Source organism: Rutilus rutilus, assembly GCF_951802725.1.
Source record: "Rutilus rutilus genome assembly, chromosome: 1".
NCBI classification, from domain to species: domain Eukaryota; kingdom Metazoa; phylum Chordata; class Actinopteri; order Cypriniformes; family Leuciscidae; genus Rutilus; species Rutilus rutilus.
In genome coordinates this window covers 51,440,280-51,541,896 of record NC_140209.1, presented here as the reverse complement: position 1 = coordinate 51,541,896, position 101,617 = coordinate 51,440,280, and the positions used below count along the sequence as shown (strand labels likewise).

The window sequence follows — 101,617 nt, the reverse complement described above, 5'->3', positions numbered from 1 at the left end:
ATAGAGAAGAAAAGACTATCGCAACTTCCAGTTCATGCCGACTTTAAGAAGGATAGCACATGCATAAGCAAAATATGTCACAAAAATTACGTTTATTTAAATGTAAATGATAAAACTATTTATAGTTCAAACTATAAAGACAAAAAGACAATTTTTTTTTTTTATATTTGTATGTAATTCATGTGATAACATACACTCTCAGAATAAAAGGTTCAGTGGGGTTCTATAGAAACCTACACTGTAAAAAAAAAAAAAAAACGGTAAAATGTCTGGCAGCAGAGTTTCCAGATGGATTCCGTTAAATTACAGCAAATAACCATTTCACAAAATTACATGCAAAACCTGTAACATAATACAGATTAGACTTTACAGCCAAAATTAATTAAATTACAAATTACAAGAATGCAAACAAATGAAATTACAGATTCGTACAGGCACTCAGGTATTGGTGATGTTGCCCACTGATGCGAGCAAGTTGACTGCCAAATTGAAATTTAGAGAATGTGTGATCCCCAAGTTTTTCAGAAGAGACCAGGGCACACCAACTTAGTTGAGCATGACATTGTGCTCAGAGAAGGAACTTGCCCAAAACGGATGAGCTATAGGATAGGATACCTGAGCGGCTCTTGGAAGCTTTGCGCGAGGAGTTAGATGAAATGTTAGCCATGAACATCCTGGAACCATCAAAAAGTGAATGGTGCAGCCCAGTTCTTTTGGTGCCCAAAAAGGATGGCAGCCTACGGTTCTGCATCAACTTCAGATATCTTAACTCCTTGTCAAAGTTTGATTCTTATCCGGCTCCCAGAATCGAGGACCTCATTGACCGTTTGGGTAAAGCCAATTATTTAACCACTATTGATTTAGCTAAAGGTTATTGGCAGGTCCCGTTGAGTGCAAGGTCCCGGGAGCTGACAGCATTCCGGACCCCTTGGGGCCTTTACCATTTCTGTAAGATGCCCTTTGGCCTTCATGGGGCTGCTGCAACTTTCCAGCGGCTCATCGAACAGGTACTTGCAGGTTTGACTGACTTTACAGCTGCTTACTTAGATGACATTGTCGTTTGCAGTTCGACTTGGGAAGAGCACCTGCAACATCTGGAAGTGGTTACTAACCATATTAGATCAGCTGGGCTCACCATTAATCCTTCCAAGTGTTCCATTGCAACGGCAGAAACTGAGTATTTGGGGTATGTGATCGCCATGGGGTGATTTAAACCTCAAGTTCAAAGAATCCAGACAATACAGAATTGCCCCATTCCACAGACGAAGTCTCAGATAAGATCCTTTCTTGGAATGGCAAATTGGTACTGGAGGTTTGTACCCAACTTTTCTGTGAGGGCAGCTGTCCTTACAGATTTAACGCGGAAAAAATGTCCGAACAAGATTCGGTGGACTGAGGAGGCGGAGCAGGCTTTTCAGGATATTAAGGGGCCAGTCTTATGTTGTCCTTATTTTGATAAACCCTTTATACTGCAAACTGATGCCTCAGATATTGGAGTAGGAGCGGTTCTTCAGGGGACGCAAGAAGATCGACATCCTGTAGCTTGCATCAGTTGCAAGTTGTTCCCCAGGGAGGTTCGATACTCCACTGTTGAAAAGGAATGTTTGGGTGTAAAATAGGCCCTTGATTCCCTTAGGTATTATCTGCTTGGACTTGAGTTTGTGCTTGAGACTGACCATAAAGCACTACAATGGATGAACCCTATGAAAGATTCAAATACCAGGATTACCCGCTGGTATTTGTCGATCCAGCCATATCGATTCTCCATCCAGCATGTCCCTGGTTGAGATAATGTGATGGCTGACTTTCTTTCTCGCCTGCCGGCGTGAAACCAGAAGTGGGGGAGTGTGTGGTGGATGTTGGTGAGCCTGGGTCAGGTCAGTTTGTCTTTTTATTCAATGGAATTTGTTTACAGTAAAGAAGGAACAACAACATTATTTTGGTTTAATAAACTTTATTTAAACTTTCGTTTGGAGTTAAGTGCGCACACTCTTTAACGTTGTTTAGTTTGCTGAGTTTATTCTTACCATTCTATTTTTGTTTGCTTGTTTGTTACGTGTGAGTCCCGTGAGCTGGTGCACCGTCAAATGGGGTTCGGGAACTTCGGGCGGAAACGTAATACATATGGTTACAACCAATGATCGGGCCGCAACCATTCCGGCTTCTGCCCCGGGGGACTCCAAGGACTTACTTTTCTTTTTTTTTGTTTTGCTTCCCTTTCTTTTATTTATGTATAGGAAGCACATTTATAAAGTGAAGTCATTTGACAGTATTATTTAAAGTGTTTATTTGTGTATATTTTATGTTTTCATATTTGTTTATTTTGTGTAATGGCCATTTTATGTCTGCGTATCCCCCTTTTTGTGTTAATTGGTGCTGGCCACCAATGTATAAATTTGTTAACGTGTTTCTGTATGAGTTAGTGGTGTTTTCTATGAGAGAACAGGTCCTGTAGTGTCTAGACCTCTGTATTCGTTGAGAGGCAAATGCAATGTCTCGTGTTTATTGTGAAAGTGTTTTGTTTGTTGTTGTTTTTTATTTCTATTTTTCTCTTTATAAATACTTTGGTTTACCTCAGTTGGGTTAACATTTGCTTTACTTTTGTAACTTGTAACTTGTAACTTCTAACCCAACCCTTGTGTGGAAATAAACCCGTTTTCTGTAGCCTACTGCCTCCGTGTTCTTTTTACCTTTACTGGTCACATCTATCACAATACCTTTATACTGTAATATTGCAGTTATTATTTGATATACAATTAGATTTTATCCAAAGCAACTTACAAATTGGGAGTACAATGTAAGCAACAGTGATCATTTCTAGTTAGTCTAGCACAGTGCAGCAAGGTTTTTTTTTTTTTTTTTACAGAAAGAGCTAGTATTAATGGGTCAAGTGTCCACAAAAAGATGCATCTTTATCAGTCTCTTGAAAATAGTTAGGAGTTAGGCAGGTCATTCCACCAGCAGGGAACAGTAAAGGTAAAGGTCTGTAAAAGTGATTTTGCGCCTCTTTTGGATGGCATCATAAGGCGCCGTTGTCCTTCAGAACGCAAGCTTCTGGAGGGCACATAGGTCTGAAGTAGTGAGTTTAGGTATAAAGGTGCAGAGGCCGTGGTTGTTCTGTAGGCAAACATCAGTGCCTTGAATTTGATGTTAGTGGCCAAGAGAGCATTACAATAGTCCAGTGGATACAAGAGCTTGGACCAGGAGTAGCGTGTTCCGATAAATGGCTGGATCATCCCAATGTTGTACAAGGCAAATCTGCAAGGTTGTGCACTTAGCAATGTGATCTGTGAAGTTTAACTGATCATAACACAAAGGATGGGCTAGCTGAAACCACAAGCACTTCTGTCTTGGCAACTCAACCAATGATCGATTAATAGATGGCTCCATTAATAGATGCGAAGAGTCACTTTCGCATTATGTTTCTGCTTCTCATTAGAATAAGAATATTTAAGTATTGCCAGTGTCCATTACTGCTATTGCTGTTTTTCCTTTGGATGTATATTAAAATTTCAGACTTTGTTTAACATATTTGTGTGCTTTAAACTCATCCTCATGATTTATCTCGATCAGATGCTTAAAGTACAGTGTCTGTTGATGATATGAATATAAGAACTATTGGTATTTATATTCAATAGTAGCTTGTGCCAATTTAAGATTTTAATTTTTTTGATCAAATGTAGTGCAGTGTTGACTTCTGCTCGTATTAAAGAGCACGGTGACTGATAATTAATTGTGTTTGTATTGTTGCATAAATCATATTGAAGGGGATGGATTTTGGAATCCACTGCTGCTTAAATGTATATGTAATGAGTGATTATAATCAAGGTATTAATCAATATTTTTCCCTCTAAATATCACATGAGTTGAATGACTTCTCTTGTGAGATTTTACTTTGTTATAGAAGTTACCAGTGTGATTACTGAAATGTTCTTTTCTTGTATTCTCTAATGTCTGTATTTGATATGAATGCTAACAGTGCTTGCTCATTTAGCCCGGCTTCCAGAAATGAAATATGGAAAGATGTTTTGTTTTGTTTTGTTTGAGAAAGGTCTTCAACATGTGTCAATACATACATCTGTTTTTCCAGGGTACTCTGACAACTATGGTCGCAGGGGTCAATGAAGTCTATAGTTTAAGGGAACTTTCCAGTTAGACTAAAGTGTAGCTCTACTTGAGAGAAAGAACGCATTATCTTGATGTTTTGAGAGGACACTTTTTCTTAGCCAATCAGAAACTGCAACCTAAAGCAAGGACGTAGCTTAAACCTTGGTGTAGGGTATAATTGCTGTGATCTTTGTAACTGTAAGTGGGGCGGCCTACGAACTCCCGTGTGAGTCTTGAAGCTGACTTCTGCTGATGAAACTGCAATCTTCAGTTAAACTTTTCTTTAATTTATTATAATTCTGTCTCCGGGTCTTCTTTCAAACATCTGTCCTTGGGTCCTAAACTGTTACCCCCTAACAATACCATAATGAAATGTTTTTAATTCACACTCTTTGTCCTTCCCCAAACCAAGATCTGCCTGATTCACATCTTGCATGCTTCAGAACCAGTCTCTCCTGTCAAAGAGGAGGCCGTCCAGACCACAGATGACCCAGCCGGAGCAGGACAGCTCAGCATACATCATAACACCTGCTGTTATAGAAAATCCTCAGATTCACTCCTTAGTCAAGCAGGATATGATTAACCCTCATCCTTCCCTAGCACTTTGTAACAAATACTTTCCTCACGGTTCAAAATGACCCAAAGCCCTAAAATTATATATATATACACTCACCTAAGGATTATTAGGAACACCTGTTCAATTTCTCATTAATGCAATTATCTAATCAACCAATCACATGGCAGTTGCTTCAATGCATTTAGGCGTGTGGTCCTGGTCAAGACAATCTCCTGAACTCCAAACTGAATGTCAGAATGGGAAAGAAAGGTGATTTAAGCAATTTTGAGCGTGGCATGGTTGTTGGTGCCAGACGGGCCGGTCTGAGTATTTCACAATCTGCTCAGTTACTGGGATTTTCACGCACAACCATTTCTAGGGTTTACAAAGAATGGTGTGAAAAGGGAAAAACATCCAGTATGCGGCAGTCCTGTGGGCGAAAATGCCTTGTTGATGCTAGAGGTCAGAGGAGAATGGGCCGACTGATTCAAGCTGATAGAAAAGCAACTTTGACTGAAATAACCACTCGTTACAACCGAGGTATGCAGCAAAGCATTTGTGAAGCCACAACACGCACAACCTTGAGGCGGATGGGCGACAACAGCAGAAGACCCCACCGGGTACCACTCATCTCCACTACAAATAGGAAAAAGAGGCTACAATTTGCACGAGCTCACCAAAATTGGACAGTTGAAGACTGGAAAAATGTTGCCTGGTCTGATGAGTCTCGATTTCTGTTGAGACATTCAGAAGGTAGAGTCAGAATTTGGCGTAAACAGAATGAGAACATGGATCCATCATGCCTTGTTACCACTGTGCAGGCTGGTGGTGGTGGTGTAATGGTGTGGGGGATGTTTTCTTGGCACACTTTAGGCCCCTTAGTGCCAATTGGGCATCGTTTAAATGCCACGGCCTACCTGAGCATTGTTTATGTCAATTTCATTTATGACCACCATGTACCCATCCTCTGATGGCTACTTCCAGCAGGATAATGCACCATGTCACAAAGCTCAAATCATTTCAAATTGGTTTCTTGAACATGACAATGAGTTCACTGTCCTAAAATGGCCCCCACAGTCACCAGATCTCAACCCAATAGAGCATCTTTGGGATGTGGTGGAACGGGAGCTTCGTGCCCTGGATGTGCATCCCACAAATCTCCATCAACTGCAAGATGCTATCCTATCAATATGGGCCAACATTTCTAAAGAATGCTTTCAGCACCTTGTTGAATCAATGCCACGTAGAATTAAGGCAGTTCTGAAGGCGAAAGGGGGTCAAACACAGTATTAGTATGGTGTTCCTAATAATCCTTTAGGTGAGTGTATGTATATATATATATATATATATATATATATATATATATATATATATATTTTTTTTTTGTCCAGAAAGCTTGTTTCATTTCATTTTGATCCTATTTTTTTAATGGAATTTTTTTGGAGATTTTTTAATTTATTTACCTTTATTATAGATAGCCTACTAGACTAAATTATACTTTAAGCACATTCTTTCAACTTAAATTCAAAATAACTCACAATTTCATACATAACCCTTTTAATTCAGCTCAAAATATCGTACATTGGATGTCTTTGCAAAAATGTAAAAAAAAATTAATGAATAAAAAATATATAGCCTAGGCTATATATACATACCATGATATTTCATGACTAGATATAGCTCTATGGAGCAAATGAGCTATTTCCCCTGGGTCCTAAAGTAATTTCTCTCCAGTATGCATTTAGATACACATGTCGACATTTCTCAATAATTTTTTGGTAAAGTTTTAGCATTTTTAGTTTAAATTGACGTTTAAATTACGTTTTTCTATGTGTACTGAAGCTTTCCTCACAAGGGGGTCAAACTGACCCGCGAGGGAAGGATTTGTTTCTTTTTTTTTTATTTCAACCACAAAAGTTCTCCAATACAGTCAATTTTGTTTTATGTCTATTCGTGTTTTTTTATGTGCGACAAAAGTCCAAGGGTCTTGGACCACTCCAATGAACGATGATATTAATATATCTTTAATACTGACAATAAATATAATAGTTTATAAAGCGCTAGCGACCAGGAAAAAAAAATAGCACATCTCTTGATAATCACAGAATTAAGGGGAGGTGATTTATCTGTTTATCTATTGTTCTTGTCAGTTTTATCTTGACAAATAGCTTTTTCAGTTACAATTTACAGTGAATTTCAATTACTTAATTCTGCTTTAGTTCAAATTCGAATTCCATTTCTGCATCCTGTTTCCAGCCTCAATTCAAATTTGAATTTAATAGGAATTCTCGAAATAAATTCTTAGTGACGCACAAGTGCATTTTTTTTCCATGCCTAGTGTTCAGGTGTAGTAGTTCCACAGGGACACATTAGGATTGGAAGGCAGATCTGCTGAAAGGCGTGGTTTGGTGGAGCACATAAAAGAAAAGATTAGAAGTGTGTGTGTGTGTACATACAGAAATAGTCTGTGCATAAAAGAGAGAGGTAACTAGAAAAACTGCAAAAGGTGGACACATCAAGGTGAGTAGACATTCATTTTATTAGGAGTAAATACAATTTTAATGTAGTGTGTTTTTTTCTGTTCTGTTGTTTCCTTTTTTAACCCTCTCCATTTTGATGGTAGGCCTACATGATTTTATTAAAACTTTCATAAAGGCTTCTCTTCACCTTCATACATACACACACACACACACAAACAAAAATTTTTTATGCAGTTCATGTCATTTTAAATAAGATTACTAAAGCAAATAATCTTGCCGCCTTCCCGCATTTAAATAGTGCTTTATAGTGACTCCCACTGAGAGTCCCACACCTTTTTGGACTGTTCTTTGATAATTTTTTGACCATTCTAATTGGTTGCACTTGCAATCATTAACGTTACTGAACATGGGGCTTAAGAAAACTTTCCGTTGGCCGAGGGAAACGCTGTGATGTAGAGGGTTAACTTTCTGTCACTAAAATTCCAGTGAGAGCCAATGAGCGTTTGATATCACTGTCGTAAAACATATCATAAAGCTTCTTGAGGGCGCAATTTTTGAATTTGAATTCATCATTAGGAGCGTTATGACTTGAAGTTTAACGGTCGCTGCTAAGAATGGAGATGAAGGTCGCGAGATGAAGGGCTGAATTTAGATCTGTTACTTGCAAACGTATATGAATTCTAAACATTTGGATTACAGCGAACAAATACAATTTATGCCTTTTGTGTACCTAAGTTGTGTTTTGGTGTATTTTATGGTTCTATTGTCAGTTGCTGTAGGAAAAAACGCCTTTAGTTTTGTGTCTCACGGCAAACAAACTAAATATTACAAAATGGTTAAACGATTACTGAAATGTTATTAATGTTAAGGAATTCACAAACAGTGTGAATTCTGTGAAATGTTCTTATTTCATATAAAGTAGATGGGTAAACTGCATTTATAAATGCGAAGGAAAATATGCCATTGATATGACAATGTAATGTAATAGAGTCAAAACAGTAATGCCACGATTTTAATATTCATAAGGAATTTATACGTCGGTAAAGTTATACATAAATAATTAATGTTGTAATTCTGTATATTGTACGGTTTAGTGTGTATGAAAACGTAAGTAAATGTATAGTAGAACTACACTTTACGTAAATATACGAAACATACACATATTCTCGTGAGATCACGTTGCACATATGGGACATTCTACAGAATTGCTGCAAACTGCTATCCCATAACCCCCCCAAAAATTTTTTAAAAAGAATTTAAGTATTAAAATTTAGATGTTTACAAAGATAATTCTATTATTAAATCCCACAATAATATTTAAAATATCAGTAAGCTTAACAAATATAAAATCATAATTTATTGGGTACTTTCAATTGGGAGGGGTCTGTCCTGAACCCTAACCCCTAAATTTCAACTTGTGAAAATGATATTGAAATGTGTCCCACATTTTCATGTCACTACCGAAACAGTGTGTGTTACTTTGTTTTAGTCCATTGACTGAGACTGATTTTAACCACACCTACATTTTTGATCAGGAAATATTCTTGTGTCTCTCTCTCTCTAGCCTCTCTTTCATTGTCACTACCGAAACAGTTATGACCGAAACATGTCATCATTGTTTTGGTAGTGACAAAAGGGAACACATAATCATTTATTTGGGGAATTTTTTTTTTTTTTTTTAGTACAGTTATGCAAATCATTAGTATCTTAGTATGTTTTATTTAGTGTTTTAGTATGAGAGTTTAAATTCTGTAATGTGATGTGGTCGCCAAAGCATTACTGTCACCACTGAAAATGTGCCGTCACGACCGAAACATGGATGTTTTGTCTAAAATAAAGTATATTGTATTATCAACTAAGATGTTTATTATAGTGTTTGGTTCACTGTATATTTAAACTAATGACTCATTAACTTTGAAATCAGTATGATTAACTTAATGCCTTTTACAAAGAAAGATTGGATTCAAAATTCAACAAATCTCATAAATTACACTTGAAATATTGTTAATAAAATTGTAATTGTTATTGATTTACCTGTGAAAACAGCAACAAATATATTTACAAGGCAGATGTAAACAAAATATTAATAGGTCAATATGCCTTCTTGTTAAATTATTTATTATTGTGTTTCAGTAGTGACATATTTGGGGAAAGGAAAAATATAAAAAAACTTTCTGAAAATACAATATAATAATTAACTGCACAATTACTAGAAATGTGTGCCTTGGATATTATACAATTTGCATACATACAAAATTTATGAAAAAAGACATTTTTTTCAAGACATTTCCAACTCTGACTTTGAACCAATTCTGTAGAATGGCCCATATATTGGAGTGAGCTTCCATGATTATGATAAAAAGTGCAAAAACAACATTGATTTCCTCCACATAAAATGTATAATTAAAGTGTGTTTCAGAGAACCACAGGACATGGAAAGAGAGTCAGACATAACGTCTGAGTCTGAATGGGATGTGGAGAGCTGCACGGGATCTGACAGCCCGAGTGAGAATGACAGCGAAAAGAGAGGAAAACAAGTGGAGGGAAGGAATATGAAACGACGCTGTCAACACAGAGCACCCAACAAGAAGAGCCAAGACAAAGGCACAGACCCCAAAAAGAACCCAAGTGAGCTTTCCAAAATACAGTTTATTTCAGTCATTACATTACAAAACAGCAGATGAATTCAGAAGTTCCTTCAAAAGAGTAGAGATAGGCAATACAGAGGTTAACACTGCTCTGTCTGTAATGAGTTTGATTTAAAGCTCCATTCATGCCTTACATGTGTCCTTTGTTTCAGACTCCAGCCAGTATTTGAGACAAATATCTGAAAACAAATGTGAACTTCCCGTCACATGTGGGGATAAAAAAGGCATCTTCTATGTTGAGAAATATAATAAAGGTATGTGGAATAATTATTCTGGAGCATCTAGACATGTTCAGAACATCCAGATGCTTTAAAACAAGTTCAAAGAGATTCCAGTATAGTGTTTGAATAAACTGTACATTAACTTCTCTGTCTGTAGAGCAGAAGTGCATTTTAAGTGAAGGCCTGTGGTTCAAGCCCAGTGAGTTTGAAAGGTTTGGAGGAAAGGAAAGGAACAAAAAGTGGAAGACCAGCATCCATTACAATGGGATTCCACTCCAGAAACTCACAGAGGTGCATAAGAACAGTTTCAACTACTGCACTCTTTAAGTGCAAATATAATTAGCATTCAGAGTGTGAATTAACAGTTCCCTGAAATACAATTAACAAAACTAAAATACAAAATTAAATGAAATAAATGATACTTAAATAGCATTAACATAGAGTTTAAATTAATAGGTTTAGATTAAGCCAGGAGTAGGCCTTAGTTCAATTAGGACATTTAAATAGCTATAATAAACGTGCCTTAAAAAAAAAAAAAAAAAACATTACTGCTGTGAATCTTGAGACAATATATATGTCAGTGAAAGCTGCTTTCAGTTAAAACAGCTCAAACATGCAGGTTAGTCTTGGACTAGCCTTAAGCCTTGTCTGTGAAACCAAGCTTCTCAGCTAAACAGGGTTGAGGGATCTTTTCCTGTGTTCCTCATCATTGACATACCTGCATCTGTTCTGTTTTCACAGAACTGGGAACAGCTACTCCCTTACACCTCTGGTCAGTATGATAGTGACCCGTAACGAGACAAAATGCTCAGTAATATCAACATAAATTTCAGTATTCTTTATATTCTGTTTCCTGAGTGTTTGTGCATTTGTTGTAGAATCAAGTGACGATGGTGATGATGATGTTGATGAGGAGGATGATGATGATGTTGAAGAGGAGGAGGATGATAATGATGTTGAAGAGGATGATGATGATGTTGAAGAGGAGGAGGATGATGTTGATGAGAAAGATGATGATGATGACTTGACTGTGTTTGATCCTACTCTACCTGTTACCTGCGGTTCTAAATCTGGCATCCTACACAAATCTCGCTTTGCCACAGGTGAGTGCGTGGACACATTTAAAAAAAATAATTACTACAAATATTAATACTGTATGTTGGTGAAATACAGTCATGTGAAAATGAAAGCACACCTTTTTGAATCCTATGGTTTTATGTATCAGGACATAATAAAAAAAATCATCTGGTCTTTAACAGGTCTTAAAATCAGGTAATTACAACCTCAGATGAACAGCATTGAGGTTCGTGTGCATTTGTTTGCACAGCTCTCTTAAGGTTCCGCCGCAACATTTCAATCATTCATTTATTCATCCATTATTTATTTGTAAAGCACATTTAAAAACAACCCATGGTTGACCAAAGTGCTGAACAGGACAGAATAATCAGTACAAGGATAATACAATATAATAAAATTGCAAGAGCAATCGATACAATTACAAGCAATAGAATAAATAATACATTGAATATAATACAATTGAAGGTTAAGAGAGTGCATTAAAGGTATGGTGGAGGATTTTCCCGAATTTTAGAAAAGAACCGCCCTCTCCACTTTTTGAAAAAATGCACATGCGCAACACTCTACCTGCTCCCGAGAGGGAACGCCTATTAAACGTGTGCACGAGAGAGCATGCACGAGCCTAGTTCTCCTCGTGCACGCTCTGTTTACAAGTTGCTGTCGGTGCGTGACTTGTGCCAGGGCTAGCATCGCTAATCATAGCTTACATTAACTTTTACTAGCAGTGATTTTAAATGGATTTCTCCAAATAGCATGCCAAACTTTCCCTGTCGAGTAGAAACTTCACGACTGAGGCATCAGTGGGAAGCCCAACCTGTGCTTTTAGCGCACGCCAGCGTGTGCAATATTCTCCCAAAAACACTCTGGTCTTGTTTCTTTCTTCAGAGGCCTTTCTCTTCTTGTCATACAATTCGTAGACACTTTTTCTCTTGCGACCCTCAGACATTTTGAAAAAACCCGGTGAGAACGGCGAGCTTCAATGAATGGCTGAAACCAGCTCACCACCATAGACAGTATATAAACGGCTCACCACACATATACACCTGAAAGTGCGCATGCGCAGAAAGCGAAAACTACCTAGGGACGAGCACGTACGACGGCCTTACGTAAACATATCACCAGAATGATTGACAACTAGGAGGACCAATAGTCTTGATGATCCACCCGGAAAAAGAAAATCCTCCACTATACCTTTAAGGATCCACATATCCTATAATTCCATAATTTTACCAGGCTAAAATAACCCAGGCTATTCCATAATTTGGGGCCTGCTACTGCAAAAGCTCGGTCACCTCGATGTTTCAGTCTCGATCTACGCACAGAGAGCAATCCAAGGTTACTAGACCTAAGTGACCTGGGTGGGTTATGGTAGTGTATTAAGTCAGATAAGTGCCCTGGTGCTAGGCCTTGTAATGATTTAAAAACAAAAACAAAAATTTTAAACTCAATTCTCTGTTTGACTGGTATCCAGTTTAGTGAAGTTAAAATCGGAGTAATGTGATCAAACTTTCGACTACCAGTCAACAGCCTAGCAGCAGCATTTTGTACTAGTTGAAGGCACCTGATAGATAATTGTTAGCTCCAAGATAAAGTGAATTACAATAGTCAAGTCGTGAGGTGATAAAAGCATGACTATTTCAAAATTCTTTGGAGAGAGAAAATATTTGACTTTTGCAAGACGGCGTAAATGAAAAAAGCAAGATTTAACGTTAATTTGCTGATCAAACTTAAGGCCTGAGTCAAACACGAAACCTAGATTTTTTGCAGATGAAGTAACATGAGGATTTAACTCATCAAGATCTAGAATACCGGAGTCATGACGATCACTTGGTCCAAACAGTATTACTTCAGTTTTGTTCTCATTTAGAGCCAAAAAATATTGTGCCAGCCATAACTTCACTTCCTGAAAACATGCAAGTAGGACTTCTAAGGAGCTTGAATTATTTTGTTTAAATGGGAAATACAATTGGGTATCGTCGGCGTATAAATGAAATGATACTCCGTGTTTAGAAAAGATAGAACCCAATGGTAACAGATATAAAGAGAATAATATCGGAGCAAGAACAGATCCCTGTGGTACACCACAGGAAAGATGTGCTGCTGAGGAAGTGCAATTTCCAATACATACAGAGAATGTTCTATTAGTTAAAAAAGACTGAAACCAATTTAAAACGGTGCCGTGAATGCCTAAATTCTTCAGTCGAGAGATAAGAATTGAATGGTCAACCATATCAAAAGCAGAGCTGAGATCTAAAAGGACCAGGGCAACAGCACTACCATTATCTGTAGCCAGCATAATGTAGCCAGCTTAGTGACTTTCAGTAAAGCGGATTCGGTGCTGTGTAGTTTCCTAAATCCTGACTGGAAAGTATCATATAATGAATTTTTACTCAGAAAGGAGTGTAGTTGATTGAGAACAACCTTTTCCAGGATTTTCGAGATAAATGGAAGATTAGAAATTGGTCTGAAATTACTTAAATCAGATGTATCAAGATTAGATTTTTTCAATAGGGGAGTGACTGAAGCATGTTTTAGGCAGTCCGGGACCATACCAGTGTTCAAACAAATGTTAATAAAAAATAGGAAATCAGGCCCTATGATGTCAATAATTTGCTTAAAAAACTGTGACAGACCTATGATATCAATAATTTGCTTAAAAAAGTGTGACAGACCTCAAATCTGCAATCAGTTTGAGGTCTGGACTTTGACTGGGCCAGTGTAACACCTTGATTCTTTTCTTTTTTAGCCATTCTGTTGTAGATTTGCTCGTGTGCTTGGGATCATTGTCCTGTTACATGACCCAATTTAATGTTCGACTCAATGACTGCAAGGTGCCCAGCAGGTCCTGCGGCTGCAAAACAAGCAAAAAATCATCACCCCTCCACCAGCGAGATGGACAGTTAGTATGAGGCGTTTGGTTTGCTGTGTTAAATTTTCACCTAACGTGGTGCTGTACATTAAATGGCCAAACATCTCCACTTTGGTCTCGTCTGTCCAGAGGACATTGTTCCAGAAGTCTTGTGGTTTGTTCAGATGCAACTTTGCAATAAGCCGTGCTGCCAATGTTCTATGAAGAAGCTTTCTCGGGGCAACCCTTCCAAACATGCCATACTTGTTAAGTCTTTTTATAATTCTACTGCCATGAACATTTAACATGTTAACTGAGGCCTGAAGAGTCTGAGATGTTCTTGGGTGTTTTGCGATTTCCCTGAGCATTGTACGGTCTGACACTGGAGTGAATTTGCTGGGACGTCCACTCCTGGGAAGATTGGCAACTGACTTGAATTGACTTGATTGCTGATGTCTTTCCTCCTTGGCATTGTGTTTTAACACTCACCTGAACGCTCCAGACCAGCAAACTGCCAAAACTTCTGCTTTTACATTTAACAACATAAAAGTTGTATTTGATTTCTTCTCATAACTTTGTGTCTTAGAGCTATGATATGTATTTACCTGTAACCTCACGTTTCATAAAAATATTCTGCCCAAAATATAACTGCATTATTTTCTCTTGCTCTTAGAGTTTAAATATATACATTGATTGATGTGACAATGTATTTATTTAAATTTTGAAGTAGAAATGGCAAATACACTTGTTTAGATAACCAATTTTTTTCCTCATTCCTCTGCAATTTGCTTGATTTATGCTTTTAAAAAATCAGTTTTACAGTCATGATTCATCCTGTAAAAATTTGTTTTGACATTTTTCTAAAAAAAAAAAACTAAAAAGAGTGAAGCAATTAATGTATTGAGTGGCACAGTATACAGTGAGGAAAATAAGTATTTGAACACCCTGACTCTAGATCAGTCAGGTTTCTGGGCTGTCGCTGAGAAACACGGAGTTTGAGCTCCCTCCAAAGATTCTCTATTGGGTTTAGGTCTGGAGACTGGCTAGGCCACGCCAGAACCTTGATATGCTTCTTACAGAGCCACTCCTTGGTTATCCTGGCTGTGTGCTTCGGGTCATTGTCATGTTGGAAGACCCAGCCTCGACCCATCTTCAATGCTCTAACTGAGGGAAGGAGGTTGTTCCCCAAAATCTCGCAATACATGGCCCCGGTCATCCTCTCCTACAGTGCAGTCGCCCTGTCCCATGTGCAGAAAAACACCCCCAAAGCATGATGCTACCACCCCCATGCTTCACAGTAGGGATGGTGTTCTTGGGATGGTACTCATCATTCTTCTTCCTCCAAACACGTTTAGTGGAATTATGACCAAAAAGTTCTATTTTGGTCTCATCTGACCACATGACTTTCGCCCATGACTCCTCTGGATCATCCAAATGGTCATTGGCAAACTTAAGACGGGCCTTGACGTGCTGGTTTAAGCAGGGGAACCTTCCGTGCCATGCATGATTTCAAACCATGACGTCTTAGTGTATTACCAGCAGTAACCTTGGAAACGGTGGTCCCAGCTCTTTTCAGGTCATTGACCAGCTCCTTCCATGTAGTTCTGGGCTGATTTCTCACCTTTCTTAGGATCATTGAGACCCCACGAGGTGAGATCTTGCATGGAGCCCCAGTCCGAGGGAGATTGACAGTCATGTTTAGATTCTTCCATTTTCTAATGATTGCTCCAACAGTGGACCTTTTTTCACCAAGCTGCTTGGCAATTTCCCCATAGCCCTTTCCAGCCTTGTGGAGGTGTACAATTTTGTCTCTAGTGTCTTTGGACAGCTCTTTGGTCTTGGCCATGTCAGTAGTTGGATTCTTACTGATTGTATGGGGTGGACAGGTGTCTTTATGCAGCTAACGACCTCAAACAGGTGCATCTAATTTAGGATAATAAATGGAGTGGAGGTGGACATTTTAAAGGCAGACTAACAGGTCATTGAGGGTCAGAATTCTAGCTGATAGACAGGTGTTCAAATACTTATTTGCAGCTGTATCATACAAATAAATAGTTAAAAAATCATATATTGTGATTTCTGGATTTTTTTTTTTTTGATTATGTCTCTCACAGTGGACATGCACCTACGATGACAATTTCAGACCCCTCCATGATTTCCAAGTGGGAGAACTTGCAAAATAGCAGGGTGTTCAAATTCTTATTTTCCTCACTGTATATATATATAAAATAGAGTACTCAGGAGACAGAGTATGTAGTTAGATACAAGTAAAGCCGCCTTTCCACTGCACACGACATTCGCATTCGATTGTCGCATTTCGCCCCCTGGTGTCAGTCACACGGAACTTTGAAATCGGTCGTGAAGCAACCGTTACCCTCGGCTATTCACAATGGTAAAATTAATGATTTTAATGAATGTAATGCATGCATGAATATATCCACACAAAACAAATGACCCTCAATACATCTAATATAAAAAATAGTTGATTTTATAGAGCTAATCAATATAAATATTGATTTAATAATGATACAAATATTTTTTTCAGCCATAATTATTAATAACCGTCATTTTGCAGGAATAGCGTTTACATTAAAGTAATAAAATATTGGTAATTCTAGCTTCGCACTCATAGTTTTGATTAGAATACATCACATCCGGTCGACCGGTTGCATACGGTCTAGCTAGCCGCAGAAGTTCAGATGTTTCAACGCATCCGAAGCTCAAATCGGATCCGAAATTTCCGCATACGCATATGATCGGAACTCCCCGCAGCTCCCGTACGACTCTCCATTGGAAATGAATGACTTCCGGTCCGACGGCTGTCGTTTGTCGTGTGCAGTGGAAAGGCGGCTTAACCCTGAAACAGAGTAAATAAGTGAGTGAATGATTGACCAGTTTTGTGAGAATATAGTGTCCAGAAATGCAAGCAATCCTATCTTCATTTGTCTTCTTTTCAGACCTGACATTCTCCAGTGGTCCTCTAACTGAGGAGCTTCAGTGTTCTGTGTGTCTAGATGTGTTCACCGATCCGGTCACCATCCCGTGTGGACACAACTTCTGTAAGAGCTGCCTGAACCAGTGCTGGGACAAGAGTGAGGCCTGCTGCTGTCCACTCTGTAAAGAAACATTTAGTAAAAGACCCGACCTCAAGATCAACACTGCACTTAGGCAGGTCGTACAGCTCTTTAAAGAAAAGTCCTGTCTGACAAAACCTGATGTTCTCTGTGACATCTGTGATGAAAGAAAGCTGAAAGCCCTGAAGTCCTGCTTGATATGTCAGAGCTCTTATTGCAAAACTCACCTGGAGCCTCATCAGAGAGTCTCACGATTAAAAAAACACAAATTGATAAACGCTGTAGAAAATCTGGAAAACTATATATGCCAGAAACACGAGAGACCTCTGGAGCTGTTCTGTAGAGATGATCAGACGTTTGTGTGTCTGTCCTGCACTGATGGAGACCACAAGACTCACAACACTGTTCCCCTGGAGGAGGAGAGCGAGGAGAAGAAGGTAGGAGTTACAACAAATAACAAAGTATATTAACAATAAATCTATGAGTGATAAAATGTGTGTCCATCTGTGTCTATAGACTCAAGTGATTAAGATACAAACAGAAGTGCAGCAGATTATCCAGGACAGAATGAAGACGATTCAAGATATCAAACACTCAGCAGAACTCAGAAAAGTGAGTTTAAATAATCTGACATTTGCAAAGTTCTGAATTACAATTAAAATGGAATCTGTTCATCGATCTTTATCAGCAAAACACAGAGAAAGAAATAGCAGAGAGCATGGAGCTCTTTATGGCAATGATCCTTTCCATTGAGCGATGTCAGGCTGAGCGGCTGGAGATGATGGAGCAGAAGCTGAAAGCAGCAGAGAAACAAGAAGAAAAGCTCACTGAAGAGCTGCAGCACGAGATCACTGAGCTCAAGTTGAGAAACACTGAGCTGGAGCAGCTCTCACGCACTGAGGATCACCTTCACCTCCTACAGGTCAGTGTACGATGCAAACGCATCACAGGGCAACTCTGTGTTCCTCATGCTGAGTGATTTCTCCTTTCTCTTCATGTAGGTTTACCCATCCCTGCGCAGCCCGTTCAACATCAAGAAATGGCCTGATATCAATGTTAACACTCATCCAAGTCTGGAAACCCTCAGGAAAGCTCTGACTCTCCTGCAGAAAACTATTGATGAGAAACTTAGTGAAAATGGTAACTGAATTTCACATTAGGTTCTTACACTTTACTTTTTTTTTTTTGTTGTTGTATAGCACAGACGCAATTTCATTAAGTGACTTATTGCGAGGTAGTACTTTTTCAAAGTTCAAGGGGTTACAAATGTTTGTAGATGGTTAGGTGCTTGATTTTATAAACCTGTGGTAATTGTATCTTCAATACATATTGAACTAATCATCTTTTATGAAAGGTTTTATTCTCTCTGAGGGTGTGAGGGTTCTCTTGTGAAAGTGAAATTACATGTGAATGTTGTACCCATGCTGATTACATGAGATTAAATCACAGAATCTAAATAAAGACCTTGAATAAAGTTAATGTCTTGCCTGCAGAACTACACAATACACATACAATATTTTCCTTTCACACCTTTTCACTGAGGTACACTTGTTAACTGTATTGGTTTGTAATTGTATTGACAGTCAGTATTCCCAAATGGATACTGCATTGATGCTGGTGACATTACCGAGACATAAGACAGAAACGATCAGTGAAAAATGACAATTGAATAGGATTTGACTATAAACCACAAAATATAAATATAAAAACTGCACATAACACGTCATTTGCAAAATCACAAATGCAATTCCTTTATTAAAACAGGGCCAGTGAGCTTAGCTACACTTCTACTTCAAAGACGATACAAAAATTATCATGATTTTCAACACTTCAGTTACAAATCTGTACACAATACATAAAGCAATGAAAAATAATTATAATTCTGCTATGGCCAGTACAAAATACAAATCAGGCATAAAGTATATATTTACAACAAATTAGAGAAAATTTAAATCAATAAATAAAATTGGCTAACAAGCTTTTTAGACTTAAAGGGGGGGACCAACAATAAATATTTACATTTAATATGTGATTAAGATGAGATGGAGTGTCAAATTCCAGAACTTATTATACAGGAAGAATGCCACACACACACACACACACCTGAAGCCAGCAAAATCTCAAAACTACACAGAATGGTTAATTCAGACGTTACAAAGTGCAGCCGTGTGGAGCTGATCTCCTGAACAGTTTAAGGGCTTGTTCTCAAACAGTCAGGGCATTAATGATTTGCACATGTTCTGTGTGCTTAACCCTGCTAACGCTACAGACCTGGTTGCACAAGACAGCAAATGTAAATAATAACTTGTCTTCAAGAGAAACTTTGAATGTCGGCTGGAGAAAGTTGAGCCTGAACGTTTGAAGGTTCGCTTGAAGTTCCAAGTCTTAGCTAGGCCACTACTATAGCCAATTCTAATATGTTTGGTTAACACAGCTTGAAAGCTCAGGAATTACAGTCAGAAAATTTCCCGGGAAGTCCAATCATGTAGAAAAGAACTGAGAACAGTCTTAAGTACTGACTTTGATGGATGTAACTTGAACACCCTTTTGGGAGTTAACTAAGTGTCTGTGTACAGGATAATAGTACTGGCTTTGTCAAGGCAACACAATAAAAAGTTAAACACAATGATTTGTATGTTAAAGTAATAGAAAATACATACATTCGGAAGTACATGAAACCAGAACTAAAATGAATTCCATATATTCAAACTTCCTTCAAAAGAACTATGCATGATCCTCTTGAAAATATTTACATATTCAAAAACTCTTCCTTTGCACAAAGGCACGAGTGCATTACAGTTGAATCTTTTTAAATAAGACTTGAAAACATGCATTCTAAGTGCCGAGGAGTTTGCAATTCCTCAAATTTGCCATTTTGAAAAAACAACAACAATATGGCTGAACAAACAACTCCATTAAAAATAAAAATCAATTTCTTTACAGGTCAATGAGAGAATGTGTCCTTAAATCATCCTCGTCATGGAGGTTTGAGATAAACCGTCGACAAATGTGGAGGAATAACGAGAGCCAGGATTCAGTGGGATAAACAGAATGATGCCGTGAACTCGGAGCGATCCAGATAGGGATTTTGAGAGGAAATCTGACCCCCTCCCTATGCACGAGTCTTGAAGTGCTGGTTAAGTGGGATTACAGGGGAGGTCACAGGGGTCAAGATATCCAGTGTTTGCAGCAAATATAAGGGATTTAGGACCAACAATGTTGGTGCAAACCACAAAGCTGCAGAAAGCAGGACTGAGTGCTTGATCTCTGATGACATAAATGGATATTCAAAAGCAACACAAAACAAAACAGTCAATCAATCAAGTCTACAGTTTTAAATAAGATATATAAAAGGCTTGTTGGACATTAAGAACAAGGCACGCCAAGAAAGTAAGAGAAACTGCACTATGAGCTCATTTTATGACTAAGCAAAGCCCCAAACATTGTATTTGGCCACAGCAAAAGTTTCCATATCAATGACATCACCATTCACTTCATCAGTGTGTTTCGCCTGTGCCTTTTCTTATTTAAAAACTGACACTGGCTCGCATCAAGACCGAAGCTTATGGGGCTTAAACTTTAACTCTCATTAAAACCTAACTGGAGGGTAGAGACCGTTCCAACCACATCAGGACTAGATCAAAAGCTTGCTTTTCCCAGAATGCCCTTCACCAAAGTCTACGCAAATCTGGATTCAAAGTGACAGACTACACACTCTCTCTCCGTTGAGATTTTTCAATCCCTGCTGATAAAGAGAGACCGGGATGATACTAAAGTGATTCCTCACGTTCCAAGTGAGAGTGATAGTTGACCTTATTGACTTTTCTAACTCAAAGCTTTTTGCAGCACAAGCATTTAGATTCTCTACAACAAAAGAACACTTCAGTGAGAAGCCAAATAGCTGTACCTGAACAAATGTCTTTAAAAAAGCAAAAATAAAACAACATTAGCATGAATGTCTAATGTTTAATTAGTCATTAAATAACAGTTAATGTTTCTTGAACGAGTTCATCAATTAACAGCTAAATTTCAAAACAAGTACTCTGCTCCCTTTCTGAGATTTTAAGCCAAATTTAAGAGGAAAATCTAGAAAACAGCAGAGAAGGAATGCATGGCTTGCTGGCTTAGATTCCTGTAGTTGAATCTCTGGCATTTATCTCTGCATTTCAGCTTAGCAACAACACAACTTCCTATTTTTCATTCTCCCTCCCTTTTTCTTACCGTTTTCTGGGAAAGGTAAAATGGGTAAGACAGCACTATAAACACTTGTCAGGCATAAACACTGAGATAAAACATACAAGTTTGACATGGTTGTTATTCTGCTTCATAATGAAGGTACTGGCTGTGGGACCCTTAAAGCTGAAGGTGCTTGCATCAGGAATCCTGCCATATGCCAAAGCTTAACTAAAAATAAAAAATAACCAGGTAGGCGTATCAAATATTAACTTCGTGCCACAATGACAGGAGAATTGAGGAACTTTTATGGCAATCAATATTTGGGCAATTCCTCGCAAAACTGTCACATCCATAACGTCAACACAGTCAATGCCATGGTATTTAGTTGGCGTTATGGATGTGACAGTTTTGCGCGGAATTGCCCATTTCTTATAAGAAATATACCATTATATTGTCGTTATGACAACATAGTTGCTTTCCTCTGGAATATTTACTGCAGGTAATCTCACAAAAACAATAGATCGGTGGTTTAACGCCAGGAATATCCAACGCAATCTCACAGCAAATCGTACATATTTTACGAGGTGGCTAATTCGTACGACCTCACTCGCACGTTTTCGTACAATTTGTCTAGACCCCAGTGATGGGTAGGTTTAGGGGTGGTCCTTCCTGATGACACTTTTTGAAAAATCATATGAAATCATACAAATGAGGTCATACGATTTCATACAAATTAGCCACCTCGTAAAAAACATACGAATTGCCGTGATATCGGGTTGGAATGTCACAACCTTTCGTTGTCGTTTATTAGGACAATATAAGAAAAACTCTGGCGAAGATATGACTATCGTTTCTTGGGTTGCATTACACTAACATTTAAAATATGTATTATGTTGCTATTCCTAAGAAATTATTGGACAACTGGTTATTTACTCTCCAAAGTGAATTCTTGCGCATATTTTGATCAATTTGGACTCACTCTATATATAATATTGTGAATATATAACTAAAAAATATATTAAAATTGAGCCCTCAATTGCGTTTTACAGCACATTTCAATGTTTGTGATGCTATACATAATACATTCACTCACAGAAATGATCGAAAATGCTGCAGTTTTAGTTTGAATAAGACGCAATTAATACTTGTGTGTGTTTGTGTGTGTATATTTAATATAAACATTCAAAAGTTTGGGATTGGTACGATTTGTAAAAATAAATGTATACTCGCAAGGATGCATTAAATGTATTAAAAGTGACAGTAAAGACTTTTACGTTGTAACAACATGCATTTCAAATAAATGCTGCTCTTTTGAACTTTCTATTCATCAAAGAATCTTGAAAAAAAAGTTTCTTCACAGTTTTTACAAATATATTAAGCAGCACAACTGTTTTCATCATTGATAAATGTTTTTTGAGAAGCAAATCATTAAAATGATCTCTGAAGGATCATGTGACACTTAAGACTGGAGTAATGATGCTGAAAACTTTGACATCACAGCAATAATTGTAATCATAAATAAAGATTTATTTATATTGTAATTTTTCACAATATTACTTAAATAATAATTTTCCTAAGAGACAAAAATCTTACCAACCCCAAACTTTTGAATGGTACAACTCAATCAGTTGTGATTTATGGAATAAATACCATAAAGGAAATTGATTGGCACATCTTTAAAGAAGCCATTGGTGAGTTGATCTGCTTAGAGAAGTCGATGAGCCAAAAATCCTTCATCAGAGACATTCTTTCATGGTTATAAAAGTCATGGCACAGTGTTGTAGAGTGGACAGCTTGGCCACATCTCTTAACAAAGGCAGCTGAAACTGTAAACAATCTACTAACAAACCTCCTAACATCCCTTTTGAAGGCTAGAGGAGGCTGTATCGGTGTTGTCTGCATTCATGTTTTGTTAGGGGGATGCTTTGGCTGTTGTGTGTTGTGTTGAGCTGATATATTTTTGGGGTAGCAGGGAGGAGAGGTAGCGGATGGTGGATGACAGAACTCCTTGATGGTTACGGTGAGGAGGTTAGCTGTGATATCCGTAACGACCACATTGGCACATCGGGATGTCATGTCAGGATGCCAGTCCAAATCTTCTTCCTCCGACGGCTCCTCCGACACGGGAACCTCTGGGACCTTGAGCTGCCGACGGCCAGAGAAGGGATGCCGTCGCCGCAATCGCATGTCCATTTCATGAGGTACGGAGAGGTCCAGGATGTGTTCGTTGTCTTCTGACGATGACGACGCAGAGGACGAGGAGGAAAACATCGGAGAGGATGGAAGAGCAGAAGGACCCGAGCTGTTTTTGGATGCCACGGGTTGAGCGCCCACTTTGTGAAGGGCAGGATCTTGGGCGTTGGTTGCAGAGGTTTTGGGTGGTAATGAGGAATGCTGGGATTGGGTTTGTCGTGGAGAGGGTGGCTCGCCGTCCGAAACTTCAGAGCTTGAGTTTGAAGGAGGCAGTTCATCATGAAGAGTCTGACCTTTGGACACATCCAGGACCTTTGAACTTTTGGAGGAAGAGAGAGTGTTTGTGCTGTTGCGACTCTCTCCACTTTGAGTGTGGTTCTCTGCGCTGTTCAGAGAGCGAGAGTCGAAGAGTTTTCCGAAAACAGGAAACCCAGAACTCCTTAATGGGGGTTGGATTCCTCGGTAGGACACTTCTCCAAACCGCCTGTTTTTACCAATCACCCTGTTCCGGGATGGAATTTTCTGCCGCCCAAAATGGGACTGCTGGATAGCTGGCACGTGTGTCCTTCTACTATTAGCAACTCCGCCATTCCCAGCCTTGTCAACCACTTTGAGGTTCAGAATGACCCGTCCCTTTTTCACTTCCCTGGGTTTGACTTTTCGATTGAGAATACGGACCGTTTCCGAGAAGGGACTGACTGTTGGACGGGACGAAAAAGGACCGGAGGGACCGACTGTTTGATCCGGGCGGGGCAAGGGGCGTCGTGCCATGCGATGGCAGCGGTGAATGTCTTTTTTCAGTTTGGGCTGAGCAGCGCCCGACTGTAGTTTAGCATTAGATGGGGCAGTTGGGGTGTAGGACGGTGCAGCTAAGGGCGGAGGAAGCTTGGAATGTGGCTGAGGACGACTAGGCTTGAACTCCGGGACTCTTGGGGAAGTGTCTGCAGCCTGCGCTCTTGACTAAATAATTGGGAAAAAGTAAAAAATGATTCACTTTTAGAAGAGTTAGTCCTCACCCTTATGTCGTTGCAAACCAATAAGACTTTCGTTCGTCTTTGAAACACAAATGAAACCTGAGAGATTTCTCCCGCTATATGAGGTTTTATTAACAAAGTTCGGGAGGAGCACGTTCAGATAATTAACACAAGTGGAGAGCACTCAGCAATCAATGGTAAGAGGTATATACACTCAGCAGTCTCACCTCAATCCATTGACAGTTTTGCAGCATCCCTCCACCACCCCTTCTCCACGCTTCTAGTCCTAAACACTTACATACGGGGGGTTCGGGCCGAACTCCGAGCTCGGAGCCCTACCCCCGGACAGCACGCCAAATACGCATTAAATTACCCCCTCAAATTGTATGTAAGTGTGAACTCGTGAATTAAAGTCCAATAAACCAAAACTGCACTTGCTTGACACGCGAGAACCAATGAGGTTTGTTCTCACGTGTCATGTAGGCACGGTTAAGTTATTATCAAGAACCAATGATTTTGTTCTTGCACGTAAAGCAAGTACACTGTAAATATTTGGTGTAGAAAAAAATCATTTAGAAATTGGTAGTAAATTTCACAATTTATTAAAAAGAAAGAGTATTTTCTTGTAAAATGCACAATAATCTCTCTTTAATTTACAACAACAAAACTTTTACTGTGTACATTTGAGCTAGGGATGTCATGATAACCGATACTTCGGTACCAAGTATCAACATTTTAAAATCCTGACGTTCCTGTTTTTCTACAGTACCGTAAGTACTGATGGTCCCCAACATTCAGGCACTATAACATGTAGGTTGAACCCAAACAGATTATCAGAGCAAATCAGTAAACTTTCTGAGAGATGCAATTTCACAAACAGTGTTAGTGTCTCAGCGGTACTGCGTCTTATCTCTCTATTTCAAAATGCGCAAATAGCTTCATAGTATCCACATTGATTTTGCTCTGCAAGCAAGCTGCACGATGCAATACAAGACTTTAGCGCACATCGTTTTATATCATGCCAATTTATACAATCAAGCGATTTTAAACTATAAAGTACTCGCAAGCTTTTTGAGAAACATTCTTTAGTCAGTACGCTCTCAACCAAAGCGCACACACATAGCTGCCTCTCGTGAGTGTCAGATCTTTGTGGCTAATTACACAAATGCTCAAACACACATACAGTTATGTCTAAATGTCCGTCTTGGCAAATATTCGCGTCAGTTATGTGAATGTGAACAGCATGTGTACCAGCATATTGTCTCCATCCATTAGGTCTTGGTGGCAGCAGCCTTTAAATCCTGCTACTGTCTAATATTGGCTGTCTGTATTATTAATGATAATCAAACAACAAAAGAAAAGCTTTAATAAGGATTCATCTATATTTAACTTGTACTGTTAAGACTATGCAGAGTTGTTTTATATTTGATTATTCAATTTCTGCGGTATGTTTACTTGAATACTACTGTTAGACCTACCTGAAAAAATATACAGCATATATTGTATATATTTATGCTACTGCTTCTAATGTGCGTATTCTTTTGTTTTATTACTGACTATTGCAACAAATTACCTAATAAAAACACAAATACATTGGTTTAGTATTATTGTTTTGGTTTTTTTTTACCGTGGTATTGACTTTGGTATCGAATATCGTGTACTTTTGGTGGTATCGGTACCAAATACTAGATTTTTGGTAGCGTGACATCCCTAATTTAAGCTTCCATTTTTCATATTTGATGGACTCTACATATGAGCGTTGATCAATGTTTATATGTGAATAAAAGCCTAACTTAAGTCTGTTCATCATAAAGCAAGCAAAAAGACTTTTAACTGCTCAATTCATATGATATTCTTTTACAATGTTTTTATGAACCTTTTGAAGCGTCAAAGTTTTGGTTGCATGGACTTTCAATGGAGGGACAGAAATCTCTCAGGTTTCATTAAAAATATCTTCATTTGTGTTTCGAAGATGAATGAAAGTCTTATAGGTTTGGAACATGAGAGTAAGTAAATGATGGTGAACTATACCTTGAAATATTTTAAAAGCATATTTACAAAAAAAAAATCACTAAATAACACCACAAACCACATTTATTTCCATGCCAGTTGGTATTGCTGACGTACCTTTAAAAGCAGCGTTTTAGGTTTGGGGCCTCTCTTTTTAGGTCCGAACATCTCTTGCTCTCGCTCTCTGTGTAAAAAGACGAGTTGATCAAAGGGTTTGTGATTATGACAGTGTTTGAGCTTATATACTGAGTGGTTGTGCCAGTTTCAGCTTTATGAACAACAAACTTCCTCTGAGCATAAAGCATGACTACAAAAGTTTCTCTTCAGATGTGAGACTCAAGCATTCATGTGATGTGGATAGAGATGTCTCGAGACTGCTTCCTGTGGGTATGCAGGAGAGAGTCAATCTAGCTTTGACTCAGGGAGACCACTTCAAATAGAAGAATCAACGGTCACAAACGTATTTAACGCTCATGATCGCAGGAGTTAACATTTCGTTACTAGTCCATTTCCTTTAAAATTGTTAATCAGGGGAAAATCATTAACGACAACCAGCAATAACTCACTTTTGTTCAAATGCTGCAACCAGTCGTTCATCTAGGATGTTTTCCTCAGGTTCCCATGTGCTGTACCTGGAAAATATACAGATCATTTAACATCCACTACTTGTTAGACATACAAGCTTAACTAATGAATCATTTTTCTGTTAACTCACTTTATTGCCCATCCTTTCCATTTCACTAGGTACTCCATCCGTCCCTATGGAAATAACAAATCAGTTTCCAACATTCCTGAAAGATATCTCATTGAAGGAAAAGGAAAAGTAAATCCAAAAAAATCATTTTGTCATTATTTACTCTCCTTCATGCCCTTATAAACCTGTAAGCTGTTATTTTTCAGTGGAAGACATAAGAAGATATTTTTAAAGAATCTTTACTCAGCTTGTCCTATACAGATGATGCTCCAACATTTTCTAAAGCACTGTAAATAATCAAGTGGAAGTTGTCCATATGACAAAGCTATTTTAAAGGGTTACTTCACCCAAAAATGAAAATTATCTTGCTTTGTAGACTAAAATCTCTGGCTTCCGGTAACGGCCGTACGAGCGTTCACGACAGTCGAGTTCCAGTGTATGATGTAGGCATATGATGTTGGTCACTTCTCCCCAGATGCTATGTATGCTACGCTTACGTCATACGTCAGCTTTTTGGGGCTTCAAAAAAATGGCACCATTCATTCCCATTACAAAGCTTGGAAGAGCCTGGATATTTTTTAAGATAACTCGATTGTGTTTGGCTGAAAGAAGAAAGTCATATACACCTAGGATGGCTTGTGGGTGAGTAAATTATGGAATCATTTTCTTTTTTGGGTGAACTATCCTTTTAAGGCTTTAGAGGACATGGGATAAAGTCCTTTGAACCACTTTTAAGATGTTTGTATGCTCCACTCCCCCCGTCCTGAAGCTTTACATTCCCAGTTCCCATTATGGAAATGAAAATATTCTTCAAAACTTTCCATTTTGTGTTCCACTTGGAAGGACGTGAGTGAGTAAATGATGATTATAAAAAAATAGGGCAAACTACTTCTTTAAATTCTTATTATCTCATAATAATAAAATGCTCAAAAGGCAGGGAACTCCATCAAATGCAACACAATAAACAAAGTTCTTTCAGATTTTTAACTATCAGTAGATGCTGGTGATCTGACAACAACATTTTCCCCGCACCGAAACTAAAAAAAAATCGTCTGCTGTACAGAAAACAAAAATAAACAGCGATTTGAACGTAAAAACGAGTGGTTGCTACGCGACGCGACGCCACAGATATAGAACGCAAAGATTCCATTATAAATGACCGAAACTGTACAACCGCGCGAAAATGTATACAGTTCGTTTGGTTTCAACGCAATGTAAACATACCCGTTGTGTAGGCTACAGTGCAAGCGTATTAGTGTTGTAGCGTAGCGTAGCGTCGCGTCGCATCGTGCCGCACGCCTGCAGGGTCGATGGGGTGTCAGACGAACCGGCCTTTGTCAAAAATTTGCACTCCGGGTAGACACAAAAAAAAGCTAACGCGCTAACAGCTCCAGCTCCAGCTGGCGCCAGTCCAATCTAAACAGACACACACTGCACCCTGAGCTCAAAATTAAGCAACTCAGTCAAATTAGTTGAGTATGAATGCATACACAAATGCATACACATACATCGGTTTTATGATTGCACAGAAAGCATGGTGCTCTAATGCAGTTCAATTCACTGCACTCGGTCTGCAGGGCTGAAGTTTACTGCGTTTGTAGGCCGCAGTGAAAGGAAATAAAATGAGTTTTAATAAACAGACTGACCTTACGGACGCGGCGCTTCAGGATGGCCTCGGCGGCAAACACACGGTCGCCCGCCGCAGATAGCTCCATCTTTAGTGGGACAGCAGAGACGGGTTCTTCCGCGGAAGCGATGGAAAGATCCTGCGCCGTGGAGTGGAGGAGTGAACCAAACACAAACACACACATGCGCCCGCGCGCCCCTTTGACAATACGGCCCATGCAGGGAGAGAGTGATCGACAGTTAATTGAAACTTGCGGGCGGCCAGTTTCATAAATATTAATTGCCTATATTGTATAATTTATTTTTCATTTTATTTATTTTATTGTATTATTATTATATTATATTAAACTATCATCATCATCATCATCATCATCAATAACCCTAGGCATTATGATAATACAAATTTGAATATAATAAATGATATATATTACATTTAATATATATTGTATGATTATGTTTAGGGGATAAATAAGTATATGAGTGATGTTAAAGGGGTGGTTGATTATGATTTCATTTTTTTAACTTTAGTTAGTGTGTAATGTTGCTGTTTGAGCATAAACAACATCTGCAAAGTTGCAACGCTTAAAGTTCAAAGCAAAGAGAGATATTTACTTTTAAAGAAATCACTTTTTAAGGACTACAACAAACAGCTGGTAGGGACTACACCAACCCTAGAATTTACATAAACCCCGCCCCCTGAACATGATATGCTAATAAATGACTAGAAGATAACTACACATAAGCAACATAAATTCATCAACTAACCATTCAGAAACGTCCTGTTGCATTCTACATGTTGTCACTTCTTCTTGAGTCTCGTCTCCATCATTGTCTGAATCCGGTTTGAACATAAAAGGCTAAACGTTTTGGAAATATTCAGTGCATGTCTGTGTTAGTGCAAGCTGTTGAAGCTTTGCCCTCTGTGCCGGGAGCAGCAGCTCATTTGCAAAGGAACAGACACAAAACGGTGCGTTTTTGATCCCCATCAAAAAACTTTAACATGCTATATAAAATATCTGTGGGGTATTTTGAGCTAAAACTTCACATACACACTCTGGGGACATCAAATACTTATTTTACATCTTGTGAAAAGGGCATTATACCACCCCTTTAAAGACTATAATTGTTTTCCAAGTACAAGCAAGTTTGTATAAAACATTTTTGGGGCCTGTTGCAATGAAAATAATTTATGTGAACATTTTTTTTATTATTATTATAATAATGACAACATAAAATATAGCAACTGCAATATAATATAAAGTCGATTTGGATAAATGTGTCTGCCAAATGCATAAATGTAGCTAAATAATATCAGGGACTTGCAAAGGTCTCTGATCACTGCACTGAAAAAAATTCTAGACGGTACAACAACAGTCCTGTCTCCTATCTCTGGTGTGCAGTGTTTACGGCAGGTGTCTAACCTCAGTCACACTTTTATTACTCTGCACTGTTCAATAATTCACAGGCCACATGGGTGCCAATAGCTCACTGTTTCCCTCTCTCTCTCTCTCTCTCTCTCTCTCTCTCTCTCGCTCTCTCTCTCTCTCTTTCTCACACACACACAGACACTCACACTCACAAACAGGACAAGACAAGAGAGGACACAGGAAACAAGGGGGAGATCAGCAGTGGGTCATCTGTCAGTCTGGTTGTTTGTTGTTTAGTAAGTGGAAGTTATTTATTTGTTTGCTGTGCTACGGTGACAGATCAGGATGTCAGGACAAAACAGTGATCAACTGCACCGCACCACTCTGGGCATTTATACGGTAAGCATGAAGTCTCTCACAATTGAGTCTGGATTACACAATCACATGTCTATTTACTGAGTAGAACGTGTGTAATAAAATACACAGACATTTATTTACATGTCCAGAAATGTTGCCTATATAATTTTATAATAAATCTATAAATGAAGAGTTCAGATGCAAAAGCCTCTTAAGTGCCATCTGAATTTTTCTTCTAGAATGATCATTTCTATCAAGCTCGTATAAAGTTCAGTAATTTCATGTAAATGGCAATGAAAATTACCTATGAATTGTCATTTAAGTGAAATTACTGAACTTAAATTTACAAGCTTGATAAAAATTATCATTCTAGAAGAAAATTTCAGATGGCACTTAGAGGTTTTTGCATCTGAACTCTTCATTTATAGATTTATTATAAAATTATATAGGCAACATTTCTGGACATGTAAATAATAAATAGTAAAAAAAATGTTGTCATCAAATTTGATCATATTAAGTTAAATTATATATATATATATATATATATATATATATTTCCTAGCTGAAAACCACTTCTGAACATATATATATATATATGTTGTAATGTAAGGACATGTAAATAATAAATATTAAAAAAAAATTGTCATCAAATTTGATCATATTAAGTTAAATAATATATATATATTTATATATATTTCCTAGCTGAAAACAAAGTTTTCTAGGAAAAAAACTAGGAAACTTTGTTGTGACAAATAGTAATCTGTAACCAAGGTGATAGATTAATGTGGTGTAACATATAGCCACAAAATGTGTTGACATTTGACCGGTTATCAGACTGTCATTCTCAAACCGTTTGTCTACCCGCTCAGAGCGTAATGGAGCAGTTCAACCCAAGCTTGCAGAGACTGGTGGCACTGGGAAACAGCTACATTCAGGCTTTCCAAGGCAAGTCAACACGTGAAAGAATGAATGAGGTTGAGTGAAGCAAGCAAGTAAGACTGAAAAAGATGTAAGGAGGAAAAAAGAAAGAGGAGTGGCTGAACTTTGGCCTGCCGGTTGTCATTGATGATAATAAGTCAGCATTGTTGCAACACCATTGGCTCATTTAACGTCATTGTTTAATGACTGTCTATTTTATGATTCTTGAGTTTCACCAACACCAGGGTAACTGTGCAAACTTGACATATGTACGTCAGAAGCTTTGATAGTGTCTGATCCTGTGAAAAACTTGATGACTATCAAACAACAATCTGATTGTTTGATAGTCATCTTCCAATTGATTAAAGAACCAATACAGTGATTTCATAGCTTTTTATAGTGTTTTAGTGATTACACAATATATATTTTACTTTATACCAGTCCTCAAAATTGGTGTTGCATACATAACTAAACACTTTAACTCCAGCCCAAAGAATTAAAATAATTAAAATTACAAAACAAGAAATAAAATCATAAATTTAGTGTGATATATCTAGTTCATTCATGAAACTCTAGAGGGCGCAAGCTGATAGGTCCTTTACATGCTTTCTGCAAACAATCATTACCTCATGGTACAAGCTGATTGGCCTCTGGTGATTATGCAGCCAATGAGATTGCTTGCTCAACATTTAAATCTGGTTTAGTGTTTGCTGTAGGCTAGTCTTGCAGCACGTTATCAGAGTTCCTCTGAAACCCTCCACTTCCCCCAGCTCCACCTGCCTAGATATAGATCTACAGGATTTATGTATGTCTATTTATTAGGGCTGCCCCTGACTAAAGATTTTTCATGTTGACTAGTTGTCGTTAATTTAAGCCATTAGTCGACTAATCGCACGTTTATATTAATTTAATTACTTAAATATATACTGAGGAGAATACTAAACCATAATGAGCGTTTAATATATATAGGCGTAATATAGACAGCTTGTCGCAAAGCACCAGCAAAAGCAGCCTAATGGTTCTGAATGTCTCGGTGCAAAAAATAGCGGAGACATTTTAATTATTTATTAATAAACTAGTGTTTTCTGTGTCAGTGTCGGCAGCGAAGATAAAGTTGATGATGCTGCCTCGCCATCTCCGCAGTAGTGAACGTGCCTAGAGAGAAATGCAACTTTCTTTTAGATTTGAATTGGTTTGTTTAAAGGTAGACATTTCAAGCTTTCTATAGACATATTTCTCATGTCAACACTATCAACGTTGACATGAATCTGATGTAGTCAGGTGGTACAGGTCAGTGCTCTTTAAGTTGTTTATGTTCATTATTATTGTAATGTTATGTGCTTTGAGACATGAGGTAATTTAACGTCATCTCTCGTGACGCTTTGCAGACTCTGCTGTGTGTTCATGTGTTTTGAAGGAGGCATGTCTTTGGAGACGCTCTGAAGGGAGGGTGGGATCTCGTGCTTTCAAAGCTTTTTTTTTTTGCAAGATTTTTGCAAAATCGTACATATTTTACGAATTGCCCAATTCGTATGAATTCATACGAATGACCTACCCCTGACCCCGCCCCTAAACCTACCCATCACGTGGGTTTAGACAAATCGGACAAATTCGTACGAGTGAGGTCGTACGAATTCGTACGAATTAGCCAACTTTTTATCATTCGTACGAATTCGTACGAATTGGTCGTGAGATAGTGTTGCATATTCTCTGTCTAACAAGTTCTTGAATGAAAATGTATTTAATATTTTATCTTAGGTAAATTCATCTTGTTTAAAGGATGTTCAGATATTATTACTGTGAAAAGATGTTAAAATCAGTCTTACCGTGGTAAATGAATCAAACTGTGTGTGTCTACAGCCCTTGCCGTCACCAGTGAGGCCTATTTCAATGCTCTGTCTAAGATGGGTGAACAGGCCATGCAGACTATGTCATCGCGTTTGCTGGGTATAAGCTTTTATTTCCTCTTATCATTTCATTTTCTTTCACATTCTTTCACTTTTAAATTACAGCAGGACACATTTCTGTCAAAGTCAGAGGTTTTTTCGATACACAGTTCATTTTCTTTTTTCTGATAAATATGTACTTTCCATCACAGGGACAGAGTGGGAGAGTGAGAGAAAGAGAGTTTTGAGTGTGTTTTTATTGAGGGTGATAAATTGGGAGGGAGACAGTGTCCTTCAAACAATCATATTGTACTTTGCTCTTGTAAAGGCACTCTGTTCTTCCCCAGAACCTTCTTACACACGAGAGAGTGAGAGAGGGAGTGAGAGTGAGTTTATTTATGGCTGACATCTATCACCCTGTTGTGGTTTAATGGAAAAATTTCATTAAATTTCAATGGTGCTTTTGTTGTTATGAATCATATTTTATGGCCACAGAGAGATGGTGTGACAGTATGTGCGTATGTGTGTGTGTGTGTGTGTGTGTGTGTGTCAGTTTTGTAGTCAATATCAGATAACTGCACCTCCTCTGTGATGTTAAATAATAAATGATGACATAACGTCAGCTTGGCAGTGCAACCTTTAGAGGGTAAAACCTATACTTTAGCACACAGACACTCAACTAGAAGATACAATGGCTGTAATAAGATCATAAATAAAAATGTATGTGTGTGTTTGTTTTGCAGGTGATGTGTTAATACAGATCTCGGACAGTCAGAGGAGACTCACCAATGAGCTGGAGGGAGTGGTGTGTTACAGACCTTCCTCTATTGACCCATCTTTTTATATCTTTCACTTTATTGACGTAATACTTGTTAGACTGTCTGTACGGCTAATCCCATGTTTAATGAGTATGTCTGATTGATTCAGTTCCGCTGGTTCCACTCTGAGGTCCTTCAAGAAATGGACAACAATGTCAGACTAGATAAAGATTACATATTGGTGAGTTTTTTATTCTGTATATATTGCAAATTCAAACAAGAAAATGTGCATTTAAAAAACACATAAACACCTGCTTGTTATTATAATTATAACGGCAGCTAAATCTGAGCCCCTTAATAAAGGATTACTTCCTTCAGCCTTCTCAAAACTCATAACATGGAACATTAGCCAATTAAAATTAACCTGAATGTTGAAACTAAAGAATATATATATATATGTTGATGTTGTTGCTTCACTTTCTCCTCCAGAACAGCAGGAGGCGCTATGAGATGGAGGTGAGAAACCAGGCAACAGCACTGGAGAGACAGATGAGGCGAGGGGTCCCACAGGTGAGAGCAGTGTGTGACCCTTCCCAAATGGCACTTTAGATGTCATTTCTCATTAAAAAGAAAAGAAAAAAAGAATGATGATGATGTTGATGGTAATGTTTGTGTTTAGGATGGCAGCGAGTATGTGAACTTTCTCAGAGAGAGTCAGAAAGACGCATTAAAGGAGGAAGAAAGAAGATATCGATTCCTGGCGGAGAAACACTGCGGACTCACCCAGTCTATTGCATATCTAATGAACAAGGTTAATGTCTTTTTAATTTTTTTATATATATTATATTATATTTTTAGTGCCTATAATTAACTTGCCGCTTAATGTGCTGCTTTGAGTTGTAACAGAGCCCGTCTACGGAGAGCCTGTCCACTCCCTATTAAGCCCTATTGTACCGAATTTTGGTTGTAGTACCACCAGAGTTCCACTGGGGGCGCTCGCCATGAGTGCAAAATGAATGGGAGTCAATGGGGCTAGACGGCTAAATTTGTCTCTTTCACCCGATTGCCGTTGAGAAATCTCAGATGTGATTGTAGATTTTGCAAGTTCAACATGGGTTTTAGGTCGAAAGTTGAATGAACGAGTACTTATGTCGTTTTGATTTCTTACAGGTTGAGTTGTTGTTGCCCATAACACGCTAGCATTCTGCTAATGACGTCGGCATTCTGACGTCATTGACATTTTGAAAGACTTTTTTAAAGCAAATAAGTGACTCTAAAAAATCTAACACCCAGCAATGTGTAATTTCTTTGCATCTCCTTTCGAATACAACATTCAAATTACTAGACAAAAAATTATATCCTGAGAAAAGTGGATTTTGAGGGGTATACCGCCATTGACCTCCATTCATTCTGCACTCGTCCTGTGAGCGCCCTCATATGGAATCAGAGTGGAACTGCAACCAGTTCAGAAGCCGGAAGTGTAGTGAGAGTGAAACTTCTCGCCATATTAGACATTCTCTGGTTGTAACCAAATTAATATGTAAATATTATTAAGGAGAACTTGTCAAAAGTGCTTGAAATGTACTAAAGGTCTTATTGTAAAAGCTTATTATTAGTAATTATTTGCTTTTTTTTATTTACACAATTTTCGAGGGGACTTTAAAAACCTGCTTTATTCCACATAAAAGTTAATTTCTAGAATATTGTTTTTTTCCCACCTTTTAAACATTTCTTGTAACTGGATTTTGTTCATGCAAAGTGTTCAGTCTGATTAACACTGACTGTGTTATTCCTCCCACAGACAGGGGGTGGCCTGCAAAACAGAGCAGAGGGGTGGAAAGATCTGGTGAATCACACAAGAGAATCCCGTCCACGCACTCCTTCACGAGTGGAGGACAACATTGTAAGATACAGTATAATGACACAGTAATCACATTAAAAAATAATCATTTGACACTTAGCGACCCTAAATGATGATGCTGTTCATAGATGTGGATGTTTAAACTCACCCCATGTTTCTATGTCGTTCTGTAAGATTGATGTTAACCGCTGGGCGGAGCAGCCGCTGGGAACGGTGCCCTCTAGAGGTGTGGAGACCTTATTCTGACATCAGACGAAACGTCTGAAGAACATTATGCCCTTTTTTTTTTTGCTCAATATGACAATTTCACTCCTTCATCGCAGGCCCCTCCCCTCAGCCCAGTCGTTCCAACTCTGCCACAGGATTGGCTGGTGGCAAAGTGATGCGAGCGCTGGTGCCCCACCCTCCCAGTGCTAACTCCACCATCCTGCCGTTCTCTCAGGGAGAAGCCATCACACTGCTCCTTAAAGAGCCTAGGAACGGCTGGCTGTATGGACGCTCTGATAGCTCTGGACGGTGAGAGCAGTTAACACCTTAAAACTCACCTTTTAGACTTTTAGGGCTGTTGGATTCTGGTCCGTTCGAGCATTACATTTGAATAAATGTAGACTCAATGTGAATCTAACTGAAGTGAAGTGAAGTGACGTGAAGGCCAAGTATGGTAACTCGGAATATGTACTCTGATCACACACACTACAAACCATGGACACACTCACCCGGAGCAGTGGGCAGCCATTCACTGCGGCACCCGGGGAGCGATTGGGGGTTACCTTGCTTAACTATGCGCAGCTTTATTCCGTACTGTAATGTCTCCAATATATTGTCATTTGTTGTTCATCCGGCACTTAGCAAACAACACAACCTTGTTTCTGCAGCGACTTTAAGCATGTTTCCTATAACAACGTTTGACATGTTTTACATGCTGTGATAGTGACATAAATCACGCAAAATCTGATTAGAGTGGTCAGACTGAAACAGATTTCCAGAAATGCGATTTTAATAGGATTTCAAACCACACATTAATGTAGCTCAAAACTGATTTGTGAAAATCTAATTTCATGTGATTTTTTTTGCCCTTCACAGTCACACATGCTACATATGATCAGATTCAAATTGGAAATGCACAAAAATCAGAGTTGGACTGACAGTCAGAGGATAACCTTTAAAAAACTTGACGGTTAGAACCGGCTCATTTGATTCTTTTTGGCCCTGTTTACACCTGGTATAAATGCATTTGGTTGATCGGATCACTAGTAGACGAGGGAGACACATTCCTGTTTACACCTGGTGTTTTAATCCATCTCTTTTGTCCACTTTCAATCACTTCTATGGGCGGGTAAATGTGTTTTTTCAGATCTTTTGATCTAATGGACAAAATAAGCTCACTCAATTTACATATGAACGCAACTGGAGACGGAAAAACATGGAGATCATCAGCTTTCATTACTTTTCTGACAACCGCAAGACCAAATGTTGAAATCAGGAATGGCAAGAGAACATTGTGCTTGGTACGTTTTTCGTCTTCAAACCCAATTTGGCTCTCCAGCCGACAAAGTTTAAATCCTGTCCGACTAACGCGCTTCCCATAATGTTTAGGTCACACATTAGGTCAGTAGGCGGAGAGTAGGCATCTTTTTTTGACTGTTCGAACACATTCGATGACATGAGCATTTACACTATGAAAGCAATCCAGTCAAATGTGTTTTCGACTACCTCTGGAAGTCTTCGAAGTGGACAAGCTCATAATGTTTTAGACCCGGTTTATACCGTATTTAGTATCGTCCACTAGTGATCCGATCGACCAAAATGCTTCTTAATACCAGGTGTAAACAGGGCCTTTGAGTCAGACACAGGTGCACTGTAATGGGGTGGGGTGTTTCCAGCGGTACCCCTGGTCGAACATGACTGAAAAAGTTTACTTTCATCTCTGCCTGTAGGTTTGATTTGTTCATTTCGAACCAGTTCTTTGGTTAAATAACCCGTCTGGACATGTCTAATAGCTCATTCGGTGCTGCTAAGGTAGCGTGCGTGCTACTTCAAATGTGTGTCGTGTGTCATCAATCCAGAACTAAAGTTTGATTCAGTTCGATTCTGTGAACCAGTTACCCGCTTAAGAGAATGATTCATTTTCGTTCAAGACTCGAAAATCTTTACTTTCGATGGTGTTCAAACTCCATGAATGTCCATTTTTTGAAAGAGAGTTGCTTTATTCTCCTCAGTAACACACTAAAAACATCTGATGTTCAAACAGACCCCCTGATTTTGTTTCCTGATCATTTGATATGCATTGTTTAGGCAAGGCTGGTTCCCTGCTGCTTATGTAGGCCCCATGAATGAACCACCTGGGCCACCTGTCTCCAGGTAAGCTGATACTGCTTTCTCTACTTTCTCATTTCTTCAATCTCATGACTTTTAACCATTATTCTCTGTTTAGTGGAAGTTCTTTTAGAAGCAGCAGCAGTATGAGTAACCTCCTCGATCAAACCGTGAGCAGCAGCCAACAAATAGCTCCGCCTGCACCTCCTCCGCCGCCTTCTCCATCAACCAGATCTAGAAGCTCCAGGCCTGTCACTCCCACCCCTTCAGAAAACAGAGTAAGACCTGTTAAAATCAACATCAACAACAACATAAAAACTTCATTAAGTCATTCATTTTTTTTTATTTTTTATTAATTATATTAAAATGACTGGATTTTATCCATCAGCAATCTATTAGACAGCGATTAAAGAATCTATATGACAGGTTGAAGATATTGATGATTTCAGCTGGAAAGGTAAAGTTATTACATTTTGATGCCATTTATGAAGGCAAACATTTTGAAGATTAAGATTCAGTGACTGTAATATAGGAATCCTTTGAGTGTGTTTTAAATTCTGATGTGGTTCGTGGGTTTCTTTAAGATCTGCTGATGTTCAGAATATTTTAAATCCCTGGAGAGATTCCTGACTGTAAGCTAATGTAAATGTGTAGATGAGATGAGAGCAGACTGACGTTGAATTTTAAGTGTCAGTTCCTACTGTGGCCAGCAGGGGCACTGTGGTGAAGTTCTGTACTCCACGACACCGCATCCTTCGTTCTGGTGGCTGCATGGGGGCAGCTCTTTCTGCTGACGGTCTGTGTGTGTGTGTGTGTGTGTGTGTGTGTGTGTGTGTGTGTGTGTGTGTGTGTGTGTGCATGCTTTGGTGTGATCCTCTGCTATACCAAAATTGAAGCAAACAGTAACAATTATATATGAGCCTATTGTTTCCTGTTGCATTTGTTCTGGTTTGCTGTGTCTATGTCTCTCTCTCCCTCTCAGTGAGGGAGTGAGTTGGATTACATGACAGCATCCATGTTGATCATCATGCTGATTTAATTGATTTTATCAAACAGGATAGAGTGTGCTTTAGTGTGAAACCAACCAAACACAGACATCACAGAATTTAACAAATCCATTGCTCACCAACATGTGTGCTGTCCATTTCCCTCCAAAATGATGTCATGTCCTGGAGGATGATGTGGCTTTTGTTAGATAAAGGGATTTTGCAAAAGACTAACAGGTGTGATATTGAGGACACAGGAAAAACCTTAATTGATGACAAATTAAACCATATATATTAACAGTAGTTGTTGGGAATATTGTTTAATATTCATTATATACGATTTTTATAAATTGTAAGTTATATTTTGTCCAATATATTAATACATTCACAATAATGTACTGCATAGTCACTTCCACATCGATGTACAGTTTTGTTGTTCAATACTTACGAAATATTATGTTCACGCGATAGGAAGTAGTACATTATCAGGTTAAAATTCTATTGCAGTAATTGAAATTAGTGTAGGATTTACTTTGAATTTTCACTCAGAAATTTGCTAGTAAATTTCACAAATAATTACAAAGAAATGGTAGGTAACACATTGGATTAAGCATGACATTTTGAAATAGACTGATAATAGAGTATTGTCTTATAAAACATACTTAATCTTTATTTATTATCGGAGGCCACAAAATAAAATCTACTGGGCTGGAAGGGTTCGTCTGTTTTATACCTTTGATGCAACTATAAGCAGTTAGTTTCACTACTGCAGTTCGCTTTTGGTTTGAGGTTGACCCTTGATTTCAAGATCAGTCTCTAGGAGAAAACATTCCATTTGTGTGGTTTTGCTGTGACTTTTTGCGCATACTAATTGTAAGAATAGTATAAAACCATTTTAAAAGAATCATCAATACTGAATGACTTGTCTTATTTTGTTTTCGACAGGGACAAGATCAATATGAGTCTCGACCAGAACTTTTTCCAAGGTCGGTAAAAACACCTGTTTTACATTCATGTCCATTAACCTTTAATTATGTTGCTTTTCGCATCTTCAGCACCAATAAGAGATCATCTATATTGCAGATGTTTCTGTTTATCATAATTTCATTCTCTGTTTTTGCAGAGGCACGAATCCATTTGCCACCGTGAAGCTGAAACCCACCAAAACCAATGACAGATCAGCTCCACGCATATGAAAGATATTTCAACCAATTGCAACAATTCTTCAGCAGCTAATCAGTGCTCCACATTTTACTATGCATTGTCCAGCCATATTCAAAAACATTAATTTTCCAGCATAATCAGTACAAAGCATCACATTTAAGGCAATGCGACTCAACAATGATTAATGACTGGTCTTTAAAAATGCATTAAATCAGGTAGTGAAGAAAATTTACCTTTATCTGCAGGCTGTTGGAGGGTTGGCGGCTCTCTTTTACATAGAGAAGTCCCATAACGTATTTGGACACTTTGCCACACTTAAAATACATGAATTTCATGGTGTGACATATACAAACGAATACTGCAGGTGTTTTTTAGTGGATGTATGAAAACAGTTCTTCTCAGAGTAAACACAGGTATAGATCATCACAATACCTATGGACTTTTATGGCTTGAAAAGTGTTAAGTGAAAATTGTATTTCTTTAAACTAAATGCACTTGGTTTGATATTGTCATATAATGCAATGACATTTTTCAATGTGGCTTATGTGTCCAAATATTTAATGCCACTTTACCAGTGGTCATTTCTGTGTATTTTCAAACATGACATCACTTCCTGGTTCTCTTGTCATCCATGTTTCCTCCAGTCCATTATAAAGTGCAGCAGGTTTTTTTATGCTGTAGTTGTGCTGACCAACCAGGAAACGTAAGGTCAGCTCAAGTGCTTTTAAGTGCTGAAACAAGTGTCTTTTTCATCTTTCACATATTCTAATAATTGCATATAATTTGCACTAAGAAAAACACTTCCTAAAGCACCCCTGGTCCTCCAAATGCACTTTATATATGTATACTGTCATGCTTGATGCCATTTGGGCTGGTTTAACTACAGTTCTATGAGGTCTGACCTCTTGGACCCCCGGTATCTCTGATAAGCGACTATCGGTCTCTCTCTCCTGTTCTGTGCTTGAACTTTGTCTCAAGGCTCAGTTAATTCATCTGATGTGCCCAATTATAAGCTGCCCTTAAATTGGCTGTTCTGTCTGCTTAAGAGCCTCTAAAGTGAATGTTCGTTTTAACCTTGACAGTAATTGGCGTGACCTTCTCCTGCGGTGTCAAGCCCATTAGTACAAGTCCATTTCTAAGAATGTCTTGCATCTAATCAGCATGTTTTTTTTTCTTTGAGAATATTTTCTAGTTTAACTGAATACGTCAATACAGAAATATGTGCCTATATCACAGTGATTTACGCCTATTATGCTTCAACCAGAGGATACAGGGAAAATATATGGCGCACTTACACTCTCTCCTGTAGATATTGTGAACTATGCATACGATTCTTCACATCTTTATCTGTTTGCTGAACAAATAAACTAATGTGAAGTTGATTCAGTGTCTCTGAAGTGGTCAATTTCTCTGAAAATGTTCAATTTGAGCATTATAAGAGTTTGAGAGTGATAAAGTTAACTGCTGTGTTAGGGAGTAACTAACTAAAAGTAGCAGTGCCACTTTTTCACAAACCATTTTAGTTCCAGAATGTGACGTTAGCTTTCTTCTGAAAAATATTCACTTTAGACAGACAGACAGACAGACAGACAGACAGACAGACAGACAGACAGACAGACAGACAGATAGATAGATAGATAGATAGATAGATAGATAGATAGATAGATAGATAGATAGATAGATAGATAGATAGATAGATAGATAGATAGATAGATAGATAGATAGATAGATAGATTCAGAATTTTGTAACCCTTTCAGACATACTGTACTTTTGACTAATTATAGAAGAAAACAGAGAACACAAACAGATTTATTTCACACTGGAACTCTTCAGGCATTGTCTCTTTATTTTATTTTCTTTCACAACTTGACCTCTTTCTTCTTTTGGTGTGTTTCACAGAGGCTTGTTACCAGAGAGATGGAGAGAGTTTGGAGGGAAGGTGGGGGGCAGTGGATAGAAAGATCAATGGGAGAGATTCAAGGAAAATTAAGATAGACCAAGAATAGTGGACGATGGAGAGTATGTTGTTTTCTTTTCTATTATATCTACATGTTGACGGCATGAGGTTTTCCCAGTTAAAGGTCTCGATCTATACAATAGCAGAAACACTCACTTTTGTATAAAAAGGAAAATAAATAGCATGATGGTGGGAGATTTGTGTATGTGTGTCGGTGATGTCTTCAGGATTGGGTGTGCAAGCATGTGTGCGAAGCCCAAAGTATACTTCAGTCTTCCGCGTTCCGCAACGGTCCGCACACTGTCCACGTCCATGGACAGCCCAATTTTTGTGACCGTTGCGTGTTGAGCGCTTGAAAGCAAAGTCCATTAGATGTGTGATGTGCGCTGAACACGTCTTTCCACGTTCACGGCTAAAGGAGTATACTTTCAAAGGCTTGTGCACTCACGAGCGGAACGCGGAACATGGAAAACGAAGTATACCCGGGGCTTAAGTGAGTGTGTATGTGCGTCTGTGCTTCAGGGGCATTTTAGGCTGAGGTCGAGGTCAAGGGGTCAAGAGGTAGGCCTATGAACAGGCCAAGAGTCTGTATCACTTATTCACGAACCAGAGCAGCAAACTCTGAAACAAAAAGAGATTAGAAACTATTAGTCGTTTTTGATGAAAAAGGTCAAAGTATCAACAAGTATGTTGTTCAGTAAAAGTATCATGCCTTTAAGGGCTCTAGACTGTGACTAAAATTGTTGTAAGTGCAATAAAAAAAAATACAAAAGAAATTGCGACAATAATTTTAAAATCTAGTCAGTTGTAAGTTTGTGTGCATCCATATGAAGTTTCTACCCTGGTAATCCAGAGTTCTCGCGAAGTTGAATTTGCTCAGCGAGTTACTCTGGTGTCGAGTAATGATGCTCATTAAATATGCCCCTCGATCTGAGCTGCACCAATCACACCGGGTTATCTGATATAGGCGAGCCAGAGGCGAGCTAAACAGATGACGACAGCGCTGTGACATCGAAGTCATTAGTAAACATTGCAAGATGGCTATGGATGAATACCAGTTGTTTGAAACGGCTTTGGCCGCTACAATGAACGAGTTAGACTTGGCTTTTTATCTAAAACAGGAACAGAAGACGCCGCTCGAATCGTTCCTTTGCAAGAAGGACGTTTTTGCTGTTTCGCCGACCGGATACGGTAAGAGTATAATCAGAGAATGTCTAATAAGGTTAGCTCCGCTGGTAGCTGGGGTTTATTGTTGTGATTGGTCGTAGTGTTATCCAATTGCGTGCAGCGAGATTTTCAAATGCACGCTTGGTGCCGCCCCTCGAGCTGGGCGATTTTCATTAGTCGACGCCAGACCATTAATCTTTTAGATTTAGGTCTGGATTTCCAGGCTATGAAGTTTCATATGAGTGAATTGGCGAAATGAGTATTAAATAGTTCTCAGTACTTAAATATATAATTACACTGTAACAATGACACCTTAAAATAAAGTGTAACCAGCCTGACTTATGAAATAATAGTCAGAAAAATCTATTTTTATTATTTATATATTTAAATAATGGAACAGATTATTAAACATTTGATAAAACATAAAAAAGTTGAATGTGTTTTTTGTTGAGTATCATATTTAATACAACAGACTTTTATGGCTCATAAAGAATAGTATAGTATAGTATATAGTATAGAATAGTGTCGTAATAAGAAAATTGAGCTTATACTTGAGAGGAAAAGAAAGAAAAAGTCTAAGCAAAAAATATGGAATTTGGCTGATGATATTTATATTGCCAAAAGTAAGATGAAATTCTAATAGCTTGTAATGTAAATCAATGAGATTTTTAAAACATTATAGCAGAATTTTTGCATAAAAGTAATATTTAAACATCAGTTTATGACCAAATCTCTGTAGTTTTTATTGTGAGGGCAAACCATATAATGCAATGCAGTGCAATACAATACAATTATAAAAAATAAATAAAATAAAAACATTCCTAAAAAGCCTGATGTATCATATTTGATTCTCACATTTTAACATGATTTTTCTTAAAAAAATATATATAATCAGGTAAACCTAGGTTGCTTTAGTCAAGTAACTGTTTATTTGGAAATATTACTAACAAAATAAAAGTTATTCTTACGTTTGCTTTTTAAAAATCATTAAAGATTTGACAGCAACTGAACGTGTGTAACATAACTTGAAGGGGGACATTTTTAGAATAACACTAGAAGGCTTTTACTTGCTAAAAAAATATCAACTATCAATCAGATAACAGATACGGTATATTCCTTTCACTTTACCTTCTGCTCCAATCTTTCCATCTCCATCTTTGTCCGCAGCCTGCAGGAATGCTTTGGTCTCCTTATCGGTCAGGTCTCTCCCGTCTGTAGCGAAACCCTTCAGAACAAACCTGCAGAGAGCAAACAGAGCGAGTCGAACACCTTTCAAACCTCTTGTGTGCTCGCCTTTATCCAGAGAGTTTCAATTACAAATGTTACGGGTTACAAGCAGTGGTGTAGCGCAAATCCCTTGATATGGCCGATTGCTGATGCTTTTGACAGTATCTCGTCTGGCTATCGACGATACGCGATATCATTGTCCATCGGTGCAACCTGGCATGGGGGGTTAATTGGTTACAAGAAAACATGTTTGTTTGTTTCTTGTAGCATAGAAATTGTGTAAATCTTACTTAAGTTCCTCTTCCTCTATAAAGCCGCTATTGTCGGCGTCCAGGACATGGAAAGCCTTCTTCACCTCATCAGCCGACTTCGCCTTCAGTCCGACAATCTCAAAAAACCTCTTGTGGTCGAATGAGCCGACGGCTGCGAGAAGATCGAAACACAGAGAGAATCACTGATGTTTTGTCAGGAAACTACAAATAATTTGCTCGAAAATGGAATTTATGTCATCATTTCCTCACCCTCATTCTTTTCCAACTCATATGTCTTTCTTTCTTTTTTAAAACACAAATGGTGAATTTTGGATGACAAGGTGGATCATATTCACCTTTAAATGCATCCAGTGCCTTCTTAATGTCATCAGGGTTGAGGATGCTGTTCATCGCCATTTCTACAACTGCAAAAAGAGGCAAAAAAAAAAAAAAAAAAAAACAGTGATACTGTACAGTAGAAAAGCAATACACAGTGAAACAATGCATTAGATATCATGAAGAGAAGGAATGGATAAAAGGCCTTCAAAAAGTCATAAATTATGAATGTGTGTTGAGGGGTGAGAGAATGCCAAACATCTGACGTGTGTGAATCTTTGAAACCACACAGCTCAGGTCCAACTCCAGATCAGAGAGGAAAACATCTCGGAGGCTTCTATATCTGGCTTCATACACTCTTAAAAATAAAGGTTTCAAAAGAGGTTTTCGCAGAGAAGATCCATTTTGTGTTCCAAAAAGAACCTTTCAGTGATCAGTTCTAGAACCATTTTTGTTTTAGTGTGAAGAACATTTTAATAATCTAAAGAACCTTTTGTTCCATGGATGTTAAAGATTCTCCATGGAATTATCGATTCCAATAAAGAACCTATATTTTGCATCCTGCAAATCTATATATATTTTGAATCCTTCAGTGATTCCACACACATGATGGCTACAGTGTTCATTACCATTCTCTTTCTTTATATCCCTTCATAAAGTAAGGTAAAAAATAAAAAAAGGAGGTGAAATTAACATCCGACTGCAGATATTATGACTATCAGATATACTTATTTCAAACAGTCATCCAGAGATTGTCTTTGCATCATTAGCCTCAGTCCAAGCCAACAGCTGATCCACGGAGACCATAATCAAAGATGACTTTAGCTGGAAATACTTTTTTAATTAGCACACATTCACCAAACGCTTCCTAAGCAGATGACTCACAGTTTAGTATTTGATAGTAACTGTACTGCTCAGTTCTTAAGGGTTTTTAAAGGGACAGTCACCCAAAAATTAACATTATGTCATCTCATCATAACCAATTGTAAATGTGCATATTTAAATCATACGAATGGGATTTGAGTGAATAATTCTTAATTTTTTAGTCTGTTCCTCATTCAAAACTATGACTTTACATGCGGAGACTTGAAATACAGTATATAATGCACAAGTCATGTGGTATTTTTATTCATTAGTTTTAGTTATTTTAGCAGGCCTAAACAAAAATGAGAAATGCTGCCTTTGCAACTAGCTGAAATAAAATACGTTTTTTCTTTTTCTTTTTTTTCAATAATATAATAGTGGTTTGGAATGACATGAAAGTGAGTGAATAATGACTTTCATTTTTGGATGAACTATCTTTTTAAGAGTGAGTAAGGTGATAATTTCCACACAAGTCACGGTCAGACTGGCGTTATCATTTAAAAGCAGTTTTTAGCAGTCCTCTCGGCTTCTTTCTGCTTTACCTCGACCGACTGTTAGTCCTTCACCCGACCATAGTAAAAAAAAAAAAAAAAAAACTCCTCAGTGTCATTTTCCCCATACCCGGCAGTATGGGTATGTGCAGGTGTGCAGTGAAAGTACAGATTGTATTTTTTGCTTTCAGCTGGCTCCTCGTTCCATTGATCTGGATCAGTTGGAGGTCAGCTTGGGCAAAAACAAGCTTCAGCTCTGCTGACTGGAGCGCAGCGCGGCTGCTGACTTTCCTCAAAGACGTTTGATACAGCGAGATCTATCTGGTCAATGCATGTGAAGGTCTAATGTGGATGTCAGCTGCGCTGGCAAAGCCAAACATGCTAATACAGCAACCAACAAAACACAGAGATGTTTAATTAGCAAAACATTTAAGACAAGTAAAATAAATGTTGGTAGGGTCAGCTGTTAGCTGTTTAATTCTGTTTATTCTAAATCACACAGATATGTTAATTAATGTCTTTCAAATGACATATCACATTATAATACCAAAGCTAAAATTAAACACTTTCCTTTCTTTGTTTTCAGTTAGCTGACCAACTTTAGTCAAACTAGCTTCATCATGAAGGTCTCTTATCAGGTATTGAGGAAGGGGGATCTTGCACAACACAAACCTCTTCCTCACTTTTCAGACAGCAACATAGTGTCGGCCCACATCTGGTACGCGTGGAATCCTGTTGGCCCAACACTGTGTTGCTGTCTGGGTTATATCTGATGTTATATCCTAATTTTCACACCCCTCTCAGAGATGGCATCGGCCCTCTTTGATATCTCTCTTCACCCTCCCATCAGTCTCTTGACATGCATCTCTCTTTAATGATTCTGTGTTTCCACCCTCATCCACTCCTCTTCACTCTCTTCTTAACAATTGAAATCACTGAATCAAAATCTCTTTTTGTCCTCTTAGAGGCTATACGGTAACATGCAAACAGTATTTCAAGCCCTCAAAGGGGTCTGTATACAGAAACACTATAGTGTCAAAACACAATATTTTCTTGCAAGAGAGGATAGATTAGTGTGTGAATTAGGATGTAGGATATGTCTCAGTAGCATGTATAGCACTAACTCTATATCTGCAAGAGATGGTGCTACAAGCCCTCTAGAAGACTTTTTCTTCCTTGTGTTTTCCATGTCTCACGCTGTTTGTTTCCCAGAAGTCGTCGTTCTTCTTGTAAGACGTTCCCCTTTCCTCCCACCTCAAAGTCTCCAATTCCCCTTCCCGGGGGCTAATTTGATCTCTCTCTGTCTCTCTCTCCTTGTGGCTCGGAGAGACCCCGGGGCCCTGGAGAATCATCTCTAATCCTGCAGCATCGTTGGGCGTAACTGTCAACCCTCATGAGCCCCGCTGGCAGCAGGGCCAGGGAATGTCAAGATTGCCAGAGACGGAGATGAAAGCGAGCTCCAGAGGGAGGAATCTCCAATGCCAGCCACGGTTATGTCTGCCATGTGGAGAGCTGCCCTTAATGCCCTGATCTGAAATACATTTGACCTCTGGTCTCAGTCAAAACCTCATTATAGTTGTTTTTAACTCACTGTGGCACTTACAAAAGTATGTCTGCAGGGTAAACGCAATCCCAGCTAACAGGGAACGTTCCCATAAATTTCACTAACGTTCTTTCAAAGTTATGTAAATGTAAGGACAAAACGTTCTTAAAATAATGTTTATGGAACATTATTACAATGTTGTTAACAGTTAATATACTTTCTCGTAATGTTGAGAGAAAACGTTCTTAGAATAACATTCTCGGGAAAAGTCCTTTTAAAGTTATTCTATTTGCTGAATGTTGTCATAATGTTATCATATAACGTTCTGAGTGCAACGTCCATGGAACGCCCATGGTTTAATTTGTACTTGATGAATGTTCTCGTAATGTTGAGAGAAAACGTTCTTAGAACAACATTCTGAGAACATGGAGCTTCCTTACGATGTACTTTGTACTTGAAAGTGATTCCAACGATATTGTTTCTCTGTGCCGTTATCGTTACAGCTGTGGTGTGAACTCTGCTATTCTTTAATATTGAGAATGATTTTTAGAACTATATCTTTGTAGTTATCGTCCTTAAATCTTTTCCTAATGAATAGGGATGGTTTCAGTGCGCAAGGACTGGTGACTCCCTGGGCAGTGCGCTGACTACTGAACTGAGGAACAGATGGAAACACACCCTAAAGCCTCACTGAAGACACAACGAGGGGAGGAGAAGCAGCGAATAAGTGAATAAGGAGGGAGAGCTAGAGAGACATCAAAGGCACTGAGTGCATGAGAAAGAGAGGAAAAGACAGTCCGGCGCTAGAGAGGAACAGAGCGTGAAGAGTAGTGAGATGCTTTTCAAACAGTTGAGTTGGTATTTTACAGAGCCCTACTCGCTCTGACGCACACTGAGGCTGACAATGAGAAATGCCAACAGAGAACAGACCAAACCACATCAGATCGGACAAGACCTGCCCATCTGGGCTCAAACCAGCCTGATGATTAGATCAAAAATACTGATCATGTGACCATGCTGTAGTCAAGCTCACTGAATAAAATAGAAGCTAAAATACAACAAACTAAAAGGAACATTCTAAATTCTCTTTCACTCAGACATTCACACGCAATGCAGGCAAAAGCATAACACAGAGCGACTGGTTCATAACCGGATGCCTCAGGCAGCTTTTTTAATGGGAATACAGTATTCAGTGACAGAAACACAATCGCACACACACAAACGCTTTTTATTCATACCGTCTCAGAGATCAAGAGAGAATAAGAAACATAAAAGAAAAATCATGAAGGAAAAAGGAGAAAGCACAAGCATCAACAACAAATTGCAATGGAAATGCTGCCGGAAGTAAACATACATTTTGTAAAGAAGTTAAGCAAGGTCAAGCTTGAGGACCTTCACAAACAAGCGTGAAGGTCCGCAGCAGTGCCAGAGTCTTCTCTCTTAGAGGCGATCTTTCTTTTAAAATTGATCGGCTGCGGGTTTTTTTAAGTGCATATACTTCACGATAGATACTTCATGAATTTTTTATGTATATCTACTTTGGGAGAGTCAAGGTTTTCGGAGAATCCACACCGTGAATTACATGGTGCAAACATAAAACACAATTATGGAGGCAGACGTAAACGGGACTGTAACATAAATCACACTCATTTAAAAACACCGCAATTCTATTAAAAGAAAATGAAAACAGCGATAAGAATAATTGTTTAACCAAAATAATTATATAGCCAATTAAAGTTTAGTTTAATTTAATTTAAAAACTTTTAATTGAAATACATAAGGTTTACTTCTGGGAACACTCAGAGACAACTCAAATTAATAATTATTTACAGACTGATTAATTAGTTTCAATTTCAAATAATCATGTTTGTTAAAACTTTCCAATACTGAATATTGACATTTATGCATTTGGCAGACACTTTTATCCAAAGCAACTTACATTGCATTTCAAGGTACACATTTACATTCTTATCAGTTCTTGCTTTCCCTGGGAATCGAACCCATGACCTTGGCGTTGCAAGTGCCAACGCTCTACTGTTTGAGCTACAGTAAAGGAATAAGGAAATAATATGTAGCTTAGTTTTCTATAAATATTTCTTTTTAATAAACTATCTAATATTGTTCAAATAATGTTAAAGCACTCAATAGTCCATGTAATGCAGCATAAATGTCACAGCAGCATCTGCAACAAGAAAATCTAGAAAGCAAACTCTTCTGAAATTATGTTAAAAGGAACAGTTCCATGTTGCTTCATTTCATTATCAGTGTCTGTGCCAAAAAAACAACAACTAATGAACATCTTACAAAGAAGTAAGGCAACATCTACACTAATACTACAAAACAATATAGTGCACAAGAATGCGAATCGGAACGCACCTTTAGTCACGCTGTTCTACTAGCATGGCTGTGATGGCTGCAACCACAGCAGTTCAACAGCACGTTTTCTTTTGTGATGCTGCTTAAATAAAAAAGCAAGTAAAAATTGTTGTTCACAAGATAAGAGAAAAGATGCAGTGCTTTAGGCTCTCGTGTTGAAGAGGGTCGACATGCTCGACAGCTCTCTCCGTCTAAATCCTTGCACGCACAAGATGAAGACCATGAATAAGAAATTTGGATAGACACATATCCTGCTTGGCCCAGAAGGAGAGTTTTATATTACGGCATGCTCAGTGATCCATGAACTTAATAAAACACAGCCGCATGTGAGCAAATACAAAAGCCACAGCAATCCATTAGAGAAAACAGCATTGTGAGTCTATTAACGCTCTGAATGGAGGGATGGAAACAATATATTCGTAGCCGAGGGTAAATCTGAAGAAGGACACCAGCGAAAGCTGGCGAAAAGGCTTTTTAGGGTCCATCAAGAGATCTGACTTTACTCTAAAACCACAATCCGTTTAACCTTCTGTTTGGAGCATACGAAACACATTCCAACAACAACATGAATAAATAAGTAACACTCACTGTAGACACACATATAGACAGACACATTTTTAATGATTCTCTTTAATTCTGTGTCACATGATCCTTCAGAAATCATACCAATATGTCGAAAAATGTATTATTATCAATGTTGAAAACAGTTGTGCTGCTTAATATTTATTTTAGAAAATGCATTTTTATTTTTTTCAGGATTCTTTGATGAATATAAGGTAAAAAGAGCAGGATTACTTTGAAACAGAACTCTTTTGTAACATTATAAATGTATTTACTGTCACTTTTAATCATTTTAATAATGCTTCCTTGCTGAATAAAAGTATTAATTTCTTTTGGGGAAAAAAAATCTTACTGACTCCCAACAGCCCGTATTTACACACAGACATATAGATATGCACTGTACACACACACACACACACACACACACACACACAGCCCAGAATTGCCTCTTTAATATGCACCAATTCAGATAATGAACCACGGCTTATATCACTCAAAACAAATGTGCACTACAGTAAATAAAAATAAATTACTGGGTCCCAGGAGGATAAAACACACACACACAAACTCTATTACGAACAGTTATTATGAAATATTGAAAATCTCTAATGGTTTAGTTAATCATTTGCTCCTCAGAGAAGAACCGATGGAAATAAGCCAAAACCAGATTGATTTAAAAGTCTGCATTCAGGGAGTAGAAACAAAATTCACGACAGAAAAAGAGAGACCATCCGAAACTCATTTCTCTTCACACCAGCTGATGGCCATAAGAAAAGGCTGTCAAACAATCTGAGAAAGATGATGGAATGATCGTCTAGAGAAACGTCTGTGTTTGCCGAGACCTTAGGAAGTCTGAATTCATAAAGCTGTTGGGTTTAGTCACATTTTGCTCCTCTCACTGGCGAAGAATAGGACAAAGAGGTAAAGTGAAGTCGACAGAGTGAATCAGGTTCATCAGTACAATCCATCATTGCCTGGAGTGTGCACTGAATCCCAAATACTTCCCCTTCCATCCCACAATGTGTACAAGGAGTTGTGGCGTATTAACTACTAGCTTAGCATGATAAATGCAACTTTTTTTGGTACTACAGCACAGTATTTGCTGTTAATGCAATATGCATTGTTTTCAGGTATTGGACATCAAACTAAGCTCAAGCTCCACTCTTCAAAACAATGGTAACCACAAACTACAACTGCAACATAACTATTACTTTAATGATCTTTCTCAAAACAAGTAGGCAATTAGACTTAATTTAACCTTTTTCACTCCCAATCCAGTCCCACACAAAGCATATTGGGAGCTAGAATCCTACTGGTGACTTTCAACAACAAAAAATATAAATGAAGTCCCAAAACAAATTGATTAAATGAACTTCCATTTTACAAAATTAAATGGAATGAACATGAAATTATGACAAAATGTTAAAGAATTGTGTTGCAGTAGCTCATTTTAATTAAGTAAATTAAACAAGCAGCAAAAAAAACTTTTTTTTTAAGTGGTGCTTTTAGTCTTCGCTATAAGTGGCTGTAGAATGACTTAATGCATTTACATTATTATCAATAAAATGTATATTAATACATTATTAGTATATTAAAATAGTCTAACTTAATTGAACAGCTAAAGATCATTCAATAAAGGCTTTTTTAATTTTTTTATATCTCCCTCAATAACTAGCTCCTTTTTATTTTATTTATTTTACATACAGTTCTTGAAATTTCACAAAATGAGTTGTGGTTAATTATTATGAACACTTTCAGTTTCTGGAAGTTATGTTCATTTTCATTATAGTAGTGAATATCAGATCAGCTAAAGACCGAGACACTCAGAGACATTTATATTACAAATGTCAAAATGATTCTTCTGAAATCTCAATACAGATTTATGATTTGTAAGGCATGCGCATTCAATTTCATTTGTCATGTACAGTTATTCACTGTGGTTATGTAATTATGTTGTGTTATATAATACTGTTTTTATTCGTACAGTAAATGTAAATGACTCAACAGTGTTCTCATTAACAGCATGTGAAGCAGTAAATATAAAGACTTAAATGTTGCAACAATATATACAAATAAGACTTAATTCATATACAAACTGTCATGACCTCAGTCATGAACACTGTAAAAAGTGAACAGTTGGATCAACTTAAAAAAATTGCAAAAAACGTGATAATTTAAGTTGAGAAAACTTAATTTCTTTAGGTGTTACCAATTGAAGTAATTTTTTTAAGTTGATCCAACTGTTCACTTTTTACAGTGAACTGAGCTGACCGGCTTTTTAATGGTTTTCAAAATCTGAAAAGAGTCTGAAGTGGAAGTTGGTCAACAAAAAGACATCAGGAAATAACATACACCCTTCACAAATTATTCATAGAACTGATGCTGACTGCGTATGGATTTAAAGATATAAAGCTTTATTTTCAAGCATTTATACATGTCGCTCCGAACAAGATGATGCATGCATGGTAAACCTAGTATAGTGCAATTTAGTAATAGGTAATAGGGGGATTGTATGTATTGTAATATTTAATGTATATTCGAATAAATTTCTGTTAATAATCCCAGATATGTTTATGCTTAATAAACAGTGCAGTAGACACACCCATCTTGAAGATATCTATATATCGCTTATCCTGCCCGAAAAGACCATAAACATTACAGATAACCTGTATCAATTAATGTATACATTTATCTTAAAAACTATTCAAGTGCGACCGATTCACTGCAAATCAGGTGATTTTAGGTCGATGTTTTGGCTGTATGTCAAGGATGCCTGCAGTTTAGAACGACAATGAGCAATCCAGTCGTTTATATAGATCTGTGGTTGAGAATCTTCTCTAAATAAAAATGTGAAAAGGCAAAAAAATTTATTTCATGATGATCAATGACCTCATCATGACATATTTTTGCCATATTTATACACAACATGAATGTTAAGTAGTTAAGACTAACATTTTTGTCACAGAGCTATCATACACCACTTTTATGACAATTTAATTGTGATTTTATTAGATTTTTTTGACAGCCCAAAACCTCTTTCATTTTCATTCTACAGAAAAAGAGCAGCGTGCACATTCACTAAAATAACTATTTTTCTGTTCCACTGAAGATAACAAAACATCATGGGTTTGGAATGAAATTGAAGCATATTAACTATTTTTTTAATAGTCATACATTTACTGAATTTAAGATTGTAGTCACACATATTTTATTTCACTGCAAGAGGTTTTTATATATTCTCTTTTCACTGCACCAGTGTTTTCAGCTCAATTGCCAAACTTTGAATTGTCTAGACTGGACTTAATCTAATCTAGATTTGTTTTCAGAGTCTGTGCGAGCAGACTCCCTTTCTTGGTGTTCAAACAAAATTCACTTTTAAACATCAGCTGTGCGCCGGGTCGTAAACTTGTGCCGTTGTGGAGAGACCGCATTGCGGTTGGGAGTCCAATTCTGCTCAAGGTGAGAGATCTCACGAGCCGGGAATGTCAGATCGTCATTATCGTCAATTACATGGGCTATGGGGCACAGAACCCACAGAGAATTCTCTTTCTTTCTCTCTCTGTGTGTGTGTGTGTGTGTGTGTGTGTGCGGTTAAGACTGGTTAACAACCTTCAGTGCATTTCTCTATGATGTTTAATTATCCAAACCGCACTAGACTCGGGGAAAGGAGGCATTTGATTTTTAAACTCTTCAGTGCTTGTCCTCTGTCTCAGTCTGTCTCTATCATTGGTTTTATTGGATCAATACTGGAGAAAGTTAAAAGTGTCTCTTTCTATTCCCCTTCCTTTTTTTCTCTATAGTACATGGCCTCAAAAAGTACTAATTCACACTTTTCGCCCATTTCACACTTGGATTTGTTAACCCAAGGCAATTCACCATGTAGATGTGCTCTATTGCCTAGAAACATATAGCATTTTAAAAATTGTATCTTTCCCTCAGACATGGATATTTGCTAACCCTTTTTCAAAAGTGAGACATTTGGGGGCTGGAATTGGGGTCCAAACAACTGTGCATAAAAAAATATAATAAAATAAAACATCCAGAATATTTTCTTTGTTTTTATTTTGTGTTTTTTTTTGCAGTAGCACCTCACTGCAGTACACAATATCCAGGGGGCGGAGTTGGATCCAGATCTAAGGGGTGGAGATTGGTAGGTTTAGGGGTGGGTTTAGGGATCAGGGGGTGGAGATGGGTAGGTTTAGGTATATGTAAGGTGGCAGGAGTTGGATCTGGATCCAACTCCTCCCCCTGGATTTCGTGTTCTGCAGTGAGGACCATCTCTTATTTTGTGAATATTTTTGTTTTTTTCCACTGCAAAACCAAAAAAAAAAAAAAAACACATAAATTAATCATACAGGTTTGGAATTACATGTGTGGGCATAAATTATGATATTTTAATTTTTGGGTGACCTATTCTTTTTGTGTTTCCAATTAATTTTTAGGGCCCATGTAGAAACTTGACTTTTGCAACTCCTATATTGAGTGTTGTGCTGACGTTGCATTAACATTAGAGACAAGTTCATTGATCCGTGCCACAGTGTTCCGAACTGCTCGGGTTGATCTACTCAGGAATAGAAAGCACAGCTTGATTCAGGTGTGACCATGTGCACTAGGCGTTCTGTCCTTGTCAGACAGATTGTGGATCTCTTACAGGACTCCAAGAGGTCTAGAAAGCCTTCTGCTAAACCAGGACAAGCAAACCCAAAACTCATTCAGTTGCTGGTAAACTGAGTATTTGTTAGCATGTGTGTGAGATAATAAATGGACCATCTGGTGTTATGCTTTTTGCTGTAGATGCACATGTGAGACTGTTATTTGTGCTAAGTCTAACACTGAAGTCATTTTACATCAGAAATAGATTTTTCTTTATTTTGTAAAAGGAGCATTATGTGCTATATACAGTAAATTGTCCACGCTATGTCCACGCTAAACACTGAAAAGCCCATATTTCCATGTTACTATAGTGCATAAAACAACATTCAAAGACTCAATAACAAAATGAATTGTTTTACAGAGAGCACTTTGGCACTTTTCAACCCTTTTAATAAGTATCTTTTAAGATTTTTAACTAAAATATATTAAAACATATATTTTTTTGATATATTTAGTGATGTATTCTTTACAATATCACAAATCCATTTGTCAATGCCAAAATTATGGTATTTATAGTAAAAGAAAATTCAAATAATTTGACAATACATAAATATAATAATAATAATAATAATAATAATAAAAGTTCTACAGGACCCATACAATCAACAGTTGTGTAGTCAACTGCCATCATTCTGAACGTTTAAATGTGCCATGCATTTATATATATATATATATATATATATATATATATAGGCTATATATATATTTATATTTCATGTATTTTTTTATTATAAAAATTATTTAAATACACAATAACTTTTAACATGTAGGATAGCACGATAAACCACTGCTGAGTTGAATCAGAGAGTAATTTTTCCATATTGTTGCAACTGCACAGATATTCTCTCATCAATTATGGATGGTGGGAGGAGAAGAGGTGCCATGAAACAAGGCATGTGGGTTTCTCGGGATGGCAAAATAAGGAAACAATAAAATGCCTGTAATTCATGCACATAATGAAACGTCACTGAGCAGGAGGTCGATGGAGCGTGAGCACATCCAACAAAACTAAATTATTTGAGTATGGGGGGAAAAGCATTCGAAATACTGAACTGTTGGAGGACAAAGAGGTGGTCATCTTTGGCAATTCATAAATACTTTTGGCTCTAGGGTGAAGCAACATTAGAATAGAAGTAAAGTAAAACACCCTGGGCCGTGACAGTGAGCAATTACATAAAACTCCTTTGAGTAGGACAAAGCATTTCCCTGAATGTGTGTGTGTATGTGAGAGAGAGATAACGGCTCAAGTGGAGAACATACCTTTCAGCGAAGGAAAAGAGGGAAAAGAGAAATGGGTTGTAGCGCATTTCTTGTCTTAAAGAAAAGGAAGAGTAGAAAGACGAATTAGCTTTAGGCTATAAAGTGTGTTTGTACCAAGGAGGTTTGTGATACCTGGATAAACATATCCATTGATATTTCCATTCATTTATGGCAGTTGCTTTGCTAGTGCAGTGCAGAACCCCCCAGGAAAGGAAGTTTGAATGGGACCACAGAACATTTTCAGCCAATCATCTGAGCCATAAATGCCATGTGACTCATCATCCTAGAGCCAATCGGAATAGAACAGGTTACATGGTTCCTGGTCACATTTTCCGTACAACAATATAACTTAACTATCAGTATGATGCGTTCTTCAAGACATTAACCAGGAACTGTAGAAACATGGTCACACTTCTGTCATTTAAACAACGTTGGTTGAACGATACAGGACTGACGTTAAATACATCAAATGCAGGTGGAGTAATAGATTCTGCTAATTCATTGATTGAAGATTGCAATTATTGTCAGATTATGATAGTTAATTTACACAAAACAACAGAAAGTAGTTAATTGCTTGTTCAAAATAACTTTTGAATCAAGTTAACATCCAGTATGCAATTACTTTGGTAGACTATCTATGCGGTTCATTCGGTCAGCAGCTTTCTTCATAACTTCTTTGAGATGTTGGCGGGTTTGTCATACTGTACCTTACACATTTATGCACATGGACACTCTTTAATAACGCAGTTAACAAGCTAAAAGATTAAAATGTATATGTATTTAAAGTCCCCCTGTGGTGAAAATCAAGCTTTTAATGTTGTTTATATGTCTTTAGTGTTTTTAATATGCTTTAAAACAAACCATGTGCACATTCATAAGTCGACACCATTGCTGAGTATTTAAACTCCTTAAAACTGCAGTGAACCAAAGACAGTCTCAAAAACACGGTTTGAAATCGCTGGTGTTTCTGACGTCACAAATTACCTTGTAACCAATCACGTCAACGTGTGATCATCAACGAGTGGATCTCTGAGCTTGTGTGAGTGAGTGGAGGCGGGGCTAATTTGCATATTCATAGAACCGCGTATACTAAATGAGGCAAGGGTGTAGAGTTACATTCAAGCTATTTTAAGGCATGAATAATTATTTATCAAGGAAAACACATTAAAATATGTCATTTTGGTGATCAAAGATGAGTTTTAAGGGATAAAATGATTGACTTCAGGGGGACTTTAAATGGCATGAAAAATATAGAATGCACTGAATGTTATCTTGCTTATTGTGCAAAAGAACATGACCTAAATCACACGTCTATTATTACTATGGAACTGAAAGAGAGCTGTAGTTTCAACCACAAAAGTTGCAATGCTGTTTTCGAATGTTCATTGGAACTAGGTTTCAGGAAACGCCAAAGCGTTGAACTATGTTAGTAACAATGGAACTTGCAACCATAGTTGACTAAAGATGCTTTTGGGAAACGCACCCCTGATTGGTTGATGACACCACAGAGATGTTTCCAGTCCCAAACCTTTACTTGTAACTATCCAACACTGTCAAGGCAGCAGATAGGGAAAATCATTAGTCCATTTGACACATTTAAAAGCCTTCAAAATATATTTGTGATTTATATGTTGTTTACGGGGGAAAAACAACAGCTTTTGAATAGCCGCACTTTGCATTTAGATGGTGCTGTTATGACATCTACCAGCAGGGGCTAACCATCCAAACCTTTCAGCCCTGAGAATCAGGCAAAAGACTTCAAGTCTATAAGAAACTAAAGACAAAGAGGAAATAGGTTTGGGTAAATGAAAGAGTGTGGGTGTGTGTGTGCTAAATGCGCCAACAGGAAAGATAGCTTTACCAGTTTCCTCCTTCACATGCTCAGTCTTGCATGAGTCTCACTGCATGCTGCAGGATTCCCACAATGCATCACAACCTCAGGGCAATATGGTCCTCCAACTAGCTCATGCATCCCATCCCGTCCCTTCCCGTCTGCCGTTCCACACACACTCCATTTATGCTTTCATCTGTCCATTTATGAAGAACTCATTTTCACAACACATAACCAAAATTTCCCTCCACATTCCCTCCACATCCCTCCACATTAGTATTAATATCAAAATATTCTTGTAACTGGTACCCTGGGGAGCTTTAAAATATCAGACTTCCACTCACACAGGCACTCTTCTGTGACACTGACCTTTGAGCTGCTGCATGCAGAAGTTCAAAACTAGAACTAGACCTGGTGCATTGAAGATAGCGCTTCAAAAACGCGTTTGTAATACCCGACCATCATCTTGTGTGTGTGTGTGCATATGTGTTTGAGTTGAAAGATCAATAATTTGACCTTTGGTGATATTATAGGTGACATTAGGTGGGTCAAAAACACTTCAAGTTGAGGAGCAACGCCTTGCAGCACACATACAGAGAGTTAAAAAATATTTGGACATTTAAGACAAATTTAAAAATGTCTGAATTAGGGATGCACCAATATAAAAAATTTGATAAGCCGTTTATTATTTTCATGTAATGGTCGATAACTGATAAATGGCCAACATGAAAAGTCTATACACTGTAAAAAAAAGAAGAAGCTCAACTCATATTTTGCATCCCTAGACTGAATATTAAATATTGAAAATTATATCTGCAAAAAATACTGCCAACTTCATCTATTTTTAAACAAGTTAACTAGTGATTTTAGTGGATTAAGCGTAAAGTGGCAAAGTGAATATATAGACATTGAAAGTGTGTGAGAGAGAGACTCAGGTAAGGATAGATAGAGATTTCAGCATCAAAACAGACATAAGAGGCGAATTTGTCTTAAAGAACCCTTTAACCTTCTGATAAAAGCTTCATTCAAGGCCTCAAATACACCTACTAAAACACCAACACTGTTCAGTCACTTCAACTCTGACAATCACAGTCACACTATTCCATTAGCTGGAGAGAAAAACAGAGGCAGCTGAAGTAATGAATATAGGCAGTCTTGAGAACAGCAGAGGAGAAGTGAAGAAAAGAGCAAGAGCAGATGAAAAAAAAGAGAAAAAGGGACAGATTAATGAAGAAAGGCAGTGAGGTCTGGAAGAACGAAGGGGAGGAAAAGGACTAAAAGTTCTCTAGTCTGCTTGGTGTGAAGGCTTGTGGCTCGCTGCCAGAGTGCATGCTGGGAAATATTAGTGTTTTAGTGTACTGTCACTGGCCTCAGTTCTCTGAGATGTGCTCCTACTCTTTCACATCTAGCAATGTAAAGCAATTCTTGAAATTCTCTTTAATATCTCTTTGTTTCTCAAAGACATCAGTGAGATTAAATGGAGATCAAATTGAGATTTTAGCTTGAGTCTCTTTTTACTCAGAAAAACTCAACACAGTCTCACTCTGTGCACAGATTTGCTAAGGAAGTTTGTAAAGTCAGAGATCTCAATACGAACTCAAACATTTCTCATCAAATTCTTCCAAGGCTATATCCACATTAATTGGTCAACACTTGTATCCCAAAAATTCTTAGGAGACACAGATGAGACAATTTGGTACTTATATGAGCCATGAAAGAGAAACAGTATTAAACCTACAGGCTACAAATCAGAAACAATAATAAAAAAAAAATAAGTTTGAAAGATATACTACAATAATTTTTCATTTTTATTATAATTTATTATAAATATTTATATTTACAGTAGATTATCAATGATAACATTTATATAATATAATACTTTTACAGTAGTAACACAAACTGTAAGAATAATGCAGAAACTTATATAGTGACATAAGATACTGATAATCACATTCATAAAAGGAAAAAAGCAAGAAACAACAAAATTAACAAATTTAATTACAAACTAGGAAGTCAAGAGGAACATGCAAACATAAATTTGCCGCTAATGAGTTTGTAGCAGCTGCTGTGGCCGTCTGAATATGAGCTAATCACTTTTGTACGGCCATGATATCAGTACAAAGATTTAATGGTGGAGAAAATGATCTTCAATTTACAGCATGACTCCCGTGCAGATGTTTAATGATGATTTGATTGAAGTGACTCTCGGAAAACAGGCTCTGGTTGTTGGCGGACAGTTTGTGACAAATGTCAATTCCTTGCAAAACAGATTCTGGGTTTGCTGCCAAAGTCATTACGGGATCCTTCAGACTTTTGGTTTACAGAGAATAGTGCTTTTTGAAACATCAGATTCATTTAAATTTTTACAGAACGGGTTCATGTGTCCACTCGTATCTATTGACTTTGACACTTTGGTGTTTTATTGAGAACAGGAGACACTCTGCTGAGGTTATTTAGTTATCTGTGCTGGCAAAGATACAGTACTCATACCTTTTAATTACAGCAATAACAGTAAATAATTGGCCACAGAAGACTTTACTTAAGCTTTCTGCCCATTAAGAGGGAGTGTTTCTTGTGTTTCTTTCAGCACTTGAGATCGATACATGTACACACAAAAATCTCATTATTAAAAGCATGATGGAAGTGTTGCCCTCGACTGCGGCACATGATTGCTGCCAACAACCAATAGCCCCTTTCACACATACAGTCTTTACTGGTTAATTACCGGTAACAGATTATGTGTGAACAGGACCTTTTTAAAAATACCGGTAAATTGGTTCCGGCAATTTACCAGTAAGGGAAGTTGTAACATTACCAGTAAATTACCGATAATGTGCTCTGTGTGAACGCGGAAAGAAGATTACCAGTGTGATAATCACGTACGAAGTCAGAACGCAATGACGTAAGAAGTCTACTTTGGGCCAATCATTAAGACTTATGGAGATGACGTGATTACTCCGCGCTGTTTTAGTTTTTATATAGTTTCTATTTAAATATGCGCTAAATTATCATCTTTGACCGTTGGGCCATGTCTCGCAGATTTTTCAATGTGCTGCGCTCAAGACCCAGCCTTCTTTTCCAATCAGCGCTGCGGCTCTGCATTTCCAATGACTGACTTCACAGAATTTACCGGTATTTTGCTGCTGATGTGTGAATGGTCTCTTACCGGTAAAATGCCAGAACGCCGATGCTTGTGTTGTGTGAACATCATATTTGTGTATTTACCGGTTTTACCAGTACCGGTAAAAAACAAAAACATACTTTTTTATGTATGATAATAGGATAATTTAGTTGTTCTTTCCTAATTTAAATGGAAGAACATTGAGTTTCAAACAATATTACACCCCGCTGACTCACTGATCAAACAAAAGCAGAGAGATGTCTACAAGGAAAGTCACACAGTTTTGGAACAACATGAGAGTGAATGACAAAATTTTCATTTTTGGGTGAACTTTTCCTTTAACTACTGTACAACACCAACTGTGAATGTCAAAACAACACTATTTGTGAAGACCTTCATCTCACAGCTGTTTTCACCACAATGAACCGAACAAACTGATTCAGAACTGGCCCGATCTACACCATAACAGGACTGAACTGGTTTAAAGGGAAAGCTTCATCCATCCCACTTTAGAACCAGATGGTGCTTGTTTGTAAAACGAATCATTCATTGAGATTAATTTCCGATGCTTTGCTGCTTCATCCCTCTAGTGCGAGCTGAAATTGTGCAGCTATTATTATTTTTTTCATTCACCTCCATTCTCATTCATTCATTCATTCCTTTTCTCCCGTCCTCTATTCTTCCTACTACTTCGTTTCTCCGCAACCCAGCAGGCAGCTCTCTCTCTCTCTCTCTCTCTCTCTCTCTCTCTCTCACTCTATTTCCATTCTTGTCATGTCCACAGCTTATAGCGTGAAAAAAGAGGACCAACATCAAATTAGTATTCTCCTCATGCTTGGTGCAATGTGTATGTAAGAGTAGGCCTGTAAGTGTGCATGTGTGTGTGTGTGTGTGTGTGCGCGCACTAACGGGCACTAGAGGGGATTGTTGTTCACCGTTTAAGAATCCTTGAAAATAGAATTAGTTGAAGAGACCCTCTGCAGTCAGCAAATCTTCAGTGTAAGACACACATCAACACGAACAGACGACAATTCAACAGTAATGAAGACAGCATGTAAAATTAGCTAAAAGGACAAGTCATTATTAGCCTAAGATGAAATCTGCAGACTTTTCGGTGCTGGTTTTGAGAGAAAACCTCTGGAATGGAATGATTCATTTACACACCCTCATGTCATTCCAAACCTGAACACAAAAGGAGAGATTCTGAAGTGCTCATTTCCATGCAAATACAATAAATATGGACTTGAAGTATTCAAGCTTCAAAAAGAATGCAAATGCACCAAAAATATCATCAATTCAACTTGTGCCTGATATTCCAAGTCCTTTCTCTGAAGTAATACGACAGCTTTGTGTGACGAGCAGAGCAAAATAGTTTCTCTTATTCACTGATAATCTTCCCGTTCAGTGAGCCGATACCCATTGTGACCAAATTACTGAGCAAGTGAGATGAAATTGAGAATCGATTCAGTATGACTTGTGAACGAATCATTCAAACAGGTTGTGTTTATGAACCAGACTATAAAAAAATTAAAAAATTAAATTCACAAATCAAACATCGCTGTGACTGAATCACTTAGTCAGTGAGTTGAATCTGAGGACTGATGCATTTGTGAACAAATCATTCAGACCAACCAGTTCATAGAAAGATGCAATTCCCCCCACAAACTGGATATTGCTTTAGATCAGTGAGTTGATATGAGAACCGCTGCTGTCGGATTTGCGAACAAATAATTCAGACAGGTGAATCAACTGGATCATAGAAGGATGTGACTTAAAATAATGTTGTTTTTTTGTGTGTGAATCAAGTGGTTCAGTGAAAACTCAGACCAGACATGGCTGTGACTATCCGAGTCAGTGAGTTGAAATTGAGAAACTATTGATTCCAATGTGAATGAATCATTTTTGTAAATCAACCAGGTTCACTAAAAAGATTGGACCCAAAAGAATGATTCATTCACAAATCGGACATGTGTTTAACCATGACAGATTATCTTTGTCATGTCTACAGCTACTGTAATACAGCCAGCGAGGTCCTGTATCAGTATCAAGGGCAGTAGAGCACTACTCTGCTTCTTTCAGCAGTTTAGATATGGCAACATAAATCTACACAAACACACACACTCATATAGATACTTTACACTCTAGTGACCAGCTTGAGCCTGAGGCAAAAACACTGCGCTAAGTGCTTCATAGAGAACAGTGAAATGAAAGAGAGAGAGAGAGAGAGAGAGAGGTCTTACATCTCATGGTCGTACAGGACGTAAATGAAAGTATTGAGCTATATATGCAGTTACACACACACAGAGAGAGCAGGCTAATACTGTAATAATGGCCTCTACTGTAATTGTCCAGAGCCCTGTGGGTATTAAAGCACTGCTCGGCCTAATTAAGTCACTTCATTCCACACCGTGACCATTCCTATCTCCTGGGCTATCCCAGAATTCACTGGCTTCGAGCAGTACCAGTGTTACAGTACATGTTTGTGCCCTGTCTGTTTTGCAGGGGGCAAAACGACCTTCAGAACTGCGGTGCACCCTCAGGATTGGTTGGTTGTGATTGGCCTGGCACAAATGATGATGATTCTGATTGTTTCTTGGTTTTTTAAATGTGGCACCGAGAGCAGTTAAGTCATTATTTGCTTGTGTGACCATATCATGATTATTATCAGAATATTCTTGAGCAATTGCTCCAAATATTCAGATTGGCAGTCATGAATATTAATTACTCAACGGATTCTTAAAGGGATAGTTCATCCCAAAAAGTTTTTAAATTTAGGAACAAAAACAGATTTTGTTTTGTGTTACACAGAAAAAAGAAAGTCATACAGGTTTGTAACAACGTGAAGGGAGGATTTAGATTTTTGGTTGAACTTTTAAACCTGGATTTGATTCAGCTAGAAACAATTAAATAAACACATTTATTTGTCCCCTGGTGCATGTGACTCATTGCCATTGGTTCAGTGAGAGTGGAGGAGGTCAGACTGCAGGATAATAAGGCTAATTATCTCGGAGGACAAATCAAAACTAATCTTGATTCAGCGGGGGAGCAAATCACAGTTAGTATAGACTCTTAAGCAGTATCCTTAACCTCGGGAACTCTATCAGAGTAAAGGACTTTTCTTCTCCCCACAGGGCAAAGACATGAAATCCTACTGGTCGTCAGATTGAAGTTGCGGATTCATATCGACTGTTGTGACTTCTATTATTTTGCCCTTTAGGTGGGAGTGTCCCTTGAGATCAAGCGGGTTTCTGAGATGACAAAGCAAAGATACTGTAACAGAAAACCGCTATTCAGTGAAAAGAGAAGGAACGCACTGTACCTCTCCTTTTCTGCTGACTGAATGAACAATTGACCTCTGCAAAAGAGACAGAAAGAGAATGAGCATGCATGTGCTGCATATTCAGCAGCACGGACACATTCAACTGATCAAAGTATAGAAGACAGTAGCCTAAAATATTTCTATTTCAAATAAAAGCTGTTCTTTTTTAACTTTCTATTTATCAAATAATCCGGCAAAATGTATCACGGTTTCCACCAAAAAATATTAAGCAGCACAACTGTTTGTTTTTTTTGCAAATCAGCATATTAGAGTGATTTCTGAAGGATCATGTGACACTGAAGACAGAAAATACTGAAAAGTCTGCTTTGCATCACAGGAATAAATTACATTTTGAAATATATTCAAATAGAAATCAGTCACTTTAAATTGTAATAATATTTCACTATATATAAACTAGTATATAATTTCTCCAAAGCTCAGCTGCTTTTAAAGCTCTATGTGCAAATTTAGGGCATATCACAGTGTGCATTTAAGATCATCCAGAAAGCTAAAGAAAGAACAGTGAGAGTAACCGGATAAGGCTGAGTGAGTCCGTTTTAGACTGCTCTCCCGGTGGACCTCCGCCACAGTGCTAACCTCATTTAGGAGGTCAGGCATTGGCTAATTGAACGTGTGACTCCTGGTGCGACACGGTGACTTTAACGTCAGTCTAAAGGTAGACTTTTCCCTTGCCGAAACACAAGCCAAGGTAATAAATAGTCACCTTAAAACGGTACAAAGAGCTAAGAATAGATCAGTCATACACATTGATACCAAAGTCTGCAATAAGAAGAGATTTCAGAAAACAAAAACACCATAATAAAAAGTGAGTCTTCTGAGGGCATATGATAGATTTTGTGTAAGAAACAGCCCAAAGGGTATATAACTCACGTCCCTACATGTTCGCACTTTGGCACAGATGTAGCATATAAATTAGCACAGGTGAGAAAGTCTTCTCTCTATGCATTCTTGTTGAGCGCTGCACTCCTACAGAGAACATTCACGCACTGTCACACCAAATAAAACAACTTATTAACAGAAAACCTCTCATGTTTATCGTTTCACAGAGTGCCAGATAGGCCTACTGTGTGTGTGTGTGTGTGTGTGTGTGTGTGTGATAATGTGTCAGTCCATTAGCATGCGGCTTCAATCTGAGTGGATAATTAGCAGGTGTTTTAGCATTACAGATAAAATCCAAATGAGATAAACACACACGCGCGCATACGAAAGGCTTGGCATCAAACACACACATATTAATTTCAAAAACCCCTGACACCCACACAATGTCCCTTACAAGGTCACAAACAAGATAGCAGGATTTGTTTCTTGATAATAGCGACAAATCCACCATATCCATCAGAAATCACATCAGAAATAAGGACAGCAATTCTAAAGCTCCTCCACTAAAAATATCAAAATAAATAAATCTCAAAATTAATATCCATTTTCTATACTGTACATTATAATTCTGTGATAGCTACATTCACTTGCAGCATTTAAAATTAATGATTTTAAGTTTGATTTAAATTTTTTCACAGACAAAAATAGTTTAAATCTTAAATGTGCTGTATTTAATTTTTTGACTGTACTAAAGCATAACAAATATGCCATAATATGTTTGTGCAAACATGTGCAAAGATGTAGGAAACATGCTGAGTTTAAATAGGCTACTCATTTATCTGAACCAGTTATTTTACTTTGAAATGTGCATTCGTGTCAGAATGTCTGTTTTTGTTTTGGTCTGTGTGATCCCACCCACTGCTAATTTACTCAATATTATTTTGACACCCCGAGTTGCCAGCTGGCGAAAAACACAGTGATGGCCAGCAAATAAACTGGATCAGAAATCGTAAATTCAACCCAAAGCCTGGGAAAAACATTGCAAACGTATACATTAGCTGATCAACTTATTCTGTAGGGCTAGTCGTCTTCCATTGTCAATTGCACTAATTTCTGATGCCTGTCCTCAATCTGGCAACCCGCGTGAGCGTCGAGTCTGAGGAAAAAAACTCTCTCCAATATTTTTCATTTTGACTGCAGTACAGAGTTCAACCGCTAGCTATCAATATTACATAGTGCACCTTTAATATTATTAATAAAAAATTAATATTATTTATTGGCCATAACATGAAAATAATGATTACTTTAGCAATATCCAGATATGTAATAATATTGGTGCATCTGTAATTATGATCCATCCCTGATCAGTGCCTTATAAATTAAATGAGTCCTTAAGACTTTCATAAGTTGCAGTAGTCGGATATAAAATATATCAGTGTACTGGCGTCGGGGCTGGATCTAGGCATGGGCAGGGGTGGGCTAGGCCCACCCAATCAAAATTTAGGCACATATAGTGTTATCTGTTATCCTGTGTATTTAGAAGTTTGATGAAGGGCTGCCCCAACCAATCAATACCAAAATAAATCAATAAAAAAAAAAGAAAGAAAATTGCAGAATTTATCTTTTATTAGCTGAAAGTAACTGTGCGGCGTATTTTACACCTCAGTCTGTAGCGGAAAAGCAGAGGACAATCACATGATCAAAAGCGGGCAGAAACATCTAAGTGCTATCAAGGTGCGAATTATGATTATGCGCCTTCATATTTACATATGAATATACATTTCTATAGTAACTCTGACTGATTTTAAAGTGTCATTTGGCTGCCACTAAAATAGGTCATGTCATACAATTACCTGGGAAGCTGTAATACGCTTGATAACCTTGCTAATTTAAGAACGTGCATTTATTGTATAGACAGAGCAAGAACATAATGTAGTCTATATAAAAAATGCATATGCTCAGTTGAAACCTTTGGCTTGCTGTTGCTGCTGTGAAACTAAATGTGTGAGGCAAATTTTTCAAAAAATGAAAAGTGAAAATGGTAGCATTTTATTTAAAGAGAAAACAAGATAAAAACCTTCAAGTCATGGAGAGGTGTGTTAGAATAAATTATAAAATGTTTGTTATAAATAAATAAATATAGTTACTAAGAATAATTATGAGTCAGAGAAAGAGAACATAGAGGGATCTATCCATCCATCTAGTGTATTACCCAGGATATCTGCCAGCCTACAACCTTCTACAACTGCCAAGAATCTGGCCTGACTGCAGTGGTCTGCTTTAGCACAAAGAGAGGAGGCAGTTATCAGACCGTTTGACCTTGAATGATCAAGCGTAAATGGTTAAAGGGAATTTAAAGTTGAATTTGTGCGAAATCTAGGGGCTTTGACAGCTCAAATATTTGGTTATGACTTAAGATCAATCTCCTGCTTTGTGAATGTGACTGGAAGCAGAAAGCTGTGGCGGTCTTCTGTAGGTGCAGCTGTTCAATACATGCGGCTGTAAATATGGTTCATATAGAATTTTGTTTTCCATTTCATTTATAAAAAAGGAGCATTTATTTTTATTTAAGTAAAAGTTGATGAATTTGCATACCCTTGCTGAACAACTTGCTGAATTATCATTTTCGTCTCTTGAAGACTGGAAATATAATCTCATATATATAGGTAACTTTTATGATGGTATTTTTAGTCATTCACTGTCATTATGTGTATATATAAAAAAAGCTGACCAAGATATTGTCCAAAAATTCACTTTTTTTTTTATTCTACAGAGAAAAATTCATGCTGGTTTGGAATGACATGAATGGGAGTAAACAACGGCATACCTTCACCATATCCTCCAGATCACAAGTCACTTCAGCTTCAATTAGTATGCATACGTAGTTTTGATGAGACATCGGCCGTAATTGCTTTGATCGTTTTACGTGAGGCCACTAATGCGGGGCTGAAATAACGCAGACCTCACAAAGTCTTGAATCAATTAATCTATCATTTCAAGACTGTCACAACAGTAGAGCGCATTAATTAATTAATCTCCAGAAAGCCTCACTGAGTGATGTGTGTGTGTGAAAGAGAGAGAGAGAGAGAGAGAAAGAAAGATAGACAGAAACGGATCGCAAGAGATAGGTGGCTGTTGAGTTTCATCTAAAAGCTGCCCACGTAGGAGAGAAACTCAAAACATACAGACACCATCCCACACTCACCAACATTGCATTCTCTATCTGCCAATACTCAATTAGTGTCAGCTGTCCAATCTCAACCACTCTCACATCCACACATTCGCAATTACACACACACACACACACACACACACACAAATTCAATGATGTCTATCTGTTCATCCAAAACTGTATGAACAAACACAAACACACAACCACAGATAATGGCCCACAACTACAAAAAAGACACAATGGGTCTGACAAACAATCACAATAAACATAAAAAAGCAGAAAGTGTGAGTTAACACACTTTTTACAGAACATACTTTTTTAGCGGTTGTGGAGTTTACTTATTCAGAATAAGTACCTACTCAAGAGAGTACGCGATTTCAGATGCAGCCCAATTGTTTATGCCCTTCCCTCGCTAACTTCCCTAACTTACGTCATTGCTCACGTTGCCCACTACTGGCGGAACCCTTAAAACACTCTAAACCCTTGATCACTTGGAATCCGCAATGGAGCCGATTTATTATTTACAGTTTTTTTTCCTTATGAATATGTTTTATGCACCATATAGGCCTGTATGCATGCTTGGGCTGTTTGAGAACAAAAATTATAATACAATAAACTATAACAGTAAGTGTCAAAATAACTCCAATATCATACACTACAGTTGTGTGGGGTGGGGTTAATTAAGCGCGACCTGCTGTGAAGTCACAATCATGGTGCATTGTGGTCTATGGATCTGCCTGAAGTGTACATATTGAGCTTTCCTCGATTAAAACTGAGGGGTCGAGGGTCTGTCCAAATAAACTTCCCTCATCCACTTGACGAAGCACTTTAAAATGGTGGCGGTGATTCCCTCAAGGGGAAGTGCTTAGGGAAGTTCACGAGTCTAAAAGTGGAGTTAAACGCAGCCCAGAGAGAGGAAGAAGTTGTTTCCACACATGTAAGCTAATGCGATCATTTCTGAGAAAAATGTCAGACTCACAAAGGGGTGCATGCAAGCTTTGGGGCTGTTGATGGACTCGATTTAGTCTATCTTTTTTTTAATTCATCGTTCTGAATCTAATCCGGATGAAGGTTCTGACAAAAATACAATATACATATTAATACAATAAAATATTCTGGGAGCCATTCAAGGTTTGTGAATATGATAAAAAATGCTGGTGCTGGCAATTTCAAAGTGAAAATCGTTTCTACACCTTTTTTTTTTTTCAGTGTATAAGCAAGTAATTTATACATTGATTCCCCCCAAAAAGTTCAAACACTGTTTCTTTCAACATTGCTTAACTAATGGTGTATCTTTAGGGCAGGACTATCAGTTTGGCAGACCAATGGCAGACGAGGAGAGTGTTTCAAAACCTGTTTCAACACAATCATTGAATCTGACAACTGCACCAGCAGTGAACACAAAGTCCACAAAGGCATAGGGTGTCTTCTTTGTCATTTCAGGTTTCAGAAGGACTTTGTGGGCTCCAGAACAGATTATTCTTAGTCTGTCTATGTGGCATTACATAATAGTGTGGACTCGCAGGTGGACTGCTCCTTTGGGACAGAACCATTCCATTTGATGCCGCTAGTGCCACAGAAATTAGGCTACACACTTCATCTTTAAATCAGGACAACAGTAAACAACACCAGAGAAACCACAGGGAAAAAAGACTACTTCAAGAAAACACACAGTTTAAACTCGTAACTTCTGGTGGATGCCGGTTAATCTAGTCAAAAGAGTTAAATGGCCAAATATGTGTAAGAGACTGCAGGGACGTGCAGAGCGTTCCTCAGGGGCAGGGGTTCAAATGTAAAAAGGGGCACATATATATATATATATATATATATATATATATATATATATATATATATATATATATATATGCTTTACATCACAGAAATAAATTATATTTTTTAAAGTATATTAAAATAGAAAACCATTATTTTAAATTGTAATTTTTTTTTTCTGTATTTTTGATCAAATAAATGCAGGCTTGATGCGCATAAGGGACTTCTTTACAAATAAAAAATACAAATAGTAATGTGTGTGCACATTTTTGACCAGTAGTACTGTACTATTATACTATTGCTGCAATTTTTTTTTTTAATTTTCAAATCATAAAGTCACCATTGCCTGTTGTTGTCAGCCTACACGTCACATAATAGGCCTGTAGATGGCGCCTGGGCTTCATTTAACAAACTATGATGGTTTCATCAAATGGTAAACGGTGTATCAATATAGACTAAATACAAGTGACTTGAATACTATACTTACCATTAATGCTATTTTTGGTGCTGGTTTTGTGCAGTGCTTTGTAGTCAATTAACATCCATTAGTTCAACGACGCAGATTCAGATCGCTTCATAAATGTAAATTCGTCTGTCCATGTAATTTTCAAACGATTTATTTATAAATGACCGGAAAATTACCGCTCCATTTCACATTGTCCAATGAAATTTGAACTTGTTGTGCCAGATGACGATTGGTCATTAATAATAAATACATAGATGCCCTATTGGCCGCTGAATCGTACACGTCAACGGGGCCGCCATATTGCGGAGGGCAACTTTTCCCATAACTCTCATAACGGAATTGAGAAAAAATTTGTAATAGTAACGTTAGTTGGCCACCGGAGTCAGTCATACTAAAATAGCTAGCGATGTCGCTAGTTAAAGGTTGTATCAGTGATCGACAGTCACATAGCCTTTTATTATAAAAAAAAAAAAAAAAGTGTAAAAATTGTTTGGTTTCTTTTTTTCCTGCTGTCGAGCCATATACTCACTGAAAGAACCATATTTGTCTCGAGAGCATCGGTTCCCGAGCACACTGTGGAGTACCTACGTTTACACTAGTGCATTTTCATTTTAAAACGCACAACTTTTGCTACGGTTATGCCCGCCGACCACACACACTACTCTGGAGTTTTAGACCCTCGAAAACGGACACTGACCCCGTCAGTCAAGACCGAAGCAAGACACACGCAACTTGACTGCAGCCATATCACCCTGTAGCCCAAGACTGGTTGCCCACTGAAGCTAAGCAGGGCTAGGCTGCATGGTCAGTACCTGGATGGGAGACCTCCTGGGAAAACCAGGTTGCTGCTGGAAGAGGTGTTAGTGAGGCCAGTAGGGGGCGCTCACCCTGTGGTCTGTGTGGATCCTAACGCCCCAGTGTAGTGATGGGGACACTGTCCTTCGGATGAGACGTTAAACCGAGGTCCTGACTCTCTGTGGTCATTAAAAATCCCAGGATGTCTTTCGAAAGAGTAGGGGTGTAACCCCGGCATCCTGGCCAAATTTGCCCAGTGGCCCCTGCCCATCATGGCCTCCTAATCATCACCATACACTGATTGGCTTCATCACTCTGTCTCCTCTCCACCAGTAAGCTGGTGTGTGGTGGGCGTTCTGGCTCAATCGTCCAGGTGGATGCTGCACATTGGTGGTGGTTGAGGAGATTCCCCCTTCTATGTAAAACGCTTTGAGAGCCGAGAAAAGCGCTATATAAATGTAATGAATTATTATTATTATTATTATTATTATTGACGCAAGTGACGCAACCCATATCAACGCGTTGTAGCAACGACACCTCAGACTGACAGAAACGTAAAAATAAACGGGAATTTATGCTACTTTAGTTTTGTACACATTGTCATGTTAATTATAATCAAATGCATTTTGTTTTATTGACCACAATATTTTCATTGATATTTGTTTATGGCACTTTTGATTCATTTTGAAATAGGGCAGGGGCTCAAGAACCCAAAGCACCCTCCCCCCCAGAGACTGAATGTGTGTGACTGATTTGGTTCATTAACCAGAAAAGGCAGACTGCAGGAGTAATGCATCTCTCTCTCTCTCTCTCTCTGTCTCTCTCTCTCTGTCTCTCTCTCTCTTTCTTTCTCTCTCTCTCTCTCTCTCTCTCTCTCTCTCTCTCTCTCTCTCTCTCTCTCTCTCTCTCACACACACACACACACACACACACACACACACACACACACACACACACACACACACACACACACACACACACACACACACACACACACACACTCTTTGTGCCATCACTGCAGAATGGATGTAATCTTTTTGCTATGCCATCCTTTCAGCTAACACGCAAACACCATTCCAGCAGTCCCCACACACCCTGACAGCAAGCATCAGAGAGTTTTTGAACCCAAAGACACGTTACTGCACCAGGACTGGAGCAGCACTAATGCAGCCAAGCTCTTTTCCTCATCCTCTGTCATCCTTGTAAATCTCTCCCTCTCTTTCTGTGCAAGTTCAATCTCCAGATTGTGCGATTGCAACATCTGGACTATAAGAAAAGCTGTATGTAGAGGGTTTGAATACATTGTGACCAAGGATAGTAAAACCTGAAATCTCCAGTTATAAAATTATTAAGAGACTTAAAAGTAAGCCTTAGGTTTAGGGCGTCAGTGGAAAGACCCTGTGTGCATGCAAATGATAACTTGGTGTGAGAGAGAAGGGTAGAAAAAGAGTTGAAAGAGACAGAAAAATAAATCAATTGATTCAGACAATATAATTATTACAGAAATATTAATTGGCTTGTTTATCTCTGTAAATTTATAGTAGAATCAGCGTGAGTTTATGAATGAAATAAATATAGACGCATTAAAAGAAACATCAGAGATCGACAGACAGAATGACAGAAAGATAGATAAAATAAACAGAACAAGAGATAGATAGATAGACGGATAGATAGACGGATAGATAGGCAGATAGATAGATAGATAGATAGATATATAGATAGATAGATAGATAGATAGATAGATAGATAGATAGATAGATAGATATAATGCTCTGCCACATTGCCTTCATCATTGTGTTGAGGTTTAAATCGCTTTTTAATGAACGATTAGTCAAGTTTGTGTCTTCCTAAATCTCTCTGCCAGTCTTTTCTTATTTTAGTCCCATTTTCTGTAGATGTGATCTATTACATTTTCAATAATGCTGTACAAGCTCTCTTTTTCCCTCCTTCACACACACACTGACAGTGCGGAGGGCTGGCAGAGCTCAGCTGTGGTTTGTGAATGGGATATTACATGAGGATGATGTTGCAGCCACTCTGACTTTGATAGAAGATGACCATCTCTCCCTCTCTTTGTGCATCCCCTAACCATTTTAATCTTCCCCATACTTGATCATTTACCCATTTCTTCCAGTTATCAGTGTACTTTCTGTCTCACTTCCTTTAAAGCTGTCTGTGGTACTTGTTCTCCTTTCTGACTCTAGCCTATCACAGCAGTTCCTTGTTTTACCGTCTCTAGTCATTCCATAAGTCTTTTCTGTGTGGTAGTGAAGCATGCCGGAGTCTTACCTGCTGTAGAGTGAGCTGGAGTCCCGGGTTCAGCTGGAGGTTCAGGTCCGCAGAGGAACGAGACCGGCAACGCAGACAGACAGCAAACCAAACTGGAGCTTGAGCACACCAAAAAGAGAGAGAGAAGGAGACAGACAGAGAGGGAAAAAGAGAGAGAGAGAGACAGAGCAGGACAGAGACAGAACACTGACTAGTTGGAGGTGAGATGAAGGGGAGAGAGAGTGTTAGAGGAAGATAAACGGACGGAGAAAGAGAAAGTGGGTGAGGGAGAGAGAAAAGAGGAGGGGCTTAAGTCGGATAGGAGGGACAGCACGATGCCGTAAGAAAAGAAGTGAGAATCAGTGAATGAATGAATGAATGACTGAATCAATGAACGACAGAATGAACAAATGACCAAATAAATGACCAGAATGAACAAATGAGCAAATTAATTAATAAATAAATGACCTAATGAATGAATGAATGAATAAGCGAATGAACAAATTACCTACAGTATTAAATGACCTGATCAAACAAATGACTTAACGATCAAATTAATTAATGAACAAATTCCCTAATAAATAAATGAGTGAACGAGCAAATGACGAATAAATCACCCAAATAAACAAATTATCTAAAGACCAAATGGATGAATTAATGAACTGTTACATGAACGAATGAACGAACAAACAAGCAAATGAATGAACCAATGTATGAATGAAATGACAGAATGAACAAATAACCAAATAAATGATTCGGTGACTGCATTGATTAATAATTTGATCATTCAATAATAACGAATAGCAAATGAATGAGAAAATTAATACATATCAGAATGAGTGTTAATGAACTAACAAATAATTAATGAATGTGAATGAATTAATGAATGCATCAATGAACAAACAAATAAAATGACTGAAAACTGAACAAACAAACAAATAAATTAACACAAAATAGGATTATCTCAGTCTAAAAAAAAGAAGTTATGGAAAGTCACTTAAAGGGTCAGTTGACCCAAAAATGGAAATTCTGTCATTATATACTCACCCCAACCTGTTTGACTTTATTTGGAAAAAAAGTCACAATTAACAAATGTTTTTTTTTTTTTTTTTTTTCATACATGTAAAGTTAATGCGATCCAAGTCGTTTGGACCCCAACGTTATAACAAATATGATTTTTGGAAGAACTACGAACTTGTTTTTTAACAACATTAAATGTGTCTCTTACAGCGTTTCAAAGGAGATCTCAACAATGTCTCAAGTTCCAAAGTCAAAGATTTCAACATGAACTCATCAAATTCTTTCAAGACCAAAATATCTATTCTAAACTATATGCTATCCACATTCATTTTACATTCTTTGTGTGTAATCTAAGTCATTTTAGGATAAGTTGATACTTAAATGGGAACAACTGAAAATTAAATCTTCTGAGAAATGAAAGAACAATGCAGAAGCCTCTGAGCATACCCTGAGGAAAATTATGTTTTGAGGTAAAGATGAAACACAAGGATTAATAAAATGGAACATGCACAAAAAAAGCAAAAGCTGCTGAGTGGGGAAATGACTAGCAAAAACGAGGGATAAATTCCCAGGAGGGGTACAGAGAGTGGCATGAGTCCAAATTAACAGAATGACCTAAAGGGACATACACAATTATTTTATGGGGAAAAAAAGCATGAACAAGAGGTTGAATGTGAGATACAGTACAGCGCTTCAGACACAACAGAAATAAATATATTTTGTCTTCAAGCATGTATATTCAGCATCACAGAAACCCATCCGCCTGTTGCTGTCCCATCACAGTCCTCCAGTGAGCCATATATCACTCCATCTGGTCATATCACTCTGTGTGCCACAGCACCTCTGGTGTTTCTCTCATTCTTCAGAGTGGCAACTGTGTTAAATGCAACCCAAAAATTAAGCCATATGATACCTTTGTGTGGGGAACAGGCTGGAATTTTTTCTGTTTAATTTAAAGTTGCGATGAAACAGAAGTAGCGACAGATTGTGTCTTGCACATCCGAGTGAAACGAATTATGAAAAAAATAATAATAATTTATATATATATATATATATATATATATATATATACACTCACCTAAAGGATTATTAGGAACACCTGTTCAATTTCTCATTAATGCAATTATCTAATCAACCAATCACATGGCAGTTGCTTCAATGCATTTAGGCGTGTGGTCCTGGTCAAGACAATCTCCTGAACTCCAAACTGAATGTCAGAATGGGAAAGAAAGGTGATTTAAGCAATTTTGAGCGTGGCATGGTTGTTGGTGCCAGACGGGCCGGTCTGAGTATTTCACAATCTGCTCAGTTACTGGGATTTTCACACACAACCATTTCTAGGGTTTACAAAGAATGGTGTGAAAAGGGAAAAACATCCAGTATGCGGCAGTCCTGTGGGCAAAAATGCCTTGTTGATGCTAGAGGTCAGAGGAGACTGATTCAAGCTGATAGAAGAGCAACTTTGACTGAAATAACCACTCGTTACAACCGAGGTATGCAGCAAAGCATTTGTGAAGCCACAACACGCACAACCTTGAGGCGGATGGGCTACAACAGCAGAAGACCCCACCGGGTACCACTCATCTCCACTACAAATAGGAAAAAGAGGCTACAAGTTGCACGAGCTCACCAAAATTGGACAGTTGAAGACTGGAAAAATGTTGCCTGGTCTGATGAGTCTCGATTTCTGTTGAGACATTCAGATGGTAGAGTCAGAATTTGGCGTAAACAGAATGAGAACATGGATCCATCATGCCTTGTTACCACTGTGCAGGCTGGTGGTGGTGGTGTAATGGTGTGGGGGATGTTTTCTTGGCACACTTTAGGCCCCTTAGTGCCAACTGGGCATCGTTTAAATGCCACGGCCTACCTGAGCATTGTTTCTGACCATGTCCATTCCTTTATGACCACCATGTATCCTCTGATGGCTGCTTCCAGCAGGATAATGCACCATGTCACAAAGCTCAAATCATTTCAAATTGGTTTCTTGAACATGACAATGAGTTCACTGTACTAAAATGGCCCCCACAGTCACCAGATCTCAACCCAATAGAGCATCTTTGGGATGTGGTGGAACGGGAGCTTCGTGCCCTGGATGTGCATCCAACAAATCTCCATCAACTGCAAGATGCTATCCTATCAATATGGGCCAACATTTCTAAAGAATGCTTTCAGCACCTTGTTGAATCAATGCCACGTAGAATTAAGGCAGTTCTGAAGGCGAAAGGGGGTCAAACACAGTATTATTATGGTGTTCCTAATAATCCTTTAGGTGAGTGTATATATAGGTTGGAAACTTGGTTCTGTCCGTTAGTTGTTAATTGGATAAAGGCAGATCCGAATGCGAGCATGCAGTCGATTTTAAGAAATGGATGTGTGTTATTGCAGATGAAATGACTGGAGAAGTCCGGCATACATCACCTCACCATAGAAAAATCAAGATATTTTGATTACAAATTATGAGGTCAAAACAATTAAACATATGCATGGATAGAAAACGTTATAACAAGCATTTATAAAAGGGTGGATTTCCGTTTTATGGCGACTTTAATATCATTTGCACTTCAGTATCATTAACTCAGTCTGTTACAATTGGTTATGAAAACACAACAATGCTGTTTGGCTTCACTGACATCAATCCTGATACAATGCACGATGCATTACGATGATTTTACATTTATTCCCTGAATTAAAAAAAAGCAACATTTCCAAAACATATTAATTTATCCAAAGCAAATTGAAAGTGTGTGAATGGTGAAAGGGAAAACTTTCAGCAAATATGGATATTTCGGCTTGGTACGTGACTTCATAAGACTTGGAATACAACGACATACTTTGACATAATCAGTGACTTTGATTGTCAAGTGCCTCAATCAAACACAGGCAACGTTTGCTTGTTTTCTTCAGCGTTTTAGGGCATGCATACTTGAGTTGAGAGATTTGAGCTGAGCTACTGGGTTTCTTTGGTGTATATAAAAAGAACGCTTTTAGGCTGACGGCCAACACAGCTCCCAGATCAGCTAAACGCTAATGGCGTTCAATATCACATCAAGCAACATGCTGCTCTGTAATCAACCTTCAACGGAAGCACTAAAACAAGCCACATAACAGAATTACTCAAACCAGGGTTAAAGTTTACCTCAGCTGTTTGGTAATTCACAGACTGATTCACTGTTTACACAAACTGGTTTGGCAATTAGTACGCAATCATATATTACTCAGCTGGCTGAAAATGACAGGAAACATACTCGTCTGAAAACTTAATCTGGTGTAAAGAGTTTCATACTGTATGTATAGACTCTGTGTGAGGAATGCATGTACACCACTTTTCTCCATGTGAATGATCCAGTGTACACGGGAGAGAGTTTTACCAGAATAACATACTAAAGCATGCTTTCTCCTTTCCTCAGTTTGCTTTGGGATCCAAAAGGGAATTTGTTCATTTAATGTGCAGTAAGCTGATCCTTAAATCCATTTAGACATGGAATAAAAGAGCAAATTATAATGAGCTCATCTCTTATCCAGTTCTTCATAAAAGACTTCAGCATCTCCAGCGCCACTGTAAGCTCGCGCTAAATCGGCCCAAAGTCCGGCGTCCGACCAGCGCGGAAGGTCAATACATTTGAATATGTATTCTCTCGTTATTTCATCTGACTCCATAAATGAAAAGGTTTTAATGATATCTGTGGATCATTAATTGTGAGCGAATGTTTGACTATTCCGTTTGACTCTTCAATGAAAATAATGTCAAAGTCAGTTAGAATAATCAAATGTAACAATTTATTATGTCAGGTAAAAGTATCATGCCAATTTCATAATCAATTCAAAGATAATTGATACAAAACATCAAATGCTCTAGAATAAAGAGAAAAGATGCAACCCAACATCGAGAAATACATGAGGCTGAGAGATCTCTCTCTCATCCTCACGGGCGAATCTGAGTTACAGAAAAGGCCCCGAACTCCCTGCTGTATTTCATTAAATAGCCAGACCTCTTTCACATGGAGACATGTGCTAACAAAAGAAATTTGCATTCAGAGGTCGCACCTTTGGGTGTAGGGAGATCATTTGTCTAGAGGCCAACCCCTCCTTGTGTGCCAGTTATCCATAAACTCTCAAAAACCTTATTACCTTTTGTTTTACTTATTTGGAAATGGGACATTTGCACCAGTCGCACTGTGACATTTTAAATGATACCAAACATGAAAAATACTCTGTGATAATCATTCACATTAAACTATACATTTTCTTGGGTGAATTCAGGTGATCATCTGAGCATGAGAGAGAGGGGGTGAGGGGAGAGGGAAAGAGATGTAGATTAAGATGATTCGGAGGTGAGACTTTCGTCTCGATGGTGCACGAGAGCCAGTTCAAATGGTCATCTCCAGAGAGGTCCTTTTGTCCTCTCAGGGTCTGGTCACCCCCAACCGGACTGTCCAGCATTTCCTAATTTATCAATTCTTACACCACTATAGGGCAGTTTAAAGCCTTCAACACACACACACACACAATGATCACATTTACTGCACTCGGAGAGAAATTGCAGGGAAACTGGCTTTCAGGGAACGATTATAAGGTCACAATGTAGATCATTTCTGCAAAAATCTCAACTCATTTCAGTTGAGTTTTAAGCACAGTATGTGCACAGTTGAAATTTTCCCAGTGATGTTATGATTAATAATTAAATGGATAAAGTTGTCCTGAGAAAACCTTGTACAAATCATGAGACAAATGCAGTGCTCTGTTAATCTACGAGAATATTAAGTGAATATTTCATGAACAAACCCCTGAAGTATTAAACGGTGGTCAACTCTTTTGACTTCAACCAGTGAGCAAAGACTGGTTGCTACGCAAGTCTGTGGAACTTGTTCTCCATTTCATTCCTTGAATTTTTTTTTCTTTTTTCTTCTCTAGTCCATCCAACAGCTTTTACCTGGGTGGTGGTAGAGCATGCTTTGTCGTACATGCTGTAGAGTGAGCCGGAGTCCTGGGATCAGCCGGAGGTTGAGGTCTGAAGAGAAACAAGACATCAAACTGAACTTGTGAAAACCCAACAAACCATAATTGTGGCAGGGAGTATTGCACCTGCAACAACACACAAATGTTATAGAGATTCAGGATTATGTTTCTGTACATTACAAAAATCACTCGGAATTTGAAGGTTGAATTGAATATTGGGATGAATATTAAAGTATAGAGAGGATGCAGTATCCTGTGGACATCCCATGGGAATTGTAGTCCATTTAAGCCTGCTGAAGAGTAAATTGTGCAGCCCTAGCATGAAGGACAAAGGCTGCATAATTCCCTCTGGATCACACACACACTAACGCTGCAACATCACAGCCCATGGCTTAAGCTTCTGAAGAACAGTAAAGGACACACTGCAAAACAATATTGCACCGCATTAGACCTCCATCAGCATTAATCGCTCTAAAATGGCTCTGGAACCTCTTGTAAGTGCTGCATATGACTACAAAAAAAGTTTTAAGGCACAAAACTTTACACAAAACAAATACACAACTTTTCGGGTATAAAAAAAAAAAGTCCCATTAAAGACGGTTTCCCCATCCCAAATGAGAAAGCATCTCTCCTTATCAGGAAAATATGCTAATACTGTAATAAAGAAGTTTCCTGGTAATATGCCTCAGCTTGGCTTGAATTAAAAAACAAAGAAGGAAATCTGTGCTTACAGGAAGTAGACTCATGTCTGAAGAAAACAGTATTACATCATATAGAAACGGCAGCTTCTAAGGAACTTCTTTTAACCAAGGAACTTTTGGGAAACAACTGTGTGTGTGTGTGTGTGTGTGTGTGTGTGTGTATGTTCACTTGCATTATTAGGAGTTATTTTAAAGAATAAGAGAAAGAAACACACACTTTCACACAAAACACCTTCATTGTGTAATCTGCTGTTAAAATATGAATGGATATGTCAAGAAAAGAACTCTAGGTGGCACTATGCGGGCAAACTTTCATTCAGCATTTGATCAGCTTCAAGTCACTTATCACCAAGGTGCACAAGAAGGGGGGTGTCTACAGAAAACACACACACACACACACACACACACACACACACACACACACACACACACACACACACACACACACACACACAAACACACACACACACACACACACACACACACACACACAATCACTCCAAAAGCAATTCCTGTAAAACACCTAACTTGAAGTGAAAGTAGTTTTTGGCCACAAAACCTTCCTACCTGTTCATGAGTCACCGTCTGTTTTTAGAGTGGTTTTAGAACAACTCAAAATAAACTATATGAAAACCAAACTAAAGGTTTAACAGTGGAAAAAGAGGTCCTGAAAAGAAAAAAAAAATGAGGAAGTTCTAACTTTATTGTGGCTTTTAAAGTTCACGCTGAGACTTGTCACCAGGAAGTTTTGAAGTCTTGAGAACACAAAAACCTTCTAGAGACTTGTTTGAGAGAATCAAGCGCATGGGTGAAAAGAGTTACTCACAGGACAGAGTTTTACAGAGTGACCTTGGGAAAAAAGGGTATTAAAGGCCAATAGCAGACATTTATACTCAAGAAGAGCATGTGACTTTTAAATATGTTCTTCTTGACTGAGTCACAGCATCAAATGTCATTTAGTGTCAGCACCTAAATGACTAACAAGTGTTATAAAAACCTACATGGCAAGACCTTGTGAATGAAAGACTTATTGAACTTTATAAAAAGTACACTCAAACGTTTGCATCTTACACATGCTCCAAGAAGTATACAGATACATTTTTTTCTGTCAAAACACACACACACGCACACAAGCAACAAAAGCATAAAAGTGTGATATTCAACTGAGTCGAACTAACATCAAATTAGAAATAGGGGAATCCAGAAATCAGTCAAGCATGAATATGCAAACTTTCACATACACGATTCTGAGAAGATAAAACTACTCTGTAAATGAATACAATCCATCACCTCCTCCTGTGGCTAATGCTAACAGTAAGATAATGTGCAGCTAACCATTCAAATCCTTATCTTACGGAAACCTAACCCAAACCCACAAACCCTAATCTTGCTCAGAAGACACATACACTACAATTAGTCACAAAACAAAAAAGAGAACATAAACTTAAACATAAACAAAACTAAATAAATGATCAGTTCTTTCGTTATCCACCAGATTATATCCTGCACTTTCACAATTAAAATACTATTCATACTACACAGTTTACCAGATGCCCAGATGGCATCCTATTTTTCATAGATTTTTGAAGCATGCATCTTTGTACACTTATATTGCTTGCCTTTTTGGTCACAAAGTTTGCAATGCTCAGTGATGAATTTAGCTACAGTGCATGCTAGTTTTAGCATAAAATGATGGCCACAGCTCGGGTGATGCAAATTACATGGAAAAAAATATCAAGGGTTGTTGCCAATCTAGCCTGTTGTAATTTCCCATAAATTCATGGTGGCCAGGGCTTTTTATTGAGTCTGATGGACACAAAATGATGTTTAAAAGGCACCAAATTCATATAAATGAGTGCTTTTGTGCACTTAAAAGCAAGTTAACTAATTATGCATGGGTAAAACTGTATATTCTGCTGTTTTCTTTCTGTTAACTATTCGGCACTTCAGTTATTTTCCGGACAGACAGAAATTCTACACATCAAGTCTACACATGTTTTCCACAGTTTCCCCTGTATTTTCTGTACAATTGATAAAAGAGCTCTGCAATAGAGCCAAGACAGACAATAATAGTGTCATCAGTGTTTTGTTTTTAGTTTTTTTGCCCTCAACGTCATATAAATCCACCCCTAAACGAAGGTAGTTGTGCAGAATATCCTGGCCTACTGTTTTACTGCAAACTTGTGTGCATACTGTACTTACATCCTCATCACCAGTGCGGCACATACTCTTCATACATAGAAATATGCTGATCGAGATCCACCCAGAGGTCTATTCTGCATATAAAATGGAAGACAACAACAGAAACACATTTTTTTTTTAAAGATATTATTTAAATATCATAAGACATGGTTTCGCTCATAACAACATTGTGATCTACAGAGGCTTGTTTTGCTCATCTGTAAAAAAAAGAAAAAAGTTTGTCCTTTCCGCTCCAACATGTCATATCTTCACACGATCTCTCTTTCTTCTTTCAGTTTTTTTCTTTTTAACATGTGGTCTGACTGACAGTCACGCGTTCCTGAGAAGCTGCAAATAAAGACTATAATCTATCTATCTATCTATATCTATCTGTCTATCTGTCTATCTATCTATCTATCTATCTATCTATCTATATATATATATATATATATATATATATATATGCTGCCCACCCTGCAATATCCACAGAAGGCTTGGAGACTGACAACGTACTTTACCAAAGAACCAATAAACCAAATAATAACTGATAAACCAAAAAATTCCCCAACAATTCTCAAAATAAGGCACTGAAAAGGCTCTGTTGAAATGCACTGATTAAATGTCGTTATGGCGTTTATGAAGATGCAAATTTCACAAAGGCTGCCAGTTGTCATCCAACCTGAGCTCAAGCGTTCGCACACAAACCCCTTTTGTTGCAGAGAGATCAGTATCTTATTTACGTCCTGTCTCCTGTGGTCATAAATATCGCAGTTTCACATCACTTTAATGTGAACTGTTAATTCATAGATCATGACCATCAGCACATATTCACACATTCAGACTTCAAAAATGGAGACAGCATAAAACCCAAAACATATTAGGCCATGAAATAAAAAGCCATCAGCTTTTTTATGTGAATCTTTATAGCTTAAATGTCATTCAATGATGGAACTGAAGTTTTAGCCAAGTTATGCAGTGAAGTATTCTTAAATATTTTTGAAATTAAAATGACAGTATCTGTGGTCGTGGCCTGGTGGTTAGTACATGCATTGATGTTGGTTACTGGTTAGTAATGCATTCACTGTGTCCGTAATCGAATGTATAGTAGGTACTACGTTTGGTTTGAAGCTTCCTTTGCGACTGTTAAAAAAACAATGTTCTATATAGTATGAATGTGTGTAGTATTAATTCAATTTGGATGTACTACATCCGCCGTGACCTATGGCTTCAATTGCGTTGCTTCACTGCCATTCACATATTCTCTCCCGTGGCCTCATGGGAAAGTAAAGTGTCCATTGGATGCGCATTTCAGAATCTCGCCGGAAATACACTATGAATTCGGACATACGACTTGCTCACATACTGTTTTTCGCCATCTATTGTATGGAAATAGGTATATTCGGACTCAGCGATTGAGTTTTGGTGCTAGTGGGTATTGGGTATTGTAGTTCAAAGCTGGCACGCAACATTTCTCAGTACTTTTCTTCTCACTCTAACTTCTCCCCTCTATATGCTATGTTATGACTGAAAATACAATCAGTGTCAACTTCTAATTGAACAGAATTACTAGTATGGCACATATTTAGCATTAGAGATTTGAACAACCCTTGTGCGGCAACTTTTGCGGCGACAAGCATCATCCAGTGACAAAAAGAGTATTTTTAGTCATCCTGTCTTTGTTAAGGAACACTTATATTCGTAATTCAGAGACACATACCAAGGGATTGCTCGTGGTTACTGGAAATATAAGAGAAACAAACTGGGTGTGTAAACATGTTTCCATCAGCAACCAATCAAAAAGTCAAATGGCTTATACATGATATACCTGAACACCTATGATCACCATGACTTCAAATAGCAGAGCCGAGAACAACTCATGCGTGCACACGCACAGTCGCACACTATGCACAGAGAAAAAGAGGAAGAGAAAGAGTTCTGACACTTTCAGGATCTCCTGCCTGTTACTGGAAAGCACTGCTATTAGAGTCTGCAAATGTGAGTTCATGGGTATACCTCAACATGTGTGTTAGCAATTGAATGTGGAAGTATGAGTGTGTGAATGTGTTTTTGCATGTAAAAATGTGTGTAGAGGTTCTGTATGAAAGCTGTGACATTCATTCTCCATAAGAAGGTGGCATTCATGCTGTAAAGGTGAATACAGTCAATTAAGATATTATTTAGTTATTGGTTCATATTCAGCTGACGCATGTTAACCCATTTCCTGTGGAAAGACTGTTTTGATGACCAAACAACTATTGTTTTTACCCAACTGAGAAAAAAAAGGAACTTTTGGTTTTGAGCTATAGTTCAAGTAAATGATCTCATATGTGCAATATGCACTTCAGTTATGAGAACACCACATCAAACACACTCACTAGTAAAGCATGTTGATTTGAAGTCGATTGCAACAGACCAAGATAAGCACTCTTTAATCCTAGCACGGATGAATGGGAAGTTTACTAGCCTGCTTTTGATGACAGAAATACAGGTAAGGATTTTTTAAACCAAGAATATACTTTTAGATGAGTATGAAATTGTGGAATAAGCTTTCAGCTATTGCAGTTCGCAGACATATATGTTTTATATAGTATTAAAATGAGCCAAATTCAAAAATCACCAGTGACAGAAGTGGAAAATATATGATATTTATTTAAGATAATTTGGGTGAATTTATGAAAACAAATCTAATATTTCCATTATATTGAACTCGCAAAGACTGAAACAACATTGATAATACAATGGGATATAGGGAAAAAAGATAATTGATAAGTTATCATGAAGTGGTAATTTAACAATTTTCAAAAACCAACTTTGTTATAAGCGTCTCTGAAGACTTCCGAATCAAAAATGCCCTTTACCCTGATTGTATATGGATCTCAATAATAGAGTAGAATCAGAAACCAAAAAGACTAGAGATAATTATATTCTCAACACGTTTTTATCCCTAAGATTCTCTGAGAAATAACAACATTTAACCTAAAAAATAAACATGAAGATATATGCGGAACATGTTTCAAGAAGAAAATTCGGAACAAAAAAAGTGTTGCTTTTAAGCGTAGCTACATTTAGTACGTTTTATGCTTAAAACAAATAAACAAACAAAAAATACCCCAAAAAAAATTATTAGATTTCTGAAAACAAGTAAATCTGTCTTGTTGCAGTGTTTTACACTGTTAAACCGTTTTTTTTTGCTTTGTTTATTGCAAAGCAAACACATGAAGGCCACCAAGAGTTGTTATGGTGAAAACACTTTGTAAGTCAGTGTAGGAACAAGGAGTGAGGTAAAACATGTTTTTGTTTCTTTTGCCCTTTCAGCTCTCACCTACGTTCGCTCCTGTAATTCACCGCAGCTAAACATAGCAGCAGTACGGCAAACAACCTCTAAATGAACGCGTAAACTTAAAATTGGCAGACAAACATAAGAAACTAAACTAACTTTTACAAACTACACATATTTTAAAGTAAATTTCCGACAGAACGTGTTCAGTTTGACCACATCTCTTTCCCCCAACGCCCCTCACAGTTTTTTAAGCTCAGGGAAATCCCTTTCTTTACAGTTTCCTGGCAGTTGCGAGATCAGTGACAGAGTACCGCGTCTGTGTTTTACGCGGTGTCGCTTCATTAGTGGGTTAAGGGTAGGGTCAGGTTCACCGCAGAAGCGTAGTTTTATGTACAGTTATTGTACAAACCGTGTGCCATGAAGATCTAGAGCGATTATCAAGATTTGCACCTGTTCCTTGAGGTGCTCCAATAATTAAAAGATGGATTTTGAACTCTCAATTTAAAGATGGATTTGGAGGTCACCGTGCTTTTGTCTCAAACAGTAAGCTATTTTATATATACAACTTTGTGCTTTTAAAAAATATATTTTTTGTTCATCCTTCATTTTTAGATGCTTTGTTACGTTTTCAAAATAACTAATAGGCTACTTTTAAAGTGAAGTTTGTCAGTTTCTATGTTAAAACACTTCTAACTGTAGACACAACCAATGGTATGAGTTTTACGCAGGACAATCTGTTTGCCGGACCAATGGCAGACGGGAGTAGGTCTAGTGTTCAGGAAAACCAACTTTATTTTTACAACTTGGTTTCATTTGGTGGTGCAGAAATGACTTCAAAAACACTTCACCTTTAAAGTTTGCTGTGTGAATGCAGCATTTTGACAGGAAAAATGCAATGTAAGAAAAACTTAATTTTGTACTTCAGAGCAATAAGTATTTCCCAGAAGCATGTCTGTGGTGTGTTTTTGTGTTTGCTTTTATAACAGCGTAATGTCATTCCCCTAAAATGAAAATTCTGAAATTACCTCACCCTCATGTTTTGTTCCAAACTGTATGACTTTTTTTCCTTCCTGTCCTTCCCTTTTCCTTCCTTGAAGATTGACTGCAGGGTGAATAAACAATCACAGAATTTTCTTTTTTTGGGTGAACTGTCCCTTTAAAATGAATGGTTCTAACCATCAACACTGGTTTGTAAATATTCAGATATCTTGGAAGTAAACAGAAGAACAGCCTGCTGTAAAAGTGCATCTCAGCTACAATGTTCTCCACATGGATTCTGCATATGGTTTCATTCACTCTGCTGGTCAGACGGGGCATTGGTAACAACCAGTGTTCTCATTATGAAGTCAAGACTGGGAAAGGTGAGAGAGAAAGATTACACCTTCAGACATTATTGCATTCAATTCTCTTTTATAAAACCTGTGTAGTTCAGGCCTGTGTCCATCAGATAGACCTTATCGGTGGTCTCTCTAATCTTATTGTGGCCTCCGTCCTGGACTCATACATATAAATTTTATTATCCCAGCAAAAATAAAATCTTATCTTGGACCTAGCTAGACGGTCAATAGAGATTTTCCTTTGCAGACACTTGAGGACGTGGTCAGTTAGATTTGCAGTTCCAAAGAATTTTTAGAAATTCACTTCTAAGTAATCGTGAGAGCCTTGCTGAATCTAAAAATAGTATATAAAAATCCCTTTAAGTTTAGCAATCCAAAAATTACATCATCCAGAACTTTGTCAATCTAAGCCTCTAGAAGTTCCTGTCTGTGGTCACACGTCTGTGAGACAGCGATGCTCTTGGAAACAAAGTTTGCGGTGTTCATGCATTGCAATTTTAATGTCTAATGGTTCCCATGAAATACTTTTGGGAAGAATGTCCTGTAATGTGACATCCTAAAAGCACCAAGAACAGTACATTTAAAGATAACTATAACAATATCTATATTAGCAGGATGGATTCTGATTGACTGTCATTGTTTTTGTTTAATCTTTCATCCCCTTACAAAAAATGTTCTGGTGACTGCATGCTCTGCATGCTTTGGTGACTTTACCTTTAATATTGACCTTTGACCTCTTGATTTAGATTCACCATTGATGGATTCCTTGCAGTGCTACAATGACTACATGACACATGCCCAATGCAGCTGGGAGGTCGATCCGCATGTTCTTCCACAGGCTACAGCAAACAAATCCATCTTTGAACTTTACTACTGGGACAACTTTTATGAGTAGGTGAAAGAAAGAAAGAAAGAAAGAAAGAAAGAAAGAAAGAAAGAAAGAAAGAAAGAAAGAAAGAAAGAAAGAAAGAAAGAAAGAAAGAAAGAAAGAAAGAAAGAAAGAAAGAAAGAAAGACTACAATGGGGAAAATTAACTTTCTCTCTCTCTCTCTCTCTCCTTCTCAGTAAAGAAACACATTGCGACCCGCTCGGACCCAGTGTGCTTTTACCCAATGGGAAGGCCTTTCACGAGTGTCGCTTTAAAACTAATAGGTTTGGCAGAAGAACATATCACACTCTATATTTCAAAGTACCCTGTACGTACCCCAATGCCACAACCTTCAAAGTTGCTCAGCATGGTGAGTGTGTGATTTGTACATGTATTTTACCTTCTAAAGCAACTCTGGTGTGGAAAGGCATTTCACCGTTCTGTGTGTGATTTTAGGAAAAGTTAAGGCCCCGATTGACTTGACGGAGAAGGTGGCTGATGGCGGAGGTCATCTGCTGTCCTGGAAAAGCCCATATCCCGCATCCTCAAATATCACAAGAACTCTAACATACCAGCTTCAGTATAGCAGTATGCAAGATTGGACTGTGAGTACACACACATACAGTACATTGTCAGAAAAAGATTAGCAAATACTGTGCTCTATCTACCCCTAAGGGGATGTTATTTTAAGATAAGGTACTAACATACTTATATATACTTATAATAGGGTTAGATTCAATGAACATGAAAAAAATGATAAAATTGTATAATATATACAGGTACACTTTTTTATTCAAGTTTATTGAATTTATAGAAAGTACAAAAAAATAGCATTTATTTGAAATCAAAATCTTTGTCAAAATCAAAGTCTTGAAGACAATTTATCACACACACACACACACACACACACACACACACACACACACACACACACACACACACACACACACACACACACACGTGTGTTTGTAATTGTCTTCAATACATTTATATTTTCTACAGAACACATTCAATTTATGAAAAATGACAATACAGACATTTATAATGTTACAAAAGATTTTGATTTCAAATAAATAAATTTCAAATAAATAAATTTCAAATTTCAAATGCTGTTTTTTTTTTTTTTTACATTCTATAAATCAAAGAATGCAAAAAAAAGGTATCAAGCAAATCATGATATTAGAATTATTTCTGATTTCTGGTGGATCATGTGACACTGAAGACTGGAGTGATGATGCTGAAATTCAGCTTTGATCACACAAATAATTACATTTCAAAATATGTTCGAATAGAAAACTGTTATTTTAAACAGCAATAATATTTCACATTATCACTGTTTTATTGAATTTTAATGCTACTAGGTGTTACTAGGAATAAATGCTACTAGACGACCCTTCTTTAAAAAGCATTCAAAATCTTACTGACTTCAAACTTCTGAAAGATACTGTATCCTATATGTAATGAAATAAATTACATGAGGAAAAGGAATCAAAGTATAAACACCAAACCCTAAATTGCATTAAATCGCTCACATACTCAAAATATAATCTGATAGCAACATGTTCTATACCTTGTGTGGATATCCTGTCTACAACGTGCTGCAGCAGCTTTGTTTCACTGTACTATCAAACAACACAATCTGACACTGTAAGGAAACGTCATAATAACCTCAACCTTTCCCACCTAAGATAAAGCCTCCACATGAAAGAGTGATGCTAGCGGTCTGAAACTGGAGATAGATCCACCGTCAAGATTGGGATATTTACAAGGGTGAATGCTGAGTGCTTTTATTTGTGTATATTTATGCGATTGGTTAGCCTGACTGCGCAATGTTTGGTTACCCGTTAATGTGTGTTTGCACATGCACAATCAGTGTGTTACTTATGTAATCAGTATATGCCACTTAATACAAAATAAATGGTTGTGTGGCTTAACATGCTGCCAAAATACTTGCGTACTACAGTATACTGCATAAATATTACAACTCATATTTCCAGTGTGATGAATTAAGTAAGGGATTATGTACATCCAGCCGGTTGCTATCTGCTTTGCGTTGGGGGATCAGGACTGTGCATGTGTTATCAGTTTTTACCAGTCGTTATCAGGAAATAACATACCGCTGGATGGTGCAATTGGCCAATTAGAATTAGAAAGTATTCCACAGAGCCGTGTAATAATTATATATAACATAGGCTACAGCATGATTGCAAGTGTGAATATTTTTTACACAACAGTTCAATAATCAATGTGTTAATATTGAGTAACTTACACTTTTGACGTAATACTGACAGTTTGCTCCGCAATTTCCAAAAGAAGCCACAGAACAACCGACTATTGATTGTCTCCATGAAACACTTCCTGAATGAATGAATCAGTATATTTAAAAAAAAAAAAAAAAAAAATCAGTTCAGTAAATGAATTAGTCATTATTAGGTGTGTTCGACTCGAAGCGGTGCTGCGCTGACCAATCGTTGTACGACATCAAAGTACCGTAAAAGCGATTCGAAGGCATACAGAGCCGTCTGCTCTCTAATCGCTCTCGCGGTACTTTGATCGCGCTGCACCGCTTCAGTTCGAACACACTCATTAACGCAGTTGTTTCATTCATGTATGAATCAGGGATTTTTTAGGCAAATCGGTTCAGTGAATGATTCAGTGACGCACTAACAAAGATTTTCTTTACATTTTTAGTGAGGGAAAGAACTAAAATACCATTGCAAACGGCATAATCGAAAAAAAAAATAATAATAATAATCTGTGTATATATATATATATATATAGCCCACCACCCTTTTGGTTTTGTACAGCATTATGGGTAATGTAGCTTTTCATCATGAATTTAACTGATAAATGCTTTAGTTTTGAATTTAAAAAAAGTTAAAAATAATAAAGCAGATGGCTTCAACAAGCATATACAATCAATTAACAGTCTCAGAACTCACAGTAGGTCTGTCTTTAAAGTTATTTATGTTGTCAGATTTTATTGGTTGCATATTATTGAAAATAATTTTCATTCTGTTTTACTGGAACAGATTGTGGATAACATTAATGCGTCCGAGTATATAATTGACAAGGAGTCACTGTTGCCCGGCAACCATTATGAAGCCAGAGTGAGGGCGCGGGGTCCTGTAGGACTCTGGAGTGACTGGAGCCCCCTAGTGTCCTGGAAGACTCACAATGGTGTTATTTTTGTTTATTTATTTATTTATGTTTGCTCACAATCTATCATTTTTTCCCCTTATTATACTACAAATACCTGTTTTAATGAAGTTCATGGCCTTTTGCAGATGGAGCCTTTAACCTGCAGTGTGTGATTGTGGGAGAAAAAACTGTGACGTGTTCCTGGCAAATGAAGACAGACCATGTTCAGTTGATGTCTTATCATCTCTGGTGCAGTGACAGTGATAACGCTGAGTGAGTTCTCCATCCATCCCAAACTCATTTGATGTCCCTAATAATTGATCTACAGTGTGATGTCACATCCTGTACATTGACAACCCTTTCTCTTTCCCTCAGATTCTCTGCTTGTTGTGAAAATCCTCAGCTGCAGTCCCAGGACGTTGAGCTATCCGAGTTTATGTGTTCTGTGAATGTCTCTGACCCTTACCTGTTAACAGTGGAGCTGAAACCAGTGCTATTCATTAGGACGTTCAGTACTATAGAACACAGTAAGTCTCTGTTGTTTAGTGGAGTCTTGAGTGCCAGTGCTGCCCTCTGGAGTTTAGGAAGAACATTCATGTTTGTTCTTCTTTTCTTCAAGTTAAACTTTCACAACCTGACAAGATTGAGGTGATGGAAGAAAATGGCACCTACAGCTTTAACTGGTCTTTACCAGTTTTGTCATCAAAGTTGAGGATATACTTCACCGAGCTAAACATCTCGACCAACGGGGTGTGTTTGCTACTTTCGGTAACCGTGTTGCATTGACTAAATGATTCATTGTAGATGTGACTGATCACATGCCTGGTTTTACTTTCTTTTTCTGTAGGACTCAAAGATCATTATCCTTCAAAAGGGGGTCAACTATGCTGCGATTCCTTCTGAGAATCTAAATCATTCAACTGAATACCAGGCCCAGATCAGACTAACTGCACAAAACAACGGCGTTTATAAAGTTCAGCCATCAGATTGGTCTGAGCCAGCAGTGTTCACCACTAAGCCAGGTAACACTCTGCACTTCTGATCATACAACCCTATTTTATAATGTTGATATATTTCTTACCTAATTTAATTTTAGACAAATTTGGATAATGTGTCAGTGCCCAGTTCACAATTGAGATGTGCTCACTTTTAATATGGTTTAAAATGATGAATTACTGATTTCTTCCTTGTAAATGAAATTACACACTAAATCATTTATTAAATAAGGTTTGAAAAAAAAGTAAAATTGACATATGCGTTGAATTTGGGTGGAGTGGGTGAATTTTGAAATTACTATTAAAAAAGTGGCACGGAGCATTTAAAATCACCCTGCTGCATTTGTGTTTGTGTATGTATGCATTTATTTGTTTGTTCATTTATTCATTCAGATATACTTATTGAGTGTGTTGTATACTCTGTACTCTTGTATACTCTGCCCTGTGTGTGCATATGTGCTTTGCATTAAAAAAATCTACTTTATACATGTGTACTTAATTCATAGAGAGATTCTTTTAAAGATGCAAGGAGTTCTGGGAACATCTTTGTAAAATGATTTAAGCTTATAGGATTATCAACATGAATTGATACCCACAGGACATAACTCAATACATGATGCTTTTTGTGTGTAGTTTTATTGCCCACCAGCTCTGTCATCTACATTTTGATTCCTGTGTTTGTGGTGGTGCTTGTCGTCATCTTGTACAATGCCCTTCCTGCCTGTCACAGGTAAAACACACCACACATTTATCCAACATTTATCCATGGAAATCTAACTCATTACACTGGTATTGCTAGCCCATGGTGTTTGAGCTACAGGAACATTCATTATATTCATTCATATACACATTTTTGTTTGTGTGTTTATTTATTCATGCGTGTAATTCCATTAACAGAAGGATCAGGTTATGGAACGGTTCGCTTCCATCTCCCATAAAGAGCAAAGTGTTGGAGGGGATGATCAAGGTGTGTCTTTACTTACTGATTATTTCAACTTGCCTGATCAAAACCCTTCTGCTCCCAGTGATATTCCTCTGACCGTTTCTCTTTTGTAATGTCTCTCAGCCATCTCTCTGGTTGCATCCGAAATCACATACTTCCCTACTATATAGTAGCTGAAAAACATATGTGACAAAAGAAGTATGTCCGAATTCACAGTACTCATAAAAGAGTAGGCAAAAAGTACCCAGACGACCTTCTTCTTCCGGCCTTTTGTCTATCAGTTTTGTCTTTATAGCCTACATTTTATAACTAGTAAATTAGTAAATGACATATTTCATTTTTCTATCTCTCTCTCTTTCAGAAGACTCCAACCGGATGGCCGCATATCATTGAGAAAGAGGCGACCTCTATTTGTGTTCTGCTGGCTACAGACAATCTCAGTATCTGCAAAAGCAGGTAAGCTCTCACTCAAATGAAAACATTTCACAATAAAACAGTTCTAAATTTGGCACAAAATGAATGTGTTGTGCACTTGTGATGTATCTGCGTATATTTGCATGATCATGGTCCTTTGTGTAGGAATTACAGTATGGTCTCTGCAACAGTGCTTTTTCAGTATAATTTATATACTAATATCGTATTTATACACATTTTGAATGAGCTTTTATTTTCATGGTTTCAGTTGTTTTTTTTGTGCAATTTTTTGTAAATGTTGTACTTTTGCTATTTTTATTACTTTTTTTTAATTTTTTTATCAGCGCTATATAAATAAAGGACACTTGACTTCAGCTTTGTTTCATTTTCCAAACATTTTTTTTTTATAGTTTTATATTTTGTTTTAGATTGTTGATAATACCGTAGCAACTCTGCTCTGAAATGTCTTTGCATCCAGCTAATGCCAGCAGAAAAACCCTAAAAAATATGTTGCATTATGGTGTGGATTGCGTATTGAAATTCATGTCGACTTTAAAGTGCATCTTAAATCTCTATGTCTGACACTGTTTTACTTTTATCCATAATTTTGTTACAGTGTCACCTGCGAGCCGCTTTTGTTAAACACTGAAGATATGAGTTTAAATGCTGTTAAAATGGGCCAGTCATGTGGATCAAACCACTTGTGCTCCTACGTGGGGGAAGGCATGTGCAAAGACAAATCAGGCATGAACTTCAGTGGGCCTTATATTCTGTGCTGTGAGGATCCCTGCATTCAGGACAAAGTGTTGGACGGGTCTACAGACAGAGGTCACACATCTGTGTTAGGGCAGTCTGAGAGTTTTGCTCCAATAAATGGAGGCTACGTTGTAACTCCTCCCACCGCCATGCCAGCCATTCAAAACCCCGCCGCCCCCGTTGACAGTCCGAACAATAACCCATCAGATGAACCTCCAGCATACACCCCCAGCCCAGATCAGGGTTGTACGGTCCTCCCTCATCCATCCGGATACTTCACGATGCCATGTGCTGGCATGAAACAGTCAGAGCCGAGTGGATCGTCTGGAATGTAATTATCAAGGACTCCATGTTAGTTTGGTGCATTTAAAAAAATGTATAATAAATGTGAAGTCCTCAAAGATGGACCCAGAGATGCTAGCGAGGGCCATGGCTAAAATGTGCATGATATTGAGCAGGTCAAATCTTTGCTTTATTTAAAATGTCACTTCAAAGGGATAGTTCACCCAAAAATTGTAATTATGTAATCCAAACCTGTATGAGTTTCTTCGGTTGAACTCCAAAAAAATTGAGTCAATGGGTGCCGTCAACTGTCTTGTTACCAACTCTCTTTTAAATATCTTCCTTTGTGTTCAACATAAGAAAGAAACTCATACAGGTTTAGGACAACTTTCACATGTAAGTAATGAAAGCTGGTGAAAAACTCGTTGGAGCTTCAGTAGGACTTGTTAAAGCTGCTGTGCTATGACAGTCTCACCAACAGATGGCAGTAATGCTTCAAATGAATGTAAGAAAAGTCTTATTTTGTTTTCTCTTTTCCACAATGCACACTGTGGAAAGCAAAGAAAGCAAACAACGCATTAGTCGAAAATGAATGTTTTTTTGTCTGTGCCTAGCTCACACAGGCTATTCGCTGCATTGAATGTATTCTGCTTGTTGTTAATTCATTTTGAAATGCTTGACATACTAACAAAAAAACGTTTTCATGCAGAAATCACAATTGTATGAATAATGAGTTTCAATACCCAACTGAAACCACACACACGCAAAATAAGCGAGTAAATAAATCACTTATACTATCGGGGGCCTTAGAAACGAGTCATAAATAGGCTATTATTAGAAATGGAAAACCTAGGCGAGTCTACAAATTTTTTTGAGTAAAAATAAATTACTAAAATGACATTTCTGCGAGTTTGCGTGTAGGCTACTGTTGGCATATATAAAACTGTTTGTTGTATTTTAACTGTTTTTGAGAATGTTACTGTTTATTCTCAACAAGAGTGAACAGGTGAACAACGTTTACGGAATTATTTGTAAATGAGACTCATTCTTTGTTGTAGTGCTTTGTTTGGCTGTTTTCACCAAATGACATAACATAATATAACTATATAACTTAATGATAAAAAACGGTGTTGTTTTTCTTAAAGCTTAAGTGTTATTCCTATTGTCTTCCATTAGTCGTCCAAATAGACATGCCTGCGCCAAACTCACATCATTGATCCAAAGGCTTACGGTGTGTCGGAAATTGCATACTGTCTGAGTAGATACTGCATTTGAACTGCATTTAAAAAGAATGTTCTAAATTAATATAGATATGAATGTAATCCAGACATACATCTGCCATGTTGTTACTGTCACGTGACCTACCAGCGTTCACTGCCATTCACAAATCCTCTACCGAGGCCTCATGGGAAGTGTCCATTGTATGCACACTTCAAAATCTCGCTGGAAGAAGAAGGTCATCCGAGCGTACTGTTTTTCGTATACTATATAGTAGGGAAGTATTCGATTTCGGACACAGTGACAGTTTCAGATTGGACAAGATGCTCCAATGAAACACTAATGTTTTGATAGAGCACCAGAGACAATCAAGGCTGTGAATGGTTTACATATAAATGTCTCTGGTTAAGGAGAAGGTATTCAAAGTGCTTATTTTCTTACGCTGGTGTGATCGCAACCTATCTGTACTCAAGCACAATGTATTAAAGATTTTGCTAAAGCTCAAGAGTGCCTCTTCTTCCACACATACTTAATTTTAGTGTCTGTTTATGTGTGTTTATCTCCGTCTCTCTCAGTGTTTCACATGTGTGTTTTTTGGCAGACTGGAGTTTATGGAATATGTCTGTATCATCGGTTTCACACAGAGCAGATGTGATTTATCGCAGACTAATCTACTCCACTCTGCACCTCATATTAGCCTTGTATGTGTGTGAGAGTGTGTGTGTGTGACAATGTTTTAATTATGCCACCATAAGTCACTAAAAAAAAAAGAGTTTCACACATGTACACGCACATTGTTTTTTCCACAAACATTCCAGATAAATTCTGATCTTGCTCCTGGAAGCAGATACATTCCACACAAAGACTTTAAGATCCATTGTTCAAGAATGAATGAGAGAGAGAGAGAGCAAAACCAAGAGGGAGAGGTGAAATGTTCTTGCTAGACAACATGTCCCCTTTGCTTTGTTGTAAATAAACAGGAAAGCCTTCAAGGCATTTGGAATCTATGGCGATATGAGACCATTATGCAATCACAGGGTCTCCATATGAGTAGCAATAATGCAATTTCACAATTGAAAATACCTTTACTGGTCTATAATATCTACCTGAAGAACAAAACATTAAGTTTCAGGTCTACCAAGAGAATATTTAATGTAAAAGAAGAAAAAACTCAAACAGAACGATTACAATTTTGGTCATAGCCACAACTAAATTCATAGTTTTAAATATTAATAAAGTCATCCGTGTGAACATTAATGACAAAGACTGATTGAACTGTCTTAAAAATGGTCTTACCCTTACATAAGTTTATTCCAGTTTTCTATTAGTATACTTCTTTTAAACTAAACAATAAGAAAGTATACTGTCAGTCTACTTTTTATGTTCTTCTCAGAAATATACTTAAAAAAACACTTAAGTATACTTGACTTAATCAAAAGAGTAAACAGAACAAAAAGCCAAGTATACAAAAGATTGAGGACAAATATAGGCCCAATATACTTTTCTGTCTGTATGAGTAGCCTATAAATACTTTTTTCAAATAGTTTTACAAACTGTCTTATAATAAGCTATTACACATCTTCTGGAAGAGTACTGAATCTCCAGTATAGAACAGCAGACGAAGAAGCAGAAACAACCATTCCTTACATTACATGCATGTAATCTAACGTGATCATCAGTCATTAAACAGCAGATATAAATCAAAAATGGCTGACGTTACACTGGATGAAATGTCGACCCAGGACGAGGTAGGACTTTGAAGCTTCGGGGGTGTTGATGGACACGATCTACTACGATTTATTGTTTCATAAATGTGAGTGAAACGGCTTCTCGAGCAAGAAAAAAATGTAGGGCGGGACTTGATTTTGTCCATAAGGAATTGATTGGATGGTTGTGGTTTGCTATTGCAGTGATGTCATGTGAGTGACAGGTTGCCCCGCCCTCGCGTCAATAAATACATCATCAGAAAAATGAAGATGCTGCAAGAGGGAGGGGAAGATATTTTGATTAAAGCTTATGAGGGCACATGGATTTAAAATAATAATAAAAATAATAATAATAATAATAGTAATAATAATGAAAGAAAAAAAACAAGAATTGTACATTTTGATTTTATGCTGATTAATATATTCCAGTCAGATCATGCAGATATCTTAACAAATGTTAAATTAGTAACACAAGAATTCTTATTACTTACAGTACGTTCTTGTATTACACTTACCATGACGTGGGAAAATATCTTGTAAATTAAAAATACATAAACCGTTGTGCCACATGGTTTTACATAGACCACAACAATTAACACACAAACCTAAATGGTGGTAGTCAACACAAAATATATCTATATAAATGTAGCCTATATAATATATATAAATTGATATAAATATGTAAATGTATTCATGCCGCAATGCATGCTGGGATCCCACAAATCAGCAACATACGAAATTGTTTCACTTAGAATGTGCTACTCAAATGTTCCATATAGTACATAACATGCCTTTTGTACAGTATTGATAAAAAAAAAGAAGCTGTTTTCCATTTTCTATCTAACTCTTTAAATTAAATCTTAAAAGTATTTATAAAAAATACTTTTATTTCTCTTTAAACATAGTTTAGGCTGTCCAAACACTAGCTGGGGAGACGCCACAGTGTCACTCTTTAAGAAGTGACAAGGTCAAAGGTCATAAAGAAGTTAAACTGTTCTAGTAAGTATTTAGTTAAAGGGACTAAAACAAGTCACACTTAGCATTTTAAAATCAGATTTTACCTCATACCCCAAAGGGCAAAATATTTCACACCACTCATACATAATCAATAGGCCAGTTGTCCAATAGCATTCTATAAAAATAAATAAATCTAGCTAATCTGTTTAGCTCAGTAATCCTGCCCCGTGATCTGACCTCTGACCTTTAGTGAAGCGCTCATGAGAGACTGATTCTCGAGCAGTACTGATGTGGACTAGTGAGTCAGAACAAAACTCGCCCACCCAAAAGAAGTCCCTGAATTCTGATGTACAGTCAAAAAAAAAAAAAAAAAAAATTTCACAATGATCTTCTAGTGAGTAGTGAGATGACACTTGGCAGTTTTTTTTAACTAAAATAAAAAGTATTTTGCTGACTCCCATTGACACTTTACACACCATTGGACACTTTAAACCAAATACTGACAAATGAACACTCAGTAATAATATTTTATTCAACACATAGAAGCTTAATTAATAAAATCAATCAAAAGATCTAATGTGTAAAAATGTATTATTTTAGCTGTAATGATGTAATATTACTTTGATATACAGTATGTCAAGGGGGGTTTAGCATATTTTATAACTTTGCAGAAATGTTTTTATGTGGTTAGCATGACTTCATACATAATTTTTTTAATGATATATTTTAGTTTTCAGGGTATTTTACATTTTTAATCCACCTTTTTTAATATTAGTTTAACTATAGGTCTCCCACACTTTAATGTTATGTCTTACTTATAGAAGGCTTAAAACCTAAAAACAACACTTGGCAAATGTTGCAGTTTTGTGTTTTTTTATTATTATTATTATTATTTGGTAATAAACATACATTGCATATTAGTTTAAGACTACTTTAATATAACCTACCAGGTCTTTTCACAACAATTCTAGATCATTTTATTTCAGTTATAGAAAATTAATCAATTATGTTCAATTTATGTTTATTTAGAGCTCTTTTCCCAATACATGAATGCATGTTTAAATATTACAATCAAAAAGCCAGAAGTGACTGAGTCAAGGTAAGCTAAAATATATTGCTATAATATTGCAACTGAAATATAGGCTACCATTTGTGTTTCTAATATAAACCTTTGTAGTGCGATATACATTACTTGCGGCCAATATATAATGTTGAGAAAACGTTTGCACTTGCTGATCATGAAAGTGATGGACAGCAGAATGTCGGTTGAGATGCACATCGGGGTAACAGCTGTATAGTCTGTGACTGTATGCGAGACAAATGCCGTCAGTCTCAGAAGGTCTGGGGGGCAGGAGGTTATTTGAGGCTCAGTGTCACACAAATATGCACAGAGATCAACATACACACGCTCACAAACATCTGCGGAAGAGCGCACATATTCACACACCCAAACCATACACAAGCTCACACACAATAGATCAGATCTTTATCAGTACCGGCAGCACACACCGTCTTCCTGTTATCTTATTTAAGGCCCTGTGGCTTGTGCGCTTGTGTGTAAGAAACTATTTGCAAATGCTTGATTAAACAGCTTGAGCTGTGACTGACTGTACGTGTCTAGTCTTTAGATGTCTTTCAACCACATCTCAAAAACCATTTTAATAACCAGTGTAAACGACATCATTTTTGTCACCATTTAATCAGGGTTTTTTTTTAATATAATATTGCAGTGTTTTTTATAAACGATTTATCCGTGCACTTTTTTTTTTTACCCTAACCCCGCCTTAACCTTTATTCAAAATAACTTCCTCTTTCTCTTGCAGCATCTTCTCTTCTCTGATGATGTGTTCACTGGCATGAGGGCGGGGGGAACCTGTCACTCGCATGACATCACAGCAATAGCAAACCACAACCATCCAATCAGTCCCGCCCTACAGTTTTTCCTGCTTGTGAAGCCTTTTCACTCAGCCTGGCAAGCCAGACCTACATCAAGATGTTAGGTCTAGCAACTCACCATTGGCACGGCATTGGATAAACAGCTGTCTTTCAAATTCGCTCTGCATGCAATAGGATAGCGCTACAACCAACCAGAGCGTTTTCCCAACAGCGGAGCTAGTTGATAGATTAAACTTTTGCCGTATCTGGCCGGCAAAACTACGAACACATCTTCCTGTTTTAAGAATGACTTAAGTGTCGTTCTTTGTTCTTTTCTCAAAGAAAAGCTTAACTCCAAGTCCTCCAGAGTCACGGACAAAGCCGATTCAAAAGACCGCTGTTCGCCAGTAGCAGCAGC

General features: G+C 37.7%; 5 protein-coding genes across 10 annotated transcripts; 3 read left to right on the top strand and 2 right to left on the bottom strand.

Moving 5' to 3' along the window:
* The first annotated feature begins 7,034 nt into the window (after positions 1–7,034).
* Positions 7,035–18,512, top strand: LOC311300314 (uncharacterized protein). 3 transcript variants are annotated; one of them, XM_084424548.1, is made up of 10 exons: positions 7,035–7,183; positions 9,553–9,771; positions 9,944–10,045; positions 10,170–10,303; positions 10,754–10,784; positions 10,891–11,115; positions 16,895–17,448; positions 17,528–17,623; positions 17,700–17,933; positions 18,013–18,512. In XM_084424548.1, exons 2-10 carry the CDS (start codon positions 9,576–9,578, stop codon positions 18,157–18,159), a joined length of 1,719 nt encoding a protein of 572 aa, XP_084280674.1. In that variant the 5' UTR covers positions 7,035–7,183; positions 9,553–9,575; the 3' UTR covers positions 18,160–18,512. The 3 variants fall into 3 exon arrangements, with proteins under 3 accessions (XP_084280674.1, XP_084280675.1, XP_084280676.1); XM_084424549.1 differs by having other exon boundaries at positions 7,079–7,183; positions 9,563–9,771; positions 18,013–18,504; XM_084424550.1 differs by lacking the exon at positions 7,035–7,183 and having other exon boundaries at positions 9,533–9,771; positions 18,013–18,504.
* A 4,183-nt stretch (positions 18,513–22,695) lies between these two features.
* Positions 22,696–28,896, bottom strand: cbx6b (chromobox homolog 6b). Of its 2 annotated transcripts, none has more exons than XM_084424577.1 (5): positions 28,705–28,896; positions 27,080–27,123; positions 26,931–26,996; positions 26,482–26,548; positions 22,696–24,340 (listed from the first exon to the last, which is right to left on the bottom strand). In XM_084424577.1, the coding sequence occupies exons 1-5, from the start codon at positions 28,867–28,869 to the stop codon at positions 23,090–23,092; spliced, it is 1,593 nt and encodes a 530-aa protein (XP_084280703.1). In that variant the 5' UTR covers positions 28,870–28,896; the 3' UTR covers positions 22,696–23,089. The 2 variants fall into 2 exon arrangements, with proteins under 2 accessions (XP_084280703.1, XP_084280704.1); XM_084424578.1 differs by lacking the exon at positions 28,705–28,896 and adding an exon at positions 28,283–28,368 and having other exon boundaries at positions 22,944–24,340.
* Positions 28,897–30,255: 1,359 nt separating this feature from the next.
* baiap2l2a (BAR/IMD domain containing adaptor protein 2 like 2a) lies at positions 30,256–41,679 on the top strand. Its single transcript, XM_084386137.1, has 14 exons — positions 30,256–30,450; positions 31,278–31,353; positions 33,187–33,273; positions 33,956–34,017; positions 34,140–34,211; positions 34,460–34,540; positions 34,650–34,781; positions 35,772–35,873; positions 36,006–36,057; positions 36,155–36,347; positions 38,127–38,192; positions 38,266–38,425; positions 40,079–40,119; positions 40,257–41,679. Exons 1-14 carry the CDS (start codon positions 30,397–30,399, stop codon positions 40,327–40,329), a joined length of 1,251 nt encoding a protein of 416 aa, XP_084242263.1. The 5' UTR covers positions 30,256–30,396; the 3' UTR covers positions 40,330–41,679.
* A 427-nt stretch (positions 41,680–42,106) lies between these two features.
* Positions 42,107–74,803, bottom strand: pvalb6 (parvalbumin 6). The gene is made up of 5 exons (XM_084402443.1): positions 74,588–74,803; positions 45,257–45,325; positions 44,940–45,072; positions 44,551–44,660; positions 42,107–42,876 (listed from the first exon to the last, which is right to left on the bottom strand). The coding sequence occupies exons 2-5, from the start codon at positions 45,315–45,317 to the stop codon at positions 42,851–42,853; spliced, it is 330 nt and encodes a 109-aa protein (XP_084258569.1). The 5' UTR covers positions 45,318–45,325; positions 74,588–74,803; the 3' UTR covers positions 42,107–42,850.
* Positions 74,804–85,763: 10,960 nt separating this feature from the next.
* csf2rb (colony stimulating factor 2 receptor subunit beta) lies at positions 85,764–97,166 on the top strand. Of its 3 annotated transcripts, none has more exons than XM_084414031.1 (14): positions 85,764–85,915; positions 87,911–88,068; positions 88,791–88,935; positions 89,110–89,282; positions 89,369–89,517; positions 91,945–92,092; positions 92,200–92,326; positions 92,429–92,580; positions 92,673–92,803; positions 92,901–93,075; positions 93,682–93,778; positions 93,946–94,015; positions 94,356–94,447; positions 95,022–97,166. In XM_084414031.1, exons 2-14 carry the CDS (start codon positions 87,966–87,968, stop codon positions 95,494–95,496), a joined length of 2,037 nt encoding a protein of 678 aa, XP_084270157.1. In that variant the 5' UTR covers positions 85,764–85,915; positions 87,911–87,965; the 3' UTR covers positions 95,497–97,166. The 3 variants fall into 3 exon arrangements, with proteins under 3 accessions (XP_084270157.1, XP_084270156.1, XP_084270155.1); XM_084414030.1 differs by having other exon boundaries at positions 85,765–85,915; positions 94,353–94,447; XM_084414029.1 differs by lacking the exon at positions 85,764–85,915 and adding an exon at positions 86,983–87,250 and having other exon boundaries at positions 94,353–94,447.
* The last annotated feature ends 4,451 nt before the right edge of the window (positions 97,167–101,617 follow it).

Bases quoted from the DNA above. Each gene is read 5' to 3' on its own strand.
- LOC311300314 (XM_084424548.1), top strand. From the start codon at position 9,576: ATGGAAAGAGAGTCAGACATAACGTCTGAGTCTGAATGGGATGTGGAG. The intron at 17,449-17,527 runs GTAGGAGTTACA...CTGTGTCTATAG, and splicing joins AGGAGAGCGAGGAGAAGAAG to ACTCAAGTGATTAAGATACA. The intron at 17,934-18,012 runs GTCAGTGTACGA...CTCTTCATGTAG, and splicing joins ATCACCTTCACCTCCTACAG to GTTTACCCATCCCTGCGCAG.
- cbx6b (XM_084424577.1), bottom strand. From the start codon at position 28,869: ATGTGTGTGTTTGTGTTTGGTTCACTCCTCCACTCCACGGCGCAGGAT. The intron at 27,124-28,704 runs GTCAGTCTGTTT...TTATTTCCATAG, and splicing joins TGAAGCGCCGCGTCCGTAAG to GGACGGATGGAGTACCTAGT. The intron at 24,341-26,481 runs GTACGTCAGCAA...CCAATTATTTAG, and splicing joins CTAAAACGCTGCTTTTAAAG to TCAAGAGCGCAGGCTGCAGA.
- baiap2l2a (XM_084386137.1), top strand. From the start codon at position 30,397: ATGTCAGGACAAAACAGTGATCAACTGCACCGCACCACTCTGGGCATT. The intron at 35,874-36,005 runs GTAAGATACAGT...TCGTTCTGTAAG, and splicing joins CACGAGTGGAGGACAACATT to ATTGATGTTAACCGCTGGGC. The intron at 36,348-38,126 runs GTGAGAGCAGTT...TGCATTGTTTAG, and splicing joins CGCTCTGATAGCTCTGGACG to GCAAGGCTGGTTCCCTGCTG.
- pvalb6 (XM_084402443.1), bottom strand. From the start codon at position 45,317: ATGGCGATGAACAGCATCCTCAACCCTGATGACATTAAGAAGGCACTG. The intron at 45,073-45,256 runs GTGAATATGATC...ATCTTCTCGCAG, and splicing joins GGCACTGGATGCATTTAAAG to CCGTCGGCTCATTCGACCAC. The intron at 44,661-44,939 runs GTAAGATTTACA...TGCTCTCTGCAG, and splicing joins ATAGAGGAAGAGGAACTTAA to GTTTGTTCTGAAGGGTTTCG.
- csf2rb (XM_084414030.1), top strand. From the start codon at position 87,966: ATGTTCTCCACATGGATTCTGCATATGGTTTCATTCACTCTGCTGGTC. The intron at 92,581-92,672 runs GTAAGTCTCTGT...CTTTTCTTCAAG, and splicing joins GTTCAGTACTATAGAACACA to TTAAACTTTCACAACCTGAC. The intron at 94,448-95,021 runs GTAAGCTCTCAC...ATTTTGTTACAG, and splicing joins CTCAGTATCTGCAAAAGCAG to TGTCACCTGCGAGCCGCTTT.